A 122,280-nucleotide genomic window follows, 5' to 3' on the forward strand; every position below is an offset into this window, starting at 1 on the left:
AGGCAGTGAATAACTCCTTATGATCTTTTACAATGTAAATTAAGGCGACGCCTACTACATACATAACAATTATTTACTCTGAATCCTACTGACGAGTGGAAGGTCGTGCAATTTGTTGCTGAGGAGAGTTCTCAAAACAACGTGAGCTTGTGAATAGTGAAAGGTATAATCGTTATCCACTTTGAAAGTACTTTAAAATAATAGAATTCTTGATTCTGTGTTATGCACAAATATTGATAACTTCTAAGTCAAAACCGTGGTGATATTACATATATTTTGGAAGAATATGTTTGTGAGTTATAACACATTGTATACTGTCGTAAGTGTAAGCCATCGAAAGAGCATGGGACAGCTAGACCAGCTGGAATCTCATTAGAGCATCTTTTCCATGTACTTATGACGAAAATAAAAGGCAAAACTAGCTTATGTAATACCGCAATGCAAAGAGAGATAAAGGCAGTGAGCCATGTGGATAGTAAAAATGTAAAATAATAAATAATTATTATTATTTAGATCTCTTATAAAACTTTTAGGATCCCAAAATACTTGTGTTAACAGATGTTTGTCTTAAAGTACTGTCAATTAATATTTCTCAAGTTAGCATTATACTTAATAAGCCTTTACTTAAGTTGGTCAAGCATTCACTATATTTCCGGCGTAGATAAAATACGCATTTTATGTTGGCGATATGCAACTGTGAGATTTTTTCTTTTTACGTCTGTGGATAAACGGTTTGCATGCATTTTTCCAAAAATTGAAAATTGGAACAAGCTGTAGCTAGCAATATAAGCGTGGTTATGATCATCGTCATCATCAACTTGGCCTTGAGTGTTTACAAACCGTAAAAATTATTGTGCCTTGAAGCGCAAGAATGCGCGAATATTTGCTGTCTATCGGAAAATTACATTTCACGGGTGTATTTGTCTTCTCATGTTAGATCTGTAAAGCAATGTTTTGCCTCTACTCAAAAATCTTTCTGTGCTCGAAATTTTCAAAATGGAGAAAAGGAATCCCAAAGGTTGCTTCTATCAATTCAGCAACCCAAATGATACTCATACTTTTACTCCTACAAAGACAAGATTCTGGATAGAGTAGACCACAGCCTGCAAGTTTGGTGGTGTCATGTAAATATTTTCGCGTTCATTCTCTGTGAAGACATTTCTAAAGTATTAAATAATGCCAATGGAATGGTATATAGCCAAACCTGCAGGCTGCCTACGCCACTGGAATACCAAATTGCTGTATCATTTACTTTAACCGGCGCCTTTCAATAGAACGGGTGCATAATGAGCCTATTTTTACGTTTTGTGAACTGTGACGTTTGTACGAATTGTTTGTCTGATGTCAAAACAATAACTCGTGTGGATCTCAAAACATAGGAAGTATGTTTCTCTGCTGTGAATACAGACTTCATATGCCGTAAGAGTATGTTACAATGGGATGGGAACTATTTACACTGTGTTCAAAGTTATTACGCAACTGGCAAATGTCTTACTTTTTCGCTTTTGTTCGAAAGGTATAGTTCTCTGTGTGATTATAGTTCTATGCTGTTCTACATAGCTATAAAAAATGGTTTGGTTGTTTTGCACAGATATTTTACGATTAATAGGATATATACGCATATAAGGTGTTTAAAGATATGCATGTTTCTTCCTATGACGCAAAACGCATAAATTTACCGAAAGAATGGAGAATACACAGCATAAAGCAATGTATAATTATAGCTATAGCAATGCGCTTCATTAAAACATTTGATAAGATATTTCAGGCTGTCCCTTCACTCAAAAATTAAGTTTTACAAACTAACCGTAGCAGACTCAATGGTTGATGTAACACCCGTCTCTTTTAATCACAGATAATAATCTACGATCAACTGAATCAGTCAACACTTTAATTTCTTCTTTGCTATGATGACTGGCAGCTATTTGGATGGCATTCAAAGCTGGTCGAGCGAACTGTATTTTTCCAAAACACACATTTTTTCAGCATCGACCACAGATTTTCAAAGAGGTTGAGGTCGGGAGAGCAGTGTGTCCATTTCATTCGATTGTCGTCTTTAATGCCAATCTTCTTTAATCAATCACTGGTGTACATGGCAGATTGAATATTTAAGTTTCCGAAGTCTTAGAGACTGCTTCCTCCGCCAGGGACAAAATGCTTGTCTAGGAGGCACAGCACAGCGTTGCTGTGATTTGTTCCATCTTCAACGCGAAATGGCCCTATGAGGGTGTCTCCAGTGTTTGCATCCCAAAAGGCCCAGCCATTTGGTCCATCAATAGTCGCACGTCATTCATCTGTAAATATTACTTTTAAAAAGTCCACTTTCATGTATTTTCTCGCCCATTCCATTCTTTTTGTTTTTCTCTGATTAAGGGACATTTTTGCAGCTTTCTTTATGCTGCCACATTCACATAACGCTTTGCAACGAGTAGCTCGGCAGATATTAGGTATATTACACGCCTCAAATACCTGCATACTTGTTGCTAAAGTGTCTTCACAATGGCGATGACTTTTCCGCAGTTCGCGTTCAGTCAACTTTCAATTTTTGTTGTGAGCGTTTCTTACGTCAATGGTTACTCACTGCCACCAACTTTTTGTGCGGTGATCGCGCTGCAAAGATTTGGCTATCTGCAATGTCGATTTTCCACTTGCCAATTCCTTAGTAACAAATTCTTTTCATTTACTGTCAGATCTGGTTTTCGGCGCATTCTGTTACGAGTCCCTTTGCTTAAACTTTAAACACCTACATTCCTTCTTGTTATTAAAAGCTACTTTTATACTTTTCAAGAGTGCTTTTCATCACTAATTATGCATTTTAAATGACCTCGTTGCCATTTACGTTATTTTTGTTTACATTTCAGAAACCTGTTTTGCATATTAACTTTACACAGTGTACATGCACTTGGCGCGGGAAGTTGAAAACACTTAGTTCTTAAGGAAAACTTACTTTACAACTGGGGGAAGGAGAAAAATTTTAAATTTTCTTCCATAGCATATCTTGTATATACATATATATAGCTATAGGCTGCAAACGTTATTTTGATACTCATTTCATTCAAGCGGTTTGTTGGTATTTGTTCTCAGTTTACGCACATTGACCATTGCTGTAGTTTACGTTGAGTTGTATCTTTGAGGTAAACAAAAAATATCTAAGTTGGAGGATTAAAAAAATTTGTTCACATTATGTCACGTGATGACGAACCAGCGTTTGTTGTCAAAAATGGCGACATTGTAAATATCGGCGTATGGTTGACAAAATATATCAGAAGTAAAAGTACCGTCCATATATAACAGAAAGTGCATGATACAGCATCCCTTGGATTTGGACGATCTGCATAATCAAAACTTTAAACAATGTGCAATGTAGTTTTCACTAAAGTTATTAGTCATCTTTAGAGCAACAAGCTACAACTTAAGATTGTGACTTGCGAAGAATAACTTCGCAAGGAGAAGGAGTGGAAGAATTTTAATTGGTATTATTCGTTCGTAGGTTATCGCATGTCAGCCTTTATTTCGAGCACAAAATATTTTATCCCTCATACTTAATATCATTAAAATTTTTTTGTGGCCAAAATCAAACATATTTGTAGAATTATTTTTTCAAATTTTCAGTTTTAGAATGGAATCGAATAAAGAAAGAGTCGCACTTATGAAGGAGCAACTGAAGTTTGAAACGGATAAGCGCAAAAAGTTGCAAAACTCTGAGTTGTTTGTTCTTGATAATTCACTTCGTGAAAGTACTGTTGGACAACTACGAGGTCACACTTTGGAAAATAAATGGAAAATATATAATGAGGTGGGTTTACCCTGACTAGATTGTATGGGTACATAACTGAACGATGATGATATTATCAAGCAGCTAATAGCTTAAACCAAGGCAAAGACCATATTGTTTCTTACACAGTATGTGCTTGTTGTGCACTAGTTAATTACATCATTTAACAGATAAATCAATAACTACATTTCAAATGAATTATTGCTCTAAGCGTGCTTAATACACGTGGAATTAGATACAGTGGGTAGCTTCGAAAAACCATAAAAATACGATATAAAAGATCCAGTGAAGTCGCAAGACAAGATTTGTCGTTTTTTCCACCTGATAAATACATAATTGATTATCAAATGCACAAAATATCCTAATATGTGAATAAATGGATTTTTCTTCCAAAAGAGAATTTCTGATTTTGACAGAAAATCATGACAAAAATGTAAACCGGTGTAATTGAGCTAATTTTTTTTATTTGATGAAATAATGAAAGGATAACAACTTCCACTGAGCCCTGATAAAAGTTTGGGACAAAGGATGAACTTAATCACTGACATTATCATTTACCAATAAACCCTTTTAATCTTTGTGGTAAACAATTTGAATTTGTAGTAAACACAGAATCAAAAAAGGATTCAAAGATGTTGTTTATGTACTTAAAATACGATTTAACATGCATTGTTTATAATCTAATCCTGAATTGTTGCCTTTATGTTCGTTGACAGGTGAAGAAGGTCGGCTTCAATAACATGATTGTTGCTGCTTTTACACATGACTCGTGTGGGTGACGTATTCATTAAAGAACTTAAAGAAGCGGGAGAAGATTTCGATAAATTTTACGCTTTTACTGAGTTGTTTGAATCAATCGACAAAATCGGATTCCTGATGTCGACACACTTCCGGTTGGTCTGAAAAGATGAAGGAACTTAGTCTCCGCCATCCAATCATCGAATTCGATCTTGTTTACAAAGAATTGACTAAGGTGCGAAATATTATTCAACTGATGAAGAAGAATGGAATGGTGCCGTTCAGAAGAATTACACAAAGATTCCAGAGTTCTTTCTGAGATTTTTCAGATGCCATGAGATGTGTGTTCAAAATTGTGTCTCTCCTGTCCTTTGCAATACTGTTTGAAGAAACTGCCTTGAATTGGTGTTGGACCGCTGCCGTTCGAAAGGAGATGGATGCCAATGGTTGGACAGAAAATGCTACAAAGAAAGGTCACTTGCTGGCGCACGTACATGAGCAATGGGGCCTTGCCCACATGACACAAATGGAATGTATTATCAACGGCGCTACAGGAGTCTGGGCAAGTCTTTGCGAGGCAGCTATGGGTCACGCAAGTTCGTCAATTCTTTTGATGAATATGATTCGAATGGGAAACAAGAAAGTCCTTGCTCAGTACAAAGGTTGTGTGAAGCTACGAGAAGCAGCTCAGAATGTTACTCTTATCACTACTGGCTTACCACCACATCCAAAGCAACCAGTTTATGGAGAGCGAGCCCTGGACATGGTATTTGGTATGCCCAACTTTGGCCAACCTGAAAAAAATGATTTTTCAATGGCAGAATTCTTTGGTGAAAAGCCAGTCATGAGGATAACTACGTTGGCCTCACCACAAATGATTGTTGATCGACTGACATATCTTTTTGGTGAATGTCCTCAATTTACTTTGCAAAGGGCAAAAGCTATGTTGGCAAAAATGTTAGAGGATCTTCGCAATGAAAGGAAGGAAGAAGAATACATGAGTAAAGTTGGCTTAGCTGTGTTGTTTGATCGTTCTGGTGGTCAGCTTACTAAGGGAATGGCAGACGCCATTGCAGAAGACAAACCAAAATCCATGCGCACTAAGGAATTGCTAGATGAAATACGTAAAATGTGGGATGAATGGGATCTTCGTGATGTGGTACAAGGCGATGACAAACTTGAATTCGACTCTTTCTACAATGGCTTCATGGCGCCATATTTTGGTTGTTACAGATGTGACGAAACCAAACGTGCACTGAAAGCTATCGACATGGATGAAGACGGCTCAGTTGACTGGAATGAGTTTGCGCTCTATCTCAGATGGGCTGCTCGACAATACCCGGATGTCAAAGATGCTGAAGAGTTGCTGTCAATTGCATTTCGCAAGGTCTCATTCCCGCCATGCAAGATGTCATCTTAAACGAAGATAAATAAACATCGTTACATTGCTCATTAAGTTTTCGTAAAATTTTTCACATTAAACTTTCTTAAAATTAGTTATGGTCCATTGATTTGAAAAATAATCAAATTTTATTTTATTTAGGATTTACTTTTGTATTTTATCTTTTGTATGAGACAAATAGAATAAAGGTCAGTTAAACACATTATTTCTAATTTTTTGATAGAAAGACGTTCATGGTCAGGTGCAATAAAAGTACAATGTGTAACAGAAACTTTGAAAGAAACGTTTGCTCTCTTTTTCTCTCGGTGCTGTTTTTGCTACATTGAGTTAGCTGTTATGTTCTTAATACATCCTTAAAAATAATATAATTATTTTATCAGAAGAGAAATTCAAACACTTTCCCTGCTAAACACATATATGGAAAATTTTCCAACAAATGGTGACCGGAAAGAATGTCCTTTGAACCTCTTCTTTGGGTTAAAAGGTAAGTGTGTTATTTACAAATCTTGTATAGTTTGGCAAAATGACAAAATGGGCATAGACTAACATTAATAAACCTCAGATTTATAAAACGAAAACAACCTGAAATATCAACTGATGTATGCTATCCTTATAATGATAACGAAGTTAATATAAAGTGTTGTCAACATGGTAATTGGCAAGCACAACTTACTAAATAAAAATTATAACTTATATAGAACAAAATTATACAATGTGTAAGTCGTTGTATTATACATTGAAAGAATGTAGATGGCATAAGTCTGCTAAGTTTTGGCGACAATGATCATTGACAAGAATCGGAGCGCGGTAAGACTCTTCTATTACAAATAAATGGCAATGCTAACTTTTAATTTGGTAACATCTAACATGTTATAATATTAATATGACGTGCTTGTTTTCATACATTTGTTATAATCAATTTGTTTGTCACCGCTTTTGCATACAAATAATATTTGGACAAATATCTATTGTTTAAATAATATTCACGTCCTTCAATAGATGATTTTGTTATTGACTATAAAACAATATTTTTGGCCATGAAGTCCACCGCATTCTTCTCTTAAAGGCAGCTCTATGCGTCTTCAAGAGAACATCTTTCTGTATTGGCTCAACTGTTGAACCATGAAAGTTTTACAAACACCAGCAGCAAAGAGTATCTATTCAAAACTTCCGGAGAAAGGGAATACTTAACTAATTAGACTTATATTTTGATTGAATAATCTTTATATATCAAAGTGTTTGCATATTTTTGCATGTATTCATTTGTATATATTTATTTATTGTTTTTTTACTTATATATATCTGTATCACCATTGAAACTCTTCATTAAATTTTGTGAAATGAAAAGCATGGAAGCTTTTTTGCTACACCAATACAAGAGTCAAAAAAACCCTCAAAAGTGTTGATATAACACCAGAAAACAGTGTTAATCTAACACCAACCAAACTGTTATAATAGCACCTTTTAAAGGTTTAAAATTTAACACCTAAAACGTGTCATTTTGCCATTTGTATTTAACCCTTTTTTGGTGTTCATTTAACACTCTAAAACTAACAGTGTAATTGAATTTTCCGACCAATAGGAACGCCGAAATGCCTCACCGCAGACAGTAGTTTAATGAAAAACACAACACTGCGTTTGAACAGAAAAGTGGCCCTGCCGTTTATTCCTCATACTGTGCTTTTGGTGCGCCTCGGATCGTAACACAATTGTAATAAGAAATATTACAAGAAAAAGCAAACACTGTATACTTATATAATAAGAAATGCATGCATTCTTTATTACCTTAATTCATTGGCATTCTCAAAGCAGTCATTTTTGTGCTCCGAGGCGAAACTAAGTGCAGAAAATAATTTAAATAATTGGATAATTTGTGTTCTGGATTGTGACTTATGCAAGTGGCGAAGTATCCTGAACAATTATTTCACAATTTAAATACTTTGCTAATCATATACTCTGACTCATTCAAAAGAGTTCTTGTTCTTTTCAACGTCGTCGCAATTTGCAGCTGTGGAAATTTTGAAAGATCCTCTCGTTGCAGGTGGAAAGTTTAAGGTATGATTGTGAACTATTTATAGATAGTGTAAATAGCTACTACTTACTCTCGATAATACTTTACACTCGCATTCACGAGCATGTTCATGTTTAAAAGCACCATATGAACTCTACTAGCTTTGGCAAGCAAGACCATAAGCTTAATCTCATTAGAGCCTCCTTTCCATCAAGTTAACATGAAAATCGAAGGCAATACGATCGCGCTGCTATTGAAGTTGATATTTCGACAGTCGAGCGAACGAAGAAAATTCAAAACATTTAAACAGTTCAAATTTTGCTTTTTATCAACTCTATGGTACTGTTATTTAAGCGGTGTTAAGGTTTTGTAAAGTTGCCTAAACAACAGCGGCGTGAATACCACAGTGTGTCGTGTTATCTTTTTGTTAGTGCATTCTGTGTGGCTCTAGAAGGTCTAGTTAATATAGGCTAGCCGATTAATTTAAGCTTGCCACGTCAACAGTTCGATTTGAACACAAACTAATTAGGCATTTTGTCTCGGCATTTTTGTACTATATTGTTGGCCGAAAAGTAATGTTCATTTTGCTAAATAAAAAGAAATACTTTTCAAAGCTAAACACGGGACATGGAGTCTTCACGGTAGCATTCAATCTTTGAATTAGACGCATTTTTATATACAATTGTTTGCAAACTATTCGAAAATACAATTGATGGCAATTAATCTTGGAAGCAGAATTGCATGGGAAGAATATTCGTAAAAATACATGCTGCTCCCCAATTGTTTAAAACACCCAGTATGATGCAACACTGTTGTTTAAAATTAAATGCAGCACTGTTGTTTAAGCTAACTACTAAATGTTTTGCATTTGACGTCCTAATATCGACATGATTGACTGCACGGGTCTTTGTGTAATGTGAAACGGCTTGCTTTTACAGTTAATGTAGTATAGGGTTCCATTATTAAACGCATTTCCAAAGCATTACTCGTCTGTATGTAGAAAGCAGTCGCATACAATTATTGAAACAAGTAGGCTATACCAAAGAAAAGCTAAGTTTTGATTGACTGGGAATCCTAAAATGTAAATGGCATCAGTGGCGGATCTCAAAATTACTTACAGCAGCGCAATTTGGAATATATTCAAATTTCTAAGCCTTAAAGGACAACTTCATTGGTGAAATTATATTCTTTAGAAATTCAAAACCAATAGAGTTTTCTGAAAGTACTTGAATTGAAAATTGAGCAGCTATAATTTTTTGAGATACCCTAGAACCGCCAATGAAGCCATAGCATAAGTGTAAGGCAGAAAAATGATTGCAGAGCATAATAGCGTGTATCCTAATTCATGAATGTTAAATACTTAAAACTATGTTCTTTAAAGCATTGCATAAAGTGGTGTGTGTTAAGGATTTTACTCCTGATTTTTTAATGACACAAGAAAGTTTACTTTAATAATATTGGTTTGACAAATTAAATGTGAACAGTGCATTTTGTTGTCACCAGACTGCATGCCAATTCCCACCATGAGAGTCAGTGCGCTTCAGCACAAAGCGTGTATATGCAGAGGCGTTACCATTTGTTTACTCAAGATTTGTATGTATTTTGGTGTTCACTGATTGTAATTACAAGAGATCTTTAAATGTGCAGTGTGGCCATACATCTATAATCTCCCACATGCTTGTGTAGTGAAGTGTTTATGGGGTGGGGGTGGGGAGTGGTTTAGGCATATCCGACAAGATCTAGTAAAAATTGCACATTAAAATGGTTATAATTGTGTTTCAAGATTTACTTAGCATGGAAAACTTGCTCACTTGCAATGTTGCTATGAATCAATGAAGTAATTGAGCTTCAAACAATATTCCAGTGATATTTTATTCAAATTATATCTCTAAATTGCATCCTTTCTAAATTATTTTTGTGAAAATAAGTACCAACAAAACTCCATGCATGATTTTCATCGTGAGAAAATTTAAATGGTAAAGACTCCCGTAAACTAATACATTTGCAATATCCTACTGAAGACAGACAGAAAGCCCTATTCCAATTTAAGGTAGCCTTAATATTTCTGCGTACTCTTTCTTCGTTGAAAATCACTACTTTTCAGGGTCCCGATGTATCACTTATTAAGACACAAAGTAAACAAATTTCCTTTTCCGTCTTCTTCGAGTTTTGGATTCTTTTTAAATATATTCTTGGGTTGCTACGTCATAGTCGCCATGTAGGATGGTTTTAATAAAGCATTTTTCTTATTTACAATAGAAATTTCATCCAATATGGCGAGCATTCCATTGATCTCTTACTTCAGAGGGATGGCGGCAACCAGAGCCTGTGTTAGAGAGTTGGAACACCGGAAGTAAAGTTGCCTTAGCATACGCTATTTTGTTCCAAAAGCCAGCAAATATAAAGCATTAAATGGTGGAAAGACAAATTTTTGTTGAGTTTTCTTATTCATGAATAGACAGCGATCACTGCATTTACAATTGAGTTGTTTATAGATGTCATAATAATAGAAAAGCATTTATTTAATGCAGTGGATGTAATTTATACTCCATTAATACTGTTTTTGCCACAAGGGCGTGCGTATCTTTCTATTCTTTATCGCTCTGATTGGCACTAATGTAACGCAACATAAAATCATTGCAAACATTTCTTTATAATTTATTTCCTATGTAAAAATGTTTATAATTTGCGCTTCTGGGACCTTGTTTCTCCATATCTACCTAATCACCTTGATCAAAATGCAAAGTGTAAGAGAACAATGCGTGTCCCAACTTTTACAAATATATAGCTCTGATTGCAACCCACCAGTTGTAATAAGTTTTTCATCAAGAAAATTTGTGAATTTAAAGCTTTAGTAATTGTTTTTAGTGAGCTGTTATTGACAGTCCTCTAGTATTACTTGGTATGATCTCTATGGCTCTTACGCTATCCCATGTTGCTATTTTGATGTCTTTTGTCACTGGAATAATTTTATCCAATTTTTTGAAATTATCATAATAATTCTTGCCGATAGGATTTACTTTGGTCTTTTACTGAACAAAAGTAAAGAACTTCAAAACTTACTAATTAAGCAACAAGCTATGCATGGAACTAACATTTTGTCCAGCGACCCGTTCTCTCAAGAAATTCTTTCAAAAGACAATGGGCGGTGTTGATGTAATTAGATGTCCTCATACTGACCTCTCCCTCTTTCTTTCCACGTCTGATAACTCCACTAACATCAGTAATAGTTTAAAACAGTATTCTATGAGATAAGACATGCTATGAATTGATTTTGTCAAATTGCTGAGGCTTTCATGTGTTAACGCTGTTGGACTTCTTACGATTATTTTTATAATATACAGCTTCAACATGACATCGTACAAGAAAAAGTCGCTTATGAAGGAGAGCTTGATGTCTGAAACGGAAAAGCGCAAAAGTTGAAAAACTCTGAGATATTTGTTCTTGATAATTCACTTTGTGAAAGTACAGTTGGACAACTACGAGGTCACACTTTGGAAAATAAATGGAAAATATATGAGAGGTAGGTGTTACACAGATGTAATACCTAACTGAATGATAAAGAAACATTATGCAACTCACATGTGTTTTAAGTGAATGATTTGAACCCGTAAGTATGGTGTTTTTAGATGTAGATCATACAGCTCAGTAGAGTTCGGAGAAGGACTGTAGATGTTGATGTTGACTGACGTTTGACAACATTAGCGATAGTCTTCTTCAAAGTCAAGCGAGGAGTAAACGTTTGGCTTGCCTTTTTCTTGTTCATACGTAATTGTATTGTGTGTACATGAAATGCGTGAGTGTGTGGGTGTCAATTTTGTATTGTCATCGTGGATTAGTCTAAGGAATTGAGCAAAGTTTGTCAAAGCGTCAGTAAACATCAGCAACCTCAGTTCTTCTCAATAATCTGGACGATCTATATCTACAAAATGTTACATTTCTCTGTTTGAGAGATCATTATTCTCAACTTGATGGGTGTTTTGCACAAGTATTGCATCTAGACTGTCAGAAGATAAATTTTTAGTCGAATGTGAAATGATTTGGTTGATATAATTGTGATTAGTAGCTCGATCTAGAACTAGAAACAGAGGTTAATTAAAATGAAACTGAGAAGAAAAATCATAAAAACAGAACATGCCATTTGTCGCCAGTTTTATCATCTCACTGGACACGGTTCCATTATGGAACGTATTTTCAATTCCATGCTTTTTCAAAGAAGGATTTACCATAAAATTTTCAAACCAGAGTATGCTACAGCAAAGCAATTTTTGACGCATTGGGAGGCTCCAAATGGTATTAAGCCAATACATATTATGCCCTGCTGATTTCTAATTTCTTTTGAAATTTAATTTACTTTGTCGTTTTACTTAGTTTTCGGCTCCCGTAGCTGTTTTATTTTGCTTTAGTGAGAATTTTCACTAGTTTTGCTGGCGGGAAACATTGCTTTTATGTCATGTCATGTGATTAGGAGAAAGCAAATCACATTTAACATATCTAGCATGTATATATACCAATTGTATGTAGTTCAAGCCATAGACATTGGACTTCATCCGTCATTCTACAAACTTTCACATCTGTACTTTAAATCAATTTTAGCACTCCAGCCATTAATCTTTTCAATACTATAGTAGCACATTTTGTAGCCTCTTTCTATGTTTTTTTCTTGCCATCTTATTTTCGGCGCACAGGGAACACCAATACGTCTTTTCATGACATCCATCGGTTGTACCATACATATATTCATTGTTCCTGCTCGAAGGTTTGATTTTCTTACTTTCTCATTTCTCTTTAACTATTCTGCTGCAATTCTATACAAAATTACTCCTCACTTTGTTCTCTTATTTGTTTCGCAAGTAATATGCACACCAGAATCTCTAGTCTTCAGACCATGGCAACGGCCGTTGTTAAGCTTAGGTATGAAAAATCTGGCATTAAATTATTTTTGCAGATTCTATGAACTATAATCATTATTTTACCCCGGATGTTTTTCATGTTAACTCTTTTAGTCACTTTTACGACACTATAGGTAAAGCGAGTGTAGTCTAATGCTACTCAGAGGTCAAAGCTTTGTAAATATAATTTACTGAACAAAATAATAAATGACGATCTGCATATAGACACATGCCATACTATTTGTACAAACAGGTTTTATTTAAATGCAACTCAGCTAACAAGATTTTTGAAATAGCGTTCAAAAAGAATGTACTTAAAAATCTTTTTTTGACATTTATTTTTATCCACCGACAGGTTAAAAAGTCGGTTATCAAAACGTGATTGTTGCTTCTTTTTCACATGACTCGTGTGGGAGACGTGTTCATAAAAACTTGAAAAAGCAGGAAGACTTCAGAAAGTTCTACGCTTTCAGTGAATTCATTGAATCAATTGACAAAAATCGGATTCCTGATGTTGAAGCCCTTCCAGTTGGTCTGAAAAGATGAAGGAACTCGGCATTCGCCATGCAATCATTTAATTTGATCTTGTTTACAAAGGAACCAACTACACGAAGTTCAAAGTGCGAAAAATCTGTCAGCTGATGAGGAGAAGAATAGATTGGTGCCGCTCAGAATTACACAAGGATTCTAGGGTCCTGTTCAACATCCGGGACTTTCCTGATGCCATGAGATTGAAGCCTAAGCGTGTGTTGAAAGTGGTCAGTTTTTGTCCTCTCTTCCTGAAGATGAACGTCCTTTGCAATTATCTACGAAGAAAGTGGTAAAACCTTCCGGAAGAGCTTGGTGTTTGGACTGCTGCCATTCGAAAGGAGATGGATGCTAATGGTTGGACAGAAAATGCAACAAAGAAAGGTCATTTGCTGGTCCACGTACACGAGCAATGGGGTCTTGCCCACATGACACAAATGGAATGTATTATCAACGGCGCTACAGGAGTCTGGGCTAGTCTTTGCGAGGAAGGAGCAGCTATGGGTCACGCATGCTCGTCAATTCTTTTGATGAATATGATTCGAATGGGAAACAAGAAAGTCCTTGCTCAGTACAAAGGTTGTGTGAAGCTACGAGAAGCAGCTCAGAATGTTACTCTTATCACTACTGGCTTACCACCACATCCAAAGCAACCAGTTTATGGAGAGCGGGCCCTGGACATGGTATTTGGTATGCCCAACTTTGGCCAACCTGATAAGAACGAATTCTCATTGGCAGAATTCTTTGGTGAAAAGCCAGTCATGAGAATGACTACGTTGGCCTCCCCACAAATGGATGTCGATCGACTGACCAATCTTTTTGGTGAATGTCCTCAATTCACTTTGCAAAGGGCAAAAGCTATGTTAGCAAAAATGTTAGAGGATCTTCGCAAAGAAAGGAAGGAAGAATACATGAGTAAAGTTGGCTTAGCTGTGTTGTTTGATCGTTCTGGCGGTGAGCTTACTAAAGAAATGGCAGACGCCATTGCAGAAGACAAACCAAAATCCATACGCAAAGAATTGCTAGATGAAATACGTAAAATGTGGGATGAATGGGATCTTCGTGATGTGGTACAAGGCGATGACAAACTTGAATTCGATTCTTTCTACAATGGCTTCATGCCGCCATATTTTGGTTGTTACAGATGTGACGAAACCAAACGTGCACTGAAAGCTATCGACATGGATGAAGACGGCTCAGTTGACTGGAATGAGTTTTCGCTCTATCTCAGATGGGCTGCTCGTCAATACCGGATGTCAAAGATGCTGAAGAGTTGCTGTCAATTGCATTTCGCAAAGGTCTCATTCCCGCCATGCAAGATGTCATCTTAAACGAAGATAAATAAACATCGTTACATTGCTCATTAAGTTTTCGTAAAATTTTTCACATTAAACTTTCTTAAAATTAGTTATGGTCCATTGATTTGAAAAATAATCAAATTTGATTTTATTTAGGATTTACTTTTGTATTTTATCTTTTGTATGAGACAAATAGAATAAAGGTCAGTTAAACACATTATTTCTAATTTTTGATAGAAAGACGTTCATGGTCAGGTGCAATAAAAGTACAATGTAACAGAAACTTTTGAAAGAAACGTTTGCTCTCTTTTTCTCCCGGTGCTGTTTTTGCTACATTTAGTTATCTGTTGTGTTCTTAATAAGTCCTTAAAATAATAAAATTATTTATCAGAAGAGAAATTCAAAGTCTTTCCCTGCTAAACACATACATGGAAAATTTTCCAACAAATGGTGTCCAGAAAGAATGTCTTTTGAACCTCTCTTTCGGTTAAAAGTGTAAGTGTGTTATTTACAAATCTTGTATCATTTTATCCAATCTTAGATTCTTTCTAAATAAGTTTGAAATTATGAAATTTCAAAATGTAATTTCTTCTTTATATAAATGAAACAACTTCTAGAATTACTTTAATTATAATTTATTACTTCTTGGAAAATTTACCAATGTTACTTCTTGGTTACTTTACCAATAACACATAAAACATGAGCACTTAAAAAGTATATGATATATGAACAAAGACATTTGAAGAGAACACGAGTTCTCGTCACTACCGTAATTTTTGTAGGCGTTGAGTGTTAACGCTTGTAAGATATTTGCTGAACTTCTCGGAGAGAATGTCACATGTTCTTACAAATCGTTATAACGACATGTGAATAACAGATCCATCTGCTGCAAATAATTTCAAATGTTAAATGAATGTTGTCAATTGTGTAAAATTAAAGCGATTGTTGGAGTTTTAACTACCTGAGTAATAATAAAAACTTATTTGCATATGCTGGATAGGTATTCAACTGAATTTCAGCTTACGCAACTAACAGAGCAGCAAAACATCCTTAGCCGCAGAGTTAATAGACGAGATAAATACATCATTTGAATTGCCACATGAAGCCTTTACTTAGAATTAAAAACGAAAGTTGGCCGACTTCACCGTTCACGTTGCCTTCAAGTGCACATGTTTTTTTTTTTTGTTTCTATAGAGTACAATATATGTACATATTTAGCTGGAGAAAATATATACCATAACAAATGCAAGCAAGGCTTTGCTGTGTTGTGTTGTTTTACTCCTGCTAAAATTTTTTACCAAATACGGCAAATTTGTTCGCTTCAGGATTGTTGTTACTGTAAACTGGCAATGATTTTGGAGAAGGTTGTTGTTGGCATCTTGTTACTTGTTGAAATTCATCATTTGACTGAAGGTTGGTGACTCATTAAAATTTAAAAAACTTACAAAGTATTTTTGCCTGTCAGTCTTGTTCTTTTGCATTTCATTACACGAACGCTTCTTACAATGTTTAGAAGAGATAAATATCGGTCCTTATTTTATATCATTAACTGCTTAACTTATAACATTAAATGTTCCATTAATTACACCAGTCTTTATCATCATTAATTGTCAACGTTGTTGTATACCGAGATTTTCAAACTAAAATTTATTCATTTGAATAATTTATGGAGTTATCATGTATTATCAGAAATCTAGAATCCTGAAAGTTTTCTTGACATGGCAAATACAAAGTTTAAAATGTTTAATGAAAAATTCAAAGTCCAACTAGAAAAAAAATATCTTCCTAATATAATAACTTATATTGCCTTCAGATCTGTAGTGCCCCGATTCGGAAATCAGCAAATAGATATCAATCAGACATACTTAATTTGGTCTCTAAACAAGTCTAGCATGATTTAAAGGGACGTAAGTAGAACTATTTGGTAGGCACACGATTTATCTCAAAATGCTTGTTAAAAACTACGTGACAATTTAACCTCTGCTTGTCATTAAGAAAATTTTCATCTATCAAAGGCTCTCTGGTGGAGTTAGTACATTGAAAAATTCCTCAAATATTAAGGATCTCATAAGGAGTTGATATAAGACAAAATTTGACTGAGTGATGAAGGAAAAGTGACTTTCGTTGATCGTGGAAGTCAAGAAAAATTCAGTAAAGATATCTAACATCGAGATCCAAAATGTTTGAGTTCAACAATTTCCTGGTTGTCGGATATTAAATTTATCATTTTTCATTATTGGAGTAAGATTTAAAATAAGGTATTGCATATAATGTCACAAGACCGCAGTCGCCCCCCAAAACTCTTTGAATGAATTAACATTGAAGTGAATATATTGCTCTCGTGGTGAGTTTTGATTTGGAGGAAGTTGTTATCACTTGACTTTGTAGACGAAAAAAATAGTGAAAACAGAGAGAAATTTACTCTAATCTAATGTGAAAAAAACAGTCGTAAGTGGCTTGTAAAAAAGGGAGATTTTAGATGGCATATGTGACGTATAGTTTGGCAAAATGAAAAAATGGGCGAGGGCTTTACAAAATTGTGGCAAAGTGAAAACAAAAATAATTTATTGTAAAAGTTGGCAATGCTCGTTTGGTTCTGTATTTTTTGCCTCAACAACGTAAATGTGTCTTTTAATGTATGATTGTATGCAATATTAATGTAGCATTTTAGTTTACATTCAACGTTGTATTAAAACGACGATTTTTAATAGCAAACGTGTTTTGATATTAACAAAATGCCATCTTCAATGCGAATGATAGTGTTACGAAATATGATACAGATAAGAAGATATGAATAAATTATTTGCATTGAATGGGAGTGTGATCTATATAAAGTAAGTTTAAAATAAAAAATGTATATAAATATATTAGTATTTACATTAGAAATAGTGATAAATGAAATTAGACCTATTATAAATGAAATTAGACCTATTATAAATGGTGATCAAAATGAGATTAGACCTATTATAAAGTAAAGATAGTGTTGTAATGATGAATTTGAACATTTAGATTAGGATTAGTTTTATTAATGTGGAGAGCTTCTTTCATTTTGAGAGAGAAAGTTGATTGATTGGTGACAATGATTTTAAAGCAAGAAGTTTAATATTTATTTTTACAAAAATGGGAGGCATGAAGATGTTTCTAGATGGTAGAGTTTTAGTCTGTTTGAGTGTGTTCTTTTATCCTGGTAGATAGTTGGCGAAATTTTCACCAATATAACGGGAATTACATCCCGCACACGAGAACTGGTAAACTACCATATAAATTTGGAGACTTCAGGAAGTGGATCTTTAAAACAGAAAAGGGATTTTATTTTAAAAGGTGTAAAAATGAGTTTAATTTCAATTTCCGTACAATAACGTTTAATGATTTGTGTAAGTTTGCGTTGAGTGTGTAGTGAGTAATCACCTATATACGGTAGTTTGAAAAAACGCTTGCTATCAGGTTGTTGTCCATCGTCAGGGTTAGTTGTGGAATTACGTGTCAGTTCTTTTGTTTTTCTTTAAGTAGCGTTGTATTATATTGTTGATGAAATGTAAAGGAAAAGAATTACGTTGTAAGGTGAAAATTAGTTTCTTTAAGTCATGTTGAAAACCAATTTCTATGCTGTTCATTTTTCCGTGCTCTGATATAAGACAAATGTTTAAAAATAAATTTTAAAATTCTTGTAAAATAAATTTCCAACTTATTGCTTTAAAATCATTGTCACCGATTAATCAACTTACTCTTTCAAAATCAAAGAAGCTCTTCGCATTAATAAAACTAATCTAATCTAAATTTTCAAATTCATCATTAAATCTATTATACTTATAGGTCTAATCTCATTTTCATTTATAATAGGTCTAATTTCATTTATCACTATTTCTAATGTAAATACTAATATATTTCAATACATTTTTTCGTTTTAAACTTACTTTAAATCGATCACTCGCATTCAATGCAAATAATTTATTCATATCTTCTTATCCTGTATCATATTTTAACACTATCATTCGCACTGAAGATGGCATTTTGTTAATGTCAAAACACGTTTGCTAAAACGCGTATCAATAAAACTAATCCTGATCTAAATGTTGAAATTCATCATTAAAAGACTATCTTTACTTTATAATATTTCATTTATCACCATTTATAATAGGTCTAATTTCATTTATTACCATTTCTAATGTAAATACTGATTCATTTATATATATATTTTTGTTTTAAACTTACTTTAAATAGATCGTACTCCCATTCAGTGTAAATCATATTATTCATATTTCCTATACTGTATCATATTTCGTAACACAATCATTCACACTGAAGATGGCATAAATGTGTTTTTAAAAAATCGTCGTCTTTATTAGACGTTTTTAAATTTGTTGCTACTCAGAAATTCAAACAAAGATATAAAAAGAGTCACAGAGTCAAATATATTTAAACAAATTCTCGATTTCTACAGGATTCTTTACGTATAACTTGAGAAAAAGGTTTTTACACAGTGCTTTAGTGTTGTTGTTTTTGTTTACAGGTTCTTCATACAGTGTCTCTGGACTGAAACAATTTGAACGAGAAAAAGCCGTTTCAAAAATAGGTAAAACAGGGAGTATCAAAAATCTCTTTTATGTGCTTTAATGGGATTGTAATACTGCTTGGGGACGCTGATCTATGTATTCTGTGTAGACAGTAGAGTTTCCTTTTAGCAGAGTGTTTGTCTGGCACTAGAAAATTTAAGTATATTGGTAATTTTTATTTGTCTTTCCTTTCTGTTGAAGGAAACGTTGCAATGTTTTCATTTAGGTTACGGTCCTATACAGCATATGAATGGACTTTGCGTCAACGTAGGAAATCAGAGTAATTTTCTATATTGGTCACGTGATTGCACTTCAAGAAATGCCTTCTTTTTGGTGTCAAGTTATTATCCACCGTATCATATGGTCACAAAGAAATGCATACTACCAATGACGTAAGGCTGCATTATTTATGATTTATGTACAACCTTATGTACAAAGTTAGTTTTATTTGTATCATCTTCCTCATCGTTGCCTGCTATATTTCTCAATTATGCTCTGTATTGAAAACACACGGCGCAACACGGCACAGTCATATGCTTTTCAATGCATCTTGAAAAAAGAGCATCTGACATCATGACATACAAAGTCCTCATTTTCCTTTATCTACTGCTATGAAGAGTGTATTTGTCATGGTGAATGATTATAGACCAGGTAGTTCTAAGAACAACGGTCGGAACTTAAATTATAATAAACTAAATGATAAAATGTATTAATTACTTAGATTATGAAGAAGTGTCACGTGTGTGCCAGAATCTTTGATATTTTGTCCTCACGCATGTTGCGTCGAGCACAATGGCTCTATTGCTCAACCAGTTGTTTGTTGTTGGTTTCCAAATGACGATAAAATGACATGACGTCATCTTAAGTCCTAGTAAATGAAACTTTAGGAAATAATGCTAAGCACTTTCAAGCCATTTTGAAGAACTTTCAAGCAATTTTGAAGGATTTATTGGAAAGCATGATCAAATTTTGAACTTAATTTACAATGTCTCTGATTCTCACGTTTAATTCTTTTTCTAGTTATATTTTCTTTTCTAACCTCAGCGACCCTGGCAAAAATGTTTCTCTTATAATTACAAACAGTACATCTTGCAGTGAAAACGCAGGAATATATCAACCAACTATGAATGGAAATTTGAAATATTACTATCTCAATCATCCATACGACATCTGCATTGGCAGTTCATCTAGTCAGTGGTGGTGAATGGGAGCCTCGAGAAAATGAGAATGTCAGTATTGTGGAGAATATATATGTAAAGTGAATAATTCGTGCAAACTTAACTACGGTAAGTCTAACCACGAAGGCGAGTGAGTCTGGGCATCTTCATGAAATACCAAATGCTAGATGAAATTCAACTTAATTTGGTTTATGAAATTATGTAATCAATAATAACCTAATTTGTTAAAAGTGTTTGAGAATGCTTGCAACTGTTGCATATTCAAGCAGAAATGGATTATATTGCTAATTTCCCTATAGTCTTTGACGCTATTCATTTAACTAACATGTTACTGCATGTATGAATTAAAGGAGTCTGCAGTAGGATTGGTATGAGTCCACTGATTACCCTGATATATTTACCTGTCAACTGTATAAGTTGATATTACTTTAACCATTGAGTTCTATAATAACTGGAGCGGCTTTCTCAAGCGCAGTTTTAGATGTCGAAGGTTGTCGAAAAATGGTGGAATGGACCTATTTTCGCTGAGATTTACCGATAATTACTGTTTTCCAAAAATTTCACAATTTTCACCCTCCCCGCGAAGAAAGAGCAAAGAGAAAATATGTATGTTGACACTAGGCAAGCAATTTTACGTTGAAAATCGGCTCATACGAGGATGTTTGTTAGAACTGTCGGCGAAGAAGCTATTTGGGGTTACATAAGGGTGCAGATGTGCGTCGTTTTATTACCAGCATGTCCAACATGCTTACTCGATTTAACTTTTAGTCTATACAAAAAAGCATATCATGGTTTATTTCCACAGTTCACGAAGGAAAAATTAGTGTATTTCTTATCATTACCTTTTTTTCATGCATTGGGCGATGGCTTTTTTCGCCCCAATCGTAAGCTTTGTACTTGTTGCTTTATAAAAATAAATAATACATCTTTAGATATTTACAGTTTGACTTAATGTACATGATTTTCTGTCATTGAAGTTCATATTAAATTTCAAAAAGACACACTTTTGCATCAGTTTACTAAATGAGAACAAATAATATTGTATACAAATCTCTAAGTAAGCTTTTGTGGTGTTCTGAAATGGGACTGCATTAAAATACTTGTAAAGTTGTACCCCATTTCAATTTTGTTGTATTGATATATGAATATGGCAAAATAAAAATAATCATCAAAATAATTGTGCTTGAAAAGGTTTTAATACTTTTACTTTACTTTTTCTCTTTATTTTGTCTTTCCTATTTTTGCAATGTAAGTGCACAATTTGAACGATTAATACATTTTTCACCTCAATAATAAATTTCATAGGCAGTTGGTAGTGGATTTTTCATGTGAGTATTCAACATCTAATGCTTTTCATACAAGAAAAATCAAGTGCATGTAGATATGTTATAGTAAGGCATTTTAACCAAATGAATTGAAAACATTTTGTGTAATTTCATGATAGAAGCTTTAAAGCTTTTTAGAAATTACAAAGTAAACAAATTATACTGCCTCTATCCCATCCATCACATGAAAAGAATTAAGAAGCAAAGAATTAAAGAAAAACTTTAAAAGTCAAAAAATTACTATATAAGAAGCTGCAAATAGTCAAATGATGTATCTCGATTCTTTACTCTAATAGGCGAATAAGCTCAAACTGTTTCTTATAACAAAACTGAAATAAGGAAGAAATACATAGAACAGTAACTTTAAAGATTTCATCGCTGAATCTTTAATGCTTCAGTATAGCATGCATAATGTATTAGATATCATTAACATTCAAACAACACTCTATAGAGTGTACTAATAGTATACTAAAATATTTTGATAATGATATGACATGACTTAACCATTAAGTTACATAAAACCAAATGGATTATATAGCTTGAAGATTCACATCTGCATTGAGTCATCATCAATCTCAGTGCCACTGTTTACATAAACACAAACTTTATGGCCATCCCATTTTACATGTTTGTGAATTGACATCTCATCTCATCAAGCATCAAAACACAGACAACCTTCTTGCCATCTTTCTTTGGTACTTGAACTTTAATTTCAAAGCATTCAAAGATATTTGTCTTCATCCAAGTGAATCCATTGTCTTCATCCATAGAATTTGACTATGATAAAATTAAACTATTCTGGATAGGGATGGCAATAAATCATTTATCTTTTCAGTATCATTTTTTTTTGTATAAAATCTATAAAGACTCCGCCTGGTCAATAGCATCTTCCAGTCATCTTTACTACTTGATCTTCCCTGCATCTCGTCAGCAAATAGAACATTACAAGCTCTGCTCCAAATCATGGGCACTGTTTGGCTTGATCGTTTCCTTTGGATGGATATCTACCAACTGACTAGAATGTGCGGTTCTTTTTATATTTGATGTTCAAGTCTGTCTTAAAATATACGATCTTATGGATTTTATGGCTTTACAAGTGCATAATTGCTTTTCAATATTTGATGAATACACAAAACAAGCAAATATCTCACCTGCAAAATGCCAGATGCCCATTTTGTGTAAACCACGACATCCAACAATTGAACAATTGAAGGGTTGGCATTATAAAAGAAATTCCAAAAGACATCGTTTGTTTTAAAAATCTCTATATAATTGACTGTACACAACAGGGAAGGTCGAGAATATATTTTCTGCCAAGCGAACATTTCAGCGAAAATAGGTTTTGGCATCCATGTTTTGACAACCTTCATCGCAGTCCACTTAGCCATTACTTTAACCCTTTACTTTCAAACTGTTTTGGTCCCTCTCATTTTGGATGGTTTCCTTAATGTTGCCATACGGCTAAGTATCATACAATTGAGTAAACAAAAATACAATTGTATCATATTTTTGTTTTGTCAAGTTTTATTAAAAAAAATTGTAACCTTTTCCACCTAACTGATTTACATCATATGAAGCTCATTGGACAGTTGCGTGACGTTAGGAAAGCTTTTCATGGGGTGCACTGCACGTGTGATATGTTGTTGTTATTATAACTTTTTGTCCATCGCATTTTGGATGGTTTACTTTATGTTGTCAAATGCAGAGGCGTAACTAAAACGTTAATTGGGGGGTGTGTGCATATTCATATATTCCGTTGTGCCCTACTGATTTCTTTTGAAAGTGATTTGAATTACTAGGGCACAACTGAATATGAATATACCAATTCAAGTTACGCCTCAGGTCATATGGCAACGCCAGGATTAGTCCACGAGGTATAGGTATGGTAATGTAATTGGTAGAAAGAACAGTTGTAGCATTTTTAAAAATTTGATAAAATAACTGTGGAAGTTATTTTATATTTTAAGCTTTTATGCAGCTATTTAATTTCCACCAGTGAGACAATGAGGTACCGATAGTCATGACTACATGCAGTCTTCTCAAATCCCTCAAATTAGATACCTTTTTATATTATGAAAAATGGATATCATGAATAGCAATTGTGGGCCTTTTGACACTCCAGTAGTTGTGGCTTTTCACTAGTTCCTAATTTGTCACATTTTGCATTTACTTCCCTTTTGCCAGTGAAATTGATTGTTAGGGTTTGAGTCATCTCACCTGCTGTCAAATTCTGTACGCTTGGAAAAAACATTTGGTGTGTTAAAAATATAGAAGACGTTAAGTAACCTTAATAACACAAGTTGTTATTTTTAAAACTTGTTTCTGGTATTTCTATCGATCGTAATGTAGTAGAGATTATAAAGGAAGGTAAACATATTAGTAATTTATTGTATGATGCATCAGCTTTTATTTTGAAGGTCGAAGTGCAACTAGCTGAATACAAAATTTGATTGGAAATTTTTCTTTATAAATAATTACACACATTATTCTTTTAGTATACGAAAAAATTCAACGATGGAACCATTCATCAATTGGATTGGATTGTGCGATCAGCTGACTTTGGTGTTTTGATGAAAGATAGTGGCCCAGATAGTAAACCATATAGGATATCATTGACTAAGAAAGATTGTCTATCATCATCAGCGTTGAATGTTGTAAAACTGACTGTGATGACAAAGTTATTGTCATTTTCCATAAGGAAAAGTGACTTTTGCTTTCTCCCAATCAATGTGGGAATCTTTGAAATTACTAGTTCGTTACACTTGCAAAATCCCAGGTATTGTGATTTTTCTTATACGTTTTATAATGTGAATATGACATGGAATAGAAATAAAACAAAAAGAACCAGCATTGTAAGCAAGCTTAATTTTTGTATGAAAACTTAAGAACATAATCATTATTCATATCTATAGAGATCTAGCTGTAGTTTTCATAGTGACGAAAGCAAAGTTGCATGGAGGAAGTATAATTTAGTCGACAGTCTTTTTATGCAAGTAGACTGCAAAATAATTTCTCGATTGCAATGGCTACGTAGGCGAAACAAACAAAATTTTGTCGTTTCAAACATATTTTGTTAAATCGAAATTTTCTCTGAAAGAAGTTTTTGATGTCTGATTTATTAATTTACCCAAGCAATGGCGTTGCATCGTATGACAGCTGCATTCCGCAAAACTTCAAGTATTCTAAAGAAGTGTTGAAAAATGTCTCTGTTTCGTTTTGTTCTACTTCAAGTTTCTGTTTCGCAGTGGACGTCACGGGATGGGTAAATTAGACGTTTGCGCTACCGCATTCTCTTGATTAAGAATGAATATTGTAACAAAGTCCAGCGACATTTCGAAAGTTTGATCAATTACATTTAAAATCGATTGCCATTTTAACACTCTAGCTTTTGCTAATTTGATTTTTAAAAATAGGTAACCCTCAAATAAAGAGTATAAAAGCAATCAGCCAAACAAAACTCCTCATCTCTTTTTCGAGTAATCCAAAATACGCAGCTTCGAATTTTCAAATGTGTTGGAACGTAGTCAGTGATGAACCAACCATGAAACGGTGCCTTTCCTTGAAGTCGACATTGCCTGATCCATATCGAAATGAGATCATATATGGATTATTATCAGCGACAAAATATAACGTTGTGATAACTAGATGTGGTGATGATGGTACAAATCTTGATTATTCCGAATCAAAGTTTGGCATTACTCGCTCAGGTAAGAAAGTCACTTTTACACAGCTATATTAATTGCACGCGTTCAGAGATCCCGTCAAAGTAATCATTTACAGAATTCAAACAGTGATGCTACCAAGGAGGAATTTGAGAAACTGGAAGGAGCTGAAGCTTCTCCTCTTCAATTTATTCTGAAGACCACAATTTTTTTCAAAATAGACACGTTTCGACATCTCATGATGCCATTTTCAGTATGACTGACCTCAATGTTCAAGTTTTTAAATTCAACACAATATTTAGTTTGTAACACGTTCTGCATTTATTTATCTGATTTCCTTATTATTGTTATAATTTATTCATAGTTATATATTTATGTTACTGTACCATATTCCTTTTATATAAACTTTTTATTATTTGTGTAATTACTCACTAGTACTGAAGATGGCATCATGAGATGTCGAAACATGTCTGTTTTCAAAACGTTTGTGGTCTACATTAAATGCGCATTAGCGATAGCGTTTTTACGAAATTATGGTAACATCATTTTAAAGACCTATTAATATTGTTCCAAATCTAATGAGAAATAGGGATGTCGGATAAAAGAAAACGAATCCACTCACATACAGCCATTTGAAAAATTGCTTTCTGTGAATGGGCCCATAAAAAAGTAAATAAGTAGTTTCCTTTGAGCATCTATGCCAATTAACGCTTGAAACGTTCCTCTAATCTAAACCTGGCAACAAAACTGTATTTATGTCATATGATACAATTATTATGTTTGCTTTGTATATTCTTTATTCAACAAAGATTATTTTTGTGTAATTCATGTTGTTTTACCTATAAAATGTTGAAATGGGAAAACAGGTGCAGTGGCGTAAGTTTCAACCGGGCTGCCCGTGGTCCATTAAGAATGAAGCTCCCCTCCACCAAAATATGACAACATAAACATATTTCTAAGCCCTTAATGACCGAGCTTGAGGTCGAGCTTTATTTTGCGCTATGCTGCCTTTACGAAGTTTGTTTACACTTGACTGTAAAATTACGCGTTCTTGGTCCGTGGTCGATTACGGGAAAATTATGGACCAGCAAAAATGTTTCTGAGCCAATCAAAGCGCGCCATTTAGCCGGAAGTGAAGCTTGCAACATAATAATAATAATTAATAAAGGATAACAGAACATATTATTAACTGGTTTTTAATTAATATGTAGAAAAATACAGTATAAAACTTTCAATTTACTGACATGAACACGAACTTACGAATAATCTTCAATGATATCTACTGCTCCAAATTACCCAAATATAAACCTATTTTTTATCTTTGTTTTCATAAATAACACCGATCAGTGCGCCCTTACAAGGTGATTGCTTTTGCGCCCGTGGCTCTGCCCATCCAGAGCTCATAGTTAAGCCACTGACCAGTTGAAATAAATAATCGAATGAGAAAAGTAGTCGTATTCTTTCAAAGGGTAATTTTGATTGTATATTAGTTTACAAAAACATATATGAATATTATCGTCCATGGTATTCTTATTCTTATTTATGTTTTGAATATTTCAGCTGCAATTAATGCTACAGGAAAAGATCGGCGACATCTTTTGACGTCAATCTTGGTTGCCCACGATGATGACGTGTAAGATCCTAGTTACAAAAATAGATCCTTTATTTGTATGTGTGTAAAAGCAATTGAAGGTATAAGAAGCGATTGAAAAGCAAGCTAGAATGGCTTATGCATAAGAAGTATCAATCTCATTATCAGTCTGATGTTTGATAAAACACTGACTGCAGTTTATAAGGGCTTACGTTTAAACATTAGATGACACCTAACAATGTTACTACAGTGTATTAATCAACAATATTATTTCTATGGATTTTTATGTACCGCAGAGAACAGCAATGTAAATGAATTCCTAAATAAATATTCCTTTTTTGAAATAAAAATTTCAGGCACGTTCAAGTTGTTGTTGCAATGCTTTCTTCCTTCAAGAAACCTAAGAATCATCACGATGCTGTGCTTGAGGCTTATAAAAGGAACAATTTTTCTAATGAAAGTTATGTCTACGTCGCGGCTATGTTTAGTGCATCACGTGTGTATGAGGTTAGAACCTTCACTGTTGGGGATGGAAAAAAGTACAATATCTCAACAAGAGGAGTACAAAACATTGTTTCGTATCAAAACGTCATACTTCAGCCGGACACGTTTTACTCTGTGTTTCAAAGGATGTTCAAGAATGATGTATGTAATTCTTCTTCTTTTTTTTGCATGAAATTACCAAAAATATTTTATTTGATACATTATAATCAAAACTGCTTATAAGTATTTTAGAAGTAGTTTAGAACATTTCAGCACTGTTTGGCATTGTCATCTGCAACGATTGGAGATTTGACTTAAAGATGCTTTCCTTATTTTTTTTCCTCTTTGAGTTGTCTCATACCAAGAACAAGAAACCGATCATTTCTATTCGATAAGCTTTTATGGCAAAGCATAGCAAAAAGCCTTGATTTCAAAAATTATTTAAGGCTGTACTACTAATGTTCATTGACTATTCAAGTGTTTTTATTAACTTTGTTTTAAAAAATGCTAATTCAGATAGTTTTTCGTAGTAAAATAGTTTATTTCTCTCTCAGACTTACTTATGGTGCTCTGAAGACAGGAAGACGTCCACTAAAACTTCGCATCGTTGAGATTTCCCTATGTACTAATTATCTAAGGCCACGTCTTTTTTGATTTTCATTTGAAGAATTAAATGCAATTCTATTATACAAAGTTAGCAAGATATGCTAAAATATAGCATTTACTATGAATCAGTAGAGGATCCAGCGTTAGTCAAAATAAATTATTAATTTTAAATTCAAAGTACTTTCAGAAAAACACTATTGGTTTTGAATTTCTAAAGAATATAATTTCACTAATGATATGCTTCAAAGGTTATATGCCAAAATGTGCTGAAGTAATTCATTTTGACTAACCCTAGTTCCGCCATTGCTATGAATGGTTGCAAATTTAAAATGTGTTAAGCTTTTTTAGGTTTCCTTCTATTATTTCCTTGTCTTATCATCCCTGATGGTCCATTTCACCAGACCTGCGTCAAAACATAAGTCAAGAAAACTCTGCATAGATGGTGTCAACAATTCACAAAATAGATACACTTTCTTCTAATATTACAAGTTTTGCCTTACACAGACTGAAGATCTTGAAGATATTGGCTTATTGCTTCAATTTGTTGACTGATTTTTTTTCTTAGAATTTGTATTACGATTCTGAGTGGATGGATGTCATCAAGACAGGTAAACTTATGGCCACAAACTTATCTCTTACGCCTTCAACCTTAAACATGATGGTGTCGTATAGCTACAAGTATAAGGGTTATTTTGGTAAGAGAAACTATCTCTTTACATTACACTTTGACGCTGTTTTCTATAAGAGAAGCAGTTGTAGATAGAACATTATCATGAATTGAGGAAAGACAAAAAATAGGTTTTTATTATCACAGTATTTTCTTGATTAGGAAACAATGTTTTGAGCACAGATGTATCGTCACATGCTTGCAGATGTAGATTGTCGAAGTAAGTTAAGTCCTGAGAAGGACTATTAGTGTTGGTGTTGGTTTTGACTGACGTTTCGACATCATCAGTCAGCGGTTGTCTTCTTCAGTTTAAAGTATGGAGTAAGCAGCAAACCTGCTGTTCTAATGTCAGTGAACACCAACGCTAACGTGGGACTTCTCAGGCTCATTTACTAAAGGTTTATGCAAACCGTGCGTGCAGATAAATTTAGCCAGATATTCCAAACTTTTAGTTTTACAATACACCATGTAGAAACCTGGAAATAGACAGCAACATGAGAAATGGTCATACGAAAACAGCAAAAACAGCCGTCATTATTGCATTGACCCCAATTAAATTATTGGGTCCAAGACTTCATATAGTTTGTTTTTTTGCAGGAGACAACTTATAGGCTTGATAATAATTGCTATAATATAGTCAATGCTTTCTGTTAAACAGGATTACTCAAAACACCTTTAATAAAACTAAAACTGAAGTACATCAAAAGATTTTTGAAACAAAGATTTTTTTATTAAGAATTTTAAGAAGTTTGAAAAGGCTATTAGCTAATTTCTTACAGCTTATCAAAAATAAGGTAATCTTCAGTGTCCAATTACCTTTCGTTTTGCTTTGTGTTCATAGAAAAATTAAACTTGAAGGAAGTTAAGATGAAATGGTATATTATTGCTATACTGCTAATAGTGGGAGTTATAATTGGCATTCTTACGTGTTTGATCTTCCGATTTTGTTGTCGGCGATGTTCGAACAGAAGAAAAAACGACCCCAATCAGATACTGAAGAAGAAAAACGCACAATGCATTAGATGCAAGTTACGAAGAGTTGGATCTAACAAGAGTTAGAAATGTTTATTTGACGAGAAACGATGAAGAGCTTGACGGAAATTACGAAAATCTAGATGAATCAAAAGAGATGAAAAGATGACTACCAATCCTTGAATACCAGTGACGATGACTCGACCTACGATGACGTTGTTCCAAACGTTATTCCAACTCACCACTATCAGAACACTTGATTCCACTGGTTTGATGAAAGATATTCATGAAGAAAAAATATTTACTTGTTGCTATGATGAATTTACAATATGTTTGCTTTTGTAAACCTTTTTTAAAAAAGGCATTTAGGTTTTGTCATTTAAGTTTGATTCACAAGATTGAAATAATCATAAGCACAAGCATATAGACAAAATATTAAATAAGATAACCAATTAACAAAGCATACCATAAGCATCGACATAAGCACAAGTAGCTATAAAGAAAAGACTTAAATATACGCTTAATGAAGAACAAAGAATAATTGGACTGAATAGAATAATTGGACTGAATAGAATAATTGGACCTCTTTGTCTTTGTAAAACTCTGAAGAAAAGAAAATAAAGTGTTGTAGAATTTTAACAGCGTGAATCACAGTATAGGGTATACAGTAGGTCCACTTCGTGCAGCTGTCTGCTGTATATTTAATTAGATTACAAAAATGAATTGACTCGCTACCACTACGGTAATCACATGCGTAATGAGATATGCGTGGTACGAAAAATTTCAATGAATGGTTCTACTGCATGTATATTCACTACACTGTGGCGTGACCATGCCTTATGCTTTTTATAATACATTTGAATATGATATTAAAGTACTGCAATTTGTGTATCCTAATAAACACAGCGATTGATTTGCTTTCCCGAGTTTGTTCAGAGATGTGCCAAAATTCTGCCTGTGAACCAACAAAATAAGTGTACAAGATGTATAGACAAGATCAAAGAGAAGTTTTGAGAGTTAAGTGCTTTATGCAATACCTACATAAGCTTGCAGCGAAGTCAGTGCATCGTGCTGATGATAAACCAAGATAAATCGGTCTAATCACAAGTTTAGTTTAGTATAAGAACCATTGGATAGAGGCACCAACGTCGAACTAAAACGTTATAAAACGAATATACAAGGCGATTCCGCGCAATTTTTATAATATGTCGATTACTAAACGAACGAACACTTTTTCAAGTACACGTACCGTACAGTTGATAAATTGTTTGAACTATTCCATAAACTTTGTTTAGGATAAAGAATTTCTTCTCATGAAAAATTTATTGGTAATACGTTTTCCACAAGGTGCAAGTCTTGTGACTGAGTTGGCTATTACATCGTAAAATTTTTATAGATTGTGACGTATTTTCAAACAACTCCACTTGCATGTTTGAGGTCATTGTTGCAACACACAGAATTAAAGATACTTCATAAACCTTCTTTCCATAAATTTCATGCACAGACTATGTAAGCTACAATAAAACAGTTTCTTTATCATCAAGTAAACTATTGATATTTGTAAGTTACTATGTAATTTTTATAGCGGGGAGCATTTTTCTTGTCCACTGTTTGTATGAGGAAACCATTTTTCATTAACATATAAGATAAAGCTATATACTATTGGTATAAGATTATACAACATGAATCATGTCCTTTATATAAAGGTCATTGTTTATATGTATCGTATATAAGCTTTAATGATAAAAAATTCACTTTTACTAGGAAAAAATACTTTGGCAAGACAAATTATCACAGGTGTAGACCATAACGCTAAAAATTTGTTGCTCAAGATGGAAAACTGGGGAAGAAGTTTCATTCATAACGGCGAATATTAAACTCCTTCGTATAAGAATATTTCAAAATATAGAATTTGAGTCAGGAGAGGTTATTCTGGCAGTTTCTGGCGGCGAAGGTGTTAAATTTCGCAGGATTGTTATTGACGGTATGACTTCTTTGAAATACTTGTCAATCAAGGATATTCTAATGCTTGAGGATTTACAAAATATGTCGCTAGCACGATACAGGGCAGCAAGAATCTGACTATCCAGAGCACCATAATCTCTTTGTCACCACACCAAAATTTCTTAATGTTACACAACATATTGAAGTTATCATACGAAACAATTAGGTTTGTATTTAGTTTAATGATGAAGTCTTTTCCATTTTTTTTCACAGATTAAGACTTTTCAACGTTGATATAGAGTGGTTTTGTTGATCCTGTAAGACAGTGTGTATTTATTGAACCAAATAAAAACAATAGCAAGTGGAGCCGTAAAGGATGTGAATTAAACGAAGCAAAATCTTTAGATTTCAAAGTCACTTGAGATTGTGATAATAACACAGCGTTTGCAGTCATGATGCACTCCTCTTGTGTTTAGCTAGGATAGAAGTGCAGGTAGCTCATTAATTTTTTTTGAAATTTTTCCATGTTCACTAAATTTCTCTTCACTCTTCAAGAATTTTGAAATTTTCACGTCAATAAGCTACGTCATAATAGAAAGCCATTTATAAACCAGATTTCGATTATTTTTAAGTTTTTGTTGTTAGACCATATCCAGGGCTAAAGTTTTCTTAATCTGTCAAGGTGAATGGTAAATATTTCTTTTATCTTTGTAGAAGACATCTGAAAGCTTTACAATACATCTCAAACATTGGGTGTTCAGTATCAATTTTGTTATAGTTTTTAGTCTTTATGTACGTGTGTTTCTGGAAGTATGTAAAATCACCTCGATGTATAGTTTTGATTAATCTTTGCATTACAATTGGTTTTACCGACATCTTTGCTATATTGGAGAGTCTCCAAAAGGAGCACGGTAAAATTTTATGATTTAGTTTAAATCATTCTTTTATGTTAAACCTACTCTGTAAAGCACAATCTTACATTTTCGAATAGGGCAAGTGCTGTTCATAAAACAAGTTGTAACAGATGTTGAAAGCTGTTAATTAAATAAGTGACTGGTTGCTGATGATCCTAATTTGAAAATGCTTGTTGTTTGTTTTGGTAAACTATGGTGTACAACCCCTTCATAAACAAAATTTTCCTTCATAGCTATATAAGTTCTTCTCGTAAGAAAGCTTGGGAAAATAAAAAATTGTAGTAAATAATTATACAACGTTTTTCTAATAGTAAAGACATTTTAAAACAATTATATGTGTTCTATCTTGCAGGATTTCTGTAAAACAGTCGCAGCTATTTTACATTTTTTGCTGTCTGCATTTGGCTGGATGCTATGCGAAGGATTTCTTGTTGACATGTTAATCTTTAAAATTTATTTATTGTCCATTAGACAAACTTCTTTTAGTTCTAGGTATTCCATTGATCATCGTTACCATATCACTTGGAGCTACACAAAGGATATGGAACTAATTCTTGCTGTTGGCTGAGTATCAAAATAAATTAAATTTGGAGTTTGTTGTCCCAGTTTGCCTAGTAATTTCGGTAGGTTGAATAGCACTACTTTGACATGGTCCATCTGTCCGATTCAGTAAATATGAATTACCTTTTTTGGTGGCTGGCATCTGCGGAAATTCCTATAACCGTAATACATCTCCTTTTCTGTGATACCGACCACCCAAAGGGAATGAGTTTCCGGTGGAACAGGACTCTAACGGTTATGTTGTTTGTGGTAGATACGTTAAACAACTGCTAAAAGTTGAATAAAAATAGCATATAAGTGCATTCAAAATGCAATTGGTCGACCAAAACGGCAATTTTCGGCAAACGTTTGATACGCATTTTGTTTTTATGAAAGTTTGAGATTCGATTGATCAACTGAAAGAGCTTTTATCGCTTTTAGAGTTTTTAAAACGATGACGTCAATGGCACACAAATGGCGACAAATGTCATAACAACCGTGGGCGTTTTATAACAATATTTCATAACAACCGTGGGCGTTTTATGTATAACCATGCGCACTTAAATATATTACATTCATCGTTCTCAAAAGTTTTAGTGTGGACAACCGAAAACGCTATTAAAACGCTGGTGCGGGTGCAATAAAACGATGCGTTTCGAAACGCATTATTGTGGACAGGGTCTTACCAGTAATTGTGAATCGTAAAGCAGCATGTAAACGAGCGAAAAAACGCGTCAATGATGAAGAAATGTCTTAACCACTGTTTTGCTCAAAATTACCAAACTACCAAATTTTCCTCATAGCATGAATTTTTACATAAACTCCAGTGAACAGAACTTTTGCTGTTCATACATATCAGTTCACACATAAGAATTCTAATTTGAACCCGATATTTGAAAAAAGAGACAAGGCAATTTTCTATTTGTTTATATTAGATTAAATTTACAAGCTAGCTGTGGTTCTATTTATTTGTGTGAAGTGGCATTTTAAGGAAGCATTAGTGCGGAGTACAAACTTCTCAGTAAGGTTAGTTGCTTCTTGTGTAATCGTAAAATTAAGGATATACAATTGTTGTCAATGACGTGGTTTGTAGAACTTAATTAATAAAGAGTGCTCTAGCTCCCTGTATAAATACATTTGTAGTTTTTATGAATGAAATTAGTAATTTGGAATTTAGTCCGCCTGAAAATTTGCAGTAAACCGGTTTGCCCTGTGTCTTTAAATATAAGACTGCCTAGGAAACTGAACAGGACCTTTCCTTCTAGGCTACTTCGTGGAACTAGCTAATATATGCAACAATCATCTTCTAACTTTAGCCGTGGCAAGTTTATTTTTGATTATATTAGAAAATGGCTTATGATCAATGCAAATGGCTCGAGACATAAATTATGGGCTTTTTTGATGTATAAATATCAATTATTGCCATCTTTCTTCACTATCATTTCTATGGTAATAGAAGTTGGGCATATATTAAATAGAGCATCACGCGATTCAATCCTAATTAATGAAAAGGATTTCCTCGACGGTCATTAACTCAGATCAACGACGATAAATTGTATTCTTGCAGCATTTTATACTTAAAGGGTTTGATTCTTTTCAATTTTAAAATATGAAAATCATGTTTATTTTTGTTGGTATCGCTAGCTATACTACAAACATGCTAATGTTTTTTGTGAAACATTGAAGTAAAGGACATTAGGATATGAAGCAAGAACAAGATGAAATTAGGTAAAGTATCGTGTTAACAAGCACCGGATATTTATAACGGAGGAACATGCGGTGACGCGTATTCGGATAAATTGCCTACTCAAACAATAAGTATTTCAAAATGACCTACGCCTATCGATTTTGCTGAAAACGTAGAAAACCAGTTTCCTTCTGAACAGGCAATCAAACCAGTTTGAAAACAAAGTTTGTTTTCATTCTGCCATGCATGGTCACTGTTCCTAAGTCAGCATTTGGCTGCAGCCCAATACTCTTAATATCTTCGGCAACGTTAAACTTTAAATATGACTAAGAACTTCTTGTGTATGTGCAGGTAACTAAACGTTAGTTTTAACAAAATATCAACATTTATAATTTTCTTCTGAACTTTTGACTCATATAACCTCAACTTTTATTCTCATCACTTACAATTTATGATCATTTTAACACTCGATATACCGACCAAATAAGGAAGCAAGTGCAACAAGCAATCACACGGTTTGATGACTTATAGTGGGTGCGAATATTACTCACGCAATGTTTGAACGTAAACGGCGATCAATATAACCAAAGTTTGTTCAAAATTAAATATAATGTAAAAGAAGAGAAACCTTGCTTCTTTATTCCTAAATAAGAAAGTTCAATGAAAGAAACGATGAACGTAGAACAAATCATTCAAAATTGATTTTCCTTAATTTGAAACCGTCTTCGTTTTGCATGGATTGTCTACTTAATACAATACAAAAGATTTTTGAACGCACGTCAGAAACCGGAATTAGCAAAACTTTGGGAGACCTCAAAGTACCCGACACGACTTGAACTTCCTTGTGATTTTGAATTTGTCGTGGCATTAATGAAGGCAGAGAAATCGCTTTCACCGTAAATATTGTAAATCACTGTAAAAATAACTGTTCGAATCCATTTGCCTAAGGGACAATCAAACCTATTGTGTTTGAGATTTCAACTGTTAATCAAGTTCGAAATTGCAGGAAAAAGAAACAACTTCGTGATGCATTTTATTGAGATTCTCGCACGTCTTCGTGTTGGTCAATTTATGCCGGTTTGGTGAAGGTAAGTCAGCATTAGTAATTAGCAGCCATTTTACACTATAAATGTACGCATTATAAAGGGTGTATTATTTCATTCCACTTGCCATTGTTTGTTGATGAATTATAGATACTGTGTTCTAGAAATGTAGATTCAACCAAATCAATTACTCGTGATGATGACTTACTCTAGATCACTTTATAGTCGTGATCACTTGTTCTACATGAATGTAGTTATAGTACCAAGCCTTTTGCATCGAGAGAAAGTGTTATAGCAGATAAGGGATCGAATTGTATGACTGACAAACTAAAAAATGGCAATCTAATAAGAAGAATTTAGCCTCATTACGGTTGAGAGTGTTTGCTTAAGAACAAATATGAAATAGTATCACAACAGGTGGCTGGTGGGCGATGCATGAAGTGCTACAATTTTATTTAATGAACTGTTATTTACAAGTTAACTAATCCTGTGGTAAGCCATAAACTCTGGTCGTCTGACTGGGAAGTTATGTTAAAAATTTCGTATTATGGGTCCGACGACAGTACAAATATTTATGGTTCATTAATTCATTCGTATATAAGACCTCCTAGGTAATGACCAATTGCATACAGGTGACAGGTGTAGTCCGGCAAGTTTTCGACAGTATACGTTGTGATAATGTGATAATGTGATAATTTATAAAACAATTGATTTCAAAAGAACCTAATAGAGCAAAACATGAACATTAAAATGTTCCACCACCCCAAATTATCCAGCTGCTTACATGAATTTTCTATCAAATAATCTTCGGATTTTCTATAGTCGTATAGTGTACTAAGAATGACTGCCAATGGCAAAATGCTGTTGTGTAAAAGACTAGATGAAACAAAGAAACTTTAATCTTAGGAAATAGATAACTTGACTTTTCGCGTAAAATTTTGACATGTTAAGCGATAAACTTTTTGTTATGAATTTGCATGTTTTATAGCTGTTCTATGCGATGCCCTCGAAGGACGTTCGTTTGAATGTGGTAACAGAGCAGCACTGGAAGCTGATTGCCCAAAAACATGCTGCTTTAATCAGACAGCGAGTCCGCCATGTTATTTTAAAGAGAAAGGTAGCATTATGACTTGTTTTTGGAAGTAAACTTATTATCACAGTTTCATTCGACCAAAAATGTGGACACATCAAGTCACCACACTGAGTAATGTAATGCAGTATGCCAATTTTCAAAACAAGATATGCAGTATAACAGTCATTATATTGGAGATAGATAACAGAAAAGTTCTCCTCTGTTTTCAGTCTAAAAAAATTAGTTATATTGATAACTTTCAATGAAAAAACAAGCTTCCATCATACTTTTTTTTTAATCAAAAGCATGGCGTTTAAAAATTCATGACTGGCAAAAATTCAATTCCGTAGCTATCAGAAGAAATTTAGAAAGCTTGGATTTACTTGTCCACGTCTATAAATTTTGAACATACAGCCAAAGATCGTTTCGATAATTTCAAAAGAATATCTTAATTCACACAAATCTTGATAGGAAGTTTTAGGTTAGCAAATGTCGACTTAACACTAAAAAAATTTTTCCTCTTAGCTAATCCTTTTTAGATTTCTTTTTTACTCATTTTCTCTTTCGGCAAATGTTGGTAGACTTTTCATTTGTAACATAATGCCCTTTAACGTAACCAGCAATAAGTTGCTAAATTACCATTAAAAATACCATTAAAAGAATATTTTAGAAAATTTTTAAGTTGAATTATTGTTTGTATTTCACATTTACTTTTTCCTTTTTCTTTGACAAAGCGTCTAATTACCCAAAACATGCATCAAGTTTACTTTTTATTTTGTATAAATTTGATTAAAAATACGAGCAAAACTAATTATCCTGCCGTACCCAAACTCTCTCTTAATGCTGTAAAATGAAAAATTATGCATTCAAATTGCTTTGTTCTTCATATGCTTTTCAGTAAAATGAAAAATTATGCATTCAAATTGCTTTGTTCTTCATATGTGAAAAATTCCTCATTTTTTCTAAAACAAAAGTCGTCCTTGTTTGTAAAAGTATTTTTATGATGGTCATTAAACTTTGCATGAAGATAAATTGATCACGATTCATTAAAATTTCTTAGATTTTGGCCCCATCCAACACGCTAACGGACTTTGCATAAATGTGCAAGATGGAAGCGATCGTCTTATTTGGTCACGTGATTGCACTTCAAAGAATGTTTTCTTCTTGGTAGCAAGGCACCATCCAGTTTATCATGCGGCTACAGGAAAATGCATTTTACCAATTGAGTGAGTTTTGTTTCATTTTTTATTCGAAAAGAAACATGACTATAATTGATGACTTTAGTTCAAACTTGCATTGCGTCTTTTTATTACGGTTGAAAAACGAGACTCACGGTAGAGCTCTATATATTTGCTTTTTTTTTCTTCTGATATTGTACTTTGACTTATACAGAAACTAAGGGATTGTTTTTTGACAAACCAAGGGTTAAATGACGTTATTTCTTCAACTTACCTCTTGCTATTTGTTCTAAATTTCTTATTCTACCGAGCTTGGGCGTTGATAAACCACTGAAGGCAGTCATAATAATGCACTAAATACTTCTAAAATAGCTATCTATGGATGGCTAAGCGCAAATTATTACCACTACACTCATTTTTCAATCAATTGTGTGTTTGTTACCAATTACAGCAACAGCAACCGACCTGAAATTCACTGTATTTTTTGTATTTTAGTTGTAATGGCAAAAAATGTGACGTAATACTACAACCGAATAATCGTTGTACTGCGTCAAATTCAAAATTTCAACCAACTGTGAATGGAAATTTGGAATACGATGACTATTCTGGAAGAAAAATGTGCATTGGTAGCTCATCTGTTGCTAATAATAAATGGGAACCTCAAGAAAATGAAAATGTCACTATTGCAGAAAATATTTGTAGCGTGAATAACTCATGCAAATTTGACTACGGTAGGTTGTCACACAAAGGAATATATGCTAATGGTAATTACGTGTTGGTTTGTTCAGTTTGCTTTATGGGGTTAAAAAAGTTTGATGAGTGATAATCTTATTAAAGGAGGAGAGCATTAGAGCAATATGTATTTGGAATCAATAATATGGTACAAAAATTCATTGATTTCAAATTATTAAACTCTTCAACAAGGGCCTTGTTAGAAATTAAGCTGTTAATAAAGTTGTAAGAGTATGATTAAGCTGTTGCAATAGTTTGCAAAATACATGTTACTCCATCCTCGAAAGAGATTTTAATTTGTTAAGGTCATGGTTACCTGTGCTTTCCAGAACGTGGCAGGTTATGATTGTTATGGTAGACTGCAATTTTTAATTGTAATGTAATCTTTGTATATGTAAGTGAAAAAGGCTAGTTTCTAAAGAAGTCAACACGCAAATCAAATATGTTATTTTAAAATATGAGTTCAATATTTTTTTAATTATTAAATTTATTTTTATAGTGAGTGAAAAAATAATTTTGAGTTCGGGAAGTATGACAATGCAATGTAATAAACAATGCAGTACATCGAAGATTGAAGTACGATTGGCTGAATTTGGTAAATTGATCAATTATGTACCCTCAAAGATGTTGTCAAACGAAAAGGATGTTTGTCATCATCACTGTCAAGGTCGGTGCAGAAAAAGTGCAAAGAAAAGAGCTATTGTTCTTTCAATATGGGCGAAGAAGGAATCGTTGCAAAATCATCTGATTGTTCAAAAGGAACATGGCTACTTGTGCGTTACACTTGCAAATTTTCAGGTATGGTCTTTATTTGTAAAGTAATACGTCATTTAAATTGAAACCATTAGACATATTACCATTTGCAAGCGATTGTTGGGAATAGACTATTTTGTGCGTTGTTTTCGTCTTAAACGCCGCGTTTTTGACGTCATACATACACGATAAATTTGTAAAGAAAAAGTGAGAGGATAACGTTGGAAATGTTCGCAATACCTCGTGCTCATGTTAAACTGCATCGTTTATAACATTTTGTCAGTTATTGTAATAAATGTTTTTCATTGTCACCAATCTCACTTTATTAGAGTTTCTAAAGGATATTATTTTGACAAAACATAAAAATCTTGATGTAAGACGTGCACTTATTTGTTTTAAACATGCAGTCTAGACATGTCGAACGTTGACATTTTGCAATCCAAGCTGTTTACTTTGCATGTTATAACGTGTATGTTTGACAAGCAAAGCCTCGCCATCTTGCTTCCGTCTAAAATGTTGTTGACCAGTATGATTGCGTATCTGAGATGGCTTGATCTTTTGCTTATTTTAACCATGGATTTACTTTGTCATCATAGATTTTACGCATTAATGACACTTTATATAAACAAAGTGGCGTAAGCAGCCAGTATTTTTACAAAAGCTATTTAAAGTGTTATGTGTTTAGTCACCGCAAAATTATATTCAAAGAAAGGAATATAATGATCATCCTCTAAAATTTACATAGCAGGACTGAAACCTTTACGCTGGATGCTCAACTGTTTTACACAGTAATAAGACAATTTTTTTATCAAAGCGTTATTATAGTCAAACCTGTAAATATTATAGGGCCCTGAATTAAGCGGACACCCTGTATTAAACGGACACTTTATCAATTCTATTAAGCGACGAAAACACCAAAATTGTCGAATAATAACAAAAACCTGTGTTTAACAGACAATTTTTCAAAATATTTAATGTTGTTTACTGGCATTATTAGTCACAAAAATATTGTCACAACAATTACGAAGATATTTTAATCGTCATAATGCAAGTGTATTGAAGATAAAATGCTGTCATCAAACATGAGCTGTTTACAAATTATTCCTATAACTTGTCAACGTCAAATCAAGCTTTTCGTTGTCTAAAAGAATTCATGAGATCATTTTACGCTAACATCTTCCTTAAAAAACTTTTTACTAACTAAATATCTCCAAAAAAATTCATTTGTACAAGTGAGGATTAAAGGACACATTGTAGAGTATGGTGTCAAAACACTTTTTTAACCTGTTCATTTGATTTAAGATATTAAGAAATGTCTGTTCAACTCATGCAATGCCAATGCCAACTGTACGGATATAGATGGATCGTTTAAATGCCAATGTAAAGAAGGGTATTCTGGAAATGGAATCAATTGCACAAGTAAGATCTTATTAGGACATCAAAATGCAGCAATTTTACGGATGATAAGTGTCTAGGTTAATGCATTCTTGAGAAGGACTACTCATGTTAGTTTTGAGCGATGTTTTTAACATCCTTAGCGGTTGTCATCTTTTTATAGTCAAGTGAATTAAGAGTGTTTATTAAAATGTAAAAGTCTACATGTTTTCTTGATTGTTTATTCTCATTTTAAGATATCGACGAATGTCTGTCTCATCCATGTGACGACAATGCTAACTGTACTGACAATGACGGATCTTTTGAATGCCAATGTAAAGAAGGGTATTCTGGAAATGGAACTTATTGCACAAGTAAGAGCTTATCAGCAATTTTATGTAGCAAATAGCCGTGGTCATTTTAAAAGTCAATTAAAGAGTGTTTATTAATATGGAAACAGTCAACAACATGTTTGTTTAACTATTTATTTTCATTTGAAGATGTCAACGAATGTTTGTTCAGTCCATGTGACGACAATGCCAATTGCACCGATAATGAAGGATCTTTTGAATGCCGATGTAAAGAAGGGTTTTTTAGAAATGGAACTAATTGCACAAGTAAGAACTTATCACATTAATATGCAGTGAGCTTGGATGATGAATTTTCAAGTTGGTGCAGTCCTGAGGACTGTCGATATTAGTTTTGAGAGATGATTCAACATTCTTAGCGGTTGTCATCTTTTTATAGTCAAGTGAAGAGTGTTTATTAAAATGTAAAAGTCTACATGTTTTCTTGATTGTTTATTCTCATTTTAAGATATCGACGAATGTCTGTCTCATCCATGTGACGACAATGCTAACTGTACTGACAATGACGGATCTTTTGAATGCCAATGTAAAGAAGGGTATTCTGGAAATGGAACTTATTGCACAAGTAAGAGCTTATCAGCAATTTTATAATATGTATAGCCGTGGTCATTTTAAAAAGTCAATTAAAGAGTGTTTATTAATATGGAAACAGTCAACAACATGTTTGCTTAACTGTTTATTTTCATTTGAAGATGTCAACGAATGCTTGTTGAGTCCATGTGACGACAACAATTGCACCGATAATGAAGGATCTTTTGAATGCCGATGTAAGGAAGGGTTTTTAGAAATGGAGCTAATTGCACAAGTAAGAACTTATCACATTAATATGCAGTGAGTTTATGGATGATAATTTTCAAGTTGGTGCAGTCTTGAGGACTGTCAATTTTAGTTTTGATCGATGATTCAACATTCTTAGCGGTTGTCATCTTTTATAATCAAGTGAAGAGTGTTTATTAAAATGTAAAGTCGACATGTTTTCTTGATTGTTTATTCTCATTTTAAGATATTGACGAATGTCTGTCTCATCCATGTGACGACAATGCTAACTGTACTGACAATGACGGATCTTTTGAATGCCAATGTAAAGAAGGGTATTATAGAAATGGAACTTATTGCACAAGTAAGAGCTTATCAGCAATTTTATAATATGTAGCAAATAGCCGTGGTCATTTTTAAAAAGTCAATTAAAGAGTGTTTATTAATATGGAAACAGTCAACAACATGTTTGCTTAACTGTTTATTTTCATTTGAAGATGTCAACGAATGCTTGTTGAGTCCATGTGACGACAATGCCAATTGCACCGACAATGAAGGATCTTTTGAATGCCGTTGTAAGGAAGGTTTTTATAGAAATGGAGCTAATTGCACAAGTAAGAACTTATCACATTAATATGCAGTGAGTTTATGGATGATAATTTTTCAAGTTGGTGCAGTCCTGAGGACTGTCGATTTTAGTTTTGAGCGATGATTCAACATTCTTAGCGGTTGTCATATTTTTATAGTCAAGTGAAGAGTGTTTATTAAAATGTAAAAGTCGACATGTTTTCTTGATTGTTTATTCTCATGTTAAGATATCGACGAATGTCTGTCTCATCCATGTGACGACAATGCTAACTGTACTGACATTGACGGATCTTTTGAATGCCAATGTAAAGAAGGGTATTCTGGAAATGGAACTTATTGCACAAGTAAGAGCTTATCAGCAATTTTATAATATGTAGCAAATAGCCGTGGTCATTTTAAAAGTCAATTAAAGAGTGTTTATTATTATATGGAAACAGTCAACAACATGTTTGCTTACCTGTTTATTTTCATTTGAAGATGTCAACGAATGTTTGTTGAGTCCATGTGACGACAATGCCAATTGCACCGATAATGAAGGATCTTTTGAATGCCGATGTAAGGAAGGGTTTTAGAAATGGAGCTAATTGCACAAGTAAGAACTTATCACATTAATATGCAGTGAGTTTATGGATGATAATTTTTCAAGTTGGTGCAGTCTTGAGGACTGTCAATTTTAGTTTTGATCAATGATTCAACATTCTTAGCGGTTGTCATCTTTTTATAGTCAAGTGAAGAGTGTTTATTAAAATGTAAAAGTCGACATGTTTTCTTGATTGTTTATTCTCATTTTAAGATATCGACGAATGTCTGTCTCATTCATGTGACGACAATGCTAACTGTACTGACAATGACGGATCTTTTGAATGCCAATGTAAAGAAGGGTATTCTGGAAATGGAGCTTATTGCACAAGTAAGAGCTTATCAGCAATTTTATAATATGTAGCAAATAGCCGTGGTCATTTTTAAAAAGTCAATTAAAGAGTGTTTATTAATATGGAAACAGTCAACAACATGTTTGCTTAACTGTTTATTTTGATTTGAAGATGTCAACGAATGTTTGTTGAGTCCATGTGACGACAATGCCAATTGCACCGACAATGAAGGATCTTTTGAATGCCGATGTAAGGAAGGGTTTTTTAGAAATGGAGCTAATTGCACAAGTAAGAACTTATCACATTAATATGCAGTGAGTTTATGGATGATAATTTTCAAGTTGGTGCAGTCCTGAGGACTGTCGATTTTAGTTTTGATCGATGATTCAACATTCTTAGCGGTTGTCATCTTTTATAGTCAAGTGAAGAGTGTTTATTAAAATGTAAAAGTCGACATGTTTTCTTGATTGTTTATTCTCATTTTAAGATATCGACGAATGTCTGTCTCATCCATGTGACGACAATGCTAACTGTACTGACATTGACGGATCTTTTGAATGCCAATGTAAAGAAGGGTATTCTGGAAATGGAACTTATTGCACAAGTAAGAGCTTATCAGCAATTTTATAATATGTAGCAAATAGCCGTGGTCATTTTTAAAAAGTCAATTAAAGAGTGTTTATTAATATGGAAACAGTCAACAACATGTTTGCTTACCTGTTTATTTTCATTTGAAGATGTCAACGAATGTTTGTTGAGTCCATGTGACGACAATGCCAATTGCACCGATAATGAAGGATCTTTTGAATGCCGATGTAAGGAAGGGTTTTAGAAATGGAGCTAATTGCACAAGTAAGAACTTATCACATTAATATGCAGTGAGTTTATGGATGATAATTTTTCAAGTTGGTGCAGTCTTGAGGACTGTCAATTTTAGTTTTGATCGATGATTCAACATTCTTAGTGGTTGTCATCTTTTTATAGTCAAGTGAAGAGTGTTTATTAAAATGTAAAAGTCGACATGTTTTCTTGATTGTTTATTCTCATTTTAAGATATCGACGAATGTCTGTCTCATCCATGTGACGACAATGCTAACTGTACTGACAATGACGGATCTTTTGAATGCCAATGTAAAGAAGGGTATTCTGGAAATGGAACTTATTGCACAAGTAAGAGCTTATCAGCAATTTTATAATATGTAGCAAATAGCCGTGGTCATTTTAAAAGTCAATTAAAGAGTGTTTATTAATATGGAAACAGTCAACAACATGTTTGCTTAACTGTTTATTTTCATTTGAAGATGTCAACGAATGCTTGTTGAGTCCATGTGACGACAATGCCAATTGCACCGACAATGAAGGATCTTTTGAATGCCGATGTAAGGAAGGGTTTTTTAGAAATGGAGCTAATTGCACAAGTAAGAACTTATCACATTAATATGCAGTGAGTTTATGGATGATAATTTTTCAAGTTGGTGCAGTCCTGAGGACTGTCGATTTTAGTTTTGAGCGATGATTCAACATTCTTAGCGGTTGTCATCTTTTTATAGTCAAGTGAAGAGTATTTATTAATATGGAAAAAGCTACCATGTTGGCTTGACTGCTTATTCTTATTTTAAGGTATCAACGAATGTTTGTTTAGCCCATGTGACGATAATGCAAATTGCACCGACAATGAAGGATCTTTTGAATGTCGATGTAAAGAAGGTTTTTCTGGAGATGGATTTTCTTGTACAAGTAAATAAATTATTTAGTTGCACACTGCATATAACAACATATAGAGTTTCATTTGACCTTTTCATATTGTTTTAAGTTATCAAGGAATGTCTCATCAATTCTTGTCGCAATCTAAACTAGAATAACAACGAGGAAGCTTATAAATTTTGTTGTGATGAATGCCCATCTTTTAGATATATTATCCTCAATTCAAATGAACTTAAAATATGAAGGAATTTCTGGAAAGTTACTTATTATCACATGTACTGTTGATGGGTCGTCGTCACCAAATTTTTTGTGGAAAAATGGCAGCCTGGTCCTTTCACATTCGTCGAATGTTAAGATGGAGACGAAAGACAAAGTCTCAAAGTTGTTTGTTCGAAATACTACGCCATTTGATTCTGGTGTTTATCATTGCATAGCAAGGTTTCTTTTAACTTCATTATAGTAAAGATTTTATAAAACATGAAAACAACATAATATTCCGCTTTTTTCAAATTAATACAGAAAAGACGCAGCGAGCATTGCTAGCAATATATCGGTAAAAGTGAAGAATGTTCCTGTTATTTCTGTTTTCCACTGTCAATATCTGCCACAGAAGGTATAAATATTGGTAACTCCTGAATGTATCTGAAAATCGAAATTTTTCGTTGCATTTAAAAGTGCCAAAAATCTAAAATGGAATCCATAGGTAATTTGTATTGTAAGCGTTACAAGTAAAGTTTGGCATTTTGACAGGTTTTATCTTCTTAGATATGCAACACTCAAAATTTTGATTGCGGACGAGGGACTCGCTTTCTAAATACATATACACAAATCGAACATATAAAATACCCGATCACAAATACTCCCTTGACCCTTTGAGATTGTATTGTCATTTGTTTGCCCAAAATCAAAGTTAAGAATATTTTAGTATTAAGTTTGCTTTCTCATTGGTATAGGTGACGTTATTTTGCTCACGTGTCTGGTGGATAATAATCAGTACCACAAAGTAGAAGTTTTATGGTTCAATAGTTCCACACCTACACAGCATATAGATACTGGAAGAGAACTCAATCTTACTAATCGCATTCAATTAAAGACGAGAAATCGTTACGAAGAGACATACTGGTGTAATGCTACAAACCAAGACGGTACAAGTCGAAGTCAAAATGTCAGCGTTGTTGTGGTGTCAAAAGGTTGGTAAATTGAAACAATTTCAATTATTTATTTCTGTTTTGTTCCATTATTGCACATGCAGACATAGAATCTTTGTTTGATATTTGCTGGTAGTTTTTAGATTTTATAACACCATTCATAACATTTGATAATTACATTTTACAATAATGACTCGGGCAACCTAAGGTTATCCCAAATTTGAAATTCAGACTATCCTGTGCCGTCGCAAGCTTGAACAAATCACGCGTGATTGATACAAGTTTTTAATTAACCACTCAAAATCTTTGTTTAATTGTTTCACGCGCAGTTGTAACTTATGACACATGGTACGTATAATAATACATAATTTATTTATATAATACATTGCCATATGTGAGATTGCATTTCGTATTGCCATTTCGCAAATATTATATACATACACGCAATCATAACCAAACAAACAATGGTCTTTAGTAGCCGGATTAAGCTCCTGATTGACATCTTGTTAGATTTTATGATTCGTTTTGACAGCAAAGTTGATTGGAAAAGAACTCATGACCGAAAACCTGGACAAGGATTAATCAGTTTCTCTTTTGCTTAAATCTCTTAAAACTATACATTTTATTTATCATAAAAATACTTTTCTTTTTCTGTTCGTGCGACTACATGAACATTTTTTATCTGTTTTATTGTTTTTAAGCACTTCAACACTTTGATCTTTTAAATGTTTGATAAGCATTCTTTAAAATACAGAATACAAAGACTATTGCTCTGCTGAAAAAGTGGTTATGATTGGAAAAGAACTCCTGTTGGGTCAAATGTTGTTAAGAAATGTCGTGATAAAAAGATAGGTCAGCTGACATATTAGTTTATCTTTATCCTGGCCGCACAATAACAGATTATTCAATAATGCCTGAGAGGCTCCTGCATATTCAATACACCACTTTGTTTTTTCTTATTGAATTTTTAGGAGTTGCTTTTCGGTTGTGTTCAAAGGATAATGGACGTGCAGCCTGGGATAAAGTTGATGTGTCAAATTGTAGATCCCCAATTGTCGTTGATCTAGTTGAACAGGTGGGTTTTTCATTATTTTTGCATTACCATTATGTTTTATTTACAACTCACGAGGAATTCTAAATACGATGTGCGTTTACAGGTATCAAGGCTCGAGGAAGGTTTTGCATCCATTAACGTCAGCGAGATTCTAAAAAGAACTGAAGTTGTTACGAAAGACGGTGGGGAATTGTTTGAACAAGATATCAGAGACATTGTGTCTGTTTTAAAGAGAACCCAAACGAAAACATCGTTGCCGACTGATCGAGAGAAATTCATTCGGTCTTCAAGTATATGTTGGTAGTTCAAAAGAGGTGCCTGGAAAAACTTACAAGTGAGTCGGCAGGGATAGTGTTCTTCATCATCCCACGAATGAAGGCATTACTTCTCTTGTTATGTTTGAGTGAAACTTATTGCAATTTGTGTCTCTTAGTTCAAGTCCAATGTTTATGTAACAAAGAGCATGTGAGAATTTCATCTTATAACAAAATAGAAACAAAATCTCTATTTACGTTTATCAGTTCATTTTCTAATGAACTGATTTTCTCCTGGCATGAATTGGAACGCACTTGCTACTTAAATTTACAAGCTGGGGATGTAGTTTCAATAGTGTTACTAGGAACAGAAAGTTTTACCAAATTAATAGTTGTTCATATTGTTTTCCCATCTCATTGTGAAAATGTGCTGCTATAATTAACCGATTTATCAGATAATCATTAAGTCTGCCCAGCTATTTTACGGTTGAAAAGCACATGCAACACTGTCGCTTTTGTAATATTTTTGACTTCTATAAAGACAATCCTCATATAACTTGATTTCATTTCTTTATTTCAACCGCCAAAATTGCCATAGAGATGAATATTAATGGAATATATAAAATTATACTAAAACAGCATGCATTTTCACATTTCATGAATGTATTTATAAACTTTTTGAGTATTTATTCAAATTGATGGAATATAATCAGTAGCTACAAGTTGGTGCTTTTAAAAAACATTTTATGATACGCAAAGATTACATATTTTATGATAAGCTTCGCTAAGTTGGACATTATTTCTTTTATGATTGTTTGTCAGGAAAGAAACACCTTAGCAAAACATGTTATTGAAGGCTCAGACATGAACGCTAAGAAATTAGTCGCTGAAACTGGAAAACCTGGAAGAGTACTTAAGTTTAAGACTGAAAATATTGAACTACTTGGTATAAAGCTCCATAAAAATAAACCAGCTCAGCCCGAAGATGTCAATCTCATGTCTGAAGACGAAGGCGTTGAGTTTCTTTGGGTTGATGGTATAAAGCAAGCGACTGTTGTCAAATACACTTCAATCAAAGACATATTATCGCCCGAGGAGCTACAAAAATCTGTCGACAGCACGATACAGGCCAGTGGCAATCTGACTATACAGAGCACCATAGTTTCCTTTGCTACAGCCCCAAAACTTCAATGTTACTCAACACATCAAAATTGTCTTGAAAAACAATCAGGTTTGTGTTGAGTTTACATATGACAACCTGAACGGTATTTGTTATTGCCTAATGGTTACATATGTATTAAATACCTTTTGCATTGATATAGAGTGGTTACGTTGATCCTGGAAGACAGTGTGTATTTATTGAACCAAGTGTAAGCGATAGCAAATGGAGCCGTGAAGGATGTAAATTAAATGAATCAAAATCCTCAAAGAGAAAGTAGTTTGTGATTGTGATCATAACACAGCGTTTGCAATCATGATGCATTCCTCTGGTGTACAGGTATTAGCACTAGTTGTGGCATAGTTACCTCGCTTATTTAAGTATTTCAAAAGTTGCTGCGTTTATTTACTGCGAAAAGATTTTTAAAGAAATGAATAAACTACAAAAATACTCTGAAATTTAAAGTGGACTTTAACTTTCACGTTCGTTTTAGCAAGTATAAAGTGACCTATTTATTTCAGGTTCAAATGAACAATATTTGCTTACAGTTTTGTGTATAAACAATGATTTAGCTGTGACACTTATACCATTAATTATTACAATATTAAATATTTTAATTTTTTGAGAAAGTATTTACCTATTGGTAGGTATACGAATCGTCAGTGCTCTAGTAAAATCAATAATTGGTGGTTGGGGTGGGGTTCATATATTGATCTATTAATATGACACTCCCCAATTAACAATTGAAGAATATTTACTATATTTTTACTAGGTATTAATCAAATGGCCAATTGAATTGTTTTTCTTTACAAAGAGCCGTGTAATGTTGCTCCTTAACGAAATATCTTCCCGTAACAAAAGGCCAGCTTTTTTTTGCATCAATTGCGATAAAACGTTGTACAAAGTGGAGTTGAGATTTTGAAAAGCGTTTTAAAGATCGCAAATACCATGGTGAATGGTAAAACAATACGTTGATAGTTCTTAAAAGAACTGTTTTAAGTAAAGAGCACTAACCCAATAGTTCTAAAGGAATGTATTGAAACTAAACGACACTATGCATTTCGGCAGACTGCTCTTCAGGTGCCAACGTCTGCTAAATGAAAATATAAAATCTACCGATATTTGTAAATGCCAAAGTGTGCGTCATCTCCAAAGCGCTCAAAACAGGGATAAACTGGAAACATAATCCTTTTGTTGGCAGACGACCGGATTGGTTAGCTTTCCTTTCTATTAAGAACTATTAACTTATTAATTTTACCATTCACACATGGTATTTGCGATCTTCAAAACTATTTTAAGATTTGCCACCACGACAAAATCTCTATCTAGTTGAAATTTTGTTTCTGCTAAGACTGTTAATACAGAAAAATAATTTTTCTTAGATTTCTTAAACTCTAGCTTAGCTAGAGAGAGTGAAATACTTTATGTAAGCAGTGAATGTTCCTTTCTTCTTGTAGTCAGAAACTCATTTGAAAGTCCTCGAATTCATCTCAACTATCGGATGCTCAGTATCACTTGTCGGTTTAGTTTTTACAATCCTCATGCACGTGTGTTTCTGGAAACATGTGAAATCACCTCGATGTATAGTTTTGATAAATCTTTGTATCGCAATTGGTTTTGCCGATATCTTTGCTGTTGTGGAAAGAGTTGCTCGAGGCAATCCGGTAACTATATTGAAAAGAAAATAGCTGTTTACGAGAAAAAGGATGTTAGTGGGTATTGCATGATTATTTCGATTACAACTCGAGGAGCTATAGTTTCTTTTTCAAAAAATTTTGTGCTGCTAAGATTGTTGTTGTACTGATTAGTTGAAACAATTACAAGCATATAAAAATGACCGCGAGTGTCCTTTTTAATAGCATTCAGTTAATATATGCTGGTTCGTTCGTTCAATTTTTTTACTAGGCTAATCATCTGTGTATTTTAACAGGTTTTTTTGTAAATCAGTCGCTGCTCTTTTACATTACTTCCTGTTGTCTGTGTTCACCTGGATGTTATGCGAGGGAATTCTTTTGTACATCTTAGTTATACGACTCTTTCATAACGTTGGTAGAAAGCATATTAAGATCTTCAATTTCATTGGCTGGGGTGAGCATGATATTTTGTGTTTCTCTTTTACAATGTGCAAGCTATTTCTGACAAATCTGTTCGTTTTAGGCATTCCTTTGATAACTATTGCAGCATCATTTGGTTACTCAAGGCGAAGGTTATGGCACCGACTTCTATTGTTGGTTTTTCGAAAATAAATTGAATTTGGCTTTTATTATCCCAGCATGCTTTGTTATTGCAGTAAGTTAACATGTAACATCAATCAATGTTTTAATGTGACCATAATAGGTGATCTGTCTATTATTTGTTCAACAATGATTTTTTTTTGCGAAAGCAATATATTAGTTTTTATGAACCAAAAACCACTGTCCATATTTGCATAATTGAGTTTTGCATACTAAAATTATTGGTTCTGAACCACCAAATTCTATCAGTGTTTGATGGTTTATATAGCAATATATGTTATCAACAACACGAAATTGATGACCCACCATTGTTCATAACTTTGGCTTATTTCAAAGGTTATTTCACGTTCCAAAGTCGCTTTGAACTTATCAAAAGTTGAACATGATTTGATGTATCAGCATTCCATGATTTGATGGTTTGAGATGTTAAATTCTCACGAGAAATTACTTGATGTTTTCGAAGAATAAATTGAAGACATACTTGACCTTCTTCTAGATTCATGGCAATTAACTTATTAATGACAAAACATGGCGTGTTGATTTTTATGATAAACACAGGAAAAATTATATGATAATCGTCTTTTATATTTCATCAGAAAGATAAAGTGTGCATGCTGTAATATTAGTATAAGCAAATTTTTATTTATCTTCAGGTCAATACTGTAGTACTCATTATGGTTATCAGAAAAATGATGAACACACACAAAGTCAGACAACAAGAAAATATTGAGAAAGTAAAGACAGGAGTAAGAGCTACAATTGTTATCTTACCTATTCTTGGTTTGACCTGGGTGTTTGGCTTGATGGCCATCAATGAGGAGACTGTATTCTTCCGTTATCTTTTTGCCATTTTTAATTCTGCTCAAGGATTGCTAATATTCCTCTTTCACTGTGTTCTAAATAAAAAGGTGACATTGACAATTTCTGCATAATTTGTTATGAGATTATAAAGTGTTGTTAGCAAATGCTTAATCACTATTCTAGATGCAAGAGGCTGTTCGGAAAAGTTCGCGACGCACTTTCTCTTTAAGACACGGTGGGAAGAAATGGACTGACTTACAAAATGGTTTGTTAAGTTCCTTTTAGTTTCGTTGACTGTGGTAAAAATGGTTTTGTCTGTTTTTCATTGCGATGTATTCTATTGACATAAAACATGGATTTATAAATGATGATTAATGATATTTTAAGGATGTGTTTATTTGTGAAACATCCATTTTCCATAGCTTTGCATGACTCATATAATAAATAATTGCTTATGTTGCATGTGAGTTTTAATCAAGGTTGTTGTAAATACTCATTTATGACAAAACTGTAAGCAAGCATCAAATAGGAAAACAAGCTCTAAATAATTTGTATATTGTAGGAAAAAATTCCTTAGTTCTCACTATTATGCTTCTCTCCACCAATGTTGCAATGATGAATAAATTCATAGTGTTTTAAAAAATTTTGTTGACATATCACCTTTATCAGTTTATTTTTTATTAGTTTCATCTAGTGCTCCTGGAAAGACTCTTAGTTCGGACAGAAGTGAAGAAAAGCAAATAGAGAAAGGTGATGATTTTTCAAACGAGGAATCATTTCTTTTGTCCCTTCAGTCACAGACGCGAGGTAAAAATGACGAAGAAGAATAATTTAGCATGTTTTTCTTTGTTCGATGTTTGAAAAATATGAATTAATGTATTTAAATCTCCCATGGTTGTTCAGGGTAATTGACTGTTGTGTGTAATACAAAGTCAATTTGACGACAAAACAAAAAGAGAAAAAGAAAACTACAATTTTTCTTCTTCAAATGCTTTTGCTGATGTCAAAACATTTTTATCCGAAACGCGAAGTCATGGAAAATGAGGATTCGGTGTTTTTAAAAAACAATGCTTTTGCTCCTTAAAGGGATTTTCTCCGTATAAATTCTGCATGTACTGAAAATATTACAATTAGCAGCTATTCTTTGAATAATCTGAAGATCAATTTTTTGAAGTTTTCATTATTTTACGCCAATGGCAAAACTTTTTTGTTACTCAACAAATGTACAACAAAATATTTATCATTTAGAGAAAAAACTTATTTAATCAAAAAACCTGGGATTGAATGTTATTATTGTTGCATTGATTTTTAAACTGGTGCATGTTTTACGCCTTAGGAAACAAAGATACCATTGAGTCGTCTTTCAAAAGTCAAAATCTGCTGATACGACAGAATTTAGTGGAAAATCATCAGAAAGTGAAACACCATCAAATTCATCATTGTTGGAAAGTGGTGATAAATTGGCTTGCAGTAAATTATGATAACAATAACATCTATGGTATTTTAAGTAACGATTTAAGGTATGAACGAATTTTTAACTAAGAATAGAATGAAAAATAACCCAAAATAAAAGAATTTACCTAGATATATCTTGAACCAATGCATAATGAGACGAAAAAATGTAACTATTGTGCTGCTATTGACAAAAAATGTCATACTAACTTCATAGTAACATGTTAAAATAACTATGTGTTGTCTATAGCTATAGTCAGTGTTAACGAACTGAGAATATATAGCTATTGATTCGTGCAAAGATTTGATTTTAATTTACTGCAAAAGATCAGACAACTAACCACTTAAAAAGAGTATAAACGACGTACTAAGTTTAATTTGTTGAAGTTGGTTTTGTGTGTCATGCTCATATATATATATATATACATATAGGAAGTTTATAATTTATGATTTTCCGTATAAAACAGTGCTCGATGCCCAAGAGCAGAGCGTAAATATGTGTAGTGGTGTTGAGAAAAATCACAAAACTACAGATTCATCCCGACAAGCCTGTTTCGTGATTGCTCACTCTTCAGGGGATTTAATGAATAAAATACTTAAATGCTTAAAATATATATACCGTAAATGCTCGAATAAGCGCCAGGGCGCATTTAATTTTAGGCGAGAGGGGGCGCTAATTCGAAGGGCGCTTATTGGAGGGGCGCTATTTCATTTTCGGATTTTGACGTGAAAATGACACTGGTATTTTATTTCTTGTGACCTTAACTGTAACATAAGTATGAATTTTGAAAACGTTAACATTCTAGAAAGCAACATTAACATTTTGTGAAACTTGAAATGTTCTCCAAGCGATTTCCTGGTGCCTTGTTAAAGGGCATGTGTATTGTACAATGCGTTTAACATCGTGAAATGTTTTGTATATATAAAAGCCTGCCGTTAATGTTCAGCGGTTGTCTTCAATTTAACACACAATGAAAATAGTACTGACATTGTTTATGCTATATCGCGTCTTTCGCTAACCATTTGATCCTTAATCAATCTCAATTTCTGTATCGCTGTCATCAAGCAATGTTGACACAGGAGCAGCATCTTCAACATCTGATAGCGTGATATCCTGAAAAGGATCATTCTCCAGTGTTTGCTGAAGTTGCTGCTGAACTGCCTTCAGTTGTGCCAGGCCAGAATGACAAGGTTGACTCGGCTTTAAGCAGTGTATCAGCTCATCTTGAGAACCGTCGACAGCAAGTGTCAGCGCACAGCACTTGAAGGAGTTAATAATGTCCTTATCCAGATCATTCCATGCTTCAATGATCCACTGGACAATCTCGCCTAGGAGGAGCTCGCATGTTCCCTGCTGCAGTAAACGTGTGTTGACCATTTGCCATCCACTCGTCATATCTCTCAGTCACTTTGGCTTTGAATGGTTTGTTCCACGATACATCAGGCGCTTGGATATATTTCGTACACCCCCCAGGTATAATTACAGGATCTATCTTTGCGCGATTGAGCTCTTGTTTAACGCTGTCTAAGACGTGGCATCTAAAAGAATCCCAAGCATCCGTCTGGTGAACGAAAACTGGCCCAAGACACTTTTAACCCAAGAAACGGTTAGTTCTTCATTCATCCATCCATTAATCGAGGACGCTACGACACACTTTGTTCTGAATTCCTCATTCAGTGCTTTCGACTCTCTCTTGGCACCTGGAAAACGATGAACGGCTTTAGTTTGGTACCGTCTCCCTTTGCAGTCAAACACACTGAAACCTTCGTTTTTTCATGGCCAGTTGTTTTCAATCGAATTGTGCTTTCGCCAATGTTGTCGACCGTGGTATTGGATACCATATCTTGCCATACTGCTGTCTCATCCATTGCAATGATATCCCTGTCTTGGTAAGCGATTTTTACGTTGCCGGCGAATCTGCAAAACATACGCTATGAGTTTGTCTATCACTTTCTCGGGGTCCTTTTGTGATTCAGTGGTTTTGCGTCTGATTGCCAAACCATGTCTTGACATGAACCGCTGTAACCAACCGGAACTGGCAAGAAACGATGGTGGTTTCCTTCTCTTTGCATTTCTCGTTATCGAAAATTTTGCTTTGCTTGCGATCATTTTTCTGGAAACACGAAGGCCATTGGAACGGCGCTCATGTACCCACTGTAATAATGCTTCTTCTAGGTCTTCATCGAATGGCTTTCGTCCGCCTCCTTCAAGCCGCTTCTCTTGCTGCTAGTATCTTCCAATTTGCTTTTCTTTTGTCGCCATTCTCTTACTCTCTTGCGGTCGACACCAAACTTTGCTGCGGCTTTTCGGTTACTGTTACACTCTTCGGCAAATTGAACAGCCTTAAGTTTAAATTCGTTAGAATAAGAAGAGTTCTTCAATCCTGCGTGCGATGTAGATGCTAGAGTTATACTTTCGTCCATGATGTCAAAGGTAAGCATGCTGTAATGCGAGAAGGCCGGAAAAGACCTCCCATGAGAAGATCACATTGTATCACGTGCTACCAAACACGTGTGTGACATTCATCTGCTGTTTACAACATGGCGCGTTCAAGCTATACCTTTACTTGGCAAATGGTTTACGAAATAGAATTTGCGTCTGTGATAAGAGGACACCATGTTTATAAAGCTGAATGGTCACCACAGCTTGGAGAACGGCTAGTGTGTCGGAAAGACGATCGAAAGGAGGCTAAAGAGCACGATGAACATGCGATTGGAACATTTATTCAAGACAGTGGCAAGCTGGTTGGACTTGCGCCCATTGAACTTTCCTTCCTCGTGTTTACATTTTTACGAGCTCATGAGGATAATGCGGTGGAGGTAAAAGTAACTGGAAAAAACTTGAAAACGGCCTAGTTGTTCCAGGAACTTTAAAGCAGTAACACGAAGCCGGCGACTGGGAGCAAAGTTTAACGAGGAACTTGATAAAGTAAAGCTCCTATGTGCCCACATGGATATTGAAATCAAGCAAATGAGAAGCAAACCTCTGAAGAACATTGATTTTGAGTTCTAACGAATGTCCGTTACCGATGTAAAAAATTAAAAATACTGTGTATCGAACTGAGTACCGAAGTTCATCTTTATCGGGAAAGGGTGGTGGGGGCGCTTATTTGAGAGGACGCTTAGCAAAACCCGTCTTTTCTCGAGGGGCGCTTATTGGAAGGGGCGCTTATTTCAAAATTTGAGTCCTAGGGGGGGCGCTAATTCGAAGCGGGGTGCTTATTGGAAGCTGGGCGCTTATTCGAGCATTTACGGTAATTAACTAAAACGCTGAATTAGGTCTCTTGAAATTGACTCAATGTTTAACATTCGCGTGACCTCGCGTAGGGCTTTGTACAACGTGCAGGCGGTGCAGCTAAATCTTGCAAGCATTTCTTGAAGAGTCACCTGTATTATATACATAAGGAGAGAAGACAAGATATGTCATTATTCTTTACTAAAGCAGTCAGAAGCTTTACGACGCATACAAAAAATGTTTGTGAGTATGCCAGCGAATGCAAATTCATATGATCATTTTATTGCGATCAAGTGTCGCCCACGCACGTGTGTCACGCATTACAAAAATAACATGGAATTCAAAAGAAGCATTTGGTTTGTAGTACTTTACGTTTTTGCAGCATAAGCGCGACAAGGAAAAGGAGAGGATCAGCAATATTTAAGAGTGAAAAAAATAAAATTGTAGAACTCCAGTACGAGAAACAATGGTAACAAACTACTTTAGGAGTCTGTTCGAATGCCCCAGTGATTAAATATTCAAGCACATATATACGCCACAACAACAATAATCGGCAATTTTCGTCATATATATAAGATTTATAACAGAAACGAAAGATCACAATCGCAGTATTACTAACAAAAGACTAAAACTAATAAAATACTTCAGCTGTAGGATATCTTGTGGTGTGATTTTAATAAACAATGCTTATTTAAAGCACAGATGAATCGATTTGATGATGAACATTTTACTTACAAAACGACTTTAAAATTAACAATTCGATTATAAAATTCACCCATATCAATAGAGCACAGGGTTGCAAAGTCGCTACAAAGAGTTGACATTAAGACTTTTCAAGAAGCAAAGGAAATTTGCTTCTTTAGGGTAAATGCTAAGTAAAAAATAATAAGTATTTCACAAATAACTCGTCTGGACCGGACGTTGAATAGTTCAAGCAACTTACTTTGTGCTAACGACAACAAGGATTTCTTTATGACAAGAAATAACGTTCTTGCAAATTTGTTTGACCGAAACTACAGGTTTACAATGTTTTAATGGTAATAAAGAAAATATATTTTTATGGCAGTTAGTTGAGACATTTATTGAATCTTCCAAATGTTCCATATATTAATTACTATATAGCAGGCCTAAAATTTGCTTTATTGTTCACATTTATACATCGTAGGCACACATGATATTTTTTGTCGTTTATTTACAAACCTTTTATTGCCAAAGACTTCAATTTTCATCAAGTTTTCAGACTTGACGTTCTTGGCTGTTTGTTAAATGTGTGCTTTCGATGTGTGGCAAATTATTCCCAGTCACGAAAATTATGTAACTGCTGCTACGCACCAGCGTGGCAGCACACGTATTCTTGACGTGCTCAGGCTGGATTTCCACTTGCGAATTTTTTCGGCCAGGCGTGCGTGGCGGACACGATTGGAAGACGGAAACGGAAAATGCTCAAAATTTAGTTGTAAATATCGTTTTACGATCATTAAAAACAGAGCTGCACGGGTCTTCCACTGTTGCTTGTACCTATGCTTCTTACAAACATCTTGAAAAAGAACTTCATTTATGAGAATGTTAATGATACTCGCATTTAGTTTCGTTTTTATTTTATTTTTTTACTGTTAATTTTTCAATGGAGTACAAGAATATACTAATAGCGAACTAAAAGCATTTTATTTTGCGCCTTTTGTGTTTCCGTCTGCCATCTGTGTCCGCCATATGCATACGCATCCGCCATCCGCGCCCGTTTTTTATCTACACCCATTTTTGGCCACGAGAGGCAAAAACTCGTCGCTTGCGCTATGTGCGCTGTGGATGTAGTCATACCATATAACTAATAAAAGAACTTTAATGGCGATCAGATTTTATCTCATGACCAAACAGCAAAATATATGCTACAAACGATGTGTACCAATGCTTATACGCATTTAATTACATATTTTCAGTAAAGTCAAGATGCTATGAGAATTGAGTATGTTTCCAACGATCAACAAATAATTTTATTCAAAACATTTTGTACTTGTCAGCTCTAAATCCTTTGCGATTTCTTCATACGCAAAATTGTCTGTATTTTAAAAGTCTTGCGTCTCGCAATGAACAAACAAAGATAGTTTGGTCTTAAGTCACGAGTTTGTCTTCCAACACTTACTCGCACGATTACTCGCTCATGAATTCATTTGTAGCGGTAGCCTATATTCTGCTGTTCGGTCATGAGATGAAAGAACCAAGAACGCGTAACATGTTACGTGAAAATTTTCTCTAACAATAGAAAATATGATCGTGCTTTCTAATTTGAAGAAGAATAAGGATATTGTAATTTGGAAACCAGACAAAGGCTCTGGTGTAGTGATTTTAGATAGGAAGGACTATAATAGCAAAATGCTAGACATTTTAAACGACGAGAAAAAGTTTTGCAAGCTTCGTAAATTGCCAGATTGCGACAAAACCTCTTCAATAGAAAGGAGATTACAAACATTTCTCTTAGAATTAAGAAAGTCAAATCAAATTAGTGAGAATTTTTATACTTTAGTTCGCCCAACCAGTGCAGAGAGACCACGCATGTATGGATTGCCCAAAATTCACAAAGAGGGCGCTCCATTCCGACCAATTCTTGCCATGATTAACTCAGCTCATCATGAGTTAGCTAAACAACTGTCAGTTGTACTTTCACCTGTTTTATAGAAGTTCTCAATTCACGCTTTAAAAGATTCATTTACTTTTACTAATCAACACAAACAACTAAATGTTTCCGCTCATCATAATCTGACAATGAGCTCTTTTGATGTAACCAGTCTTTTAACAAATCTGCCCTTAGAAGAAATCATCGAAATCTGTGTTGATAATCTTTTTCATTCGGATATGGCTGCCCCACCCATGTCTGAAGAGGCTTATAGAGAATTAATGTTGGTGGCCACTAGAGGAGTTGAGTTTGGTTTTAATGATATCATGTACAAACAAATTGTTGGGATGGCTATGGGTTCTCTTCTTGGACCAGTACTTGTTAATATTTTTGTAGGCTATTACGAGTGTAAGATGTTTGCCTCTTCTGGGCATCCAGAAGTGCTGTGGTACAAACGTTACGTTGACGACACCTTTTCCCTTTTCGATACGACAAAATCACCAATTATTTTTACATAAGCTCTGTTCTCTTCACCCTTCTTTAAGTTTTACGTCTGAACACGAATCAAATTGTCAGTTAGCGTTTTTGGATGTTCTTGTCCATAAACGCAATGGTCAATTCATTACAAGCATTCATCGCAAGACAACTTTTACGGGTCTGTACATACGCTTCGACTCTTTCTTCACACAGAAAAGATTTCTTTAGTAAAGTGTTTAATAAAGCGAACGCTTAGACTGTTATCAGAGGAGTTTATTGAGGGTGATCTCAACTCATTGAAAAATATACTTCTCTCAAATGGATTTCAGGAAAAATGCTTGATAAACTTTTGTAATCCACAAAAAATGTGCAGAATAGGCCTTTTGGACCAGCTAAGTGTCCTGTGTTTATCAAACTTCCATGGATGGGTAAGGCTTCTAATGATATTGAAAGGGAAACTAAGAATATTACGGAGAATTTGTTTTTCGCAAGCAATGTTATCTTTTTAATTTATGTTTTTAATTTATCCCTGTTTTGAGCGTCATCTCCCCTTTTGGAGATGACGTACACTCTTTCTTGGCATTATAAATATCGGTTGATTGTAAATTTTCGTTTAGCAGACGTTGACACCTGAGGAGTAGTTTGCCTAAATGCATCGTGTCGTTTAATTTAGAGCTGTTGGGTTAATGCTCTTTACTTAAAACAGTTCTTTTAAGAACTATCAACTTATTATATCACTTTTACCATTCACTATGGTATTTGCGATCTTTAGAACTCATTTCAGATTTTTCACCACGACAAAGTCTCTAATTTATTATTTGATACTTCTTGTCGCTACTTTGTAGAATCGAATTTTGCATTTGATATTTCTTGACTTGAGTAGACCGAGGTCACCTGACTGAGTGAGATCACTTGTTTCCAACTGTTAAAATAACATGATGTCAATAACTAGATGTTACTATCGAATAGGGGAGTGTTGCCTCGCCTCATTTGTCAGCAAAAATTGCAACACCTTCCGCTAGGAGGTTGCAGAAATTACGTTTGCGGATAATCTCAGTTTCCCGTATCGAGTAGTTAAGTTTGTTATTTTAAGGTTTTTCCTAGATAGAATAAGTTCACTAGGTAATCATTATGAATAATAGTGTTAACAAAAGCATGCTTCTGTTTATGACATTTTATCTTTTTATTGTCAATGTAGGCCTGTAGTGATAGTGCCTGCATGATTTTATTTGGGTTTGGTGGGGAAGGATGGGGGGGAGGCAATGTGTTCTGTTTTTCCTAATGCCAAAGATGCTGATCTTGGAGATGCTGATTTCTTGCCTGTATAGTAATATGCACCTGCATGGCCTGCATGAAATTTACAAAACATTTAAAAGAAGTTAACATTTTCGTAAAATGATCGGAACCGGAACCCATTATATCCAGAGCAAACCATTTGAACACATTGATCCTAGTTGAATTGGTATTGTTTGAGACAAATTGAGTGATATTGAGAAGCAAATTACTCGAGCTGTATCAGATAAAATGGAAAGCAACCTCTTTATAGCCAGTAATCTTCGCCTAAAGCGTACTTCACACACATATGACCTAAAAATGTACTTCTGTGTTTATTATGGTAAGGCAAAATTTCATTGTGGAGAAACAAAAGTGACAGAGCTACGCATTCAAATCACAAAGCATGAATTGGCGCTTTCTAAGCTCCTGCTTGAGCAAGAGAGCAAAAAGACATCTTTTAATCAATCGAAAGATATACTTTGCACGAGGACTGAAATTGATTCATTTTAAATGAAGAAAGATGACTACCTAATGAGTGGTTATAAAGGCTGTGGCTTATCGCAGAAATACGCCTTTATGCAAAGGATCGGTGTATAAAAAGTAAGTTGAAGGCTTTTCCTGCTGATATTTTCCCAAACAATTGCTACTATCATAAGTAACAACATAGCAAATTTTGTGGAACAAAAAAAAGGTATTAAACAATAATTCGTGGAGAGGACCAAAGATATTCTCCACATATTGACAAATTCATATTACATAATATTATTGTAATATTGATAATAATATCTAAAACAAGCACGACTAGTAACAATATTTGCAAACATAAATACAATATAAAATAATGGATTTTTGCTAATGTAAAACTATGAAGATGGACAAAATGTTAAAATGTGAGATAATTAAAAACAATATATACGAGAATAATGACGTATCTAGTTCTCAAACTTGGCAATGCTATGTCATTTTTTGTGTTCATCTTACTGTAAAAAATTTTATATTGCACAACTAAAACTTATGAACTGCCAACACCATTCCAAGTTTTACAGCTAACGACTATACCAATTTTTCTTTTAAAAGAGAAACGTGGATTGCACTCTCTTGCAATTCTGTAGGTAATGATTCTATAGGCCAGCGTTATTAAACAAAAAACTTTTTTAAAGAGTTCAGGCAATTTTTGTCATGAGTGATTAAGTGTTTTGAAATTATTTTTACTTACTTTTAAGCCACTTACTGCTACTGCCTTTTTGCTTTTAAAGAAACATTCCATTTGTAAATTGCATAGAGTTGTCTCATATGTGAAGAACTGTATTTGTAGCTTGTATCTTCTCTAACTCAGCTGACTTTGAAAATGATTTAAACAGCAAACGAATTCAACTTTTAATGTAATGCATTTTTTATTTAATCATTACAACAATTACCATATCATTGCAATTTAGCTTATAACTAAAAATTAAGAAAGACTTTTTAAAAAGTAAGAAAGTAAGAAGAATTTAAAAGGTTTCAAGTGGATCATTGTTCTTCTTATTGAGTTGTATGCCATTGAGTACGGGTGGTTTCTTAGTGTACGGCAGTGGTTTGAACACCAAAAGATGAGCATATTTTCCACCACCAACATACACCTTGATAAATATTTACATTTAATTAATGCGTATCATTGCGCAAGACATTACCAATATTTCAAGTTCATAGAAGTAAAATAAACAATATCATGAAACCATTCATTACACAATGTTTCACGCCTTACGGCGATCATCAGGTGAAACTATTGTTTTCATTCACCTGATGATCGCTGTAAGATGTGAAACACTCTGTAAAGAATAAGTTTGTGATATCATTTTTTTTACTTTTATAAATTTCTATTTTGTACTATCCATGAAGATATTGAGCACTCTTTTATCATGTGTAATTTTTATTCAATTTTCCATAGCCAATATTATATATTTAGCAATTTTTTATATTGAAGTACCTTGATTAAGTAATTAGTGCCTGATACAATTTGTTTTCTGTACTTTTCTGCCACGTATACAGAAAACTCTTCACCCGCTTTATTTTCAGCGTCAGAGCGAACCTAAGACAGAATATTGCGCACATTCCTTTTCCATTTTATAGCTTTCTAGTCTATCTTTGAAAGCGGAATACGTATTCGACTTAATGTGAGCTTGCAACATAAATCAATGCACTCATTAGAAGAGGAAAGTTTTTACTAGAAATGTCATAAAGACTTTTGACTTAGACAATATTTGTTTCGCACACACGCACACACGTATCAAGAATTGCATGCATTATCCTTGATAACATATCGGGCTATACTCTTGAAACATTGCACTGCCATCAGATAAAACATGTAGAATAAAACCGCACCTGGTTAATAAGTTGTTGAATCTTAGCGCCTGCTGGTTCAACAGGGCCATAGCCGCCTAAAAGTAGGTAAGAAATCGGTATTTGTGGTTAGTCTCTCAAGTATGTGGCATATGTCAGCAAAATGAAATAAATTATTCAATTTTGTTGAGATAACATTATAAAATTGATATTATTTACACTAAATTCGTTCGCGATTTGTGCTCAATTTTCAGTCAAATAACTCTTTGGACCGTTTCGTACGTCTCATTTTACATGTGCCGAATGCATTTAAAATAAAAGATAACAAAGAATTCTATTGTTTTAAATGCATTCGCCGCACATAAAATGCAACGTTTTGAAACGGGCCTTTGTAACCTTTTAGACTAGCTGTACTACTAATTTTGCGAACATTTTCTCTTAGATTTCATGCCGGTGACTGTGTTCAAAGGTAAGAAAATAATGTTTTTTACTGTTTCTTACAAACTTTAACGTTTAATTTGTTATCGCTTTCCCAAAATACCATTTTTTTCTTTATCGTTAAAAATTGTTGTTGAAAACAGTTTTTTGATGTATGTGAAATGTCGTTCACTCAATCAATAAATCAACACGCATTTGACTTGTTCTGACTTATATATGCAAGATATCGATGTTGTAGTAATAGGATTCACGACGTTGTAAGCCAACAACTATATGTCTGAGGTAACATTACAATTACGTATTCTTTGCGCATACGCTAATAGCCATCCTTTCAAGAGAAAAGCAGCCGTTTGGAAGTCTTCTTTAACAATTTCGTTTTGCATAATCAAATACTTGGTCATTTTAAAGGGGTTAAAGAAATCTGCTACGTGGACAAATCAAGATTTATCTCATTTTACAGATTTCCAGTCAGCCAAGTTATGTCAATGCCAAACAAAATTTTGAAAATGCCCATTTCATGAATGACACTCACTCCTGGCCTTTTCAACGATAGATGTACAAAACTAGAAAGTTAAATAAGTTATCACTTATCGAATTCAGCTTGGTTATCATTCCTGATTTAAAAAGAGCAGATATGATATGAACAGATTATCCTGATATATTACTCTCTATATAAATTTTAGCAAAAATCCATTCAGATTCATGAAAGATTCAACCCAGCGTGGTCAAATAAGGCTCCAAATTGCCACTTATTTATATATTATATTCGAGAGCTAAACTTCAAAGCTAGCTTAATTCAGCGGATTGTTCGTAAAAAATATAATCTCTTGTCTACCAAGCTTTGGCGAAAGATAAATAATGAAGCAAAAGCATCTGTTTGATAAAGCGAACGCATAAGTTGTACTCAAAGGAGTTAATTGAAAGTGATCTTAGCTTATTAAGGAAAACTTTTGTTTTAAAAGGATATCCGGAAAAATTGCTAAGCAAACTTTTCATATCCACTATCAATGAACGCGATCAACCTTTTACTCCGACCAAATGCCCTGTATTTTTAAACTTCCTGGATGAGCAAGACCTCAAATGACATCGAGAGGGAAACTAAAAATGTTTCTGAGAGCTTGTTTTTTGCCTGCAACGTTGTCTTTAGGTATATTTTCAAAAAAATTATTCTACTAGATAGCAGAAAGAGAAAGTCTGCCTGTGCTAATGTCAAGAAATGTAGTCTACAAGTTCAAATGAGAAAGTGATGCTCTCTATTCAGGTAGAATTTCTCAAAAGTTAGGTGATACAATAAAGCAACATGTAGTAGCTTCTATCAGGAATAAAACTGTTCTTTTACGACAAGAACCAAAACTTGATTGTACGAATGAAAATTTAATTTCATGTGACTCAGCAGTTGGGAAACATCTTTTGATTAACACTCACTGTGCCAAATCATATTCTGACCAAATTTTAGAGTTAAAAAATGTCCCTCGTTATTTCAACTACGCGTCATGCGGTCATGGAGTCTGTATTAATTAAATTGACTAAATCCGTTTTCTGCCGACAAAAGGTTACCTATTTAGCGATGACGTTAACTTTTTCCTAACATCATAAATATCGCATGATTTCAAAGTTCTCCTTTAGCAGGACGTTGATTCAGTGAGGAGTAGTCTGCCAAAATGTATAGTGTCTTGCTATAAAAACAGTTCTTTCAAAAGTGTTGGGTTACTGTTCTGGTTTTAAACAGTTCATTTAAGAACTAGTACGTCGCTGTTTTCACCATTCACCATGGAATTTTGTTCTTTTCAAAACAATTTTAATATAAGTCATCTCTTTATAGCCTATATTATGTAAAATCACAATTATGTAAAGCATTCATGGTTCGTTTCACTTGTCGTTAGTGACACTCACGCGTGAAACGTTCGAAGAAAGATTTTGATTAGTTCAATGCAGTGCTGTAAAACTAAATTTATCAGATGGAGGGCTCTCTCGACGTTTTGTCAATAGTGCCTTTTAAAATACCCATTTCAAAGGTAGAAGGGGGGCTCCTCCCCCAAGCTTATCTTTGGTAGTCCGAGTGAAAAATATTAAATTGAAGCTTTCTAAAGAACGCATAACTTACCAAATCGTCGGTGGCGTGATGTATTGGCGGTTACAAAACTGACAATAGAGCACACAAGGAACATCTTTAAATTCATTGTGGCAGCTTACAACTGTAAAACGAAAAGAAAATAAAGTCATTTCTGTTGCAAAAAGTGCAATCATTTGTTAATTTTTGCCAATCGTGTAAAATTGTATTTTGCAATTCCAACAGACTACTGATTCACACATCATTTCCAGCGCTCACAGTTTATTCACAAAGATTGCTCTGAGATTCTAAAGATTGTTTGAACAAAATTACTAAATATAAACAGTGTCAGTGCGTCACTGTGAATATATTTGACGCGGGCAATAATTAAAACGAGAGTGACACAATATTCGACAATATGTTAAATACATTCTCAAATCCTATACCCCTTGATGAGTTACAGCGACTCGTTTCACTCTCATTGATGCTAAAACTTTATCTTAAATGTAAGCTAGTATATTACTCACCATGCAGATTACAATATAGATCTTAAAGGAATGCTTTTCTATGCTTTGTTTTGCTCCTACCCTTCTTGGTTAATCAATAACTTTGTTGATTCCTCCAATAATCTTTGACCGTTGGGGTATTTTATGCAAATCATGGGTTTTTCATATTAACAAATGCACACAAGGTCACTAGAAATTAGTTACGCTCAAGAAAACAGCAAAGCCTCTGGTTGGAGTGGTATATTAACAATGAAAACAATTGTTAACATCGAACACGAAACTGTGATTTTTGTGCATTATAAATGGAGTGAAATAGCTGTGAAGTTATTCACATTTTACGTTGAGTAGTAACAGGAATTCGCTCATTTTAGCGTTGCTATGAGGCCAATTGATAAAGGAGAAAGTATACCGTAAAGTGGCCAATATTTGACAAAAAACAATTATTTTCATCAATAGCGTCATTACAATCACCACACATACAAATGCAGAAAGGAAATAATCATAATCAAAACTAGTTAAAATGTAAATCTGAAATAATTTACTTTAGGAACAAGGGCAGATCTAGGACTTTTCAAACATCACTAATAAAACGACAGAGGCACGCCGCACCTGGAGGGTCCGAGGCATTCTCCCCTGGGAAATTTGAATTTCAGAGCCTTGGAAATCCCATTTTGGGCATTTTAGAGCAGTACAAAATGTATTTTGTGGATATTGTTTTTGCATAAAAACAACACATTTTGCTTACGTTTTTTCAAAAAAAAATGAAGTGAACAATAATTGATTGTTTTGACAAATATTTAGGCTCATTATCATGCCAAATATATGGCTCATTAGAATGTCTAGGAACCTCCTTCTAAACCCGTCTCATGATGGAAAGGGGCGCTCACGGTTTACTTCTTAGGTCTGGAAACTAATCGGCACGGATAAGAGCTTTGTCAAAAAATGTTCTTATAGCTGCACCATATCTACTTTTGCCGTACTGATTTCTTTTGAAGGAAATTAACTTTGACGATGACGTCATCGATACTTATCAAAATCAAAAAATTTGCAAGTTCCAAAAATTCTCAGTACCAATTGAAAGATTAGTATGAATTGAGTAAAAACTTATATTACACCGTTTACTTTCCGTCACTCGTTTAAGAAGTATCAAGAATGATTTTTATCAAAATGCTGACTCATCGTTCTAAGGTCTTGACTTATACCACATGCAGAGCTGCTAACTTGCACGATTTTATCGGCTGTCGTCTAAGTCTTTAAAGAAACTTTCAGAGCACTAGATTTTCAATAATTTTCACCCGCATTTGGTGAATATTGTTTAGTAAACTAATTATGAACGAAACAAGTCTATGTATGTGAGTCTTTAATAGAGAATGGTATTCAACATCGCATTGACGAACAGGAGAACTCGGTAGAAAAGAATGGTGCAAAACAGCAAACAGAAAAATCAAGTGGATTTCTTTTTCATAATAAGAAAGCGTATGAAAAATTTAAATGTATAACATATATTCGTATAAAATGCTTAATATTTGTTGCCATTAAATACTTAGTCCGACCTGATTCTTTCAAAACTATTTCACTAACTATATGTCATTAAAGAAGTGTGAAAGTGATCGAAGATCTGGTGTTATGAAGAGTTTTTTAAGATGTAGGTGACGATAAAACCGTTAAAACCGGGTGAGTTGGTAGGTCTGCTTGTGTTATAAGTAAAGACTTTAAAATGTTGATTCAGCAGCATGGTTAAGAACATTCGTTGATTGCTTCATAAGCGAGTGACTGAAAGTAAACGGTGTAACATACTTTTTTACTCATTTCATACCGGTCTATCGAATGGTACTGAAAATTTTGAATTTGACTTTTTATTTTGATATTGATGACGTCATTGTGAATAAAACGTAAATTTTGCTTTATGAAAGAAATTATTAGTTTTATGAGGTGTGCAGTGATTGCAATATTACCTAACTATGCTTACCGATTATTGAATGGTATTGGTAATAATTTCGTTTTGTGAAATTTCAAGGTTACACTGCTCTCCCGTGTCTTCACTCATTTGTTTTCATTGTAAGGGCCTGATTATATGGTTAGCACTATTTTCCACCCAGCAAACCGCCCTTTACTTTGAAATATAATATTTCACACAATGTAATATTTTACACAATCTAATATTTTACACAATATAATATTTTATATAATATTTTACACAATCGTCGAAAAACAACATATTTTCCAGCCTGGATTATAAGTTTATAACTTAAGATGGTTGCATGAAAATTTATACTGCAAGATTTATCTGTAAATATTTTCATATGTTGATATTAAAAACTGTATTATAAAAATATAAAATTACTCGCCATCTCAAAACGACCTAGCACAAGTGCATGCATGGTTTCCTTTTAGCTTTTGGTTCTTTCCCATTAGCCGCCATCTTTAATTTATTTCCGATTGTGTAAAGTAAAGGGCGGTTTGCTGGGTGGAAAATAGTGCTAACCTGATTATATGGGGGCGAGCTGGCCCGGAAGGGAGCTAGCCACTGATCTGATAATAGACTGGATATAGCTTCTACAGGTAGCAAAAGTGAAGCCTAATTATATATGCAAAATTCACTTCCGGTTACCACGGCGAGATACAAATTACTATAGAAATGTATGGCGGATAACGTTTACAAACATGGATTTTCGAATATTTAAGACCTTTCGCGACTCCTTACTAACCTCAAGTATTAGTCATGGATAAAACAGGTTATGCGAATCGATTTGACATCAAAATGATTCCGATAGCTGTAAAATATCGACGTTAGTGGTGATTTAAAAGTTGTACATGCGAGAATGTATTTTGTCCCATCGTTGCCAATGCAAGATAGTTCACTGCTCGCTTTCCAATTTCTGAGGCAGTTATGATCTAGTATACGTTTCAGTTCTTTAGAAATGAGGTGAGTTACTTTTTTTATCATTCTTTCTTTATGTTGAGAGATTGTTGGCATTTTATTTTTGCTGTAACTTCATTTTTTCATGAGCAAAGTACTACTGATGCTTAAACAAGACAAGTCTATTTAGTTTCTTTCGCACTTTATCTTTAGTTTCCATTTCTGTGGTTGTTTTTCCCAAATGGTATAGTCGCACCTTGCTGTAGCATTTAGATATGGTCTTAATTAACGAGTAAATATGATTTTCGTGAACAGTAGTATCCAACATGTGTGCATCGAGATCCTTGAATGTGGTCCTCAAATCTATACCATTTACTACAGACAAAGCAATAGCATCAGAAATTCCTTTCCCTTGCGGTAAATTTCCGTGAATACATTATTGGTCTGAAAAATGCATCAGGTGATCTAATGTACACAACCGTTGCATAACTGGCTTTGTTGGGTTTCTTCTGGCAATTGATAGCACAAAGCAAATTTTTGTTGAGTTGGTTGAAAAGGAAGATGCACCAATGAAATGTATTTTGACTTATAAATTTAGCCAAGATCATTTAGAGCTTTTCTTTGGAGCAATTCGGTCCTCAGGAGGCTTTAACAACAACCCAACAGCTGAACAATTTAGGGCTGCATACAAGAGACTTTTGATGAGAAGCAGTATCCATGGTTGCAATGGCAACTGCACCAGACAAGATGAAACTAACATATTGGAAGTAATTGGGGACACCTATAAAATGCCAAACAAAGAATCAAGTACGACAATTGATGATGCTGCTCTCATCGGAAAGTATGATTTACAAGGGACAAATCGCAACAAAGATGAGGATGAAGATTATAGTGATGCACCAAGCTTTTCCACTGTATCTGAATTTAAAAAGGCGGCAATATCGTACATGGCTGGCTATGTTGCCCAAATGGTGCAAAAGAAAATAAACTGTCCTGTTTGTCATGAAGCAGTCGGTTCAAGAAACTACAAAAATGAGTCTGCTTTCCTGACTTTAAAAGACAGGGGTGATTTGTTTAAGCCAACAGCAAGTGTAATAGTAATATGCAATGAAACAGAGAGGTGCTTTCAGAGAATGTTGGCAGCTACAGATGGAAATTTACCGCAAGGGAAAGGAATTCCTGATGCTATTGCTTTGTCTGTAGTAAATGGTATAGATTTGAGGACCACATTCAAGGATCTCGATGCACACATGTTGGATACTACTGTTCACGAAAATCATATTTACTCGTTAATTAAGACCATATCTAAATGCTACAGCAAGGTGCGACTATACCATTTGGGAAAAACAACCACAGAAATGGAAACTAAAGATAAAGTGCGAAAGAAACTAAATAGACTTGTCTTGTTTAAGCATCAGTAGTACTTTGCTCATGAAAAAATGAAGTTACAGCAAAAATAAAATGCCAACAATCTCTCAACATAAAGAAAGAATGATAAAAAAAGTAACTCACCTCATTTCTAAAGAACTGAAACGTATACTAGATCATAACTGCCTCAGAAATTGGAAAGCGAGCAGTGAACTATCTTGCATTGGCAACGATGGGACAAAATACATTCTCGCATGTACAACTTTTAAATCACCACTAACGTCGATATTTTACAGCTATCGGAATCATTTTGATGTCAAATCGATTCGCATAACCTGTTTTATCCATGACTAATACTTGAGGTTAGTAAGGAGTCGCGAAAGGTCTTAAATATTCGAAAATCCATGTTTGTAAACGTTATCCGCCATACATTTCTATAGTAATTTGTATCTCGCCGTGGTAACCGGAAGTGAATTTTGCATATATAATTAGGCTTCACTTTTGCTACCTGTAGAAGCTATATCCAGTCTATTATCAGATCAGTGGAGCTAGCCCGATGATTTCAAGAGATTGAAAGGAGCCAAAACTTCAAATTTAAAAATCACAATAATTGGTGAAAAACCATACGTCACTCCTGTTATAGTTCTCAAATTAGGGCACATTGATTGTTTCAATTTTAAATGTTGCAAGAAGTTATTAAATCAGTATATTGGGAATTTGCTTGAGAAGATTTGTCTGATGATAAGTATTGAAACGATTCCATTTGCCAAAATCATTTAACTCTTGGCTGAATTCCGGCTACGGCTCTCATGTAATCAGCCGATTCAACCCCTTCATCTACAAGTAAAAGTTTTTCTTTCTTATCTTTAATTCTTTTTCTATTGATTTTTTGTTACATTTTGCATTGATTTCTTCATGCTCTCCAATGTAAAAAGATACCTCTCTTTTAACAAACTTTACTCCAAATACTCGTCGCATCAAATATTTGTATTTCTGTACATATATATTAATACAAAGCTACTGCATGATTATGAAATGCGTAAAAACATTTTGGCTGTTTTTGTTATTGGTAAAAGATAGAAAGGTTTTTTACACAAGCTTCGTAATGTGAGCAATATACATAAGAAAAATAATAAAACAAACACAATTTCCGTAATATGAGCAACGTTGGGTTGCTCACTTTGTGGAGCTTATTCGTGGTCAGTGCTTAAACGAACAACCGCGCCAGGACGTCAAAACTTTAAAGCAGTTTTGAAATTGAAATTGACAATTTGTATCAATTCCGAATTTCGGTATGGATTATTCTTAACGTAAGGGTTACTATTGCAAAAATCGTGATGTTCATATTGTTATGGATATAATTTCATTTCCGGTTTGTACAAGAGGCTTTCACATTGTTTACATTTACTTTACTCTTGACCTAAATTTTTTGCCTACGATAACTGCATTCGTAGAAAAGATAACAAGAAATAAGTACTAAATAAGATTAAAAGAATGTCGACTCCGTAACTGCGTTTACGTGCTAAATTTTTCTACTGTAGAACTTTAGCGGTAGTATCCGAGGTGTATTTCGCGAGAGTACATCAGCCGTTAACTACAGTGTAAACTGTATTGAGACATGATAAATTTGATGACTTGGTTTTCTGTAAATTAATCCTTATCGTGACATTAGATGTTTGTTCATATAAAGTAACAAACGATATGCACCTGTAATTCATATTGGAGGAAATTCTCGAGGAATTCAATCAAGTCTACCATTGATGTAACTAAGCGACTTCCTAAGATATCTAGTAAGCAATCATTGCTGGTTTAATTCCTGTCTTTTAATTCTTTTCTACGTTCTCGACGATGTTGACATACTTGGTGAGGCATTTCAGGAGACGCCTAATCTGACCGAAGGAAAAATACCAAGTATTCTATACAAAGTCATTAAAATTACTACAACAATCTATTTAATATAATATTCAATGCTGAAAATTTCTTTACTATGCAATAAGTATAAATTCATAGGAATATGCTGCTACATGGATTCTAATATTATGTTTGAAATAACAGACAACGGAAATTAAAACGCCATTAAAACACACGGATGAACACGTTGTTTTGAGCTGACCAATCAGCAATCTCTTTACCATATATGGTAACTTTGCACTGTCTGAGTATTTTATTTTGTCTTCCCAGGAATTGCCTAATAAGGATGAAACCTTGTCGGAGATTGATTTTTTGGGAGGTTCCATGCAGCAATATGACCAAAATATCACCACTGTTTCCTTGGCTTTCTTTAAAAAACAAATATTTGGGTATTGAATGAAAGAGTACAAGCATTTTAAGCATAATTTAGCATTTTGTATTGTTTAAAATGCAGCTAAATGCGAATGAACAAGCAAAATCAAAATGCGTCGAATTTTCTGCGTTCCTAGTCTGACAACAAAACAGAAAGCTTACGCAAAGGAAAACCGGACGTGACGTCAATGATCATAAATTACATGGTTTCAAATTCTTCGAGAGGCAGTTTGCTACTACCTGTGCTGCTTGCAAGACGTTTTGTTGAACTGTACTTAAAGTTTCCTACCCTTCGCTTTCGAAATTTGCTATCATGGATGACGACGTTGCTGCTTTAGTTGTTGATAATGGATCTGGTATGTGCAAAGCTGGTTTTGCCGGCGATGATGCTCCTCGAGCTGTATTCCCATCGATTGTCGGCCGTCCTCGCCATCAAGGTGTAATGGTTGGTATGGGCCAAAAAGATTCGTATGTCGGTGATGAAGCTCAAAGCAAAAGAGGTATCCTTACGTTGAAATATCCCATCGAACACGGCATCGTTACTAACTGGGATGATATGGAAAAGTAAGTTTTCAAGAAAAATTTTAATTGTACAATTTTGCCTTGTTGTATGTTAACGCCCATATATTCATCATAGATTTGGCATCACACCTTCTACAATGAACTTCGTGTAGCCCCTGAGGAACATCCAGTTTTATTAACCGAAGCTCCACTCAACCCAAAAGCTAATCGTGAAAAAATGACACAGGTTTGTCACTGCATTTCAATTTATGTTGACGATGGCCAAATTTCAACAAAATTAATTGGCTTCCTTATTGTGTTTCAATATTTAGATCATGTTTGAGACATTCAACACACCAGCTATGTATGTTGCCATCCAAGCAGTCCTGTCCCTCTATGCTTCCGGTCGAACGACTGGTATAGTGTTTGACAGTGGTGATGGTGTCTCTCACACTGTACCAATCTATGAAGGTTATGCTTTGCCTCATGCTATTCTTCGTCTTGATTTGGCTGGTCGTGATTTGACAGATTACCTCATGAAGATCTTGACCGAACGTGGTTACTCATTCACCACAACAGCTGAACGTGAAATTGTCAGAGACATCAAGGAGAAGCTGTGTTATGTCGCCTTGGACTTCGAGCAAGAGATGGACACAGCTGCAAGCAGCTCTAGTTTAGAGAAATCCTATGAATTGCCTGATGGTCAAGTTATCACTGTTGGCAATGAGCGATTCAGATGCCCAGAAGCACTCTTCCAACCTGCCTTCCTTGGTATGGAGTCCGCAGGTATCCATGAAACATGCTACAATTCAATCATGAAGTGCGATGTTGACATCCGTAAGGATCTTTATGCCAACACTGTCTTGTCTGGTGGAACGACCATGTTCCCAGGTATTGCTGATAGAATGCAGAAAGAAATCACTGCTCTTGCGCCTCCCACCATGAAAATCAAGGTCATTGCTCCACCAGAAAGAAAATACTCTGTCTGGATTGGTGGCTCTATCTTGGCCTCTCTTTCTACCTTCCAACAGATGTGGATCTCCAAACAAGAATATGACGAATCTGGACCCTCAATTGTGCACAGAAAATGCTTCTAAGCATTGAACAGTTTGTTATTCTATTTTCAATTTAACATTTTACTCATCATTGGTTGTAAAATTCATAATGTAAGGTGAAACCAAAATTAATTGTTCATATTTTTGTTAGGAGTCTGTACAGTTCAACAAAAATTGATAAAAAATTGAAAGAAATAAAAAGCGTAAACTGTGAATGTTTGGTGTTTATTTTGAAGCATGACTGATATTAGTAACATGCCACCATATTTTAGATAATTATTATCAACAAAACCAGACAGTTGTGTGTAAATAAGCAGGTCTTCTGAATTTTTTTTCTTTTGAAATTACGGTAGTTTTGGCCATAAAGTTGCTTGGAGTGTCAGGGTGAAACTGTTGGGGTAGTTAGTTGGGTGGACAATGCTTTGATAATGATATTAGTTGTTATATTAGTGGTTTGGGGCTATTCATACGCTGACAACATAGTAGTTGTTTAACTATTCGTCTGAGCGCATTTTATTCCGCTATGACGATAACCATGTTTTTCAATACCATTAAAGATTTTGTTAAGTGTTCAATTTCGCGATTTTTGAACAGAGACTGATTACCGAGAAACATTACTACTTCCGCTTTAAGCAAACAGATATCACACGAAATTGTATTAATATTTTGTGAAATGGGCCATCGTAAAAAACTAGTTCTGTTGTTGCATGAATTGTTTTGAATAGTCTTGCGCGGCATTATCGGTAGACAATGTTTGAAAGTTAAAATTCAATATATTTTACAAATGCAATTTCGCTTCGTGTGCAAAATGCAATTTCGCTTACAAACAAGTTACATCCGTTAGCATGCAAAGCTCGAATGACGAAGCTAGTGAATGATATTTTCCTAACGAGTTTTTCGCCTAAAATTGCTGACATAAATATAGGTTTGACGATACATCAAATCGACCATAAAATGCCGAATACATGCTAAACACCGCCCTGTCAGCCCAGGATTGATAGATATAGGTTTGAAATATTAAATTGTATTGCCTGACCTTTCGGGAATTAACATGCATATGTTGATTTGTAGGTTGAAGTAGAAAGTTGTGGTCGATTCGATTTATTGTTTTGAAATTTGCAAATTTCTTGAGTAGGCTTTATCATATCGTCCTCACGGCAAATCCTCTCTTGCTAATTACTGATCATGCATTAGATAAGCGCAGTCACGTGACGACGTGTTTTCGAAGCAACAATTCTTTAAAGTTCAGACAAATCAGACAATGGGGTAATTTAATTTCGTGTAAATGTAAGCAAAGACTACATTTTTGCACGAAAGCAAAAAGACAAAGAAAGGGGAAAAGTTTGTTATTGATTATCTTCTAGCATTCTCCCCAATGTTTTACCAGAATGTTGTTTTTAGTTTTAGAGAAACAATACTCTTGGGGCTTTCTTCTGTTTCATATGTTTCTTATGATGTGTAGTATATGACAAGAAATTAATATGTGTGAAGTATATGGTGTGTTCATTGATCCATTTCAATTTGTTACAATTCATTTTTTGTCAAAACACTCACATGCACGTGCCACGTGACACCCTCGTTTGCTCTTTGGATATTAAGACTGTCGATTTTAGGAAAAATATTATGTACAAACATTGTACATTTTACATTTTTTTACATTTAAGTGCGGAACACGCACAAACAGCATGGTATTGTGAGTATTGTTCAAAGGGCGATGCGCCGACTGCCACATAGTGATTCCATAATATTAATGACACAGTGACTGCCATAGAGTTCACAATCGCAATAATGTTTGCACGAATCGAATTTTTGAGATTTGACTTCTTTTGAAACTCAAATTTGTTTTGCTTCGTGGATTTCAATAAAAGTTTCTTGAAAAAGCTGTTTCATTTCACTGTGGCTTAATGTTGAAGATGAACATTTTATGTTTTGTGCATGCTGTAAGGAAATATTACGGTGGCCCACAAGTACAAGCACACTTACACATAACAGCATACGCGCACAAATTCGAGGATGCACACTTACACATAACAGCATACGCGCACAAATTCGAGGATGCACACTTACGCATAACAGCATACGCGCACAAATTCGAGAGTGGCCCACAAGTACAAGCACACTTACACATAACAGCATACGCCCACAAATTCGAGGATGCACACTTACACGTAACAGCATACGCGCACAAATAAATATTCACATTCATGGCTTATTACATGACGCTTCGTAAAATCGGGCTGCAAAAACCGAAAAGATTGCCGGCGAGAAATATTTCATGATTCACATGTTCACAATAGCAATAAGTCAATAACCCAACGATGTTTTGTCCACATTGTGGAAAAGAAAAGGATGAAAATGCAAATTTTTGCGAGAACTGTGGTGCAAGTGTATCAGAAATTAAACCTTCGGCCTCTAGTCAACAACCGTTAACTTTCGAAGAGTACATAAAGAAGAACGCAGTCGCCAATCCTTGCACTGATCGTGGCGATCAACTAGGAAATTCCCACCGCGCTGGTAGTTCGTCTACCTTTCAAACTATTAGAAAAGGAAGTCAAATGAACGATTTAGTCAAATAAAAAAGGAGAAGAAAGATGAAGTAGTGAAGGTATGTGTATTCAATGTTATGATTATGCCAATTATACAAATTTGGTTAATGAAACTCAATTTTGTGTTGTAGATAAAGATTGGAATAATTGAACTCGACGGTAAAAGACTTAAAATAAGAAGATCTTCTTTACTTCCTGTTGATGTTCGAAAATCAGATACATTAGTTCCTGTAAAGAATGCCGGAGTTCAGAAACAGCTTGCCCACAACAGACATCTCAGAGATCATAATGAAACTGAGTGGCTTTTACTTTACCCTGATATGGATATCGTGGGAAATATTCCAGGAAGCAGTGAAAAATTCTCTGTGGAAAATATAAAATGAACTTGGACGTCCATACAGTCGAGTAAATTTGTACATTTGCAAAATGCTTGATTTTGAAGGTAAACACTGAGTTCAAAATAAGTCCGGTATTTTTTGCATTTAGACTGCTGGAGTGAGCATTAGGGGCATTGCACAAGACAAACACTGGCTGTATTGAAAACTGATATGTCATGCAATAAATAATCAAAAGCAGTCACATTTTATTGAAGCAACATTTCTGAGCTTCCCAGAGTTGAATGGGCCTATTGACTGTATTTTACTGGTGAATAAAGGTTCACTACTGGGGCAAGCACAGAGCAAAATGCTAAAATGCCCTAGTACATAAAAGTTAAAAAATGCCTTAGAATAATTATCTTGCAACTAACATTAAACCTTCAAAAGAATTTGTTTGTAGGGTTAGTAATTATGTTATATTCTAAATTTAGTAGCCAATGATTTGACTGAAGACCTCAAGGAAACGGTTGTTCCAGATACTGCTGATGTTTTTGAAGATAATTCTGTGCAAGAAAATTCTTCACAAATTATATGTGAACTGGGAAATTCTCAACAAGTCAATGCAACACCAGATAATTTTGTGGAAGTTAATCATGCTCATACCAATGCTGTTCCAGCTAGTCTTGCAAAAGCTAGTCTAGTGGAGGCCAGCCATGTTCAAACAAATCCTGTTCCAAGCAATGTTGTTAATGTTGATAATAGTTGTGTGGAAGCTGTTTCCTTTCAGGTTGATTCATTTTCAGTTGAGCAAATCATTATGGAACCAGGTGAAATGCCTGCTCAAATTTTTCAGGATGCAGGTATAACTAATGATTTGTTACATATGTATCCTATACATTTTGTATATTTCATTGTTTTGTATTTTAAATTTATTTTTAGATGTAACTGAATCCCTACTAGATATTATTGAACCAGAGCCAAATCTTGTACAACCAGCTCAAGTTAATTTACCCGAGGAACAATTGCATGTGCTAGATCTGCTAATCCATCGCACAACCCTTTGAAAGATATGATAACAGAATTTTATAATCCAAATGTATTGAAATCTACTATATTTTTAAAGTAGTTGATGCAAGAGGTATGTTTGAGGAGGGAGAAGGAAGAGGTGTTGCGTGATCTTCTTACAGAGTTTTGGCACCTTTTATCAGTCATTATCTATTGGAGCATCTACCAAGGTGCCAGCCATTCGTCATGATTATCAAAAGCTGGAATGGGAGGCAGTGGCTAGAATCATGTTGTATGGCTACTGCAAAGAAGGAGTGTTCCCCATTACATTGTGTTCAGCTTTTGTTGCATGTACTCTCCATGGTGAAGACAGTGTTTCTTGTGAAGTGCTGTTAAACTCTTTCATGGAGTATATGGCTGAAGACGAGAGAGAAGTGGTTGATAACTTAATGAAAAATCGATCACAGATATGTAAAAATGAAGACTTACTTGAAGTTTTAGGAAGCTACAAGTGCTATCTCAATCCCACAGAAGAAAATATTGAAGATATATTATGCCAATTAGCTCACCAAGAACTTATCCAAAGACCGCGGTACGTTTCCAATTGTTGGGCAACAATATTGCAATCAAATTAAATGAGATATGATCGCAATTGCAATCGTCTGGTGACTCAGGATGAGTCACCGTTGAGTCAATTTTCAGGTCTTAATTCAATATCAGCACTGCATAAAACATTCATATAATATTGCAATCATTGAAAAGTCATCCTGCGTTTCAAGATGTTGCAAGCATTCTTTGCTTTTACCAAGAAAGAAAACCCACGTCCAAAAAGGTTTTGAAAATTCTAGATGCCTCCCCCGAAAATGAGGCACAACGAAATGCATTTGATCATTTGGTGCGCTATATAAAGTCTCTAGGTGGCAACGTAACCGCGTTCCTTCAATTTACCACAGGTTCTGATATCATTTTAGAAGGTCAAAAGTTAAAAGTGTCATTTACAGAACTTAATGGTTTACAACGTCGTCCTGTAGCACACACATGTGGACCATTTCTAGAGATTCCCAGCACTTATCAATTTTATAATGAACTTGTAGAGGAGTTTTCGTCGATCCTAAGAGAAAAAAGTGCCTGGTCGTTTGACATTGTATGAAAGTTCTATCACATGTTTTATGACATATTATATTGTGTTTTACATTGTAGAAACACTTTTTTTAGTTCACTTTTGTTAAAAAAGATTTTATGGACAATGATGTGGTGTCATATGAAGATGGAGGTTATGGACCTTCCCTGAATATGAAATTATCTTATTTCTTTATAAGATTACCATATACGTTATCGTTTTGAGTTATTAATGTTAAATATGTTTTGTTCATTGCTATTTGCTTTAAGCTGCTTCTAGAAGTCTTTCATATGCCATTAAAGCTTCTCTCCATGTCTGGATCTGTCCTATTTGTAACACACCAGCACTATACGAGAAGTATTTTTGATATGTAGAGACCTTTTCTGTCGACACATTAACTGAATTGTAAATCTCTATAAGATCTTCGTCGTCATATTGTTTCTGAAAATCTTCAGCTCCAACTGCTTCAGGTAGAAGGTAAAGCTGATCAGGGATCCCCGCATGAGTGTAAAACCTGGATTTGCGTACATAGTGACTGTTCCACGATTCCTTGATTTGGTCAAGTCCTTTTTTTAAGACAGGACTAAAGCAAAACCATAGACATTCAAGTTGAAGTACGTTGCTTGTGTCTAAAACCCCTTTAGCTATCAAATCCTTAAAAAAATTCATCCACCACGAGGCCCACGAGCGACGTAACATGGCCCACCATGCTTCTATTCGCTGATTGCTGTGTGATGATCCATATTGATGAGCATTGACGTCAGAATGTGTGTCCGTACCATCTCGGCGTAAGAAACACTGGGCTGATGCCATAATCCCATTTTCTGTTCCCCTATCTGTTCTAAGAATTTTAGGACAGAGTTGCATATTAGATATGCAGTCGTAAAATAGCCTGCCCACTACGCGGGGATCATTATTTGAAGGAACTATATTTAACCACAGTATTTTCCTGCTAAATCCATCTATACACCCATGGATGGGGAAACCATACGGTTTAAGTTTGTCGTAACCATCGGCATGCCAGCAATAATTTGGCCCCGGATTCATGTAAGCTCTTCTACGAAGACGGTTAGCCCGTCTCCATTTCGATCCCTCTGGATCCACTTCTTGAAGGGTGGTTTGAGCAACCAAACGAGGAACTTGCAAGCCATATTTTGACTGCAATCGTCTCCACATGGCTCTATAGCCCAACAATTTACCACTTCCATCTAGTTCTCGAACAATGCATCTTCTTACGTGGTCTTTATCAACGGTATTTCCACGTCGTTGCAATCCATAAAGCTTAAGCTTATTCAGCAAAGTACTTCTAGAGATGCGAATTCCATGATATTTTTGTAATAGCTGTAGAATTGTATCATACGTGTAGTTTTTAGTAAAATAGTTGCGAATGATATCTTCCATAAGTCTTTAAAGTAGTGTTTAGCAGCGGAAAGAAATGTCAAGTAATAGACTGCCGGCTTTTCCTTTTTAATTTTGAACTTACGTTTGTTAGTATTCGAATTTTTGTGGGCGTATGCTGTTATGTGTAAGTGTGCTTGTACTTGTGGGCCACTCTCGAATTTGTGCGCGTATGCTGTTATGCGTAAGTGTGCATCCTCGAATTTGTGCGCGTATGCTGTTATGCGTAAGTGTGCATCCTCGAATTTGTGCGCGTATGCTGTTATGCGTAAGTGTGCATCCTCGATTTGTGCGCGTATGCTGTTATGTGTAAGTGTGCATCCTCGAATTTGTTCGCGTATGCTGTTATGTGTAAGTGTGCTTGTACTTGTGGGCCACCGTAAAATATGCCAGTTAAGCACTCTCCCTCCTGATCTATTAATGAAATAATTTTTTGGTCATTTATTTTGATTGCAAACGACCATCGTGTTTTTCTACTACAACTTGTAGTTGTGGTGTATTAAACTTTTTGATTTGTCACAAATTTGTAACTTTATCCCGTACATTATGTCAAGTGTCAACATATGACAGAGTGGTTAAGCCCGTTTTCCGAATTTTTTTCCTGCTATGAAATGTTATTTTTTTAGCAAAATAATGATTCGTTTTCGCACGAAAATATAAATTAAAATATACCGTAAAATATGAATTGGACAAGCGGAAATATGCTACAACGAAATTATTAGGAAACAAGACAAAGCATGAGGAAATGACGTCACTGTCGACTTTCATTATCCTCTTCCTCCTGCGACAAGTAGGTAGTGACACCCAGCGCTGCAGTCTAGTAGAAAAGCCTTGTGTCAACTGTTTAAATAACGTAGAATTTTTCTATAATGGACGAAGACGTTGCTGCTTTAGTTGTTGACAATGGATCTGGTATGTGCAAAGCTGGTTTTGCCGGCGATGATGCTCCTCGAGCTGTATTCCCATCGATTGTCGGCCGTCCTCGCCATCAAGGTGTGATGGTTGGTATGGGCCAAAAAGATTCATATGTCGGTGACGAAGCCCAAAGTAAAAGAGGTATCCTTACGTTGAAATATCCTATTGAACACGGCATCGTAACTAACTGGGATGACATGGAAAAGGTACTGTATGTTTTGAAATGCCTATTTAATTTCATTCCCAAAGTGATATGGGGTAACGCCTAATTTCTGTTTACTGTTCTGCTGTATAGATCTGGCATCACACTTTCTACAATGAACTTCGTGTAGCTCCAGAGGAACACCCTGTTTTACTTACTGAAGCTCCACTCAACCCAAAGGCAAACCGAGAGAAAATGACTCAGGTACAAATATTTAAGTGGTAACATTAGCATAGTATTATGTTCTGTCAGTCAGTTTATCGATTCTGTTAAACTTCCTATTATTGAGGCGAAATAATTTAAGGATCATGTGCTTCATACTTTCTTTCTAAGATATTGGAATGTACGTTAGGCATATAAGAATTCCTTATACTTATTGAAAGACTACGGTTAGCGTCAATTTGCGATGACATGTTGCCATTTGAGAAATGCTCGTTCACGGAATCGATTTGTTACAAATTATAAGTGCTTTTATAGCAATTACTTTTAAAAACATAGATGAATCGCCCAATATTACTAGTTACGTCTTTTATTTTAACCATGAAATAATTGTGAAGCTACTGAAATTACAGTTTCCCACCTGTTGCGCTAGATGTGTATTTAACCATTATATTTAAGGAAGGGTACAAACTCATTTTCATTGTAGCACAGAATTGTAGTAGTCCATTGATTTGTACTTGCCGTTTGTATAATCAATTTAATGTAATTAAGTGTTCGTACAAGCTTTATAATAGAATATTCGATCGTCTAATCGAGAGAGACGAATACTTGATTGTCTAATTCCGCAAATTTTTAAAAATTAACCTTTAAACTTATTAATGTTTAGTTGCGCATTCACCAATTATCTCACGATTTTTAAAACAAATTATCTTGGCTTTGAACTGTGTTTGACTGAACGTCATATTTGAATGTCAATATTGTTATGAATAATTTGCATATTCAATTGAAAACATAGTTTGCTATGAAGAGTAGCTCAAGCTTTTGTTGTCAGCTTTGGAAGCGCAATATGTTCCAAAGAACATATAACTAATAGTTTTTGACATGGAGCTTTTCTTCCATAACTATATGCTCATTGACTTGAAGATCATGCTTTGTTTTGTACCTTGAAATTAATTAAACAATTTTAACTTACAGATTATGTTTGAGACGTTCAACACACCAGCTATGTATGTTGCCATCCAAGCAGTCCTGTCCCTGTATGCTTCTGGTCGAACGACTGGTATTGTGTTTGACAGTGGTGATGGTGTCTCTCACACTGTACCAATCTATGAAGGTTATGCTTTGCCTCATGCCATCCTTCGTCTTGATTTGGCTGGTCGTGATTTAACAGATTACCTCATGAAAATCTTGACCGAACGTGGTTACTCATTCACCACAACAGCTGAACGTGAAATTGTCAGAGACATCAAGGAGAAGCTGTGTTATGTCGCCTTGGACTTCGAGCAAGAGATGGACACAGCTGCAAGCAGCTCTAGTTTAGAGAAATCCTATGAATTGCCTGATGGTCAAGTTATCACTGTTGGCAATGAGCGATTCAGATGCCCAGAAGCACTCTTCCAACCTGCCTTCCTTGGTATGGAGTCTGCAGGTATCCACGAAACCTGCTACAATTCAATCATGAAGTGCGATGTTGACATCCGTAAGGATCTTTATGCCAACACTGTCTTGTCTGGTGGAACGACCATGTTCCCAGGTATTGCTGATAGAATGCAGAAAGAAATAACTGCTCTTGCCCTCCCACAATGAAAATTAAGGTAATTGCTCCACCAGAAAGAAAATACTCTGTTTGGATTGGTGGCTCCATCTTGGCCTCTCTTTCCACCTTCCAACAGATGTGGATCTCCAAACAAGAATATGATGAATCTGGACCCTCAATTGTGCACAGGAAGTGCTTCTAGTTATTGTGACAGTTTTTGATAACAATTTAAACAGTTCTTTAAATATTTTCATGTGAATTTTTTTCTTAAATACAAACGGAATGTTTTATTTCTGCTTGATCAAAATGAATTTTTAACATTTGTGTGAAGCTTGTGCCAATATTTGAATAAATTTTCAATATATACTCTTTGGTGAAGACTTCTCAAATTTCAAAATGTATATAGTAAACTTGGTTGTTTAAGCAGCAGCTGGCAAGTTTTAGTGATGGTTGACCTAATTTGATTAAAAATAACTTTGGGAAGGTGGAGAACTGGAGAAGGCAAATTTCCTTTTACTTCACTTGAGGGCATTGACATTGATCAATTAACTGTGTCTTCATGTATTTTTGAGATTAAATTGTTCTATCTGGGGGAGTTGGGTAGTTAAATTGATATGAGACATTCAGGCATTTCTATTCAAAACTTAATACACTGTGGTGGTGGTCACCGGTTGGCTATTGGGTTGCACACGGCTTTATGTAAAAACTCGTGTTTTGATGGAGGGGAGAGCGGGGAAGGGCGCTTATTGAGTCATTCGCGGTTATATTGGAAATGGAAATGATTCTGTGTGTAGTCAGTGATGTGGTTACGATTGATGGCATCGAGTAAGAGTATTTTTTGAAATTTACACAAAATGTGACTCGTTTTACTTGATAGAAAATACCTTACTTTGCAAGAAAATCAAGTTTTCTCGCAAAGATAACATCAGGTGTAATATGTGAAAAGTTGGTGGAATTATTAACATTTGTTGATATTATATTAGCAGATTGTAATTAAATTTCATATAATTATAATCTTTGTTTTGAAAAAGGAAGTTCTTGCTCAATGTCTTTAGCAGTTTCTGCAAGTCAGCAACTTTGACTTTCCTGAAGAGTTAAATGTTTTTGTGCAACAATCATGAAACATCAGTACGTAACATTTAACATAAATTACCTAAATAACCCCTGATTATATGATCCCACACATCAAACTAGTGAATATATGCCTTTGAAACTCAACTGTTGAACAAAGGCCTGTGTTGCTGGAGTGTTTAATTAATATCATATAAATATAAGAGTCTGATCTCATATACATAGTAGACTACTGTATGTGCCTTTATTAGATCTGTGTATAGGAACAAAATTTAATGCTTGGCACAATGAAATATGTAAAATATTTTGTTCCATTCAAATTTTCAGTGCTGTAGCAAACTCAATAATTTGAGGGGAGGGGGTGGGGTGGGTGGGAGACACAAGTTCATAAAAGCATGTTAGTATTAAGTTTCTATGAAATCCTTTGTTTTCTACAGATTATGACATGCCTGTATGAATTTGTGCTCCCCAATTAACGGGTCTGTGATGCGACATCAAATTTTTAATTGAATTTATTGTTTATATTGTTGCCACAATTGTACAAGACTTTGCCACTCTTATCTTGCCCAATTAATGTCATTCATTTTCTTAAAACTAACTATTCTGCTTTCTATCTCCACCAGTATTTAATTTGCCTTACAATTGTCTTGTATGGTTGTCCTTGCTTTTTCAGTTTTTCTTATCCTTTACCTCAGACTCCAAAGCTTTACTCAGTATGTCATTATCCCTTCCATTACTTGGTATGTACTTTTCCACCACGTCCGTCATCCCTCCTTAACACATGCCTACATATCTTTATTCCATCACCTCTACCATATGTAATCTTCCACCATGTCCGTCATCCCTCCTTAACACATATGCCTACATATCTTTATTCCATCATTTCTGCCATATGCACTTTTCCAATATGTCTATAATCTCTTCTTAACACATGCCTACATATCTTTATTCCATCACTTCTATCATATGTTTTTCCACCATGTCCATCATCCCTCCTCCATCCCCATCACCTACCATATGTAGTTTTCCACATATCCATCCTTCCTTAATCCACCATATGTTTGTCCATCATCCCTCCTATATCTTTATTCCATCATTTCTGCCATATTTCCAATATCCTATCTTTCCATCCATTTCTATCTTTTCCATCATGTCCATCATCCCTTCACATATCTTAATTCCATCACCTCTACCATATGTAGTTTTCCCACATATCCGTCATCCTTCCTTAACACATGCCTACATATCTTTATTCCATCACCTCTACCATATGTAATTTTCCACCATGTCCATCATCCCTCCTTAACACATATGCCTACATATCTTTATTCCATCATTTCTCCCTTATGTACTTTTCCATTATATCTATTATCCCTTCTTAACACATGCCTACATATCTTTATTCCATCACTTCTACCATATGTACTTTTCCACCATGTCCATCATCACTCCTCAACACATGCCTACATATCTTAATTCCATCACCTCTACCATATGTAATTTTCCACCATGTCCGTCATCCCTCCTTAACACATATGCCTACATATCTTTATTCCATCATTTCTGCCATATGCACTTTTCCAATATGTCTATAATCTCTTCTTAACACATGCCTACATATCTTTATTCCATCACTTCTATCATATGTATTTTTCCACCATGTCCATCATCCCTCCTCAACACATGCCTACATATCTTTATTCCATCACCTCTACCTTATGTAATTTTCCACCATGTCCATCATGCCTCCTTGACACATATGCCTACATATCTTTTGTTAAATCTCACTGTTACATACGCCTACACTCGCTGTTAAATATGTCATATTTAAGGCGTGGCCTTTGGTTCCCAGAGCAATTCTTATTATAAAAGCTTTAATTTTTCTGTTTTATCAACTTTTTATGTGCATAATGGTGAAAGGTATTTGTTATTTTCTAACACAACAATGTTTTTCGAATAATTGCATACACTCTAAAAATGTAAAAGTAATGTACATCATTAATGCCTCGTAGGAGAGTATAACTCCCAACCTTCAGATAGCTTGTGGTTGCTCAATATAACAATGACACTCTACTTACTGCGCTAAGGAAGCTTAAAGTTTTCTTTGCATTGTTCATGAAATGCTCTAAAAGAGTTCTACACCTTTTACTCTTGAAAATGAAGAAAACTTTGCTTGTTAAATTGACGTATCATCAAATATAGCAAGTGTTATCAAGCAATGTGAATTCATAAATTATGTAATCTAAATGCTAGAGAATAAAAAAAACAAGCATAAGTACACTTTTATTTCAAGTTTTATGTTCAACGAACTATGATCTAAACAGGGAAAATTTTTCTATCATTATCTATTTGAAATTTCTAAAATGACTGGGCGAGAGACTAAACAATTTAAGAAAAAATTGTGATTTCAGAGCAATTACCACGATGGCAAACAGCCTCGGTAGAGCAGAAGGCAGCGCTCCCGTCAAACAACCTGCAGTTATTGAGTTGTGTGAAGGTTTTTAGTTCTGTCTTCCTACAAGGCATTGGTTTCTAGTTGTTGTTTTAAATCCAACTGGTTCATTCAACTTCTTAGAAGGCTCATGGTGCTATGCTACCATAACATTTCATCATGATTTTGTTTCCTCCTTTCCGAGTTAACATAATTCTCAAAAATCGTGAAGGTACATCGCATCTTTTGAAATTTGTTATATTTTTAACTGAATTTAAGCTAGAATCATATGAATTATATTTGGTTAAATCATATAAACAATTAGTTTTGGAATTAAAGCATCATTTTTGAAGAGTTATGGAAATATGTTTTGAATTTTTACCCTTTTTTCGAAACTATAGGAGATCCAATTTTATAGAGGATGAGTTACAATTGACTGTTAAGAATTCATTTTTCCCAATTCTCTTCTGTTTCTTGAAAAATAAATACATTATGTAATCGCTATTTTCTGCCAAGATCTTTGTTTTTTGAACTAATCTATAATCTAAAGTTTTAAAACAAATTCAAAACACGTTTGCCTCGTGTGAGGGTCGAACTCACGACCTTCAGATTACTCGATGAATTCTAATTATGAGACTGATGCGCTGCCTACTGCGCTAACGAGGCTTTAGCGCACCATTCGGTAATTGTTCTGAAATTTAATTACGGTTTGCAAGAATACCTTAATACATATTGAAAATATTTTATTCATTTCCTGATGCTAAGTATTCATGGATGTCAAAGAAAAACTATTAAGGTTTTTTTTAACAATAGTATGTAGTTGTTCTGGAATTTAAATACTGTTTGCAAGAATACATAAATACTTATTAAAAGTAGTTATTCATTTGCTGATGCTAAGTATTTATTGATGTCAATAAGAAGTATTTACTTTATAATTCGACTTTTCGTTTATATATTAACAACCAATTAGCACTCACTGTTAAATATGTCATATTTAAGGCGTGGCCTTTGGTTCCCAGAGCAATTCTTATTATAAAAGCTTTAATTTTTCTGTTTTATCAACTTTTTATGTGCATAATGGTGAAAGGTATTTGTTATTTTCTAACACAACAATGTTTTTCGAATAATTGCATACACTCTAAAAATGTAAAAGTAATGTACATCATTAATGCCTCGTAGGAGAGTATAACTCCCAACCTTCAGATAGCTTGTGGTTGCTCAATATAACAATGACACTCTACTTACTGCGCTAAGGAAGCTTAAAGTTTTCTTTGCATTGTTCATGAAATGCTCTAAAAGAGTTCTACACCTTTTACTCTTGAAAATGAAGAAAACTTTGCTTGTTAAAGTGACGTATCATCAAATATAGCAAGTGTTATCAAGCAATGTGAATTCATAAATTATGTAATCTAAATGCTAGAGAATAAAAAAACAAGCATAAGTACACTTTTATTTCAAGTTTTATGTTCAACGAACTATGATCTAAACAGGGAAAATTTTTGTATCATTATCTATTTGAAATTTCTAAAATGACTGGGCGAGACTAAACAATTTAAGAAAAATTGTGATTTCAGAGCAATTACCACGATGGCAAACAGCCTCGGTAGAACAGAAGGCAGCGCTCCCGTCAAACAACCTGCAGTTATGGAGTTGTGTGAAGGTTTTTAGTTCTGTCTTCCTACAAGGCATTGGTTTCTAGTTGTTGTTTTAAATCCAACTGGTTCATTCAACTTCTTAGAAGGTTCATGGTGCTATGCTACCATAACATTTTATCATGATTTTGTTTCCTCCTTTCCGATTTAACATAATTCTCAAAAATCGTGAAGGTTCATCGCATCTTTTGAAATTTATTATATTTTTAACTGAATTTAAGATAGAATCATATGAATTATATTTTGTTAAATCATATAAACAATTAGTTTTGGAATTAAAGCATCATTTTTGAAGAGTTATGGAAATATGTTTTGAATTTTTACCCTTTTTTCGAAACTATAGGAGATCCAATTTTATAGAGGATGAGTTACAATTGACTGTTAAGAATTCATTTTTCCCAATTCTCTTCTGTTTCTTGAAAAATAAATACATTATGTAATCGCTATTTTCTGCCAAGATCTTTGTTTTTTGAACTAATCTATAATCTAAAGTTTTAAAACAAATTCAAAACACGTTTGCCTCGTGTGAGGGTCGAACTCACGACCTTCAGATTACTCGATGAATTCTAATTATGAGACTGATGCGCTGCCTACTGCGCTAACGAGGCTTTAGCGCACCATTCGGTAATTGTTCTGAAATTTAATTACGGTTTGCAAGAATACCTTAATACATATTGAAAATATTTTATTCATTTCCTGATGCTAAGTATTCATGGATGTCAAAGAAAAACTATTAAGGTTTTTTTTAACAATAGTATGTAGTTGTTCTGGAATTTAAATACTGTTTGCAAGAATACATAAATACTTATTAAAAGTAGTTATTCATTTGCTGATGCTAAGTATTTATTGATGTCAATAAGAAGTATTTACTTTATAATTCGACTTTTCGTTTATATATTAACAACCAATTAGCACTCACTGTTAAATATGTCATATTTAAGGCGTGGCCTTTGGTTCCCAGAGCAATTCTTATTATAAAAGCTTTAATTTTTCTGTTTTATCAATTTTTTATGTGCATAATGGTGAAAGGTATTTGTTATTTTCTAACACAACAATGTTTTTCGAATAATTGCATACACTCTAAAAATGTAAAAGTAATGTACATCATTAATGCCTCGTAGGAGAGTATAACTCCCAACCTTCAGATAGCTTGTGGTTGCTCAATATAACAATGACACTCTACTTACTGCGCTAAGGAAGCTTAAAGTTTTCTTTGCATTGTTCATGAAATGCTCTAAAAGAGTTCTACACCTTTTACTCTTGAAAATGAAGAAAACTTTGCTTGTTAAATTGACGTATCATCAAATATAGCAAGTGTTATCAAGCAATGTGAATTCATAAATTATGTAATCTAAATGCTAGAGAATAAAAAAAACAAGCATAAGTACACTTTTATTTCAAGTTTTATGTTCAACGAACTATGATCTAAACAGGGAAAATTTTTCTATCATTATCTATTTGAAATTTCTAAAATGACTGGGCGAGAGACTAAACAATTTAAGAAAAAATTGTGATTTCAGAGCAATTACCACGATGGCAAACAGCCTCGGTAGAGCAGAAGGCAGCGCTCCCGTCAAACAACCTGCAGTTATTGAGTTGTGTGAAGGTTTTTAGTTCTGTCTTCCTACAAGGCATTGGTTTCTAGTTGTTGTTTTAAATCCAACTGGTTCATTCAACTTCTTAGAAGGCTCATGGTGCTATGCTACCATAACATTTTATCATGATTTTGTTTCCGCCTTTCCGAGTTAACATAATTCTCAAAAATCGTGAAGGTACATCGCATCTTTTGAAATTTGTTATATTTTTAACTGAATTTAAGCTAGAATCATATGAATTATATTTGGTTAAATCATATAAACAATTAGTTTTGAAATTAAAGCATCATTTTTGAAGAGTTATGGAAATATGTTTTGAATTTTTACCCTTTTTTCGAAACTATAGGTGATCCAATTTTATAGAGGATGAGTTACAATTGACTGTTAAAAATTCATTTTTCCCAATTCTCTTCTGTTTCTTGAAAAATAAATACATTATGTAATCGCTATTTTCTGCCAAGATCTTTGTTTTTTGAACTAATCTATAATCTAAAGTTTTAAAACAAATTCAAAACACGTTTGCCTCGTGTGAGGGTCGAACTCACGACCTTCAGATTACTCGATGAATTCTAATTATGAGACTGATGCGCTGCCTACTGCGTTAACGAGGCATTTAGCGCACCATTCGGTAATTGTTCTGAAATTTAATTACGGTTTGCAAGAATACCTTAATACATATTGAAAATATTTTATTCATTTCCTGATGCTAAGTATTCATGGATGTCAAAGAAAAACTATTAAGGTTTTTTTTAACAATAGTATGTAGTTGTTCTGGAATTTAAATACTGTTTGCAAGAATACCTAAATACTTATTAAAAGTAGTTATTCATTTGCTGATGCTAAGTATTTATTGATGTCAATAAGAAGTATTTACTTTATAATTCGACTTTTCGTTTATATATTAACAACCAATTAGCACTCACTGTTAAATATGTCATATTTAAGGCGTGGCCTTTGGTTCCCAGAGCAATTCTTATTATAAAAGCTTTAATTTTTCTGTTTTATCAACTTTTATGTGCATAATGGTGAAAGGTATTTGTTATTTTCTAACACAACAATGTTTTTCGAATAATTGCATACACTCTAAAAATGTAAAAGTAATGTATATCATTAATGCCTCGTAGGAGAGTATAACTCCCAACCTTCAGATAGCTTGTGGTTGCTCAATATAACAATGACACTCTACTTACTGCGCTAAGGAAGCTTAAAGTTTTCTTTGCATTGTTCATGAAATGCTCTAAAAGAGTTCTACACCTTTTACTCTTGAAAATGAAGAAAACTTTGCTTGTTAAAGTGACGTATCATCAAATATAGCAAGTGTTATCAAGCAATGTGAATTCATAAATTATGTAATCTAAATGCTAGAGAATAAAAAAAAACAAGCATAAGAATACTTTTATTTCAAGTTTTATGTTCAACGAACTATGATCTAAACAGGGAAAATTTTGTATCATTATCTATTTGAAATTTCTAAAATGACTGGGCGAGAGACTAAACAATTTAAGAAAAAATTGTGATTTCAGAGCAATTACCACGATGGCAAACAGCCTCGGTAGAACAGAAGGCAGCGCTCCCGTCAAACAACCTGCAGTTATGGAGTTGTGTGAAGGTTTTTAGTTCTGTCTTCCTACAAGGCATTGGTTTCTAGTTGTTGTTTTAAATCCAACTGGTTCATTCAACTTCTTAGAAGGTTCATGGTGCTATGCTACCATAACATTTTATCATGATTTTGTTTCCTCCTTTCCGATTTAACATAATTCTCAAAAAACGTGAAGGTTCATCGCATCTTTTGAAATTTGTTATATTTTTAACTGAATTTAAGATAGAATCATATGAATTATATTTTGTTAAATCATATAAACAATTAGTTTTGGAATTAAAGCATCATTTTGAAGAGTTATGGAAATATGTTTTGAATTTTTACCCTTTTTTCGAAACTATAGGAGATCCAATTTTATAGAGGATGAGTTACAATTGACTGTTAAGAATTCATTTTTCCCAATTCTCTTCTGTTTCTTGAAAAATAAATACATTATGTAATCGCTATTTTCTGCCAAGATCTTTGTTTTTTGAACTAATCTATAATCTAAAGTTTTAAAACAAATTCAAAACACGTTTGCCTCGTGTGAGGGTCGAACTCACGACCTTCAGATTACTCGATGAATTCTAATTATGAGACTGATGCGCTGCCTACTGCGCTAACGAGGCTTTAGCGCACCATTCGGTAATTGTTCTGAAATTTAATTACGGTTTGCAAGAATACCTTAATACATATTGAAAATATTTTATTCATTTCCTGATGCTAAGTATTCATGGATGTCAAAGAAAAACTATTAAGGTTTTTTTTAACAATAGTATGTAGTTGTTCTGGAATTTAAATACTGTTTGCAAGAATACATAAATACTTATTAAAAGTAGTTATTCATTTGCTGATGCTAAGTATTTATTGATGTCAATAAGAAGTATTTACTTTATAATTCGACTTTTCGTTTATATATTAACAACCAATTAGCACTCACTGTTAAATATGTCATATTTAAGGCGTGGCCTTTGGTTCCCAGAGCAATTCTTATTATAAAAGCTTTAATTTTTCTGTTTTATCAATTTTTTATGTGCATAATGGTGAAAGGTATTTGTTATTTTCTAACACAACAATGTTTTTCGAATAATTGCATACACTCTAAAAATGTAAAAGTAATGTATATCATTAATGCCTCGTAGGAGAGTATAACTCCCAACCTTCAGATAGCTTGTGGTTGCTCAATATAACAATGACACTCTACTTACTGCGCTAAGGAAGCTTAAAGTTTTCTTTGCATTGTTCATGAAATGCTCTAAAAGAGTTCTACACCTTTTACTCTTGAAAATGAAGAAAACTTTGCTTGTTAAAGTGACGTATCATCAAATATAGCAAGTGTTATCAAGCAATGTGAATTCATAAATTATGTAATCTAAATGCTAGAGAATAAAAAAAAAACAAGCATAAGAATACTTTTATTTCAAGTTTTATGTTCAACGAACTATGATCTAAACAGGGAAAATTTTTGTATGATTATCTATTTGAAATTTCTAAAATGACTGGGCGAGAGACTAAACAATTTAAGAAAAAATTGTGATTTCAGAGCAATTACCACGATGGCAAACAGCCTCGGTAGAACAGAAGGCAGCGCTCCCGTCAAACAACCTGCAGTTATGGAGTTGTGTGAAGGTTTTTTAGTTCTGTCTTCCTACAAGGCATTGGTTTCTAGTTGTTGTTTTAAATCCAACTGGTTCATTCAACTTCTTAGAAGGTTCATGGTGCTATGCTACCATAACATTTTATCATGATTTTGTTTCCTCCTTTCCGATTTAACATAATTCTCAAAAACGTGAAGGTTCATCGCATCTTTTGAAATTTGTTATATTTTTAACTGAATTTAAGATAGAATCATATGAATTATATTTTGTTAAATCATATAAACAATTAGTTTTGGAATTAAAGCATCATTTTGAAGAGTTATGGAAATATGTTTTGAATTTTTACCCTTTTTTCGAAACTATAGGAGATCCAATTTTATAGAGGATGAGTTACAATTGACTGTTAAGAATTCATTTTTCCCAATTCTCTTCTGTTTCTTGAAAAATAAATACATTATGTAATCGCTATTTTCTGCCAAGATCTTTGTTTTTTGAACTAATCTATAATCTAAAGTTTTAAAACAAATTCAAAACACGTTTGCCTCGTGTGAGGGTCGAACTCACGACCTTCAGATTACTCGATGAATTCTAATTATGAGACTGATGCGCTGCCTACTGCGCTAACGAGGCTTTAGCGCACCATTCGGTAATTGTTCTGAAATTTAATTACGGTTTGCAAGAATACCTTAATACATATTGAAAATATTTTATTCATTTCCTGATGCTAAGTATTCATGGATGTCAAAGAAAAACTATTAAGGTTTTTTTTAACAATAGTATGTAGTTGTTCTGGAATTTAAATACTGTTTGCAAGAATACATAAATACTTATTAAAAGTAGTTATTCATTTGCTGATGCTAAGTATTTATTGATGTCAATAAGAAGTATTTACTTTATAATTCGACTTTTCGTTTATATATTAACAACCAATTAGCACTCACTGTTAAATATGTCATATTTAAGGCGTGGCCTTTGGTTCCCAGAGCAATTCTTATTATAAAAGCTTTAATTTTTCTGTTTTATCAACTTTTTATGTGCATAATGGTGAAAGGTATTTGTTATTTTCTAACACAACAATGTTTTTCGAATAATTGCATACACTCTAAAAATGTAAAAGTAATGTATATCATTAATGCCTCGTAGGAGAGTATAACTCCCAACCTTCAGATAGCTTGTGGTTGCTCAATATAACAATGACACTCTACTTACTGCGCTAAGGAAGCTTAAAGTTTTCTTTGCATTGTTCATGAAATGCTCTAAAAGAGTTCTACACCTTTTACTCTTGAAAATGAAGAAAACTTTGCTTGTTAAAGTGACGTATCATCAAATATAGCAAGTGTTATCAAGCAATGTGAATTCATAAATTATGTAATCTAAATGCTAGAGAATAGAAAAAACAAGCATAAGTACACTTTTATTTCAAGTTTTATGTTCAACGAACTATGATCTAAACAGGGAAAATTTTTGTATGATTATCTATTTGAAATTTCTAAAATGACTGGGCGAGAGACTAAACAATTTAAGAAAAAATTGTGATTTCAGAGCAATTACCACGATGGCAAACAGCCTCGGTAGAACAGAAGGCAGCGCTCCCGTCAAACAACCTGCAGTTATGGAGTTGTGTGAAGGTTTTTAGTTCTGTCTTCCTACAAGGCATTGGTTTCTAGTTGTTGTTTTAAATCCAACTGGTTCATTCAACTTCTTAGAAGGTTCATGGTGCTATGCTACCATAACATTTTATCATGATTTTGTTTCCTCCTTTCCGATTTAACATAATTCTCAAAAATCGTGAAGGTTCATCGCATCTTTTGAAATTTGTTATATTTTTAACTGAATTTAAGATAGAATCATATGAATTATATTTTGTTAAATCATATAAACAATTAGTTTTGGAATTAAAGCATCATTTTGAAGAGTTATGGAAATATGTTTTGAATTTTTACCCTTTTTTCGAAACTATAGGAGATCCAATTTTATAGAGGATGAGTTACAATTGACTGTTAAGAATTCATTTTTCCCAATTCTCTTCTGTTTCTTGAAAAATAAATACATTATGTAATCGCTATTTTCTGCCAAGATCTTTGTTTTTTGAACTAATCTATAATCTAAAGTTTTAAAACAAATTCAAAACACGTTTGCCTCGTGTGAGGGTCGAACTCACGACCTTCAGATTACTCGATGAATTCTAATTATGAGACTGATGCGCTGCCTACTGCGCTAACGAGGCTTTAGCGCACCATTCGGTAATTGTTCTGAAATTTAATTACGGTTTGCAAGAATACCTTAATACATATTGAAAATATTTTATTCATTTCCTGATGCTAAGTATTCATGGATGTCAAAGAAAAACTATTAAGGTTTTTTTTAACAATAGTATGTAGTTGTTCTGGAATTTAAATACTGTTTGCAAGAATACCTAAATACTTATTAAAAGTAGTTATTCATTTGCTGATGCTAAGTATTTATTGATGTCAATAAGAAGTATTTACTTTATAATTCGACTTTTCGTTTATATATTAACAACCAATTAGCACTCACTGTTAAATATGTCATATTTAAGGCGTGGCCTTTGGTTCCCAGAGCAATTCTTATTATAAAAGCTTTAATTTTTCTGTTTTATCAACTTTTTATGTGCATAATGGTGAAAGGTATTTGTTATTTTCTAACACAACAATGTTTTTCGAATAATTGCATACACTCTAAATGCTCTGTTGCCCAATTTCATGAAGAACATGTACAAAATTTGAATAACACCAGATTTTCCGAATAATTATCGGTGAAACTACTGATGTAGTTTCCAATAGGAGATCCGATCATTAAGATGCTTTAAGTCTTAGATCCAGGCGTGAGTCGTGCAAAGTTTTCTTCTCTTGCTGCTCTTGCCATGGCTTTTCCAAATATTATATCCGAGTCTCAACAACAAGCACTTGATGATCAGTGGCATATGCTTTCTCATGTCACCTTACCCTTCGACAGTGATGGTATGGAACCAGAAGAATTTTGGGGTCGCCTTGAAAAGATTACCGTTGGCATTGAAAATGCGAAGTTTGATCTCTTGTGTGAATTCATGCAAAGTTTGCTTTGCTTACCACATGCAAATGTCCATGTGGAAGGAGTGTTTTCGTCAGTCAGCTCAATCAAGACCAAGAGAAGAAATCAATTGCCAACTGCAACTGTCCGGGCATTGATTAAAGTAAAAAATGGTGTCAAGTTGTCTGGTGGTTGCGTAAAGTTTTCACCTTCACTTGGAGCTAAACAAAGGATGTCAAACAGCAGTCTTTATGCTGACGAGAACAACAAGGACTCGACTGACAGCAATTAAAAACGGTGCATAGGCTTTTAACAGTTTGCTGAAGGCTTGAAAGTGAGCTGAGTGTCTAGAAAAAGAAGCATTTACCCAAAAGCATAATATAGTTTATACAGGTCGAGCTCTCCTTCATTCGTTAAGCTGGGAAAATATCTTTAAGCTTGATTTCATTTCGTTCCTCATATTTGTTTATTGTAACTTAAGCTCTTTAAATTTATTCAATTTGCTAATCAATATGATTTGATAGAGCTGTTTCGGATTTCAATTGATTATTTATCGTTTTTGGTGATTTCTGATCATGTTATGAGTATGCTCAACAATTACAAGCAATCTCCGAGCTATTCCGACATTTTCCGACACATTCCGACTTTAAAATGTAGATACATGAACTTTGGTAGTTTTTGTGAACTTTTGACGTCAGAGGACATGAATAATAACAAATTTTATCTGGCAACACTAAACATAGCCTTTAGATAGCACAGAAAGCGATCTAATTTGGCTGTCTTCCGCATTCTAAAGTTTAGAACTCTGAGTAATACCCATTTAAAATGAGCGAAATGGGTTAATATATACTCCCAAATATATTTGTGGAAGAGACACATCTTGGTTATCAAAGGACAAGCTATGATTACCTGGATAACTGTAAATACTACATAATAGTTTTCGCTACAATGTAAGATTTAGTTTTGAATTATCTAACATTGTTTTTTAAGTTCCATTTAGTTTATTATTAGTTAAATTCAGTGCAAGAACAATGCCAGACTAACATTACTTGCACATGACCTTGTAAATCTGTCTTAAAGGTATTGCAAATCTGTAAAGCAATTTTAAGGCATTGTGAACCTGCATTAAAAGCATAGCATTGTTATGGCTTTTAGACAACTAACAGATTCGGATTCAGTAATTTCTCTACTAAGTGGCTTGGGATATTGTATGTCGAATTCCTTTGTATTAAGTCAAAAGACTGCTCTAGTACAGATGAATATATCCATGAAAGAACTGCTAAATACTTATATTCTGAGTATAGCTAAATATATTCTGTTGTCCCCCTAGGCCATGGCCATTAGAAATTTTCCAACTGTTCTGGCTTGGGATATTGATGATTTTTCTGAACACTCGAAAAGTGGCAACTCATATAACAAAAGTATTGCTTTTGATCTGGAACAAAGTACAGTAACTGAGTTGCCAAAATGAGAAATCATACCAAGGTCAAGTGCCAACAAAAGACACCAGTCTTCGTTTTTTGGGGGAAAATAAAACTCTAAATTGTACTATGGCTTTAGTATTTTGTGAGATAGCTAAGTATAAACTAACACTTCCGGAAAACAATAAAATGTAAATTTTCTTGCATGTAAATATACGCGGTCGAAGTGTTGAAGAGTCGTTGTCGAAGAGTTCATTGGCAATATGTCTTAGATGTTAGCTATGTGCTATTATTATTGTTGTCTCTTAGCTTAAAACATTGATTTGTATGCATGACGATATTTGGAGAAATGTCCAGTCATGCACGTGGTATCATTATTTAAACGACATTACAGTCAATATCATGATGCATAACAAATCAATCTTTTACAAACTATATCTTGTAGCTAACTGATAATAATACATAGAAAATATCTCAGACATATTGCTAAAAAATTACTTAAAGAAACACGAAAAATTTGAAAATGAATTTTGTGTGTCTTTAATGGGATTCAACAAACACCGTCATGTCTGGACTATCTTATAATCAACCAACAAAAACTAGGGAAAATAAAGTTAATATTAAACAAGGATTGATGATTAGAATAACCGATAAGTAAGATAAAGCATTTGCGTATGAATTATGAAACACTTGTGACCGTGCATGCGCTTCTCCTCAACACATCTTTGATTCAACCGTTTGATATGAGGTCCAATATATTTTGGCACAGAATTCATATTTGAATCTAATATACATTCTTATTGTATCTGTATCAACACATTCTTACTCGAAACCATAAAAGTACGCAAATACTTCTGACTTCTGAATCTCTAATCGTGGTAAGTTTATATTTAATGGATAACCTTATGAGCATGTTGTTTAATTTATGTCAATATGTTTATATTGATAATACAGTAAATTATAAAAACCACACAAAATATAAACGTTGTGACACGATAAATTTGGTACATTTTCAACAAATTGAAATTGGTGATATGAAAACTAATGGCAATAAGTTCCACGGTATAATATTTGCACGTATAAAAACAGATAATAAAAACAGCTTATTGTAGATTGACTATGAACTATTGTGACTATTGGTGTAAACTGATTATCATTCATGTAAACCAAACTGCAATTAGAATATATGCTCCCATGTATGAACATCGCAAACAAGGTCTCTTTAAAGTGTTAAAGTTTTTTATAAAAAAACCCACATGAAAACTAGAACGCTGTCATATACTCTATATAATGTCATATACTGTATTATACTGATACACATAAATTAATAACTTCTACGTATATGGTAAGCAAATTAAGCAAAATACGTTCAAATTAGTTTTTTGCAAATTTTAAAGCCTGATATCTCTCGAAACATTGATTCTAGTAAAACGAATGAAATTTATCATACCTAAAGTTCTTTATCTTAAGCTTTGTGGTGGCAGTAAGTTTTATTTTTCGTTCAGTATAACTCATACTATTAGCTATACATAAATTTTCAAAGTTCTTATTCATTGGTTGATTGCGTGTCACATGAGATTGAAGAAATTGAGCTGTTTTCTTGTATGTAGCTGAAGATGACATGTTGTTGACCGATAGATAACACAAAAAGTCTCGTTCGTCATCACTTGAAAATTTGAAATTTCCTGGAATTTTCCCAATGTGTTTTGTTACAACGGCGGGAAAAATATAACAGGCTGATTCCCTCTGTCTCAGTTATTAAGTGATAATTGATCTAAAATGAACTTTATCGATCAACGCATTACTAAAATTTGAGGTGAGCAACACCAACATATGTGTGTCGTGCAGGAGATTGACACGAATAACCACAGTGGATAATAATCAATCTACAATAAGTTGTTACTAGTTTCTGTTTTTATAGTTGAAAATTATGCCGTGGAAGTTTTTGCTAATTGTTTCATATCATTAATTTTAATTTATTGAAAATTTCCCAATTTTATCACGTCACAACGTTTATATTTTGTGAGCTTTTTTTAATTTAGCTACCGTATTACCAAAAGAAACAACTGCTATGACAAAGATAAATCTTTATTCCTTTAGTTTTACCTCTGACTTTTGTAGATAATAGGGTACATGTAATTATTATAAAGAAAGAATAAATATAAAATAATAATTCATTTGAGCTGCCATTGTGATATGAACTAAAACATCATGTTGGTCATTTTGATATTGGTGAATGAATATTTTCTCAATTATTTTTAGATCAGGGTGACGTAGTAGAAATAAGTTTATCTCGGCTGTACTTCTTCTTTAAATATTTTTATATACACATTAAATCTATCCATTTTGTAATATCATTTTTTCAAAACGAACACAAAACAGCAAACCTTTGCTTTATAAAGAGCATTTGTAATATCCTTCTACTTTAGAATAATCAAAGTTTCATGACATATTATAGGTAGCAAATGATCCCTTAAATTGCGTTGCGAGTGCAGATATAGTATATGATGTTGATTTATTTTAGGTTGAGTCAATACACGTGCATGAATAAGGCCTTGCAGCATAACCGCTTAAAAGCAATGACTTGTTCTGACAAGTGTTATTCATTAAATATAATTTCACCACGACTGTAGAGGTTGAAAAGTCATAAATGTTTCCTTACATTCATGGTCTAGAGTATTCTGTTGTCAAAGATTCAATAATTAATTATAAATATGAATGTATTTTGTGCCAAGATGTATTGGACCTCATATCAAACAGCTGGATCAAAGTGGTGTGTTTGCACGTGTAAGGTCACAAGTGCTTCATACTCAAGCGCAGTGATCCTAGAAATCTGTTATTCTAATCAAAACTTACTTATTATTTGCTTTACCTTGCGTAGTTACAATTTTTTGAATGTAAGGTACACAAGACATGACGGTATTTTTTGAATTCCGTTACAAAATTTGCCGACCAAATTACGAAATTACGCACATTAAGCAGTTTCAAATGTTATCCTTTTCTTTAAGTACTATTTCTTTCACAATATATCTAAGATATTTTCTATGCATTATTATCAGTTAGCTATATTTCATAGTCCTTAAGAGATTTGTCTTGTTGCATCATGAAAATAACAGTAATGTCCTGTTTTTGTTTGCCGTACCTGTTCATGCTAAAACACAACGATGGACAAAGTTGCAAAAATCATGTCTAGTCTTTGAACAATCCACATTTTATAATAATGATGGGCATGTACTATTATTAATAATCTCCATCTTATAATAATGTGTTTAGCCAGTCTAAAATGTGCTGATTTCTTCCAGATCGAGTCAATGCAAGTTCATGGATCTTAATATCCTTCTGACAAGTGTTATCAATTCAATATAAATTTACCACGACAGTTAGATTGAAAAGTCAAAAGTATTTGCGTACATTCGTACATTTTGAGTATAGATGTGTTAATACAAATTCAACAAGAATTTATCTTAATTTCAAATATGAACTAATTCTATACCAAAATATATTGGACCTCATATCAAACGGTTGGATCAAAAAGGTGTGGAGGAGATGCACATGCATGGTCATAAGTGCTTCATACACAATTGCATTGATCCTACTACTTGATTGCATTGATATTCTAACAATTAATCAGTTGTTTCATATTTACTTCATTTTTCCTTGTTAATGTTAGTTGAATTTAAGATAAACTATAGACATGATGGTATTTTTGAATCCATCACAAAATTTCCGGTCCAAACAACACACATAAAACAGTTTTAAATTTTTCCTGTGTCTTTAAGTAATACTTTATTCGCAATATGTCTACAGTATGTTTCATGTATCATTATCAGTTAGCTTTAAGATATAGTTTGTAAAAGATTGGTTTATATGCATCATGATAGTGACAGTGGTGACCAGTTTTCGTTCGCCGTAACTGTTCATGCAAAACGATGAGCACAATTGCAGAAATCATTTTTATTATTTGTTCAAATCGTCAAAATAGTAAGTTCTATTTTATGATTATTCTGCTCACAATAACAGATGACGACTGCCAATAAAATTTTAGTTTTAAGAATATCTGGAACACTTCTATCATTAGCAAAGCTATGAAATATTAATGTACTTATACTGACGTGTATAATAAGACGAGCTTGTTGACAAATTCACACTTAGTCAACCTCAGTGCTTGCTGAAGGGAAAGAAAAATGGGCAAATTGAGAAGTTCTTTTTACGCAATTCTTTTTGTATTCGCTGCTCTTTCTATCACTAATGGCCACGTTGAATTCCGTTTTTCTACAATCTATGGTGATCATATGGTGTTGCAACAAGCGCCAAAACGGGCAATCGTGTGGGGTTACGGTGAAGTTGGTCAAAACGTGGTGCTGAACCTTAGAAACAACTCGTACAGTGTAAACGTTTCTGAAAGAGAAGAAGGTTCCATTGTTAATTCTTTGTAAAAAGCACTGTAGCGAATCTGGGGGTTAGGCGAAATTGAAATTAAAATAAATTTTGAATGATAATCAAAATTAAAATGATTATGAATTTAAAATAGTAGCGAGAGACTTGCAGGGCGGAAATCGAATTCGAGTAACAAAAATTAATGCCCAACATAAAGTTTTAATGAAAGCCCTAGAATTAGACCAACAATTGTAAAATTGAATTTATTGTGACGTTTCGTCTTTACTCAAGACATCTTCAGACAATTAATTTATAGGATGTTAAGACAAGATATTACATTTAAAAAAAGGTGTTAAATTACTAAAGGGGGCCGTGTCAAATGGATTATACGATAAGGAAGCTAGGAAGTAAAATAAAGATCGTGACTAAAATACCACACGAATACATACGAGTAAATACGAGTGACATACGAGTATAAACAAGTACATACGACTGACATACGAGTACATACGACTGACATACGAGTGACATACGACTATATACTGTCACAAAAGAGAAATCGCACAATTTCTTCAATAATACATTGATATTTGCCTTCACTTTTGCTAGTATTTGTTTGGACTCTGGGGCAGCCATTTGATAGATTTAAATGCTGAAAAGGTATTTTATTCGCACATTCATTTGTATATTACAGTTAAATTAGGTGTCTTTTGTGCGCAATGTCTTAATCTATTAAACGGTTTAAATGTATCAACAACGGTAGTCTTGCGCTGGAGTTGCCATAAAGTAAACTCCCGTACAAAAAATATTGAGCAGTTATTCTGAGAACTATTAGCGCATGTGTACAATATTTGTAATCTTGTATTAATAAGTTAAAAATCTTGGACAAAAATAACAATTAGATGTACTTGTAATATAATTAATTGATGTGGATTTTCTCCTCAAATGTTGCACTCATTTTATTTATTCTAGCATAGGAATATGAGGTAGTTTTGTAAGGAATCAATCAGATTGCACATTAGCTCATATCTAGCCTCTTTTTTAAAATTTATAAATAACTTAAGTCTTTAATATACTGATTTTGCACTTCAAAGACTGAATTACATCAGCTAGAACTCTAAAAACATTAAAAGTAATCCAAAATCGTACGCATATTATGACACATATACGTAACACAGTGCAATTGTCATTGAATTTAAATACATATAATGTACATTTATTTCATATAGCACGTTTTCAAGGTATTGTTTATACGCTGTATATTTAATCACTTTCATAAATATGTATTTCGTACGTGAAAGTGTGTCAAAAAGCGCTCAAATACTGGCAAATCGCATCGACAAAATACGTATATGTTTTTTGTAGGAGAGTTTACTTTATGGCAACTCCAACGCAAGACTGTCGTTGTTGATACATTTAAACCGTTTAATAGATTAAGACATTGCGCACAACGGACACAAAATTTAACTGTAACATACAAATGAATGTGCGAATAAAATACCTTTTCAGCATTTAAATCCATCAAAGGGTTGCCCCAGAGTCCAGACAAAAACAAGCAAAAGTGAAGGCAAATATCAATGTATTATTGAAGAAATTGTGCTAATTCTCATTTGTGACCAGTATATAGTCGTATGTCACTCGTATGTCAGTCGTGTGTACTCGTATGTCCCTCGTATGTACTCGTATGTACTTTTGTGTTGTTTTAGTCACGACCCCAATATGCAGACCAGCTTGTTTTGAAACTGTGCGATTATTGTAAACAAACAAGTAATGTAAGTAAAATTATCATAATTACAAATATTTTTATATCAGTCGGTTAAAGTATAAAAAGAAATCGAAGCTTGAACAGTTCCGTATGTCTGTCGTATGTACTTGTATGTACTCGTATGTCACTCCAATGTACTCGTATGTACTCGTATGTACTCGTATGCTGTTTTAGTCACGATCGTAATATAAAGTGACATTAAAAGAGGTTAAGTGGAATGGAACTTCCTTGCACGTTAAGTGAAGGCTTGTATTTATTGATTAGAAAGCTCTCATGAATGGAGAGTTTATAGGAATTGTTAGAAGAGGAAATTATTTTAAAGTCGTATAAGTTGGGGGGTGTGTCCAGTTGCGTTAATGGGAGCTAAATTGCTCGATAAAGCAGGGTGGGAAACTTGATTGCCTGTAAGGGGGGATATTCCCAAGTGCTCCGAAAATCTGGTGTGTAGATGACGTGTGGTTTGACCCATATACGAGGCGTTGCAGCTTCGACACTTGATGAAATAGGCTACACCACATCTCAGACGTTTGGGAATTTTCTCCTTAAAGGGGAAGAAAGAAGAGATATTTTAGGAAGACCATACAATATACCTATCCGTGAGCTTGTAGGTAAAGTTCTTTGTATGTTTCTTGGCCGATAGATTTAGCATCTTTCAACTTTTTTAATAAAGACTTCACTTGATTTTCTCGTTATAAAGTGACTTTTACTGTATCTCCATCAAGAGGTTGGAACTTTGTCGTGTCAGATAAGAGTGTGTCCATTTTCTTTATGCAGTTGTCTTTGTTAAGTATTACGATGCCATTTCCTTTATCAGGTTTAGTGATGAGGATAGTTCTGCCGTTTTATAAATTATTTAGAATGTTCAAGTATCTAGTGATTATAGGAAAAGTGGTGGGCTGTAACTTCGGAAACCTGTGTGGGCAATGTCTTTCAATTTGCATTTGATCGAGTTTGGAAAAAATTCGGATTATTTATAAACAGGTTCTCGTTTAAGACGGTTGTAGAGTTTTTCAAAGGGGGTTAGGACGGTGCAAATGTTTAACTTTTTCGGTGGGATGGAAAAGTTTAAGCCTTTGAAAGGATTTCTCTCTCTGTCAGTAATGAGGCGGCTTGAGAACAACACTTTATCAGGGTTGAATTGGACGTTGTTGTCATGTTTGAGACGGAGAAGTTTGCGATCTTGGATATGTTGATGTTGTATTAGTTTTCTTGAATTTTCACAATCGGAGACATTCTTAAGGTGTATAAAGTCAATTTTGGAGATTAGTAACGCCATGATAGAGTGAGATCCAGTAAAAGTCATTTTACGACGAGAAAATCAAGTGAAGTCTTTATTAAAAAAGTTGAAAGATGCTAAATCTATGGGCCAAGAAACTTACAAAGAACTTTACCCTACAGGTTCACGAATAGGTATATGGTATAGTCTTCCTGAAATACATAAATGTAACATCCCTCTTAGACCCATTCTTTCTTCCATTAATGACTATTCGTATAAACTAGCAAAGTTTTTCATTCCATTCCTAAAACCCTTTACCATAAGCAACCTCATCATCAAAGACTCTTTCTCCTTTGTTGAAGAAATCCTAAATTGCGATATCAACTACAGTAATGTTGTCCTTGCTAGTTTTGATGTCGTATCCCTATTTACTAAGATACCTGTTGACGAAACCATCCGCATAATATCCAATAGCATTTTAATAACCACCAGTACTTCAACGGAGTCACTGCAACAGAATTTGAAAAACTACTTTCTCTAGATGTTAAGAATTGTCACTTTATCTTTAACAGGCAAATGTACCAGAAAATTGATGGTTTGGCTATGGGCAGTCCATTGGGCCTTCTCTTTGCTAATACATTTATGTCCTTTCACGAACAATCCTGGCTGAATCAATGTCCTTCTTCATTCAAACCACTACTTTACCGGCGCTACGTTGACGACTGTTTTTTACTTTTTCATTCCTCCGATCACGTCCCTCTCTTTCTTGACTATCTGAACCGACAACACCCGAACATCACATTCACAGCTGAAGTCGAACAAAACAGAAAACTATCATTTCTTGACATTGATATCTTTTGCACATATAGAAAATTCACCACTTCTGTCTACCGTAAACCTACTTTCACGGGCCTCTTCACTAGCTTCCACAGCTTCATCCCAGTTACTTACAAACTTTTACTAGTCTCCTGCTTACTTCACCACGTCTTCAACCTTTGTTCTACTTACAAAAATTTTCACACACAATTCGAATTTACCAGAAAGTCACTCACCATAAACAGTTTTCCTTCACGTATAATTGACCAAATCACACGTCGCTTCCTTAACAACGCCTTTTCCCCCAATCCACCTATCTAGACTGCTCACAAAATGCCCATCTGTTTTTGTCTTCCTTTCACCGGCATGCACTTCCTTTAAATTCGCACACATATCAATAGCCTTTGTGCTGCAGCCTTCCACATATATCTATTAAATTTGTTTTCTCCCCTTTCCAACGTACCTCTTCTTTCTTCCCATTGTAAGACAAAATTCCCAACCTCTGAGATCTTGTGTAGTCTATTTATTCAAATGTGGAAGCTGCAACGCCTCGTATGTGGGTCAAACCATGTCATCCACACGCCAAATTTTCAGACGCGGGAATATCCCCTTACAGGCAACCAATTTCCCACCCTGCGTTATCGAGCAATTTTGCTCCCATTAACGCAACTGGACACACCCCCAACTTATACGACTTTAAAATAATCTCCTCTTCTAACGATTCCTATGAACTCTTCATTCACGAGAGTTTTCTAATCAAGAAATGCAAGCCTTCACTTAACGTGCAAGGAAGCTCCATTCCACTTAACCTCTTTTAATGTCACTTTATTTTATTTCCTAGCTTCCTTATCATATAATCTATTTGACACGGCCGCCTTTAGTAGTAATTTAACACCTTTTTGTAAAAGTAATATCTTGTCTTAACATCCTATAAATTAATTGTCTGAAGATGTCTTGAGTAAAGACGAAACGTCACAATAAATTCAATTTTACGATATTTGGTCTATTTCTATGGCTCTATTTAAAACTTTATGTTGGGCATTAGTTTTTACTGCACGAATTAGATTATGAATTTGTACTAAAAAGAATGTTAGCAATAGATGTAGGCTATTCTGATTTACTATGACTTATGCTTATATCGATAGTACACAAAAATTATAAATGGTTTTCCTGTATTCGTAAATCAGCCCAATGCAATGAGCACATGGAAGCCGTCCGCTTTTAATATTCATCGTTTAATGTTTTTGTAACAAATTATTTTTCATTGAGGCAAACCGTTTATACATTTCTATACCAAACAATACTTACAAACAAGGGCTATCGGAAGTTAAGCCCTTTAGTATTAATTAGTATTATAGATTTAAATGTTTTGCCACAGTAAGAAAATAGTATTCATCAAGGAATAAATATCCACCATGGCAGTCGATGACAATTAAACCTGATAATATAGGTCAATTAAGTATATGTGTTTATTTCTTTATTTATTAAGTTTTCTGAAGAATTTGAAGACATTACAAGAAACAGTCAAATCTATTACTTAAAATAGGACAGTAGAACTTCAAAATTCAATGTTTTTGACCAGAAAGCACACTCTTCGAAATTTTTTACATTGTTCAGATAAAGCATTTAGTCCATGACAGCACAAAATTGCTGCAGTATAGCATTGCATATACTCTTTTGGGAGAAACTCACATTTTCATCAAATTGTAGACAGTGACTTTGGTCCTGATGGAAAATAATGTGTAGTGAAAACATACCAGAATTATGTTAGAAAGAATTTTTTTCCATCCATGCGTATGTTGTGGCTGTTTTGACTCGAACACGCATGAAGAAAATGTTCACTTGCGCAACCAATTATTCGACATGCTGCATCACTGACGCAGTTACTATCACTGAAAATGCTAATGTCGAAAAAGCACACTTACCTAATCAGTGTTATGTGTGAAAAATTGGCATTAATATCTATTTCTTGAAAACTGTATTGTTATTTAGTGTGTGGATGGAGAAATAATTACACAGCACAGCCAAACTTGCTGGCTCACAACGCTATATCTTACAAAGAAAAATTATTTCCCTTATTTGTAATGACTGGTACAAGAATGTACGTCAGGGTAGTTTTGGAAGATGTTACAGAGCATATTGCCAAAAAAAAACAAACCCATTTGACTTCGATTATAATTGTCTGTGTTTTTTTCTCAAGACAGCTTCTTTATCATCAGCGCTTAGCATCCTATCAATATGACAGTTCGGCATGCATATATTATGGTCAGATAAATTACCTAATTTGCAAGCTTCCATAGACGAAATGCTTTATTTGAATAATGTAAAAGTTTTAATAAGGGTGCTTTCTGGTCTACAATATTGAATTTTGAATTTCTTCTCTCCTTTTTCAAGAAACAGGTTTTGACTGTTTCCTGCAATCTCAGACTCTGTAAATTGTTCAAAAACTTAATAAATAAAGAAATAAACACATATATACTTATTTGACTTTTAAATATAATCGCAAAGGTAGGCGCACTTATAGTCCGTTATTGTTGAGAGCATTAAACACGAGATATTTAGGTTTGAATTAACGTAAACACAAAAAAAAGCTTTCATTTAATTGTTTACAAGTTTTATTACAATGCATTTTGCCCAAAATTCACCCAAAATTCACCATCAAGGGGCATGTTTAATGTTTATGTTAGCCGGGCTAGCCGGGCAGCAGCGAGATCTCGCCTTTTATAATATTTGCTTATAATTTTCAAGTTTGATTGATCAAAGAGACGGGCTGGCTTGTCTTGCCGGGAAGCGGAGCGGTTGAGCGAAGCGGAATTTCGTAGTAAACGGGTTTATGTGAATGCACTAGGCGGGCTAGCCGGAATGCTGGGAGTGGCAAAACAACGTACTACAAGAATCGCCATCTTTAGAGCTTTCTTTCTAGCCTATCAGCGTTTTCTTATGCTGCATATTTATTCTTAAAATAGGGGTTATTATCAGCATAATAACAGGGACACATGATCGATCATGATCGGAATGCCACCGGCAAATTTTGAGCATCAATATCTCCAGTGCTTTACATCGGAAATCAGCTAAGCATAATTTGTTTTGTTAAGATGAAGTAATTCAAGCCATGGGTCGAATCACCTAAAGTCGTATATAAATACTATCTGCATGCGTCCACTGAGGAACCAGCTGAATTTTACAACATATGTAGTTTATGTTATATTTATAATTTCCCGAAGGTATGTCAATTTTAAACCCTTCACATAAAGGAGAAAATGAGCATGATGTGACTGCTCTGTTGACCCAAACTAGAAACAAAAAATCGCTACGATTGCACATAGCTTGGGAAATATCACACAAGAAATGAGTTATCGACTAAAAAAGTCTTCCAAAAAATTAAAAGTACACCAGCTTAAAATGCAATCACAAAGAAAACCATGATAAATCTATGTGACAGGGGCGGATCCAGCTTCTGGGCTGACCGTGGCCCTGAGCCGTAGCGAGCGCCTTCGGCGCGAGCCAACGCTAGGGGGGTCTGGGGGCATGCTCCCCCAGAAAATTTTGAAATCTAGACTCTCGGAAAAGCGAATTCCGGCATTTTTAATGTAGAATATAACAATATTTTAGTTATAATCTCATCTAAAAAAATTTCTAATATCGCCATTTTTTTAATTCTGTTCGGATAGAAGAATAAAAATGTTACTTACCTTGTGGTGTCTAATGTAAAATCAACGCAGTTTCCGTACCTTTCTGTAATCACAGGATTGTTGCCGCAGGAGTGAGAGAAAGATGAAGCATGTTATTTTTGCAGTGAATAACCAAAAGACAGTTCACTACAAAAAAATAATTTCCCATCTTTGTTGCCCCATCAAATGGTCTTTTTCGAAAAGCAGCAAGGATGCCTTTTGTAACAGCCATAAAGATGGCAAGACTAATAAAAGCAATGTTCAAAGGTGGTCTTCTTCCAACAACATCAAAAATGTTTATCCAACCATCGTAAAGATTGCAAGATTAATAAAAGTAATGTTCAAAGGCAGTCTTCCTCCAACAGCAGCAAAGATGTTTATCCAACAACAGTAAAGATGGCAAGATTAAAAAAAGCAATGTTCGAAGGGGATCTTCTTCCAACAGCGACAAAGATGTTTATCCAACAACAGTAAAGATGGCAAGATTAATAAAAGCAATGTTCAAAGGTGATCTTCTTCCAACAGCGAAAAAGATGTTTATCCAACAACAGTAAAGATGGCAAGATTAATAAAAGCAATGTTCAAAGGTGATCTTCTTCCAACAGCAGCAAAGATGTTTATCCAACAATGGTAAAGATGGCAAGATTAATAAAAGCAATGTTCAAAGGTGGTCCTCTAAAACAAAGTAACAAAATGATTTTTGGTGGATGGGATTTTTTGATCTACCAAATAAGAAGGTGGCATCGCAGCACAACGAAAGATATGGACATAGTCAATTGCACTCCCATCAACAAAATCTCTTGGATATATTGTACAATTGAACATTTTAGCCAACGAATCCCAATTTCCTTTCACTTCAGCATCATTAGTAATTGGGTAGTATGACTGAATAGCACACTGGATTACTGTGGACAAAGCAAACATACACATCAAGGGTGAAAAGGTGTAATTATTCGCTGTTTCCACTGCTTCTTGTAAAACTGCTGCAATTTATTCGCATTTTCTAAAGAGGTTAGAGCTGCATCGGATATACAGATGGCAAAGGCATTTTTAAGTGAAGTGAACGCACCATTTTATGCTGGGACTCGATGAGAGGATGGGTAGAATAGTATTTTGCATTCTCAAACATTTCAACACTAGTTAGGAATCTCAAGTAAATAGAGTCTCATTCCCAACTAATGCAATAGAACATGCATTGAACAGACAATTCCCATTGGCTAAAGTACTAAAAGAAAAATTAGTATTTAAGTATCAATGGCTGCTTTGTTATACCAAGTTATACCTGGAAACAAATCTGCTAGACTGACTCTGACATTAGAATAAATAAGGGTAACCAATACTGTTAAAGATAGACTAATAATGTTGAAATTGAGAAAGTTATTTTGTCTTTGTGTTAATTTGGTAACATCATGATAAAGTCAAAGTCACAGGCAGGTAGTCTAAGATTTTGAACTAGTCTAGGCATGTCGAACAGGATTCAGACGACTTATTGATTCCATCTACTATAGCATCAATATTCTATATAAATCGCGAAAGAAAGTAACAGTTATTCAAAATGATATGTTAGTTTCTTTAACCAGGGGATAACATAAAATGCCAGGAATACAAGGATAATACATTATTGATTGGGTTAAATTTTAAAAAGAACTAGCTTTGACTAACATTGAAGTAAAACACTTTTTTTTAACAGACAGTAACAATTAAAATTATTTAGGCCGTACATTAGACAGACTGAGTATGCAAAATAATGACAGCTTTAGACATATATTTTACATGATACACTAAATATGAATAGCTGAAAATTAACGGATTGATCATATATTTCAGGCCAAGATGTCAAACGTAAATAAAAATATAAATTAATACCCCAATACATGTAAATTCTTACCTAACAGGAACATTGGGTCCTGATCTTTCAGTTTGGCTTTCAGGGAACAGCAGTTTTGAAAATGAACAAGTTCGTAGCATAATATCGCCAGTAGAATTTATACGACGAAGTCTTTCCTCGTTGATTATTTTACCACAGTGTTGTCTCAAGTTAGACAATTCACCAGAAATAATTTCGCAAGCGTTCTCTTGCTGAAAGGTTTGGACGAGCTTTTCAAGAACATCGATCTTTATAGAAGTTTCCATTGATCCTAATCGCTGAGTAGAACTAGAAGTAGCGTTTTTTCAAGTCGACAAGAATCGAGCTATTGCATATGACTTGTATTTATTGCGCAATCAAAATACATTCACCGTGGCTCACCGTGGCGCACATGACCAAAACGTTCCCTGTGATTGGCTTGAAACGCTGCACCGTGGCTGAAGGTTACTATATTTAGCAACTATTGCGAAATTTTTTGAACGCTGACCGTGGCTTTTCATTCTGAGATTGCAGGCTCGAATTTACGAACATATTCCGAGCATATTAATGGCGTATTCGGCAAGATTCGAGACGCTTTCGGTGATTTTACAGTTCAGAGTTTAACTGGATCATAATACTATTTTAACAAGACGTCGTCGTTTAACAAGACGTTTTGACAAAAAATTACAAAATTCATTCAATTTTTGCTTTTGATCGAATTTTGCTGTATTTGAGCAAAATTTTTAATCATGAAAAGTCAACCCTGCAAAAACTTAAGTGGCAAAAATTCTGACCGTGGCTCAAGCCACTTTCGCCATGGCCTAGATCCGCCCCTGTGTGATATCATAACTTGAGGCCTTGAAATCTCGAGAATTGGGGGGGGGGACAAATGTTCATATGTGCATGTTCTATCTTATTAGCTTCCACTGAAATCAATTGTGGTTATGGATTAACAAAGATTAAAACATACGAATATATGAATATTTGCACCCCAATTATCGAGATTGCGCCTCTAAAGACAGTTTATAAAACATCCAACAATATATTTTTAAATATATTTTAAAGGTATACATAGCTATCAACGCTTTTTAGCAAAATTTCCCCGAACAAACATAAAAGAGCATTGTGTCTCTGATTTCAATTGATTGAATCAAAATCGTCAGTAGCATGCTCCATGTATAATCTTGAACTTGGGTTTGTTAATAAATATACTAAGTCAGCCGTGTGATCCTTATCCATTGTGCTAAGTTATGACTTTGAGCGTCTCAATCGTCTATATTTCTGTGCGTTATTACTTGCAATACGAATACTGTACAATATCTTAAGCTTTTTAGTTTTGACTGAATTTAGCAAAGCTTTTGAAAAGCATGATAATTCGTTCGCCCATACGATGAATTGAGCTCGAGTTTACATGTTTATGAATAGAAGATGACAACTGGCAATATAAAATATTATTAGACACCAGTCACAAAACAATTTCGGTCTTCATTGGTCTGCAAAGAATTCCTAATATTTTATTTATGACGTCATACAAACGAAAAAATTGCTGGTATTGTTAAGTATGACGTCTTATCTGCAAATAATAGTTTCTACAATTGTTAACGCGATTAAAAGCCGGTTTTGAAAAAATTAAATTATAGCAAGGTTTCTGAGCTCAACTTTGCTTCGGCAGACAAGGTTGAAAAATATACTTGGTATCATGCTAAACTTCATCCAATAATTGTTAAATATACGTATGTTTTTGGCAGTATTGTTTTATTGCTATTTTTTCTTAATAAAAACGAACGCTCCACACATGCAAGAGTAGCATTGTATTTATTACACTAAGTTTGGCATGTATCAAGCGCTTTAGACGAATTGTTATTAAGACCTTTAATATTACACAGTACAAGTTTAAATGCCGTAAACTTTCCATCATATTGCACAATTGAGAAATAAAGGTACCAAATATGACAATAATATATCAAGTCTGGTTACTTAAATTATAAAATTGTACTTTTAACCCATTTACAAACAGAGCTTTGCTTGCCCAATGGCAATTTCGCAATTTAGGTTAATTTCATGTCATAAGATTGTCCTAAAAGCATACCGTTTGGGAGCAATCGAGCAATTAAAATGAGAAAACAGCCCGTAATTTTTTTATCGAGAAATCCACGAATGCACTAAATCGTAATACTCGTCTTCGTTTGTATATTCGACCATTACCAAGAATAATGACAGATGGGCAGACTCTTCAGTATAGCATAGTAGCTAGTTTTCTGCGCCTGCGGCGGAATAAAAGAGACGATGTTTTCGCACATTTTAAATAAAAAGCAAAATTCTGATGAATTTAAGAACATTTTGTGCATAAAGATTACAATGGTGCATTAGACTTCATGCTATTGTTGATTTTGTAAAATTGAATCGAAAGAGAAGAAAATTGTGAATATTTCATTCATTGTTTTAACACTTTATAACTCTAAGTATCGTTGCAATTTTCACATTTCAATATGAGTATTATTCGTGTAAGCTGTAAATTGTATCATAGATATAAGCTTATAGCCTAGGTACGATGTATCATTTTAGAATACCCAACTTCTAATTATCATTTATCTGCTGTGGGTAGAATTATTAATTCCATTCTCAATATTTGAGTTATCCATGAAACAGCTTTTAATTTTATCAATATTGTTAGTTGTTGCATTTTATTATTTGGTAAAACATCGCTTTTATCACTTAAATAACTTTAAAAGATTCTGGCAGTGCTTGAAGTAACTCAGATAAAAAGTCAAATAATTAATTGATTCTAATATAATAATTCCAAAAACCTTAATATGAAGAAAACAAACGTTTATCTTGGTATCATCACATAAAACAATTTCATTGAGGTCGTCACCCATAATAGCTTTAAAAACAAGATTAGAAACAACAGCAAACTAACTATATAAGTTTTAGCCACATTATGATTAATGTTTATAACCATGTAACTGTCAAGAACATGATGAATTGTGCATGGGGCTGTATACATCAGTTCTATGCGATTGAGGCCATCAATCTCAATGCAGTAGCCAATAAATTGCTTAAGCTTAAAAAATGACTTATAGCGTACTATGCCATGTGTCAAAAACTTACAAAATCAAAATAACTTACAATGAAATATATAAAAATAAAACAGTATGCTACTATTGTAACAGTACTATGTACAATGATGATGTCATAAGCTTTATTTTCTCTGAAAATTTTGTATTTAACATCCAATCAATACGTATTGCGTCAAAAAAGGTGAGGATGTCGTTTCAAGTAAAGAACATGGTTGAAAAAGAATTAATTAAGATTAAGACTTTAATTTTTTAAATCTGGAAAATACTCGTTCAAATACTTCATATTAATTTAGAAGTAATTCAATAAAACGTAAATAAGGCAATATTCTTCTATGAAATTTATAAAGTCGACAGGGATGATCTTGCTTAGCTTAACTGGTTCAGTGATTCACGTGCACTATTCACAAATTTACATACTTACACATTAAGATATACATTTTTATAAACGTCTTTATGTTCGTACATTTTTTTTAATTGGCAAGACTCGGTAAAATCATTGTCACTGTAAAAATCTTCATGTAGGAGGGGAAGAAGTCGGAGTATGGCAAGTTGTGTTACCCCCAATGAGTGCTGGAGGTCCTTATTGTATTACTGCGCTTTCATACGTACACAGTAAAAAGAAAAGGGCCATTTTAGCCCCATGAGGTCGTTTTGGCTTTTGAAATTGCTAGCCGTATTGGCTAACAATAAGGGCTAAAACAGACAATAGAGCCGTTTTGGCTCCATGACGGTTGTTTTTGCTCTACAATTGGTGCCAAAATAGAAATATACGGGCCAATTTGGCCCCATGAGGTCGTTTTGGATTTTGAAATTGCTAGCCATATTGGCTAACAATGAGAGCTAAAACAGACAAGAGGGGCCGTTTTGGCTCCATGAGGGTTGTTTTTGCTCTACAACTGGTGCCAAATTGGTTCGAGAGCAACTTGATGACTGCATCGAATCGGGTGACACAATACAAATATGGCGGCCAACTATTTCATGATGCACGCGCGTTTCGATTGCTGTTTTCACTATGATAACGGCCGTAGATGACTATGATATTGCAGAAAAATAATATTCTATTATCATTCAAAGTATAGAGTTTTGAAGACGACCATTTGCTTTGTTTGTAATGGTTTTAAAGTGATTCAATTGTCGTAGGAGTGAACGGCAGAAAACAAATTATGTCAGGTATTGTCTAGTACGAATGTATTTTTTGCATTTTAGCAGTTTTAATTGCTTTTGAACAAACTAAATCACATATTATGACAAGGATATGATATTTTAGTTCTCAAAAAATTTTTGATAGGCAATATTTCACAATGTGATGATATTTATTATGAACATACACACTGCATCTTTTAAATCAGTAAATATTGGTATTAATTGTAATTGTGAATATCACATTTAGGCAAAACATGTGTCTGGTTATGTGAACAGACAGGATTCAGAAAGTGAAGTGGGAGATAGTACTGCAACGATCTTTGTGGGTAAAACTGAATTTCAGGATGTACTGTTCTGTTTACAACATAGGTACGGTAATGCTCACAAAACTCTTTTGTGTACAAAATTTCAGCAGCAAAATACACCCTTTCAATTGATGAGTTTAAAACATGGATTGATTTAATCTCAGCAAAAACAGGCAGAAAATTGTTGAAGCCCACATGGATAATTGCCCCAATTTTGTAGAGTGTTCCAAGGATTTTTACCCAGGAAGTCCTATAAAAAAATAGTACATACTTTAAAATTTTCATTAATTAATGAGCACACATAGGTCAGATATTGCACACCAAGCAGAGCCAATGCTTGTAGAAAAATTTCCCATGGATGATACATGACAATGTATGTCCACTTACTTGTACACAAGATCTTGATCATTCAAGTGACCATCAATTTGTTTTAATTCTTCTTTTGATGGATCATGTAAAACTGAATGTTGCGAACCTTGACAATGAAAAAAAGAATGTGCAGCAAGTAAAAATTATTCCAAAAGTTGACAGCTGATAAAAATGTAAATGCAGAGACTTCAGGGAATTTGGGCATTGAACCATTTCATGTTTAGATTGTAGAACCTCAAAGACACAAACATTTATCACTTATGCTAATTTTCTCTGCAGGTTAAATAAATATTGTCATTGAATATTTAAGTAATGTATATACCTGGTCCACATTCGAGAGGCTTCACAATACTGGACTTTTGATCTTCCCCATAAAAGTAGTAAAGACTTTGCAGCTTCTGGTGCCTCTCAGCAACTGTAAATGGCACATTGATGAAATTTCCAAGGGAAACAGCAACTTGCTTGAAGTATGTGTGCTTTGACTCAAACCTCATGCACCAAGATCGTACCATTGGGCCAAGCCTGCAAAAGTATTAATTGTGAAACTTGTACATTGCCTTGTACTAGACTAAATATCACAACAATAAGGTTTCACAATGTTAATTACATTACTAAAAATAATTGGCATGCCATTTACCATTAGCCATAATATAATTTTGTATAATTCTACTGTTTGTTTTTCTACTAAGCAGTTACCTGACAATGGTTCTTGGGTAGTGGATTATGTAGCAAGTACAAGCCATTTTTCTAAAACTCACTAAGTCACTTCATATGGAAAAGCGCAACACATGCCTTGCACGTGAATCACTGTGCAAGCCAGCCGCGCACGCGCAATCGCCGCAATGGTCTATTTTATCTTTTTTTTATGGTCTATTATTTAAAAAAGCAGCAATAATGCATATGATAAATCTCCATTCTGTACTCTAATAGGTAAATAAGCTCAAATTTTTCTTAAAGAAATTTTTTTCTTTATAATTTACTATAGACATCAGTGGGAGGTCGGGAATATTATTTTTCTGCAAAGCGATCATTTCAGCGGAAATACGTCATTTGGCCGCCATTGTTTTGGCGTCCTCGCCCCAGTAAAGTTAGCCGCTCGAGTTATTATAGAACTCAATGGTCATTTCACTTACTTGCTGATCGTTTTTGTAGTCTAGTCGTAACATTTGCACCGAACTTCTTGCAATGCCTTCATTTAAAGAATTAACCACCTCTGAATTGTCCACGTTATTGAAAAAGAATGGAGTGGATAATGAAGTCATTGAAAAATTTCAAGGTAGTTGTTGTAAATATTTATATGTTAGTATGACGCTTTTTATGAAAACCTAGAAGACATTGCTAAAATTTTGATATGCAGTGGAAAATTTCTCCCAAGTTAGACATAACCAGAGGCGAAACTAGAACGTTAATTGGGGGGGTATATATTCATATATTCAGCTCTGCCCTGCTGATTTCTTTTGTTTGCGATGTTAATTTCAAAAGAAGTCAGCAGGGCAGAGCTGAATACATGAATATTTACTCCCCCCAATTAACGTTCTAGTTTCGCCCCTGGACATAACAGTTATCTTTGAAATATTCTAGGACATTTCTCATATATATAACGCTTTAATTCATTGACACCGTTAACCCTTGATCGGCATTTTTTTTGAGTAAACAACGTGCGTACGACACCCACGTTGTTTACTCAAAAAATATCAAATAATCAAAAATACACTGTTTCACGAGATATCAATCAAGAAATTCTTTTATTACCAATTCTAAAAGAAAAAAACTATATTTATAACGCAGATAAAGGAAATAGTTATTTTCCCAAAAATAATGCCAAGGTCGGGCAAAGGTCGCATGCGCTTTCACGTGATTAATAATAGCAGACTTACCGTATGTAAAAACATTCAAGCTTTAAGCAAGAGCTTGGGAAGATTGTTTGATAATGAAAGTGGATTTTTAGCTACAAACTTGCAACTAGGCTTTGCAAAATCTAATTACGATAATATATGCACGTACCTTCTCAGCTGCAGAGATTGATGGAGAACTCTTTCCAACACTAACTAGAGAAGAGTTTAGTGACATGTTTAAGAATCTCCGACAAAAGCGTGCTGCTATTGCAATTTGGTCCAAACTTTCTGGCATGGTACGTACGTGAGCACTTATTAGATCAAACTCTTTCTAAAAACTTTTCAGAATGTTATGTTTATACCAGCAAACGTTTAGTGTTTTTTAGAACTGTTTAAACTTGTAATGCTTATTTTTAAGGTGTTTGATTCCAATGGAAATCCAATGGCTTCAGACTCTCCAGAGTTGAAAAAAAGGAAGAAGCACCATGTTATAAGCTCTTCTGACTCATCTGAAACCGATGATGATAGAAGTGCAATATTTTCTTTTGATGGCAATGCTGAAAAAGGGGACTTGGTAAAAAAAAGGGGACTTGGTAACAAAATTTGCCATTTGGTTGATTTTAGCATAAAGGATGAAATTTATAAAACACTAGTTCAGATTAATCTTTTTGTTTTAAGCACATTAAAATATAAAACGGGAATAACTGCAATGTCGAATATCTCGCTTTTGAAAATTTTTTGCTAAAATGTAAAAAAAAACAGTGCAAGTCTCTTGGAGTAAGAGTTCAAAAGTAGAGTCAGGATTTGGATGAAACGTTGGGGTTAGTGTTCGATGTTAGAGACATGATTAGGTGTTTAGGATTTTAACTGCAAATTCTTTAAAAGGTATTTCAAAAAAAATACTAGTTTTAAGTAAATTTTTCCTTAAAACAAGAAATAGTATCTTGTCCTTTCTACAAGAAAATTATGTTAAGAAATTTCTTAAAACAGGAAAATGCTCTAAGCAAGAAAATTTATCTTAAGTAAATTTTTCCTTAAAACAAGAAATGTTATCTTGTCCTTCTATAAGAAAATTATCTTACTAAATTTCTTAAACAACAAAATGCTCTAAGGAAGAAAATTTATCTTAAATAAATTTTTCCTAAAACAAGAAACATTGTCTTGTCCCTTCTATAAGAAAATTATCTTACTAAAAGCATTCTATGTTTGATTAACATATACGAGAAGATATTGAACCGTTTAACACACACTAATCGAAGACCTTGCAATGTTATAAGCACTAAGTATGTATCTAGAAATGCTTAATGTTATTATTTATTTTTTTTATTTAGTCGGATAATGGAACGGAGGCAATAAATGATTCCATTAATTATCCCAAGATACGATTGTTTTCTGCAGGCCTTGATTGCAGTGTTATGCCTAGGACGGAGTTATGCAAAATAGAATTGCCTTGGTCCGTTGCTTCACCAGGTATTTATCATACTGTCAAAAAAAATAGGCAAAGAAAATTTACAAAGGGTTGATTGAATCGGAGAGTCATTTTGTTAATCTATATGCAATATGCAATTTCAGAGACAGTTTGCATAGAAACAAAGAAGTGCTTACAAATTTAAAATATAAGTACTATCGAAAAGTAGCAGTGTCGTCGCTACCTACCAGTGTCGTCATATCGTCTTGTTTGGGAGAATTAACTTGTTTTAAGATCAATTGTTTCTCAGAGATTATAACTTGCATATATAAATTTTATCCTCCTTATTTATCGTGCTGTTGATGCTACCTGAAAAGAAATATTTCAAAAGAATACTTCACGATACAAATGGAACCAATTTGATTATTCTTCAAGTATTTTTCAAAGTGATTTTATTTTTATACGTGAGCTGTCTTTCAACTCCCCTGCTTTACATTGTGATTTTATTTGAGCTAAGCCTTTTGAACAACATTTAATCACCATTAAATTATTTATCAAAATTGATAACAATGAATAAAAATTCGATAAACATACTTTTGTAACAAATACTGTAAAAGTGTGTGATGTGTAATGTCAAATAAATATTATAAGTTTTTTCTTACTCAAACATTTTCTTATTTTAAAATAATTAAAGCAAGGTTTAGTACCAGTAAATTCAACAGCACGCTTGATTCATGAGATTTTTCTATAATATAACGCCTTTTTATGGTAAAATTTATCGTTTGTGTTATTAGAAACGGTAGGTGGAAACTCGTGGGCATATTTTTCTGCCGTATGTTGGTATTATGGAGTGCAGCTGTACAAGACATTGAACTACTCAATTGGCTTGATCGCCACTAGTTTTGAAGGAAGTCCTATAGAATCATGGTCCTCACAGGATGCTCTTAAACAATGTGGATGGATTAAGGAATTTTTATTTGCTCTACCGAATTCGTAAGTATCCTGGCGTTTTCACGTGTTTTTTTCTCGTTGTAACTCGAGGTTTCACTCAATGATAAACAGTTTTTACCTCTTTTATTTATTTTAAAAACCTTACACAATCCTTCTTTTACTTAAACAATGATTATTATTCCAGCGTAGACCTCCAGATTTTTTCTTGATTACTGATCTATAATTTTTAAAACATCATGGAAATTTAAGCTTTTTGGGAAAGACTTAAAGAATAGCCATAAGTCCTTTTTTTTATTGCCTTTATTATAGTGATCCTTAAATATTTTATTAATGTAAATATTTTATCACCTGATTAGCTGACAAGCAAAGAAAGCCATAAACAAGCTTATTTTCGATTAAAAAACATGGTGGTAGTTTAAGTTAACAAATGTTTGCACAGTTGCAATCGTGGGATATTCAAGAATTACAAAACGATGCAAAGAAAATGTGTGTATCATGTATATTTGCATGCTTTGTACAAGTGTTAAATAAAACTCACTCGGGTTTGTTTATATAAACTTATTTGTAAAACTATATTATACAGGGTGACCCAAAAAGATGAGTACCCATGAAAATTTCAATTATGGCTTTAATTAAAAAGCTATTTATTTCAAATTACAACCACACATCATTCAGTTTATGGAAGACTATTCACAAGAGTTTCGGCTATTTCTGTCAAATTTTAGTCAAGTTATGGCTTTCCTAAGATGTGTTCCAAATGTCCACCATTTCGTTGCAAGCAAACCTGTACTCGTCTGGCAAAGGTTTGAATCACTTTTATACACTCCTCTTTCGGAATGGCTCTTATTTTTGAAGAACGGCAAACTGCCATCACAGCAGGTGTGGTGATTCATTTGCGAACAGCAGGTTTGCTTCAACAAGCTGAAGAACATTGAACATCTTAAATATAACAACAAAATTGACGAAATAACCAATCTTGAGAATAGTCTCCATACTGAATGATAATATTAATTGGAAATAAATAGTAAAACCATAGTGAAATTTTCATAATTACATCTGGGTCACCCTGTATAATAATATAAAGTAATGAGAGGCAAAAATTCATATCAGTAACTCATTTATTATCATAGGGTGGCTTTTCGACAGTTTGTTACAATTGCGTTTTTATAATTTCATAAGATTATTTCGTGGAGCATTTTTAACGATAGTTAAGTTAATATTTAATAGGATTCGTGATTACGTTTTCAAAAATTTCACAAGAAAAAACCCAAATTTTTCTTAAAACTAGTCACAATCCAGCCTACACGTTTTTTCATTCTATTTTGTATATTTTAGCTTTCAACATCAACCAAAAAAATAAATTTCTGAAAACGTAATTATTAGAAATGATCAAAATTTATATATCATGACTAAGCACAGCAATCTTTGGCACAGAATAAAGATAAGCAAAATTTTCCATTCAATATAATTTTTTTGTCTCAACTTTCTCTTGACTTCCAGTTTTGTTGTCATATTAAAACTAAAAACGCCTCTGGGGCAATTACACTAAAACTTTTCTTTATTAGAAACTATTATTACGAAATATCAAAATACATAAGAAAAAGTTAAAGGAAGTCTGGCTTTATACATTTATAAT

The 122,280-nt window shown here is 34.0% G+C and overlaps 9 protein-coding genes, 3 long non-coding RNA genes, 6 other non-coding genes and 3 pseudogenes across 18 annotated transcripts; 13 read left to right on the forward strand and 8 right to left on the reverse strand.

Annotated features, from left to right (window-relative positions):
• Positions 1–51: 51 nt before the first annotated feature.
• On the forward strand, positions 52–6,120 carry LOC124451410 (annotated as a pseudogene).
• Positions 6,121–6,635: 515 nt separating this feature from the next.
• On the forward strand, positions 6,636–7,262 carry LOC124451411. The gene is made up of 2 exons (XR_006950448.1): positions 6,636–6,722; positions 6,982–7,262. It is a non-coding gene; the product is annotated as an uncharacterized LOC124451411 (long non-coding RNA).
• Positions 7,263–11,067: 3,805 nt separating this feature from the next.
• LOC124452142 lies at positions 11,068–14,864 on the forward strand (annotated as a pseudogene).
• Positions 14,865–34,781: 19,917 nt separating this feature from the next.
• LOC124452143 lies at positions 34,782–39,289 on the forward strand. Its single transcript, XM_047002730.1, has 6 exons — positions 34,782–34,807; positions 35,808–35,854; positions 36,798–36,926; positions 37,942–38,107; positions 38,555–38,790; positions 39,097–39,289. Exons 1-6 carry the CDS (start codon positions 34,782–34,784, stop codon positions 39,135–39,137), a joined length of 645 nt encoding a protein of 214 aa, XP_046858686.1. The 3' UTR covers positions 39,138–39,289.
• Positions 39,290–39,434: 145 nt separating this feature from the next.
• Positions 39,435–45,789, forward strand: LOC124452144 (fibropellin-1-like; the record flags this gene model as incomplete). Its single annotated transcript, XM_047002731.1, is given in 21 exon segments — positions 39,435–39,589; positions 40,847–40,963; positions 41,176–41,292; positions 41,419–41,535; positions 41,735–41,851; positions 41,979–42,053; positions 42,290–42,406; positions 42,540–42,656; positions 42,858–42,974; positions 43,108–43,134; positions 43,136–43,222; positions 43,424–43,540; positions 43,674–43,790; positions 43,990–44,106; positions 44,240–44,327; positions 44,382–44,407; positions 44,556–44,672; positions 44,804–44,920; positions 45,123–45,239; positions 45,413–45,644; positions 45,726–45,789. Coding segments are annotated over 21 exon segments (2,205 nt in total), but the record flags the coding sequence as incomplete, so codon positions are not given.
• A 2-nt stretch (positions 45,790–45,791) lies between these two features.
• On the forward strand, positions 45,792–49,091 carry LOC124451002. The gene is made up of 7 exons (XR_006950302.1): positions 45,792–45,819; positions 46,160–46,396; positions 47,109–47,206; positions 47,326–47,429; positions 47,512–47,742; positions 48,485–48,893; positions 48,985–49,091. It is a non-coding gene; the product is annotated as an uncharacterized LOC124451002 (long non-coding RNA).
• A 48-nt stretch (positions 49,092–49,139) lies between these two features.
• Positions 49,140–53,685, forward strand: LOC124452145 (adhesion G-protein coupled receptor D1-like). The gene is made up of 10 exons (XM_047002732.1): positions 49,140–49,160; positions 50,279–50,508; positions 50,681–50,704; positions 50,752–50,909; positions 50,979–51,011; positions 51,055–51,110; positions 51,709–51,963; positions 52,040–52,121; positions 52,541–52,663; positions 53,193–53,685. Exons 1-10 carry the CDS (start codon positions 49,140–49,142, stop codon positions 53,396–53,398), a joined length of 1,188 nt encoding a protein of 395 aa, XP_046858688.1. The 3' UTR covers positions 53,399–53,685.
• Positions 53,686–62,275: 8,590 nt separating this feature from the next.
• Positions 62,276–66,339, reverse strand: LOC124451589 (cystatin-B-like). The gene is made up of 5 exons (XM_047002208.1): positions 66,241–66,339; positions 65,768–65,858; positions 63,268–63,323; positions 62,873–62,974; positions 62,276–62,525 (listed from the first exon to the last, which is right to left on the reverse strand). Exons 2-5 carry the CDS (start codon positions 65,841–65,843, stop codon positions 62,397–62,399), a joined length of 363 nt encoding a protein of 120 aa, XP_046858164.1. The 5' UTR covers positions 65,844–65,858; positions 66,241–66,339; the 3' UTR covers positions 62,276–62,396.
• A 6,603-nt stretch (positions 66,340–72,942) lies between these two features.
• On the forward strand, positions 72,943–74,501 carry LOC124450351 (annotated as a pseudogene).
• A 2,715-nt stretch (positions 74,502–77,216) lies between these two features.
• LOC124452146 lies at positions 77,217–78,213 on the forward strand. Its single transcript, XM_047002733.1, has 3 exons — positions 77,217–77,274; positions 77,641–78,009; positions 78,089–78,213. Exons 1-3 carry the CDS (start codon positions 77,259–77,261, stop codon positions 78,211–78,213), a joined length of 510 nt encoding a protein of 169 aa, XP_046858689.1. The 5' UTR covers positions 77,217–77,258.
• Positions 78,214–78,355: 142 nt separating this feature from the next.
• LOC124452147 lies at positions 78,356–79,526 on the forward strand. Its single transcript, XM_047002734.1, has 2 exons — positions 78,356–78,780; positions 78,888–79,526. The coding sequence occupies exons 1-2, from the start codon at positions 78,442–78,444 to the stop codon at positions 79,302–79,304; spliced, it is 756 nt and encodes a 251-aa protein (XP_046858690.1). The 5' UTR covers positions 78,356–78,441; the 3' UTR covers positions 79,305–79,526.
• LOC124452149 lies at positions 79,407–80,675 on the reverse strand. Its single transcript, XM_047002735.1, has one exon. It carries the CDS (start codon positions 80,673–80,675, stop codon positions 79,539–79,541), a length of 1,137 nt encoding a protein of 378 aa, XP_046858691.1. The 3' UTR covers positions 79,407–79,538.
• Positions 80,676–81,448: 773 nt separating this feature from the next.
• On the forward strand, positions 81,449–83,775 carry LOC124450350 (actin, cytoplasmic-like). Its single transcript, XM_047001006.1, is given in 4 exon segments — positions 81,449–81,793; positions 81,883–81,993; positions 82,924–83,521; positions 83,524–83,775. Coding segments are annotated over 4 exon segments (1,125 nt in total). The 5' UTR covers positions 81,449–81,541; the 3' UTR covers positions 83,688–83,775.
• A 3,787-nt stretch (positions 83,776–87,562) lies between these two features.
• On the reverse strand, positions 87,563–87,653 carry Trnam-cau. Its single transcript is given in 2 exon segments — positions 87,563–87,598; positions 87,617–87,653. It is a non-coding gene; the product is annotated as a tRNA-Met (tRNA).
• A 1,503-nt stretch (positions 87,654–89,156) lies between these two features.
• Trnam-cau lies at positions 89,157–89,247 on the reverse strand. Its single transcript is given in 2 exon segments — positions 89,157–89,192; positions 89,211–89,247. It is a non-coding gene; the product is annotated as a tRNA-Met (tRNA).
• A 1,507-nt stretch (positions 89,248–90,754) lies between these two features.
• Positions 90,755–90,845, reverse strand: Trnam-cau. The gene is given in 2 exon segments: positions 90,755–90,790; positions 90,809–90,845. It is a non-coding gene; the product is annotated as a tRNA-Met (tRNA).
• Positions 90,846–92,351: 1,506 nt separating this feature from the next.
• Trnam-cau lies at positions 92,352–92,442 on the reverse strand. The gene is given in 2 exon segments: positions 92,352–92,387; positions 92,406–92,442. It is a non-coding gene; the product is annotated as a tRNA-Met (tRNA).
• Positions 92,443–93,950: 1,508 nt separating this feature from the next.
• Positions 93,951–94,041, reverse strand: Trnam-cau. Its single transcript is given in 2 exon segments — positions 93,951–93,986; positions 94,005–94,041. It is a non-coding gene; the product is annotated as a tRNA-Met (tRNA).
• Positions 94,042–95,547: 1,506 nt separating this feature from the next.
• Trnam-cau lies at positions 95,548–95,638 on the reverse strand. The gene is given in 2 exon segments: positions 95,548–95,583; positions 95,602–95,638. It is a non-coding gene; the product is annotated as a tRNA-Met (tRNA).
• A 20,099-nt stretch (positions 95,639–115,737) lies between these two features.
• On the forward strand, positions 115,738–117,119 carry LOC124450835. The gene is made up of 3 exons (XR_006950221.1): positions 115,738–115,803; positions 116,024–116,145; positions 116,730–117,119. It is a non-coding gene; the product is annotated as an uncharacterized LOC124450835 (long non-coding RNA).
• A 330-nt stretch (positions 117,120–117,449) lies between these two features.
• Positions 117,450–120,690, forward strand: LOC124452150. Its single transcript, XM_047002736.1, has 6 exons — positions 117,450–117,537; positions 117,603–117,726; positions 118,463–118,581; positions 118,704–118,859; positions 119,617–119,755; positions 120,488–120,690. Exons 2-6 carry the CDS (start codon positions 117,636–117,638, stop codon positions 120,688–120,690), a joined length of 708 nt encoding a protein of 235 aa, XP_046858692.1. The 5' UTR covers positions 117,450–117,537; positions 117,603–117,635.
• The last annotated feature ends 1,590 nt before the right edge of the window (positions 120,691–122,280 follow it).

This window comes from Xenia sp. Carnegie-2017, unplaced genomic scaffold (assembly GCF_021976095.1).
Source record: "Xenia sp. Carnegie-2017 unplaced genomic scaffold, XeniaSp_v1 HiC_scaffold_24, whole genome shotgun sequence".
NCBI lineage: Eukaryota > Metazoa > Cnidaria > Anthozoa > Malacalcyonacea > Xeniidae > Xenia > Xenia sp. Carnegie-2017.

Bases quoted from the DNA above. Each gene is read 5' to 3' on its own strand.
- LOC124452143 (XM_047002730.1), top strand. From the start codon at position 34,782: ATGAAGCAAGAACAAGATGAAATTAG. The intron at 35,855-36,797 runs GTAAGTCAGCAT...CATGTTTTATAG, and splicing joins TTTATGCCGGTTTGGTGAAG to CTGTTCTATGCGATGCCCTC. The intron at 36,927-37,941 runs GTAGCATTATGA...AAAATTTCTTAG, and splicing joins ATGTTATTTTAAAGAGAAAG to ATTTTGGCCCCATCCAACAC.
- LOC124452145 (XM_047002732.1), top strand. From the start codon at position 49,140: ATGCATTCCTCTGGTGTACAG. The intron at 49,161-50,278 runs GTATTAGCACTA...TTCTTCTTGTAG, and splicing joins TGCATTCCTCTGGTGTACAG to TCAGAAACTCATTTGAAAGT. The intron at 51,964-52,039 runs GTGACATTGACA...TCACTATTCTAG, and splicing joins ACTGTGTTCTAAATAAAAAG to ATGCAAGAGGCTGTTCGGAA.
- LOC124451589 (XM_047002208.1), bottom strand. From the start codon at position 65,843: ATGAATTTAAAGATGTTCCTTGTGTGCTCTATTGTCAGTTTTGTAACC. The intron at 62,975-63,267 runs GTGCGGTTTTAT...ATTCTGTCTTAG, and splicing joins TTCAACAACTTATTAACCAG to GTTCGCTCTGACGCTGAAAA. The intron at 62,526-62,872 runs GTACTTCAATAT...ATATTTATCAAG, and splicing joins GCACTAATTACTTAATCAAG to GTGTATGTTGGTGGTGGAAA.
- LOC124452146 (XM_047002733.1), top strand. The intron at 78,010-78,088 runs GTATAACTAATG...ATTTATTTTTAG, and splicing joins TCAAATTTTTCAGGATGCAG to ATGTAACTGAATCCCTACTA.
- LOC124452147 (XM_047002734.1), top strand. From the start codon at position 78,442: ATGTTGTATGGCTACTGCAAAGAAGGAGTGTTCCCCATTACATTGTGT. The intron at 78,781-78,887 runs TCAAATTAAATG...ACTGCATAAAAC, and splicing joins GTTGGGCAACAATATTGCAA to ATTCATATAATATTGCAATC.
- LOC124452149 (XM_047002735.1), bottom strand. From the start codon at position 80,675: ATGGAAGATATCATTCGCAACTATTTTACTAAAAACTACACGTATGAT.
- LOC124452150 (XM_047002736.1), top strand. From the start codon at position 117,636: ATGCCTTCATTTAAAGAATTAACCACCTCTGAATTGTCCACGTTATTG. The intron at 118,582-118,703 runs GTACGTACGTGA...CTTATTTTTAAG, and splicing joins GGTCCAAACTTTCTGGCATG to GTGTTTGATTCCAATGGAAA. The intron at 119,756-120,487 runs GTATTTATCATA...TTGTGTTATTAG, and splicing joins TTGGTCCGTTGCTTCACCAG to AAACGGTAGGTGGAAACTCG.